Raw genomic sequence first — 144,179 nt, forward strand, 5'->3', positions numbered from 1 at the left:
GGGAAAGGATTCAAAGGGTGGCATCTAATATACAAAGGCTTAATACTGGGAGAAATGGTAGTCTCCTAATAATGATGGTATTTGTTAAGCGCTTCCAATGTGCCAAGCACTGTTCTAAGCACTGGGGTAATAATAATAATAATAATGATGGCATTTATTAAGCACTTACTATGTGCAAAGCACTGTTCTAAGCACTGGGGAGGTTACAAGGTGATCAGGTTGTCCCACAGGGGGCTCACAGTCTTAATCCCCATTTTACAGATGAGGTAACTGAGGCACAGAGAAGTTAAGTGACTTGCCCAAAGTCACACAGCTGACAATTGGCAGATCTGGGGCTTGAACCCATGACCTCTGACTCCAAAGCCCTGGTTCTTTCCACTGAGCCATGCTGCTTCCCTAGATACAGGTAGATACAAGGTAATCAGGTTGTCCCACGTGGGACTCACAGTCTTAATGCCTATTTTACAGATGAGGTAACTGAGGCACAGAGAAGTTAAGTGACTGGCCCAAAGTCACACAGCTGATAAGTGGCGGGGGTGGGATTAGAATCCATGACCTCTGACTCCCATGCCTGGGCTCTTACCATTCATTCATTCATTCAATCGTATTTATTGAGCGCTTACTGTGTGCAGAGCACTGTACTAAGCGCTTGGGAAGTACAAGTTGGCAACATATAGAGACGGTCCCTACCCAACAGTGGGCTCACAGTCTAGAACTATTACAAATAGTTTAGTAATGCTTAATAAAACATCAAATAGGAAAAATGAGAACTTTCCATTCTAACGACTTGGAATGGATCCCAATTTATAGCACGTACATCTTTGGGAAAAATGTCCCCAACACAGCAGCCGTTCATGACGTTGCCACATTTTCAAGGAGCATAATCTGGATGTATCTAGAAGCACGCCTTTATTGAATAATAATAATAATAATGATGATGATGATGATTCATTCATTCATTCATTCATTCATTCATTACCACTAAGCCATGGTACTTCTCTATCCTAATGGATGCATTGGTAGAAATATATATATTTAATTTGTGTTATTTTCTTCCTACTGCAGCTTTGCAAATAATGCGTTGTAAGATTCAACGACAAGCTATCACTATGGGGCTGGCGATTTACAGGGGATTTGTCTTAGAAATTGAAGGGAAATCCCGGATTTCTACCGTCTGGATGGGTCCCGAAGGCACAGGGATTGGCTCTCCCACATCCCCTCAGGAGACAGGTGAGAAGGAAGAGTGTCAGCAGAAGCGGTTCTGAGGAAGAAGAGGCAGTTTCTATGCCACGGTGAGAAGTCGCGATCTCAGACCTGACACAACCCACACACTTCCTCTATAGCTCTCCCTTGATGTGACTGGAGTTTGCCTTTCCCTGCGACTTGGAGTCTAAAGACCCTCAATTCAGTTTTCCCAGTACCTCAAATTACTCCTCGCCTTCAGTTAGGCACTGTGGGAAGAACACTTTTCTTTTAATGTTATTTGCTAAGTGCATACTATATGCCAGGCACTGTATACTACTAATAATGATGATGGCATTTATTAAGCGCTTACATTGTTCTAAGCGCTGGGGAGGTTACAAGGTGATCCGGTTGTCCCACCTGGGGCTCACAGTCTTAATCCCCATTTTACAGGTGAGGTAACTGAGGCACAGAGAAGTTAAGTGACTTGCCCAAAGTCACACAGCTGACAATTGGTGGAGCTGAGGCTTGAACCCATGATCTCTGACTCCAAATCCTGGGCTTTTCCCACTGAGCCACGCTACTATGCGCTGGTAGGGACCGTCTCTATATGTTGCCAACTTGTACTTCCCAAGCGCTTAGTACAGTGCTCTGCACACAGTAAGCGCTCAATAAATACGATTGAATGAATGTAATAAGGATAAGCTTATCAGATTAGACACAGTCCATGTCCCTCGTGGGGCTTACAGTCTTCAATCCCACAGTACAGATGAGGTGACTGAGACAAAGAGAAGCTGAGACTTGTTCAAGGTCATACAACAGGTATGTAGTGGAGCCGGGTTTAGAACAAAGGTCCTGTGACTCCCAAGCCTGTGTTTTTTCCACTAGGCCACACTACTTCTCAACTGTCTCCTCCAGGAACATGTCTTGCTGTCTGTCCTGTGCATGCAGTCACTGCTGCGAAAGAGAAAGAGAACCATTATGGAGGTCTTAAACGAAGATCTAAACTGTAATTCAGTATGAGTCAATTCAAGGAAACTTTACTACATCAAAATTACACATTCATCTTTGAAAACCTTAAAATACTCTGGCTTTCAGATTTTTTTTTTCTCTCCCCAATTACCTCTCACTGTGAGTCAAAGTTTTAATTTTCTAGCTAAAGTTACTGGAGATCTAAACGATTAAAACAGCTTAGTCTATGGTAATTACATTAATTTACTTGGCTCTACTCTGCCTTCTGCTCCTTGGCATAAGAGTCAGAAGATACAGAGAAGTGATAACTCTAAAAAGGATGTGAAAGAATGATTAGTATCTCCTTGGTGATAAATTTTGCCATATGTTTGTTTACTGAACAAAACAACGTAGAGATGAGTGAAGTATAACTGGGAAGTGAAGATACTCACTAAGTGACCTGTCTGATTTGTATTTAAATCACAATCCAGTGTTGGTCATTTTGCCGAGTTTAAACATATCCTTAGAATTACCATCTGAAGTATGAAGTCTAAAAAGGTGCCGGAACAGCCTTTGACCTGGATTTATGTTGAACAAGATACGATCAGGTCTACCTTTGCTGTAATCTCTCCCAAAGCACACTTAGAGTTCCCTCAGTTTTGAACTGTCCATCCACAATATTTCTCCTCCTCTTTTGGCTCCCTTTCAAACCACCAATTTGGATGTCTTTGCTGCCATTAACACTCTCCTAAAACAAAACTACTAAATGAACTTCCTCCCTCTTCTTTCACAACAGAAAATTCACTTCCTTTTTCAAGTAGATCAAGTGAGTCTAAGTTGAGCTTCCCCTCCTGCACCGTCTGTCTCCAGTCATTCTCCAGACACTGGTCAACATGGGCTGGTCTTTCTCTACATCCCTGGGCTCCATGCCCATGCCCTCTTTTCGACTGAAATACATCGCTCATCATCACCCCCATTATTTACCATTTTCCTAGTCAGCAATACTTACTGAACACCTTCTGTATGCACGGTCCTGTACTGGAAGCTGAGGAAAATCAATAGAAGATTAATGGCTAGGCCCTACCATCCAAGCTCACCACCTATAATGGGGGGTGAGGGTTGGGGGAAAGAATGAAAAGCAATCTCTCTGTCTGTCTCACACATACACACACAGCCTAGAAAGAGTCTAATACTGCAAAATGAATAATGAAGGCAGAAACAGCCATAGTTATTCAAAGGGGAACTCCCTGTCCCACACCTCAATAATAATAATAATAATAATAATAATGGCATTTAATAAGCGCTTGCTATGTGCAAAGATGTCGGACAGTCCGGAGTGTTCTCTCCGGATGGCAAGTCTGGCTTCCTTTCTTGCTCCCTGAGATTCCCAGGGAATAGTGGATAGTCTGAGGGAGCTGGCTCTCAATCCTTCCTCTGACTTTGGAAGACCTGGCCTTCTCCTTTCCCAGTTGCCGGTGGTGGTGAGGGGATGGGCGGTCACGACAGGAAAGGCCAAATCTCTGGCCTCATCTGATTAGTTAATTAACGACGGAATTTGTTAAGCACTTACTATGCGCAAAGCACTGTTCTAAGCACTGGGGAGGATACAAGGTAATCGGGTTGTCTCACGTGGGGCTCACAGTCTTAATCCCCATTTTACAGATGAGATAACTGAGGCACAGAGAAGAGAAGCTCACCTTCTAGACTGTGAGCCCGCTGTTGGGTAGGGACCGTCTCTATATGTTGCCAACTTGTACTTCCCAAGTGCTTAGTACAGTGTTCTGCACGCAGTAAGCGCTCAATAAATACGACTGAATGAATGAATGAATGAAGTGACTTGCCCAAAGTCACACAGCTGATTAGTGGCGGAGCTGGGATTAGAACCCATGACCTCTGACTCCCGAGCCCAGGCTCTTCCCACCGAGCCAAGCTGCTTCTCATTGCTTTCCCCATATCTGGGAAGAGGAGCTCTCTCCTTCTTTCCCTGGTTGGTGGGGCTCACAGCAGGAGCTCAATAAATACTATTGATTAATCTTTAAATTATATTAAGTATATATATAAATTATTCATTCATATTAATGTCTATCTCCCCCTCTTGACTGTAAGCTCATTATGGGCAGGGAACGTCTCGGACAACTGTTTTACTGTACTCTCCCAAGCACTTAGTACAGGGCTCTGCACATAGTAAGCGCTTGATAAATACTATTGATGACGATGATGTTTAATTGATTTGTTGGAGGTATGTGAGGATTGAGCCTCTCGCCTCACATCCCACTGCCGGGGAAGCAACAATTCGGGAAATACTAGGCCATGTGGGCAATCAGTGGTATTTATTTCAGGCTTACGTGTGCAGAGCACTGGACTAAGCACTGTTGGTACCTATGTTCCCTGCCAACAAGCAGCTTATAGTCTAGAGAGGGAGACAGACATTAAAATGGATTACTGTTATGCGCATAAGTGCTGTGGGGCTGAGGGTGGGGTCCCCCTCTCCATTCCCCCTGTCTTACCTCCTTCCCTTCCCCAGTTTGTACATATTTATTACTCTATTTATTTATTTATGTATTTTACTTGTACATATCTATTCTATTTATTTTATTTTGTTAATATGTTTTGTTTTGTTCCCTGTCTCCCCCTTCTAGACTGTGAGCCCACTGTTGGGTAGGGACTGTCTCTATATGTTGCCAACTTGGACTTCCCAAGCGCTTAGTACAGTGCTCTGCACACAGTAAGCGCTCAATAAATACGATTGATTGATTGATTGATATAAATCCACGTGCCAGAGAGATGCAAGAGGGACTAAGGGAAATGAGGGCTCAGTTGAGGTTGGTCTTTTGGAAGAAACGTAGACTTAATAAGGCTTTGAAGGTGGGGAGAGTGGTGCTCTGTTGGCGTTTATAACAGTGCCAGTGCTTAGAACAGTGCTTGGCACATAGTAAGTGCTTAACAAATGCCATCAGGATTGGGGAAACAGCGTAGCTTAGTGGAAAGAGCCTGGGCTTTGGAGTCGGAGGTCAGGGGTTCAAATCCCAGCTCCACCACTTGTCAGCTGTGTGACTTTGGGCAAATCACTTAACTTCTCCGTATCTCAGTGACCTCATCTGTAAAATGGAGATGAAGACTGTGAGTCCCACGTGGGACAACCTGATCACCTTGTAACCTCCCCAGCACTTAGAATAGTGCTTAGAGAAGCAGCGTGGCTCAATGGAAAGAGCCCGGGCTTTGGAGTCAGAGGTCACAGGTTCAGATCCTGGCTCCGCCAATTGTCAGCTGTGTGACTTTGGGCAAGTCACTTCACTTCTCTGAGCTTCAGTTACCTCATCTGTAAAACAGGGATGAAGACTGTGAGCCCCCTGTGGGACAATCTGGTCACCTTGTAACCTCCCCAGCACTTAGAACGGTGCTTTACACATAGTAAGCGCTTAATGAATGCCATTATTATTATTATTATATAAAGAGGGCAGGAGTTCCGAGACAGAGGCGGGATTTGGGGGAGGAATCCGTGAGGACATAGACAGGCTCCAGTTACTAAGTAACTGAGTATGTTGGTGTTATGGGAGTAAAGTGTATGGGCTGGATCCCTCTTGATAAACTTGTTTCTACCCTTAAAAGAAGGAGCGTGGCTCAGTGGAAAGAGCCCGGGCTTTGGAGTCAGAGGTCATGGGTTCAAATCCTGCCTCCGCCAATTGTCAGCTGTGTGACTTTGGGCAAGTCAATTCACTTCTCTGTGCCTCAGTTCCCTCATCTGTAAATTGGGGATTAAGACTGTGAGCCCCCCGTGGGACAACCTGATCACCTTGTAACCTTCCCAGCACTTAGAACAGTGCTTTGCAATCAGTCAATCAATCAATCGTATTTATTGAGCGCTTACTGTGTGCAGAGCACTGTACTAAGCACTTGTGAGGTACAAGTTGGCAACATATACCCCAGTGCTTAGAACAGTACTGATGCTTAGTGAGTGCTTAACAAATACCATCACAATAATAATAATTACAATAGGAAATCAGCAAGATAAGTTGGGAGTGGACAAGGTGATTGAGTCTGTCACAAAATCCTGTCAGTTCTTTTTTTTTTTTTCCAGTGGTAAAAAGGAGGAGGAGAAAATGAGGAGGAGGAGGACGAGGAGGCGAAGGTGGAGAAGAGGAAGGTGGAGGGGGGAGGAGGGAGGGAAGGGAGGAGGGAGAGGAGGTGGAAGAGGAAAGAAGGAAAGAAAGAAGCAGTTTTGGGGGGCTTAGGGAAAGCATCAGGAAGCAAGTGGTCTGAGTGAGCACAGTCATGAGGCACCACAGCTTCTCTCTCTTTCCTTGAGGCCTTAACTGGTCCCACTGATGCTCCAGCCCAGTACTTACCAGCTGGGCAGCTTCTGAGCTGCTGTCAGCCTAGAAAACTGTTCCCACGGGCTTTCCTTTCCCCAGGCTCGAAGGAGGGCAGGGACATCCCTACCCAACCACCTTCTTTCCGGAGGTCACAGCTATTTATTCATTCAATTCTATTTATTGAGCACTTACTGTGTGCAAAGCACTGTACTAAGAGCTTGGGAGAGTACAATATAACATCAGACACATTCCCCACCCACAATGAACTCACAGTCTAGAGGGCAAGACAGACATTAATATAAATAAATAAATAGCTAAATAAACAAATAAAGTCCCGATATATACATATGTGCCATGGGGAAGGGAGGGAGGATGAATGAGGGAGCAAGTATGAGCGGCGCAGAAGGGAGTGGGAGAAGAGGTGAGGAGGGCTCAGTCAGGGAAGGCTTCCCGGAGGAAATGTGCCTTGGATAAGGCTTTGAAGTGGGGGAGTGCAATTATCTGTCAGATATGAGGAGGTGTGGGTGAGAGTTCGGCGGCGAGACAGACGAGATGGAGGTACAGCTACTCACCTGTCTCCTACCCCCGGGCTCATGGGGGAAGTTCGGGGACACACAGACTCCATTTTGTAAATAATGATGATATATAAAAAATACCACAATAATGATTATTATACTGTGAGCTCGTTGTGGGCAGGGAGTATCAGTTTTTTATTGTTGTATTATACTTTCTCGAGTGCTTAATACAATGCTCTGCACACAGTAAGTGCCTAATAAAGATGACTGAATGAATGGATGAGTGAATTTGTTAAGCTCTTACTAGGTGTCAAGCACTGTTCGAAGTGCTGGGGTAGATTTAAGTGAATGAAGTTGGACACAGTCCCTGTCCCACATGAGTTCCCTGTTTTTGTAGGAGGGAGAAGGAGTATTTCTCTGAGCTGAGCTGTCTGCTCCACTCTCTCCTACAGGCCCAGTCGCTGGGCTGCCGTCTTGTTTTCAAGTGGAAGAAGGAGGCCTAGTAACAGGTAGGCTTTGCTGCACCTCAGCCTCGGCCCCAACCCCGGGACCACGTCCAGTCCCTTAGGTTGGAAGCAGGAAGGGCCAGGGGATGGGGCAAGACAGGGCTGGGAGAATGGAAACACCCCTAATGTCCCTGGAAATCCACCGTATGTTTTGTTGTCACAGTTCGGGAGGGAAGGGCAGCCGTGAGACCCCTAAATACATCGCGTCTCTAATGATTGTTTTGTCGACACGGATCTAGGACTGCAAGTGTCAGGATGAAGGTTAACTTAGGCTTGCTGGAAGTACAAACACGGCCCAGGTCTCACTATTAGGGGAGAGAATTTCTCCCCCCGCCCAATTTTCCCTTTATGGCCACTGTTCATTGGATATCTATTGTGGGATTTCCATTATTATTATTATTTCCGTTATTATTAAACAGAATGGAGTTACTGCAAGTTTAGAGAAAAGGAGCCCGTGAAATGATAAAACTTTCTCAGTCTTTCATGATCACCTCATGACCCATTTCAGGAAGCTGGCAAACCCTCAGTGAATTTGCTAGACATCAAATAAAGAGGCGTTTTCTCATGTGTTGTCTTTTTCAACGGAATCAAAATAAGAAAATGACTAGGTGCCTAGCACTGGGGTAGATCCATGATAATCAGGTGAGAACACTGTGGGACAGTGTAGGGAGAGTAGGTACTTCAGTCCCATTTTACAGATGAGAAAATTAAGGCCAGAGAGGTTAGGTGACGCCCTCAAGACCAGGGACAAAACTGGGATGAGAATTTGGGATGCTTGACTTCCGGCACCCACACTCTTTCTGCCAGGCCACAGCAGGAATCCATCAGGTCAATTTCAAAATCGTCAAAGTGATTAAAGGGAATGCTATTTGAACAGAAAACCAAAGGTTTTATTTTTTAACCATTTTGGGCCCTACCGTCTCAGCCAATCAGCGGCCCTCGTGCAAAAAACAAACTGATGAAAAAGGATTTTAGAAAACTAAATATTTCACTTTCCGATTCCTCTCGAAGTAACGCCATCGCTTTGGGGGTGGAGACGCCTTTCTAAAACACAAAATCTGAGCCGTAGTTAGAGCCCAGTTTGTTTAATAGTAACCAAGGGGAAAACCACGATTTTGACTCATAACCAGCTGTTCCCCAATTCCACGGAGGACGGAACAAGAGGAAATGAACGTTACAGCAGGGTGTTGTAGGAGCTCCCTTGGTAGGGTGGGGTGGATCTTTGAAGTTGGAATGGTCAATCCCTATCGGACCGGAGGGATCTGTGTGTGATCCCGCTGGAGATAGGGATGGACGTGGTGGCCTTAAGCAGGAGCAGGAGGAAACTGGGGCAGAACAGAAAATCCAGGGATACCCAAAGGGATCCGGGGCCCCTCGGGGTAGCCTCGGAGTAAAGGCCAAAGTGGTGACAGCATATGAGCAGCAAGAGAAGATAGGTTTGATAATAATAATTATAATAATGATGGCATTTATTAAGTGCTTACTATGTGCAAGGCACTGTTCTAAGCATTGGGGAGGTTACAAGGTGATCAGGTTGTCCCACGGGGGGCTCACAGTCTTTATCTCCATTTTACAGATGAGGTAACTGAGGCCCAGAGAAGTGAAGTGACTTGCCCAAAGTCACACAGCTGACAATTGGCGGAGCTGGGATTTGAACCCATGACCCCTGACTCCAAAGCCCGGGCTCATGGTGGGGGTGAGAAGCAAGGAGCAGCTTCTGGAGGGCAGAATCGTGCTTACCAATAGTATTGTACTCACCCAAGTGTTTAGTATAATGCAGTGAACACAGTAAGTGCTCAGTAATAATAATAACTGTGGCATTTGTTAAGTGTTTACTAAGTGCCAAGCATCTATCATGTACTATGTACTTACTGTGTATTAAGCGCTGGGGTGGACACGAGTAAACCGGGTTGGCCACAGTCCCTGTCCCTCATCGGGCTCACAGTCTCAATCCCCATTTTACAGATGAGGTAACTGAGGCCCAGAGAAGTGAAGTGACTCGCCCAAGGTCGCCCAGCAGACGACTGTGAAGAGAAGCATGGGAAGAGCCAGGGAACAAATGGCGTCACTGTGCCTGACATCACCTGATGTTTGTAGACATGTTTGTAGGATTCATTCGTTCAAACGTATTTATTGAGCGCTTACTGTGTGCAGAGCACTGAACTAAGCGCTGGGGAAGTACAAGTCGGCAACATGCATAGACAGTCTAGAAGGGGGAGACAGACAACAAAACAAAGCATATAGACGGGTGTCAAACCCGTCAGAATAAATAGAATTAGAGCTATATGCACATCATTAATAAAATAAGTAGAGTAGTAAGTATGTACAAATAAAATAGAGTAAGAAATATGTACAAATTTATCCAAGTGCTGTGGGGAGGGGAAGGAAGTAGGGCTGGGGGGGGGGGGGGGCGATGTGGAGGAGGACAGGAAAATGCTGGGGGGGCGGGGGATGAGCCTGGAGCAGATGAGGAGTGGTTTGGAAAATCAATCAATCAATCAATCGTATTTATTGAGCACTTACTGTGTGCAGAGCACTGTACTAAGCGCTTGGGAAGTACAAGTTGGCAACATATAGAGACAGTCCCTACCCAACAGTGGGCTCACAGTCTAAAAACAGGAGCGGACAAGGTGATTGATAAGGGATTGGAATTGTGGCTTCTTTTGTCCTATCTCAAGCGCTTAGTACACTCCTCTGCACAGCGTCATGGTAGCTTAGATTTGGTATTGCGCTTTTACCCCTGAAGTGCTCTCACATTATTTACCTCACTTTTCCCTCTCATTTTTGCCCTCTAGACTGTAAACCCTTTGAGGGTGGGGAGAGTGCCTATCAACTCTGCTGTAGTGTAATCTCCCAAGTGCTTACTCAGTGGGAAATGTGTCCGCCAACTCTGTTATATTGTTCTAGTGTACTCTCCCAAGTGCTCAGTACAGTACTCTGTGCCCAATGGGCGCTTAACAAGTATGAGAAGCAGCAGGGCTTAGTGGAAAGATCACGGGCTTGGAAGTCAGAGGTCGCAGGTTCTAATCCCGACTCCGCTACTGGTCAGCTGTGTAACTTGGGAAAAGTCAAAGTCACTTGGATAAGTCACTCTGGATAAGTCACTTTACTTCTCTAAAGTGCTCAGTACAGTACTCTGCGCCCATTGGGCGCTTAGCAATCAATCAATCAATCGTATTTATTGAGCGCTTACTGTGTGCAGAGCACTGCACTAAGCGCTTGGGAAGTACAAGTTGGCAACATATAGAGACGGTCCCTACCCAACAGTGGGCTCACAGTCTAGAAGGGGGAGACAGAGAACAAAACCAAACGTACTAACAAAATAAAATAAATAGAATAGATATGTACAAGTAAAATAAATAAATAGATAGAGTAATAAATACGTACAAACATATATGCATATATACAGGTGCTGTGGGGAAGGGAAGGAGGTAAGGCGGGGGGGGGGATGGACGGGGGAAGGGAGAGAGGAAGTGTGAGAAGCAGCATGGCTCAGTGGAAAGAGCCTGGGCTTTGGAGTCAGAGGTCATGGGTTCAAATCCTGACTCTGCCAATTGTCAGCTGTGTGACTTCGGACAAGTCACTTAACTTCTCTGTGCCTCAGTCACCTCATCTGTAAAATGGGGATTAAGACTGTGAGCCCCCTGTGGGACAACCTGATCACCTTGTAACCTCCCCAGCGCTTAGAACAGTGCTCTGCACATAGTAAGTGCTTAATAAATGCCATCATCATTATTATTATTATTATTCTCTAGGACTCAGTTACCTCATCTGTAAATTGGGGCTTAATAATAATAATAATGATGATGATGGTATTTGTTAAGTGCTTACTATGTGCGAAGCACTGTTCTAAGCACGGGGGTGGGGGGGGATACAAGGTGATCATGTTGTCCCGCATGGGGCTCACAGCTTTAATCCCCGTTTTACAGATGAGGTAACTGAGGCACAGAGAAGTTTAGTGACTTGCCCAAAGTCACACTCTGAGCCCCACATAGGACAACCTGATTACTTTGTATCTACCCCAGTGCTTAGAACAGTGCTTGGCACATAGTAAGTGCTTAACAAACACCATCATTATTATTCTTATTATTATTATGGTTGGCTGAACGGCAGACGTGGGTGACATCTTGGCATCTTGTTGTAGTGCACAGCGGGAATAACTCATCCTGGTTTGGGATGTCTAACATCTGCAATTTAAGGAGGGGACAGGAATGTTTATCCAACTCAGGGTAGCAACGTCTGTATCCTAGTCCATCTTCTATCTAGACTATAAGGTCTTTGCGGGCAGGGAACATGTACACCAACACTGTTACACTGTCTTCTCCCAAGCGCTTAGTACAGTGCTCTGCACACAGTAAGTGCTCAATAGGTATGCTAGATTGATTGTTGGCTTGATTGAGACAGGGAATTGGGATGAGGGTGAATAAAGGAAAGGAGTTCAAGATGCCTTTTCCTATCAAAATCTCCCTTTTCCTGCCTCTGAGATTGGGGCAGAACGTACAGAGTGCAGATTATGTTCATTCGATCAATCAATCAAGAATATTTATTGGGCGCCTACTGTGTGCTGCTCACTGTACAAGCACTTAGTACAGTGCTGTGCACACAGTAAGTGCTCAATAGGTATGCTAGATTGATTGTTGGCTTGATGGAGACAGGGAATTGGGATGAGGGTGAATAAAGGAAAGGAGTTCAAGATGCCTTTTCCTATCAAAATCTCCCTTTTCCTGCCTCTGAGACTGGGGCGGAACGTACAGAGTGCAGATTATATTCAGTCGACCATCATCATCATCAATCACATTTATTGAGCACTTACTGTGTGCAGAGCACCGTACTAAGCGCTTGGGAAGTACAAGTTGGCAACATATAGAGACAGTCCCTACGCAACAGCGAGCTCACAATCAATCAAGAATATTTATTGGGCGCCTATTGTGTGCTGCGCACTGTACAAGCGCTTAGTACAGTGCTCTGCACACAGTAAGCGCTCAATAAATACGATTGAATGAATGAATGTACTACATGCTTGGGAGAGTGAGGTGTAATAACAAGCTCACAGTCGAGAGGTGGAGAAAGACATTAATATAAATAAGTAAATTATGGATATGGACAGAAGTGCTGTCAATCAATCAAGAATATTTATTGGGCACCTACTGTGTGCTGCACACTGTACAAGCGCTTAGTACAGTGCTCTGCACACAGTAGGCACTCAATAAATGCGATTGAATGAATGAATGTACTACATGCTTGGGAGAGTGAGGTGTAATAACAAGCTCACAGTCGAGAGGTGGAGAAAGACATTAATATAAATAAATAAATTATGGATATGGACAGAAGTGCTGTCAATCAATCAAGAATATTTATTGGGTGCTTACTGTGTGCTGTGCACTGTACAAGCGCTTAGTACAGTGCTCTGCACACAGTAAGCGCTCAGTAAATATGATTGAATGAATGAATGTACTACATGCTTGGGAGAGTGAGGTGTAATAACAAGCTCACAGTCGAGAGGTGGAGAAAGACATTAATATAAATAAATAAATTATGGATATGGACAGAAGTGCTGTCAATCAATCAAGAATATTTATTGGGCGCCTACTGTGTGCTGCGCACTGTACAAGCGCTTAGTACAGTGCTCTGCCCACAATAAGCTCTCAATAAATACGATTGAATGAATGAATGTACTACATGCTTGGGAGAGTGAGGTGTAATAACAAGCTCACAGTCGAGAGGCGGAGAAAGACATTAATATAAATAAATAAATTATGGATATGGACAGAAGTGCTGCCAATCAATCAAGAATATTTATTGGGTGCCTACTGTGTGCTGTGCACTGTACAAGTGCTTAGTACAGTGCTCTGCACACAGTAAGCGCTCAATAAATGCGATTGAATGAATGAATGTACTACATGCTTGGGAGAGTGAGGTGTAATAACAAGCTCACAGTCGAGAGGTGGAGAAAGATATTAATATAAATAAATAAATTATGGATATGGACAGAAGTGCTGTCAATCAATCAAGAATATTTATTGGGTGCCTACTGTGTGCTGCGCACCATACAAGCGCTTAGTACAGTGCTCTGCACACAGTAAGCGCTCAATAAATACGATTGAATGAATGAATGTACTACATGCTTGGGAGAGTGAGGTGTAATAACAAGCTCACAGTCAAGAGGTGGAGAAAGATATTAATATAAATAAATAAATTATGGATATGGACAGAAGTGCTGTCAATCAATCAAGAATATTTATTGGGTGCCTACTGTGTGCTGTGCACCATACAAGCGCTTAGTACAGTGCTCTGCACACAGTAAGCGCTCAATAAATACGATTGAATGAATGAATGTACTACATGCTTGGGAGAGTGAGGTGTAATAACAAGCTCACAGTCAAGAGGTGGAGAAAGACATTAATATAAATAAATAAATTATGGATATGGACAGAAGTGCTGTCAATCAATCAAGAATATTTATTGGGCCCCTACTGTGTGCTGCGCACTGTACAAGCGCTTAATACAGTGCTCTGCACACAGTAAGCTCTCAGTAAATACAATTGAATGAATCAATGTACTACATGCTTGGGAGAGTGAGGTATAATAAGCTCACAGTCGAGAGGTGGAGAAAGACATTAATACAAATAAATAAATTATGGATATGGACAGAAGTGCTGTCAATCAATCAAGAATATTTATTGGGCGCCTAATGTGTGCTGCGCACTGTACAAGCACTTAGTACAGTGCTCTGCCCACAGTAAGCGCTCAATAAATAGGATTGAATGCATGAATGTACTACATGCTTGGGAGAGTGAGGTGTAATAACAAGCTCAAGTCGAGAGGTGGAGAAAGACATTAATATAAATAAATAAATTATGGATATGGACAGAAGTGCTGTCAATCAATCAAGAATATTTATTGGGCGCCTAGTATGTGCTGCACACCGTACAAGTGCTTTGTACAGTGCTCTGCACACAGTAAGTGCTCAATAAATACGATTGAATGCATGAATGTACTACATGCTTGGGAGAGTGAGGTGTAATAACAAGCTCACAGTCTAGAGGTGGAGAAAGACATTAATATAAATAAATAAGTTATGGATATGGACAGAAGTGCCGTCGGGCTGAGGCGGGGTGGGGGAATGAAGTGTGCAAAACCAAGTGCAGTGCACAAATTGCCCTTTTGACCCCCCAAAACTGAGGAGATTGGGTTGGGGTAAATGGTTGGAAACACAGGAGATACAGAGAAACCAGTCATGAGAAAAAGCCCCCAGGTTTGGGAGCCAGGAAACCTGGGTTCTGATCCCAGCTCTGCCATTTCCCTTCCATGTGACGTCGGGCAAATCACATCCTTGGCATCTTTGTCCCCTCTCTTCCATCGCCGTCGAATGAAACCCGCTCCTTGCAGGCCCTCATTCATTCATTCCATTGAATTTATTGAGCGCTTACTGTGTGCAGAGCACTGTACTGAGCGCTTGGGAAGTCCAAGTTGGCAACATCTAGAGACGGTCCCTACCCAACAGTGGGCTCACAGTCTAAAAGGGGGAGACAGAGAACAAAGCCAAACATACTAACAAAATAAAATAAATAGAATAGATACGTCCAAGTAAAATGAATAAATAAATAGAGTAATAAATATGTACATACATATATACAGAATGTCTTCTGGCTTTCAACTCCCTTTAGTACTCTATCCCTCGGCCCTCCTTCAATGAGTGGCCAACGCCGCCTGCCCCCAGCGTGATTTGTGGGCCGGCCACGTTGCCTTCCCCGGGAACTGGCGCGGTTTTCCTCCGCCCCAGTGAGGCGATCCCAGCCCCTTCTGCTTTCAATCAATCAATCAATCAATCAATCAATCAATCGTATTTATTGAGCGCTTACTCTGTGCAGAGCGCTTTCCCCCATCCCAGCAGGAAAGAGTCCCCCACCTGCAGCGGAAGGCCTCCTTAAAACCTTGGGAAAGCCGGCGACCATAATAGCCATTGCTGTACACATTTATTCTATTTATTTTATTCTGTTAATAGGTTTTGTTTCTCTGTCTCCCCCTTCTAGACTGTGAGCCCACTGTCGGGTAGGGACCGTCTCTATAGGTTGCCGAATTGTACTTCCCGAGCGCTTAGTCCAGTGCTCTGCACACAGTAAGCGCTCAATAAATACGATTGAATGAAGGAATGAATGTGGCTTTGGTTGTGCCATGGACTCTGAATCCTGAGGCACCTGCAATTCAGCTCCTCCGGTCATAGCTCCCTACTGGTTTTTGTTTTCATTCTGCATATTGTAAATTTGACTCTTTCTCTTAGGCTGTTTTAATATTTTGTTCACTGCTCCTGATGTGTCTGTGTCAAGTGTCAAGTCCTCTTCCCATCCTTTATTCATAGACTGTGACCCTCTCGAGAGACAGGATCTGTGTCTAATTCCCACTCCTGTACTTTTCCCCCAGTGCTTAGTTCAGCACGCTGCTCACAGAAAATGCTATTTCTTCTATCAATCAGTCAATCAATCGTATTTATTGAGCACTTACTGTGTGCAGAGCACTGTACTAAGCGCTTGGGAAGTACAAGTTGGCACCATATAGAGAACTGCCGTCATTTTCAATTACAACAACACAAAACCCCCGCAGGGTTTGGGACATACATCACGGGGATCATTGCCCTTTCTAATGGATGTATTAGTAGATATAAAGAGGAGAAATGCCCTGACCCTTTTCTAGTGGATGTATTAGTGTAGATATTAGAAGAAGAAATGCAATAATAATGTTTCCGGTGACGATGTATGGATCCGGAAGCTGGAAAGTGAAAAAACAGGAGGGAAAGATGATTGATTCTTTGGAAATATGGTGTTGGAGAAGGCATTTGCGAATAATAATAATAGTAATAATAATAATGGCATTTATTAAGCACTTACTATGTGCAAAGCACTGTTCTAAGCGCTGGGGGGATACAAGGTGATCAGGTTGTCCCGCGTGGGGCTCACAGTCATCATCCCCATTTTACAGATGAGGGAACTGAGGCTCAGAGAAGTTAAGTGACTTGCCCAAGGTCACACAGCAGACATATGGTGGAGCCGGGATTCGAACCCATGACCTCTGACCCCAAAGCCCGGGCTCTTTCCACTGAGCCACGCTGCTTCCTCGATGCACATTATTAACAAAATCACTAGAACGGTAAATACGTACAAGTGAAATAAATAGAGAAATAAATCCGTACAAACATGTATGCAGGTGCTGTGGGGAGGGGAAGGAGGTAGGGCAGGGGGGATGGGGAGGGGGAGAGAAAAAAGGGGTTCAGTCTGGGCTAGGGATGATCTCGGTTGTTGAATTGGACTTTGCAAGCGCTTAGTACAGTGCTCCGCACACCGCTAGCGCTCAAAATGCTGAATACCATGAACTGCCCGAAAAACAAACAAATGGATTTGGGAGCAAATTAAACCAAAGTGGTCTTTGGAAGGCCAAATGACTTGACGTAGATGAGCATATTTTGGACACATAATCAGGAGGACTAATTCTCCGGAGAAGACACTAATGCTAGGAAAATTCCAGGGAAAGGGGGGAAGAGGCAGAACGGCGGCTAGATCCTGAAACACCACAACAACGACAATGGAAGAACCGTTAGCAAGGTGGTGGATTATGGCAGAGGACAGGACGTTCTGGAGAAAGTAACTCCTTGAATCGGGAACGACTCCACGGCACTTAACGAATAATTTGTTAAGCGCTTACTATGTGCCGAGCACTGTTCTAAGCGCTGGGCAGTGTTCTCAGTACCCATTTCCCACGTTCAGGAGAAAGAACATTTCCCATGTTCTGGAGAAAGTATATCTAGTTAGCGGAAATGACTTGACTGCACATAAGAATAATAATAATAATAATAATAGCATTTATTAAGTGCTTACCATGTACAAGGCACTGAGCCCACTGTTGGGTAGGGACTGTCTCTATATGTTGCCAACTTGTACTTCTCAAGCGCTTAGTACAGTGCTCTGCACACAGTAAGCGCTCAATAAATACGATTGATTGATTGATTGATTGATTGATTGATTGTTCTAAGTGCTGGGGGTATATCAGGTGATCAGATTGTCCCACCGTGGGCTCACAGTCTTCATCCCCATTTTACAGATGAGGTAACTGAGGCCCAGAGAAGTGAAGAGACTTGCCCAAAATCACATAGCTGACAAGTGGCAGAGCCAGGATTGGAACCCATGACCTCTGACTCCAAAGTCCGTGCGCTTTCCACTGCACCACGCTGCTTCTCTAATAATTTGTTAAGCGTTTACTATGTGCCAAGCACCGTTCTAAGCTCCGAGGACTGTTCTAGGCACCCATTTCTTCAACTGTAAAATGGGGACTCAAGGGGTGATCTCCCGCCCATTGAGCCTGGGAGCTTCTTCACGGGGGGCAGGATCTGTGTTCAACTCCACTGTCCAGTATCTACCCTGGCGCTTACTACAGTGTTAGTGCTTAAAGCAGCGTGGCTAGGAGAAGCAGCGTGGCTCGGTGGAAAGAGCCCGGGCTTGGGAGTCAAAGGTCATGGGTTCTAATTCCACCTCCGCCACTTGTCAGCTGTGTGACTTTGGGCAAGTCACTTCACTTCTCTCTGTACCTCAGTTACTCATCTGTAAAATGGGGATGAAGACTGTCAGCCCCACGTGGGACAATCTGATCACCTTGTATGTGGCCAACTTGTACTTCCCAAGCGCTTAGTACAGTGCTCTGCACACAGTAAGCGCTCAATAAATACGATTGATTGATTGATTGATTGATTGATTGTATCCCCCCACCTCCCCAGCGCTTAGAACAGTGCTTCACACATGGTAAGCACCTAACAAACACCATCATCATTATTATTATTCTCTGTGCCTCAGTTCCTCGTCTGTAAAATGGGGGTGAAGACTGTGAGCCCCCCGGGGGACAACCTGATCACCTTGTAACCTCCCCAGCGCTTAGAACAGTGCTTTGCACATAGTAACTGCTTAATAGATGCCATTATTATTATTATTATTATCATTATTATTATTATTATTATCCCTGCTCTGCCACTTATCAGCTGTGACTTTGGGCAAGTCACGTCAGTTCTCTGAGTCTCAGTTCCCTCATCTGTAAAATGGGGATGAAGACCGTGAGCCCCCCGTGGGACAACCTCATCACCTTGTAACCTCCCCAGCGCTTAGAACAGTGCTTCACACATATTAAGCGCTTAACAAATACCATCATCATTATTATTATTCCCTGTGCTTCAGTTCCTCGTCTGTAAAATGGGGATGAAGACTGTGAGCCCCACGTGGGACAACCCGATCGCCTTGTATCCCCCCCAGCGCTTAGAACATATATGTATGTCCTGTATATATGTTTGTACATATTTATTACTCTATTTATTTATTTATTTATTTTACTTGTACATATCTATTCTATTTATTTTATTTTGTTAGTATGTTTGTTTTTTTGTTGTTGTTTTTTTCTCTGTCTCCCCCTTTTAGACTGTGAGCCCAATGTTGGGTAGGGACTGTATATGTTGCCAATTTGTACTTCCCAAGCGCTTAGTACAGTGCTCTGCACACAGTAAGCGCTCAATAAATATGATTGATTGATTGATTGATTGATTAGAACAGTGCTTCACACATAGTAAGCCCTACTGAGAGCTCACCTCCTCCCGGAGGCCTTCCCACACTGAGCCCCCTCCTTCCTCTCCCCATCCACCCCCTCTCCATCCCCCCCGCCTTACCTCCTTCCCCTCCCCACAGCACCTGGATATATGTATATATGTTTGTACGGATTTATTACTCTATTCTTTTATTTATTTTATTTGTACATATTTATTCCATTTATTTTATTTTGTTAATATGTTTTGTTTTGTTCTCTGTCTCCCCCTTCTAGACTGTGAGTCCACCGTTGGGTAGGGACCGTCTCCACATGTTGCCAACTTGTACTTCCCAAGCGCTTAGTCCAGTGCTCTGCACACAGTAAGCGCTCAATAAATACGATTGAATGAATGAATAAATACGATGGAATGAATGAATGAATCATTCATCGGAACAAGGGGCGGGGCCCCCCGAGGCGTGGGATTGGGAGATCGGAGGGGGGCGGGGCCGTCCGAGGCCGGGGATTGGGCGAGCCGGGAGGGGGCGGGGCCACGCGGGCAGGGGGCGGGGCCGTCCGAGGCCGGGGATTGGGCGATCCGGGAGGGGGGCGGGGCCATCCGAGGCGGTGATTGGGCGATCCGGGAGGGGGCGGGGCCATCGGCACAGGGGGCGGGGCCATGCGGACAGTGGGCGGGGACATCCGAGGCAGGGGATTGGACGAGCCGAGCGGGGGGCGTGGCCACGGATACAGGGAGCGAGGCCGTCCGAGGCGGGGATTGGTCGATCCGGGCGGGGGGCGTGGGCATGGACACAGCGGGAGGGGCCGTCCGAGGCGGGGATTGGTCGAGCCGGGCGGGGGGCGTGGGCATGGGCACAGGGGGCGGGGCCGTCCGAGGCGGGGATTGGTCGAGCCGAGCGGGGAGCGTGGGTATGGACACAGCGGGCGGGGCCGTCCGAGGCGGGGATTGGTCGATCCGGGCGTGGGCGTGGGCATGGACACAGCGGGCGGGGCCGTCCGAGGCGGGGATCGATCGAGTCGGGGCCTGGGCACAGGGGGCGGGGCCGTCCGAGGCGGGGATTGGTCGAGCCGAGCGGGGGGGCGGGGCCATAGGCACAGCGGGCGGGGCCGTCCGAGGCGGGGATTGGTAGAGCCGAGCGGGGGGCGGGGCCATGGATACAGGGGGCGGGGCCGTCCGAGGCGGGGATTGGTCGATCCGGGCGGGAGGCGTGGCCATGGATACAGGGAGCGAGGCCGTCCGAGGCGGGGATTGGTCGAGCCGAGCAGGGGGCGGGGCGGGGCCGGTCCGGGCGGCGGTGGCGGCGGCGCCTTTGAGATCGGTCCGGAGGGGCCCGGCCGGACGCACGGACCCCGACGGCGGCGGGGGGCGGCGGGGGATACCGCAGGACCCGACCCCACCGGATCGGACCGGACCGGACCGGACCGGAACGGACCGGACAGACCGACCGGGCCCCGGGACGGACGGACGGACGGTGTGTCTGTCTGTCTGTCTGTCGGTGTGTCCGTCGGCAGGATGAACAGCGCCAACGTGACGTACGCCTGCCGCAAGAGGAGGAAACCCGTGCAGAAAACGTAAGCCGGCAGACACCCCGGGCTCCCTCCCTCCGTCCCTCCCTCCCGATTCATTCACTCATTCATTCATTCATTCAGTCGTAATTAGCGAGCGCCTACTGTGTGCGGAGCACTGTGCTCAGCGCTTGGGGCAGGACGGAGTCGGCAACCTAGAGAGAGACGGTCGTTCATCCATTCATTCATTCAGTCGTATTCACTGAGCGCTTACTGGGTGCAGAGCGCTTGGGAAGGACAAGTTGGCCCCATGGAGAGACGGTCGTGCATTCATTCGATCGTACTCAGTGAGCGCTTACCGTGTGCGGAGCGCTGTGCTCAGCGCTTGGGAGAGGACGAGTCGGTAACATAGAGAGGTGGCCATTTATTCATTCATTCATTCAATCGTATTTAGTGAGCGCTTACTGTGTGCGGAGCGCTGTGCTCAGCGCTTGGGAGAGGGCGAGTCGGCAACATAGAGAGACGGTCATGCATTCGTTCATTCATTCAATCGTATTTAATAATAATAATAATAATAATAATGATGGCATTTGTTAAGCGCTTACTATGTGCAAAGCACTGTTCTAAGCGCTGAGCACTGTGTTCTAAGCGGTGGATTTAGTGAGCGCTTACTATGTGCGGAGCACTGTGCTGAGCACTTGGGAGAGGACAAGTCGGCAACATAGAGACGGTCGTTCATTCATTCGATCGTATTTAGTGAGCGCTTACTGTGTGCGGAGCGCTGTGCTGAGCGCTTGGGAGAGGACGAGTCGGCAACATAGAGAGACGGTCGTGCATTCATTCGTTCATTCAATCGTATTTAATAATAATAATAATAATGATGGCATTTGTTAAGCGCTTACTATGTGCAAAGCACTGTTCTAAGCGCTGAGCACTGTGTTCTAAGCGGTGGATTTAGTGAGCGCTTACTATGTGCGGAGCACTGTGCTGAGCACTTGGGAGAGGACAAGTCGGCAACATAGAGACGGTCGTTCATTCATTCGATCGTATTTAGTGAGCGCTTACTGTGTGCGGAGCGCTGTGCTCAGCGCTTGGGAGAGGACGAGTTGGCCACCTAGAGAGACGGTCATTCATTCATTCAATCGTATTTAGTGAGCGCTTACTGTGTGCGGAGCGCTGTGCTCAGCGCTTGGGAGAGGGCGAGTCGGCAACATACAGAGACGGTCATTCATTCAGTCAGTCGTATTTAGTGAGCGCTTACTATGTGCGGAGCGCTGTGCTCAGCTCTTGGGAGAGGGCGAGTCGGCAACATACAGAGACGGTCATTCATTCATTCAGTCAGTCGTATTTAGTGAGCGCTTACTATGTGCGGAGCGCTGTGCTCAGCGCTTGGGAGAGGGCGAGTCGGCAACATACAGAGACGGTCATTCATTCATTCAGTCAGTCGTATTTAGTGAGCGCTTACTATGTGCGGAGCGCTGTGCTCAGCGCTTGGGAGAGGGCGAGTCGGCAACATACAGAGACGGCCATTCATTCGTTCATTCAGTCGTATTTAGTGAGCGCTTACTGTGAGCGGAGCGCTGTGCTCAGCGCTTGGGAGAGGACGAGTTGGCCACCTAGAGAGACGGTCATTCATTCATTCAATCGTATTTAGTGAGCGCTTACTATGTGCGGAGCGCTGTGCTCAGCGCTTGGGAGAGGGCGAGTCGGCAACATAGAGAGAGACGGTCATTCATTCATTCATTCATTCATTCAATCGTATTTATTGAGCGCTTACTGTGTGCGGAGCGCTGTGCTCAGCGGTTGGGAGAGGACGAGTCGGCAACATATAGAGAGACGGTCATTCATTCATTCATTCAATCGTAATTATGGAGCGCTTACTGTGTGCGGAGCGCTGTGCTCAGCGCTTGGGAGAGGACAAGTCGGCAACATAGAGAGACGGTCATGCATTCATTCATTCATTTAATCGTATTTAGTGAGCGCTTACTGTGTGCGGAGCGCTGTGCTCAGCGCTTGGGAGAGGGCGAGTCGGCAACATAGAGAGACGGTCATGCATTCATTCATTCATTCAGTCGTATTTAGTGAGCGCTTACTGTGTGCGGAGCGCTGTGCTCAGCGCTTGGGAGAGGGCGAGTCGGCAACATATAGAGAGACGGTCATTCATTCATTCATTCAATCGTATTTATTGAGCGCTTACTGTGTGCGGAGCGCTGTGCTCAGCGCTTGGGAGAGGGCGAGTCGGCAACATACAGAGACGGTCATGCATTCATTCATTCATTTAATCGTATTTAGTGAGCGCTTACTATGTGCGGAGCACTGTGCTCAGCGCTTGGGAGAGGGCGAGTCGGCAACATAGAGAGACGGTCATGCATTCATTCATTCATTCAGTCGTATTTAGTGAGCGCTTACTGTGTGCGGAGCGCTGTGCTCAGCGCTTGGGAGAGGGCGAGTCGGCAACGTGTAGAGACGGTCATTCATTCATTCAGTCAATCGTATTTAGTGAGCGCTTACTATGTGCGGAGCGCTGTGCTCAGCTCTTGGGAGAGGACGAGTCGGCCACCTAGAGAGACGGTCATTCATTCATTCAGTCAGTCGTATTTAGTGAGCGCTTACTGTGTGCGGAGCGCTGTGCTCAGCGCTTGGGAGAGGGCGAGTCGGCAACGTGTAGAGACGGTCATTCATTCATTCAGTCAATCGTATTTAGTGAGCGCTTACTATGTGCGGAGCGCTGTGCTCAGCGCTTGGGAGAGGGCGAGTCGGCAACATACAGAGACGGTCATTCATTCATTCAGTCGTATTTAGTGAGCGCTTACTGTGTGCGGAGCGCTGTGCTCAGCGCTTGGGAGAGGACAAGTTGGCCACCTAGAGAGACGGTCATTCATTCATTCAATCGTATTTAGTGAGCGCTTACTGTGTGCAGAGCACTGGGCTAAGCGCTTGGGAGAGGACAAGTCGGCAATGTAGAGAAACGGTCATTCATTCATTCAGTCGTATTTAGTGAGCGCTTACTGTGTGCAGAGCACTGTGCTCAGCGCTTGGGAGAAGACAAGTCGGCAACATAGAGAGAGGGTCATTCATTCATTCAGTCGTATTTAGTGAGCGCTTACTGTGTGCAGAGCGCTTGGGAAGTACAAGTCGGCCACATGGAGAGACCGGCATTCACTTATTCAGTCGTATTTATTGAGCGCTTACTGTGTGCAGAGCACTGGGCTGAGCGCTTGGGAACTACAAGTTGGCAACATAGAGAGACGGTCATTCATTCATTCAATCGTATTTACTGAGTGCTTACTGTGTGCAGAGCACTGGCCTAAGCGCTTGGGAGAGGACAAGTCGGCAACATAGAGAGATGGTCATTCATTCGTTCATTCAATCGTATTTATTCAATCGTATCCCCCCATGGCTTAGAACAGTGCTTGGTACATAGTAAGCACTTAGCAAATTATTATTATTATTGTTATTGTTATTATTATTGTTATTCATTCTCTGTGCCTCAGTTCCCTCATCTGTAAAATGGGGATTGACTGTGAGCCCCACGTGGGGCAACCTGATCACCTGCTTGGCACATAGAAAGCACTTAACAAATGCCATTATCATTACGGTTATTATCATTGTTTTATTATTATTATAATTATTATTCTCTATCCCTCACCTGTAAAATGGAGATTGACTGTGAGCCCCACGTGGGACACCTTGATTACCTTGTATCTCCCCCATCGCTTAGAACAGTGCTTGGCACATAGTAATGCCATCATTACAATGCCAACAAATGCCATCATTACTACTATTACTATTACATTACTATTACCGCAGCGCTTAGTACAGTTTTTGGCACATAATGACCTTCTAGACTGAGCCCACTGTTGGGTAGGGACCGTCTCTATATGTTGCCAACTTGTTCTTCCCAAGCGCTTGGTACAGTACTCTGCACACAGTAAGCGCTCAATAAATACGACTGATTGATAATAAGCACTTAACAAATACCATTATTATTATTATTATTCTACGCGGCCAGCTTGGCGTCTCTCTATGTTGCCGATTTGTACTTTGCCAAGCGCTTAGTCCAGTGCTCTGCACACAATAAGCGCTGAATAAATAATAATGTAATAATGATAATAGTGGTATTTGTTTAGTGTTTACTATGTGCAAAGCACTGTTCTAAGCGCTGCTGAATGAATGAACCCTGGCGGCTGCCCGCTTCGTGCCCTCGGCCCCCGGGGCCGCCCTCGAGGCCCGACAGGTGGGCTCTGCCCACCTTTACCCGCTCATTCAATCCACTCGTATGTATTTATTGAGCGCCCACGGGGTGCGGAGCGCTGGGCTAAGCGCTCAGGAAGTACCCGGCAGCAATCAAGAGAGACGATCCCTGCCCACCCTGGGCTCACCGTCCGGCCTAGGGCCCGGCGGGGAGACGCACACCAATAAAATAAAATAAAAAGTCAAAAGTCATCATTAGAAATAAATAGAATTAATGATAGGTGCTGGGGGCCGGGCACCTGAGGGAGAGGAGGGATTGTCTCTCTCTGTTGCCAAATTGCACTTTCCAATAATAATAAGGACATTTATTAAGCACTTACTATGTGCAAAGCACTGTTCTAAGCGCTGGGGGGGATACAAGGTACTCAGGTTGTCCCACGAGGGGCTCACAGTCTTCATCCCCATTTTACAGATGAGGTCACTGAGGCCCAAAGAATAATAATCATAATAATAATAATAATCGTGGCTTTTATTAAGTGCTTACATGTGCAAAGCACTGTTCTAAGTGCTGGGGAGGTTACAAGGTGATCAGATTGTCTGACGGGGGGCTCACGGTCTTCACCCCCATTTTACAGTTGAGGTCACTGAGGCACAGGGAAATGAAGTGATTTGTCACACAGCTGACAACTGGCGGAGCCGGGTATTGAACCCGTGACCTGTGACTCCAATGCCTGTGCTCTTTCCGCTGAGCCACGCTACTTCCAAGTGCTTAGTACAGTGCTCTGCACCCAGTAAGCGCTCAATAAATACGACTGAATGAGCGAAGGACCCCAGACTTCCAACCAGGCCTAGTTAATATTAATATTATTAGTATTTAGTTGTGCTTCCGCTGGAAAGGACAAGTTGCATCCCTTTTTCCTCCCCTGAAGAGGGGTCTGGTTCTTCTGGTTAAAAAGGGACCATCTTTGGCATGTACTGAGCGCTTAGTACAGGGTTCTGCACTCAGTAGGCGCTCAATAAGTACGATGGATTGATTTTTGGGTCCATCTCCCCCACTGGATTGGGAACTCCCTTATGGACAGGGCTTGGGCCTGCCAATTGCCTGGTGTTGGGTAGGGACCATCTCTATATGTTGCCGATTTATACTTCCCAAGAGCTTAGTACAGTGCTCTGCACACAGTAAGCGCTCAATAAATATGATGAAATGAATGAAAATGGAGTGGACCCTCCAAATTCGAAATGGTTCTAATCCCGGCTCCGCCACTTGTCTGTTGTGTGACCTTGGGCAAATAACTTCTCTGGGCCTCAGTTCCCTCATCTGTAAAATGGGGATTATTACTGTGAGCCCCCATGCGGGACAACCCGATTACCTTGTATCTGCCCCAGTGCTTAGAACAGTACATAGTAAGCGCTTAACAAATGCCACCATTATTATTATTATTATCCAAAGCGCTCAGTACAGTGGCCTGCATGCAGTAATGGGGTTTTGACCTACTTGGTCCAAAGCTGTGGTTGGTTGGCTGCATGCACCTATAAAGCTAGGATAGGGAGAGAATATAATCGGGAGGAGGAATTGGTTTTATAATCAAAAAGGACATTGGGGGTGTCCTTGGGGTGTGGGATAAATCTTCATTTTTTTTAAAAAAGAGTCACTGATACATTTATTAAGTTAAAGATCAGTTCGAGGCGATAGTAGAGATGATTTAGGTCAGAACCTTTCCTGAAATAGGTGAATCTGAAGGGAGCAGTTTCCGTTTGAAAAATATTTTACGGTTGGGGTTCCTCCCGTACACTCTGTATCTTCAGAGATCTTAATGAGAAGTAAGCTGGGAAATCTCAACTGACACTGGCCTGTGAAATGCTGCTATATCAAACACCCCTAATTAAAATAGCATGGGCCACATTACATCACACTAAAAGAAAGAAAAATATTCTTGGGTACTCCTGCTGAGTCAGTGATTTCCTGCTTCAGGGATATTAGTTCTGTGAATGTGGACAGGAGCTGCTGCTATTAAAAAAAGTTTATATTAGGCTAAAAAAAATTCCTCCTAAATTTTCTAATGTTAAAGTATATTCAATTTTGGTTTTGTACTTAGCATAGGACTCCCCTTCTAGACTCCCTTCTAGACTGTGAGCCCACTGTTGGGTAGGGACCGTCTCTATATGTTGCCAACTTGCACTTCCCAAGCGCTTAGTACAGTGCCGTGCACACGGTAAGCGCTCAATAAATACGATTGAATGAATGAATGAATGAATGGGACACTTTGCACAACATGAAGTGTTTTCTACCCGCATGCCTTTTATTTTTTTTGAGGTCAGACATCAGAGAAAATGTAATCAGAAAATCTATACTACTAAATCCGCATTTGCAAACATTTAAATGTTTGCCAAATATGCAATTAACGAAATTTACATAAGTTCCACAACTCACTAGGCTTAACGGGAGTTTTCTCTTGTAAAGCTGAAAATATTTAGAAAGGTAAGCTTCAAACCTGAATGGGTTTTTATTGTCTCTGTACTGTTTTCAATATACAACAGAAAAATCCCTTTTGTATATACTACTTGCTTTGTTCTTTCACTTCCTCATTCTGAATTACTCTGGTTTTTTTTTCCCCTTCCTTTCCCATCTTAATAGTTGATTTGCTGTTGCTGACTAGTTCTTGATATGATTGGCATCTGAGCGTTCAGATTCTAGACTGCTATTAATCTATTTTGATTCATTCCTAAAATAACGGGTGCTGTGTGCCTTCCTTAGGACTTAGAGAAAATGGTATCCAACTACATGGGTAGGTCATCTGCAAGTAGCTTTTCACCCAAGTGATTAAATATATATGTGTGTGTATGTGTATATATGTGTGTGTGTGAATATAAATATATAAATACATTTCTCTGAAAAGGCTTAACCCGCAATTAAAGTATTTTTCAAATGGTTAGTTACTGGGTGTGTGCCGAATCGTGTGCTTAAGATTTATCGGTCCTCATTCCCTATTAGAGCCTGGAAAGATGTTTCCTCCATTTGCAAAGTTTGTGGAATCACTCTCCAAATGAGTGACATATATTTGAGAAGACTCATCAGTATTGGATTAGAAAATGTTAGGTCAAAGTTTTTTTAGTTCAGGTAATCGCACCTAAATCGGACAAGCTCAATAAAAGAGCTCTGAATTCTAGCATCCGATTGAGGCTAAATGCATTCCTGCTGCTACTGGGTGTTCTGTCTGCAGTCAGATTAAATGTGCTAGAAGAAATGGGCATGTCATGGTGTATGGCAGAAAACTTTCAGTTGATATCATTTTAATAGTAACTCTGACAAGAAATCTTGCACAACCTAAATGTGAAACCAGTGACTTCAGACCAGTGTGTCTCTTTTATAAAACTCTGCAGGAAAGCAACTACCAAAGTACTACTACTACTACTACTACTACTACTACTACTACTACTACTACTATTTTTACTCTTGTAAACCATAAACCTTATGTTGGATATTGGCTTTTATTTGCATTTATTGAATAGTGTAAGCTCCCTCCAGTGGCTAGTATAGCACTTGAATTGTCTTTTCTCTAGTGAGTGGAGACCGAATAGGATAATGGGCTTCTTTTTGTGAACCTCAGATATGTTAAAATTAAAAAAAAACCTATTGAAAAATCCGGGTTAGCGGGGATTGTCCAAGATTCATCATCCGTTCCTGGCAGCCACTTTCAATCCCGACCACACCTAAACTGAGAATCTGCCCTGTTTTCAAAGACCTTCTGAGAAGATTGATTCCACAATCCCCTTTTGTAATCCCTGCCATCTTTAACAATCTGTACTTTCAGTAGGGTCTTTCTTTCTTTTCATAACCTCCATTTGTCTTGCTGCAGTTTTCTGTCGTTCTGGCCTGAGTGGAAATTAAATGCAGCTTTTTTTTTCCCCATAGGTGTAGTCACGGACCTATTAGGGTTGTTTAATTTCAGTAACATTTAGCTAATAATAATAATAATAATGATGATGGCATTTGTTAAGCACCTACTATGTGCAAAGCCCTGTTCTAAGTGCTGGGGGGGATCAGGTTGTCCCACGTGGGGCTCACAGTTTTAATCCCCATTTTACAGATGAGGTAACTGAGGCCCAGAGAAGTGAGGTGACATGCCCAAGGTCACACAGCTGACAAGTGGCGGAGCCGGGATTAGAACCCATGACTTCTGACTCCAAAGCCCGGGCTCTTTCCACCGAGCCACGCTGATTCCACATTTAGATGTGCTTTCCCAAAGTTCTGCTTTGTTCAGGAGACACATTCGATGTATTTTTGTCATCATCAATCGTATTTATTGAGCGCTTACTGTGTGCAGAGCACTGTACTAAGCGCTTGGGAAGTACAAATTGGCAACACATAGAGACAGTCCCTACCCAACAGTGGGCTCACAGTCTAAAAGGGGGAGACAGAGAACAAAACCAAACATACTAACAAAATAAAATAAATAGAATAGATATGTACAAGTAAAATAAATAAATACTTATTTATGATATTGTCATATCAATATTGCTAGAAAGATAGTCCGTATTCCCGGAACTTCAAAATCCAGGACTGGGTCTGTGAAAATGTCCTGTAGTTTTCTGATATTCATGTTCACGGAATAGAAAATATTTGTAAAAATGCCTCTTTTATCCATTCTTGATGTACCCAACAAATAAAATTTCCTTCTGCTGCGTCATTTCCTATAATTCCATTTTTATGTATGTTGTTCCCTCTTCAGAAGACTGTAAACTCCTCTAGACTATAAACTTGTTGTGGGCAGGGAATGTGTCTACCAACTCTGTTGAATTGCACTCCCCCAAGCTCCTAGTTTAGCACTTCGCACACAGTAGAGAAGCAGCGTGGCAAAGTGGAAAGAGCCCGGGCTTTGGAGTCAGAGGTCATGGGTTCGAATCCCGACTCCACCAATTGTCAGCTGTGTGACATTGGGCAAGTCACTTAACTTCTCTGGGCCTCAGTTACCTCATCTATAAAATGGGGATTAAGACTGTGAGCCCCATGTGGGACAACCTGATCACCTTGTAACCTCCCCAGCGCTTAGAACAGTGCTCTGCACATAGTAAGCACTCAATAAATACGATTGATGATGATGATGATGATTATTATTATTATTATAGTAAGTGCTCAGTGCATGCCGTGGATTGAGTAGGGCTGCCGTTTATCAAGTGGAGGCTTGGCTGTTCACAAAACATTAAAGTAATGGATGATGGTTTGCTTCCAAAACACACAATGTCACATCTTTCTAATGAATTTAACTCCACCCTTTGGTGAATTTTACTCTATTAGGAAGCTCCCCCTTCCCTCCATTTTGTGGGGGGCGGCAGAAATAGTAAATCTAAAGACAGTTTTCTTAGCGATGGCTGTCCCACAAAGTCAGTGATTTTAGGTTTAGGAATTTTTACAGTGTGTTATGAAACCAGCTGGACCTCTCCCTCCATTCTGATGAAAGTTATTTATTTTTGATTAGTTATAAATGATGCCAACATTAAGATTCATGTACTTAGTCAAGTAAAGGGATTCCTTAAGTCTGCAATGAAACACATTCAAGGAGATTGATGTAAATCCTTTCTAAATAAGAAAATATCTGACAAACATCAACCTGACGTGACACGAAGGAAAAGAAAACTTGCTGCTCTGAAGGCATTCCTCTTTGTATAGATGTAGAAAAAAGTATTTCTCGGATTATTACAGGATCCCTTAAAAGAGGATTTGTCATCTGCAGTTTTCCGCCCACCTCCAGGTAGTTTTTTCAGAAAAGCAATACAAGCAAGTGCCTTACAGTGTGAGCCAAGAGGCCCCTGAAATTCTTCTCCTCTGGCCATAGCACGATACTGATTTTTGTTGTTCTTTTGTGTGTTATCTGGCTCTCCTTTTTAGGCTGCTTCAGTGTTTTAGTGTTTGAAAACTCCTAGTGTGTCTTTCTCCAATCCCTTTTGCCCCATTCTACAAGTCTCAGATGAAGAACCCCTTGAGGGCCAGGGACTGTGTCTATTTCCCACTTGTGTTTTTCATTCCCGGTGCGTTTTACAGTGCCCTGCACAGAGTAAGCTTGTGATAAATACGATTATCATCACTATTATAGTCTGTATCTCTTTATATGCCAGTGCAAGCTAAAACTCAAATTACAGCTGTCACAGAAACCTTTACTAGGGAAGTAGTCCTCCAAATGGAAAAGCACTCTTCAATTTTATTCAAAAATAGTACTCAAAAAGTACTTAATAGGTGCATTATGCACTTTCAGTATTTGCTGACAACTCAGGACGCTGTAAGTAAATAGAAAGCTAAAAACTGTGCTAGAATCTTATCACCATTTTTGGTAATTGATCCCAGTTAAAATGCTGTTAAATCACACAGCTGCTAAGTAAATTGGCAATTCTTTTAATGAAGTTATGTACACTTTTGAAGCATCCACTGATACATGCATATGTGTACTATAACATTTTTCTTCCTTTTCCCTGGTTTTTTATTTCATAATCCTTTTGAAGCATATCAAGTTCTTCAACTTTGCATTAGCTACACTTGATAGAAATAACAAGGAATATGATTTTAAAGCAAATATGAATATTGAAATGTTTACTGTAATATTCCATAGTTGGTAAAGCACAGTTGAGCTGTGCAGTAGTAGAGTGTGATGCTTCCAGTTTGTGATTTTTTTTTCCAATATGTTCGTGAACATTTCCTCTGACATTTGCTATCATTTCTGTTCTGAGATGCGTGACTAAGGGAACGTGGCTAAATTTACAAACACAGGATCTTGTTTTACCCGATCGTCTTCAAACACTTTTGAATTTGAACTAATTGAATACATTTATAGATGGTGGTCCAGAAAGCATATTTTATCTAATTGTTTTCTCTGGCCTTTACAAACTTAATATCAGGTTGATAAAAAAAGAAGCGTTAGTAGAATGACTTGAGTGTGCAAAGGTTTTATAGAATTCTAAGCCATTTTAAACCAACAGTTTAATTTTGGAAAATACATGTAACTGAATTGTTAGAAAATTATTAGTAGCCTAGAAATGGAAGATCTGTATCATTCCCTTCAGCCAGGGAGAACCACGTGTGAATTTTATCCCAAGTGATCACAAGTAAACCTAAATAAGCCGATTACCCAACGAAAAGCAGAGCTACCTAAATGAGGGCTTGTTGTTGTTGTTTTTCTCATATTGAACTTAATGTCACATTTTTGCATGAACAGAGCCAATTTCACATTTAAATTATTTGAAGTGGCATTTCTAGAGTTGACTACTGCTTATGACTGATAATCCATATTGGTATTAGTTTGAATTTCAGATTAAAATTGATTATGGGTGATTAAAACTTTTCCAGAGAGAGTTTGGTTTTTTAAAATTTGACTGCAATACTTATTAAATGTGTAGTTTTTGCAAGTGACAAATCATAAAACAAGACACACGCCCTGTCCTCAAGGAACCTAAAATGTAATTGGGAAAAACAGAATAAACACAGACCAAAGCGAAGGTGGATGTGACAGAGGCAAAGAAAAAAAACAAGCAAAGATACACTCGGTTCTTCCGTAACATATGTTTTCAAAATGTGTTTTGGTAAATACGCTTTTTAGGGAATCAAGGAACCTCTCTGTGCCTGGGTATGGTGTCAGTCACAGTGAATGCTGTAACACCGGTTTTCCTAAACAGGTTTTACAAAGATGTGACCCCAGTGTTATAAGACAAGTTGGGGTAACACAACTGCAGCCTCAGAATTCACCATCCTTTGACTGTAGGCAGTCGGGGTGACCAGATTCAGGATTTTTAAAATCTGAGCTCGCCCCACGGCAGTAAGCGTTAGTCGAGTGCTGAAGGAGGAAGAGGGATGTAGTTTGACAGAGAGTGGGCTGAAAATCATGTCAAGAAGAAGACAGTATGTGCCCCGGAGCTCCCCGAGCAGGCGGGATCCTTTGTCTGGACTGTTGCATGGGATGATGCAGAGAAAGGTAGTAGAGAGAGCCGAGAGAAAAGAACAGTTGGTGGAACGCTTTTATGATGATGGTTTTTGGCAAGTGGAGCTTTTAGCCATTTCTGAAGTGATAAAAGTACATCAGTTTTTGTTTGCAAACACGTAGCTGCCTTCTGGAACTGTTCTATATGATTCTTATTAGCCCCGATGGCAGTTTGCAGAAATCCCGGTAATTCATCGAGGCTTATCAAGAAGAGTACGTTGGGCATCTCTAAGTGTTTCGGGAAAGCCCATCGGTTTCATGATTGCACTTCCCCCCTTCTAGACTGTGAGCCCACTGTTGTGTAGGGACTGTCTCTATATATTGCCAGCTTGTACTTCCCAAGCGCTTAGTGCAGTGCTCTGCACACAGTAAGCGATCAAATACAATTGATTGCACTGGGGCTTTAAGAAATATGGAGTAATCTTTCCATCAAATCTGGCATTGGCGGGGTTCTTTGAACACCGTTGAAGTAGTTCTGCCATCGTGAATATTCTCATTCTGCTATTGCTGTAGTACATATCTCCCTGAATGCAGTCTGACGGCTGTGTAGGGAAGAAGGCACATTGGGCGTATGTGTGGCATTGGATGTGGAATGTGTGTGAGCTACATTGTGTGTATCATTCATTTATTCATTCATTCAGTCAATCGTATTGAGCACTTACTGTGTGCAGAGCACTGGACTAAGCGCTTGGGAAGTTGGCAACATATAGAGACGATCCCTACACAACAGCGGGCTCACAGTCTAGAAGTGTGAGCGAGTGAGTGCTCTACTGAGAGGTCTGTCAGGACCACAGTCCTCACATTATAGGACAACTGTCTATTCAATTTGAAACACCGTGACTTAAGAGAATTGTTGGGAAATTAGGAATTGTTTGGAGTACAGCCACAAGAGTGACTGATTTAAAATAAATCCCTGAGGAAAACTGCATTTGGAATCATTTGGCCTTGGGAAGCCTAAAGATGGATTCGAAAATAATAATAATAATAATATTTAAGCTCTTATCATTTGTCAGGCACTGTACAAAGTGCTAGGTTCAATGCAAGTAATTTATTGTAAAGTTTTATGTATATGTATGGCAGAGACTCAAAAGACCAATATGCTCCATAATTTCTACTTCACACAGTATAGAGGTAATTACTCTCCTCTGCATATTAATCCTTCATTTCCCCTATTTAGCGATTGTCACCATACAGCATTGATAGGACTTGTGAAAATGGGTGACAAGAAGATGATGATGTGACATTATTTACTAAGCACTAACTGTGTGCTAAACTCTTAGGTAGGTACAACATTAGGAGCAGTGTGGCTCAGTGGAAAGAGCCCGGGCTTTGGAGTCAGAGGTCATGGGTTCAAATCCTGGCTCCACCAATTGTCAGCTGTGTGACTTGGGCAAGTCACTTAACTTCTCTATGCCTCAGTTACCTCATCTGTAAAATGGGGATTAAGTCCGTGAGCCCCACATGGGACAACCTAATCACCTTGTATCCCCCCAGCGCTTAGAACAGTGCTTTGCACATAGTAAGTGCTTAATAAATGCCATCATCATCATTAGCAAATCAAAGTCCCTGTCCTACTATGGTCTCATGGTCTAAAGGAAGAACGCTGCTTAATCCCCATTTTACAGGTGAGGAAACTGAGGCCCAGAGAATCTGAGTTACCCAAGGTCATACAGCAGCCTGGCCTAGTGGAAAGATTACGTGTCTGGATGTCAGGGGGACGTGGGTTCTAATCCCGGTCTCATAACTTGTCAGCTGCGTAAATTGATACAAGCGACAACTTCTCTGGGCCTCAGTTTTCTCATCCGTAAAAGGGTGATTAAATACCTATTCTCCGTCCCCCTTAGACTGGGCCACACGTGGGACAGAAACTGCTTCCTGCTTGATTACCTTGTATTTACCTCAGCACTTAGTTCAGTGCTGGGCATGTATCTCTTAAAAAATACCACAATTGTTGTTGTTGTTATCATTATCATTATTACACAAGTGACAGAACCAGGACTACAGGTCTGGTTTCTCGACAACTGGGCCCTTGCTCTTTGGTGCGGCAGCTGCATCTTAGAGAGCTAAAATGAAGCACATGCAGGCAAGAAGGGCAGAATAGATTATTCAAAGCCATAGTGAGCATTACCCCAAAATGAGATGACATATCTGCTGTTGGAGGACGGCAGTAGCAGGTTGCCCTGCCTGCTCATCAGAAATGGGGTGCAAGACTGAGATGCCCAGGGATGGATTCAAAACTAGTACCGGGCCCTGTAAAGAGCAAGCGGAATAACAAGATACATTGCTCAGCCTTGTCCTGAGGGTACTCAGAGAAATGGCTAAAATATAACAAAGGATTAAGGTTAAAATGCAGCAAAGCATTAAGTTGGGACTCACACTTTGTTTCAGTAGTACTAATCGGTTTACTCTGGGAGGCTGTGCGGACTCCGCCTTGCTGAAGATTTGCTTAAAAGTGGATCTCTACCCATTTGAAATTTGTTTGGAGACAGAGCAGCTTTTAACAGTAATAATAATAATAGCATTTATTAAGCTCTTACTATGCACAAAGCACTGTTCTAAGCACTGGGGAGGTTACAAGGTGATCGGGTTGTCCCACTGGGGGCTCACGGTCTTAATCCCTGTTTTACAGATGAGGGAACTGAGGCACCGAGAAGTTAAATTAAGCCACGCCATATATCTAACTTATTCCCTTCCCCGCAGCACCTGTATATGTGTATATATGTTTGTACGTATTCATTACTCTATTTATTTTACTTGTACATATCTATTCTATTTATTTTATTTTGTTGATATGTTTGGTTTTGTTCTCTGTCTCCCCCTTCTAGACTGTGAGCCCACTGTTGGGTAGGGACTGTCTCTATATGTTGCCAACTTGTACTTCCCAAGCACTTAGTACAGTGCTGTGCACACAGTAAGCGCTCAATAAATGCGATTGATTGATTAAGTGATTTGCCCAAAGTCACACAGCTGACAATCGGCGGAGCTGGGATTTGAACCCATGACCTCTGACTGCAAAGCCTGCGCTCTTTCCACTGGGCCACGCTGCTTTTAGACATAACTGGATGGTTTCCAGATCCCTAGGACATTTTCAGATTCTCAGGGATCGAAATGGTGGAGGGTGTACGGGCATGGCTGTGGCGGCTGGGCCTCTGGACGCTCCAAGCCAAAGAAGATAAGGTTTGGTTCCAGAAAAGACCGCAACCCTCCGGCGTTTTCCACTGCAGAGGTGAAACTTAGGGTTTTTCTGGAGCAGGCAGAAGCCACTCTAGTTGAGTTCAGCAAGTGTGCACTGGAATTCCCCGAACTGCTGGGGGGACCACAGGCCACCCCAGTGCTTCGGACAGTGCCTGGCACATAGTAAGCGCTGAAGAAATACCATCATCATCATCATTCATCGCATTACTTCCGCATCCCTGTTTCAGACCTGGATTGGCAACTGTTGCAAGACTGTGAGCCCACTGTTGGGTAGGGTCCGTCTCTATATGTTGCCAACTTGTACTTCCCAAGCGCTTAGTACAGTGCTGTGCACACAGTAAGCGCTCAGTAAATACAATTGATTGATTGATTGCAAGTATTTGCCTAGAAAGAGCACAGACTCTACTAAATATTGGTCCGTCTGTGCACCGTAAGCATAGGCAGCGAGATAATAATAATAATAATGATAATAATAATAATGATGATGGCATTTATTAAGCGCTTACTATGTGCAAAGCACTGTTCTAAGCGCTGGGGAGGTTACAAGGCGATCATCTTGTCCCATGTGGGGCTCACAGTCTTAATCCCCATTTTACAGATGAGGTAACTAAGGCACAGAGAAGTTAAGTGACTTGCCCAGAGTCCCACAGCTGACAACTGGTGGAGCTGGGATTTGAACCCGTGACCTCTGACTCCAAAGGCCATGCTTTTTCCATTGAGCCACGCTGCTTCCTTTGGGGAAGACTTTTCAGCTATTCCATAACAATGGAGCTAGATAATATTGGTGTCTTCTGTGGTTATGTATTCAATAGGAGTTAAATCTTCAGAACCTTTTTTTTTTCTGCTCTGTGATGTTTCCAAATCTGTTCAAAAAAAAAAAAAAAAAGCTATGTTGGTAGAAATAGAGAGCTTTCTACTGCTGGATCCATCCAACATAAATTCAAAATGAGGCAGAATGACCATGAAACTTGCTTGATTTTTTTTTTAACTGATCGAAAGCTTTGCCTTCTAAGTTATTATTAGTACCAATTTATATATAATAATTTTTAGAAGAAAATCTTGAGGGGTTATCTTCATTGTAAATAACTTTCTTGATTCTCTTACTGAACTCCTTGAATGAAGTAAAGCAACGACCATTAACTTTTGCAACAAATTTAACCTTTGTGGTCTTGAGTGAGACGACTCAGAATATCAGCATCAATAAAGATACATTCAGCAGGGTTTATCAACTTGAGTAATGTTTTTTTCAGCCCAGTTATTTTAAGGACCTATTTTCCTAAATGCACCTTCCAGAATGCCTTTCCTTAAAATATTATTTCTCTTTTTGCCAACACTCTATTTCTTCCTTTAATGTAGCTTCAATGATCAGTTCTTATCACTGCCTTTATTCATTATTGTAAAAGATGTCGTAGAGATCCGACATATGTACTTATATCTTCTCTGTCCTCCAGACTTGGAGCTATTGCTTCTGACAGTGAGATTCTACCCTTGTGTGTAGATTTGGTTAAATAGGCATATGTGTGATTTAATAATCTATTGTATATTAAGGTAGGATTTAGCTGCAATAAGGTGTTTGCTGCCTACGTGGCTGACAGTCGTTTTCAAGAATATCTCTTGGTATGCCGATGTTCTCAGAGCCTCTGGTCAAAGGGAGCAACTTCTCTCTTGTTCACTGTGTGCAGACTGTCTCTCTGCTGTTCTCTGTCAGTTCTTCTTCAGCAGTTGAGATGACACTCTGCTTAAGTATGTTTTAGAAACCTTTGCTCTGCCCTCCTTACTAGCATATGCCTCATTTCAACTTATTGTCCAGCAGCCCCCTGTGTCACCTGGTGTCTTGTTCCATTTTGTCCATCTAATGTACGCGATGAGCATTATTGTTGCGATGTGGGTGGATTGACTGCATTCCAAGACCTTGCTGCTGCTGTTCTTGCTTGCCATCCTGTATTCATTGCATTCATTCATTCAGTCATATTTATTGAGTGCTTACTGTGTGCAGAGCACTGTACTAAGCACTTGGGAAGTACAAGTTGGCAACATATAGAGACGGTCCCTACCCAACAACAGGCTCACAGTCTAGAAGGGAGAGACAGACAACAAAACAAAACATGTGGACAGGTGTCAAGTCATCAGAATGAATAGAAATAAAGCTAGATGCACATCATTAACAAAATAAATAGAAGAGTAAATATGTACAAGTAAAATAAATAGAGTAATAAATCTGTACAAACATATATGCAGGTGCTGTGGGGAGGGGAAGGAGGTAGGGCGGGGGGCATGGGGAGGAGGAGAGGAAAAAGGGGGCTCAGTGTGGGAAGGCCTCCTGGAGGAGGTGAGCTCTCAATAGGGCTTTGAAGGGAGGAAGAGAATTAGATTGGCGGATGTGCAGAGGGAGGGCATTCCAGGCCAGGGGAAGGACATGGGCCGAGGGTCGACGGCGGAACAGGCGAGAATAAGGCCCACTGAGGAGGTTAGCGGCAGAGGAGTGGAGGGTGCGGGCTGGGCTGTTGAAGGAGAGAAGGGAGGTGAGATAGGAGGGGGCAAGGTGAAGGACAGCCTTGAAGCCGAGAGTGAGGAGTTTTTACTTGATGCGTAGGTTGACCGGCAGCCACTGGAGATTTTTGAGGAGGGGGGGAGTAGCATGCCCAGAGTGTTTCTGCACAAAGATGATCCGGGCAGCAGCGTGAAGTATAGACTGAAATGGCTAGGACTTCTAGGTGGCAGTGATCTCACTTGCTTGAGAAGCTGGATGTGGCTTCTGTGGTCTAACTGGGGCACAAAGCCATTTAGAAAGTTGGACACCACATTTGGTGTCCACCAGCGCTTAAAACAGTGCTTTGCATATAGTAAGCGCTTAATAAATGCCATTATTATTATTTAGTAATAATAGTGGTGGCTAAGTCCTTATTAGGTGGCAGCCTACATACTGAGAGCAGAGCTAGGGACAAGATAATCAGGTATCTGTCACACATGGGACTCTCACTCTTAGCACGTTGTAACGCTCTTAAAGCTCAATCTTCTGCATTTTTGTCTATTTCTTTATGGTTCATGTTCTGCCTAGGTAGCATAATGTGGAAGAATTCATCTTTGGTTCACCAATGGTAAATCTTTGATGGTGGGTAGAAATTTCCTGATTCATGTTAGATCACAACCACACTCTTAGGCTTTTTTGTCAGTACATTAGTGCTGAACTGGGTCTGCAGTGCAGTTTGAAATCATCTGCACGTTGTCTAATTTATATGCCCCCGGAGCAGAGATGCCCACTCCAGATGAAGTATGGCATCTTCTTGCTTGGCATCGAAGAACAGATTGAATAAGACAAAAGGGTTACCATAGCAGAAGGAAGTTTCTGTAGCGCTCCTTCATCGGATAGATTCATTTCACTCAGTTTCACAGTGTAGACTCCGTACTTGACTAGTTGGTGAACAGTAAGAGCCAACCTCCTTTCCGGATGACTGTCATTGTTTAGTAGCATCTTGGTGTACCTGTGCCACAGTGATTTTCTTTGTATCTATTGGTTTTATAACCTCAGGGTTAAAATCCATCAAAAGCAGTTCTCTGCCAAACCTATTCAAAGCAAGTTGTGCAATTATAGACTCCTTTCCAATGAGGAGTGAATGGTGCATTTCTAACTAAGGAGGCTCAGCTATGTAGGGTGTTGTGAATGTTGCTGCTCTTTACCTCTTTAGCTCCAGGACCAACTAGTTGTCCAGGAGTTTGGATTTGGGTACAGCAGAGGACGTCCCACTTCAGTAGGACATGCACTTGATATGCATATTTCAATAGTGAAATATTAGAGAAGCAACATGGCTCAGTGGCAAGAACCCAGGCTTTGGAGTCAGAGGTCATGGGTTCAAATCCCAGCTCTGCCACTTGTCAGCTGTGTAACTTTGGGCAAGTCACTTCACTTCTCTGGGCCTCAGTTCCCTCAGCTGTAAAATGGGGATTAACCAATCAATCATATTTATTGAGCGCTTACTGTGTGCAGAGCACTGTACTAAGCGCTTGGGAAGTACAAGTTGACAACATACAGAGACAGTCCCTACCCAACAGTGGGCTCACAAAGACTGTGAGCCCCCAGTGGGCCAACCTCATCACCTTGTAACCTTCCCAGTGCTTAGAACAGTGCTTTACACATAGTAAGCACTTAAATGCTATCATTATTATTATTATTAATAGTGGTGATGCACTGAGCCATCTCCACCCTCATCCTGCCCCGATATGGCCAACATCACAGGTTGAAATGGGTTCTTATGGTTCTGGAACAGAATACAGTATGTTTTCCTATAATACGGAATTGTGTTCCGTGGCCTGACCTGACACGGTAGTGAAATAATAATAATAATAATAATGATGATAATTGTGGTATTTGTTAAGCGCTTACTACGTGCCAGGCACTGTACTAAGTGCTGAGGTGGATACAGGCAAATCGGGATGGAAATAGTCCCTGTCTCACCTGGGACTCCCAATCTCAATCCCCACTTTACAGATGAGGTAACTGAAGCATAGAGAAATTAAGCGACTTGCCAAAGGTCACACAGCAGACGTGGTGGAGTCGGGAGTAGAACCTAGGCTTTTCTGACTTCCAAACCCTGTTCTAACCACCAGGCCACATGGAAGCGGCCAGGTACTACCCCTCCTGGAAGGGGAATTTCAATGAACAACTTTCCTGTAGGTGAGACAGAAGCAACTCGAGGTGGCAACTGAAGTTATCTGTCCAAAGAGGCCCCCTAGTTACAAGGCCAACACACTCTGACAAGGTGGGGGAAGAATCTGGAAAGAAACAACTGCAGGGTTGAACCTGGAGAAGAAACTGCCCCGGCTTTGCAACTGGGACAGCTGGTCAAAGCTCCCTGATCAGGGACACCTTTCTGCGCCACACATGCACATTGACATACCCAAAGAAACACACCTTGACACTTTTACAAAAATTAAACGTCAGAGATGTAAACCAGTGCTTTCAGAAAACTACGCATGGGTGTGTGCACCTTTACACAGACACAGTCCATTTATAGAACGGGCACTCTTTGTTGTGCTAATCCCAGAAATCCTGCTCTGACTTGAGAATCGAAGGTAGATGAGAAACTCAGAATCAAATTGACCACGTCATCACTTTGTTCTCATGGTTTCGGGTGACTTTAAAATCTTGTGCCTTCAAGACTCCTGTTCCCTCCAATGGTTGAGAATATAGTAGGATGTGAGAGAAGCAGCGTGGCTCAGTGGAAGAGGTCATGGGTTCTAATCCTGGCTCCGCCACATCAGCTGTGTGACTTTGGGACAAGTCACTTAACTTGTCTGTGCCTCAGTTACCTCATCTGGAAAATGGGGATTAAGACTGTGAGCCCCATGTGGGACAACCTGATTACCTTGTATCTTCCCCTGCGCATAGAACAGTGCTTGGCCAACTTGTACTTCCCAAGCACTTAGTACAGTGCTCTGCACACAGTAAGCACTCAATAAATATGATTGATTGATTGGCACATAGTAAGCCCTTAACAAATACCAAAATTATTGTTATTTTTATGTGCCAGCACTAGTCTAAAAGGTTTTCTGAACTCAAGTGCTCAAAACAGTGCTGTGCATAGTTAGCTCAGTATCGTTGATGGATTGATTAGCTTGATTAGTTGATTTTAACCTACATATCTAATTGAATTTGAAAGAAAAATTAGCCAGGCTCAAATTTTAAATCTGGTGTTCTATGAGGGTGGTAAAGCTTTGTGCTTTGAGAGCACTTTTTTCCACTGACATCTCAAATTGCTATCTGGGTAGAGATCCGAAATTTGCAGAGATAAATCAGTGAGGTTTGTGGCAAGCAGCCCAATTTTACAGATGGAGAACCTGATACACGTGGAAGTTAAGTAATTTATCCAAGTCACAAAACAAGTCTGTGGTACAGACGGGGACTTTTAACTTCGGTCCATGATTCTAACCACTAGACCTTATTTCATCTCACTTCCTTGCTGCTTTTTTTCAATAATGTGAATGAATCCATTACATTAAAGCAGGCTGGAGTCAAAGCTCTTACCCAAGCGTCGTATATGGGAGGGGGGTGTTTACATTTATGGAGGGGGTTGAAGGAAACATCACTTTCACTAATTTATGTATCACTTCTGAAGCCTTAAATTATAATTAAAAAGAGGCCTGATTGAGGCATTCGTATAGTACTGCTGTTAAAATGCTTGTTCATTTTAATGAAAATCATTAATGGGAGTTTTTTTTTTTCTTTTCTGTCCCCCCGCCACCTAGGGTGAAGCCAACCCCATCTGAGGGAGCCAAATCCAATCCATCCAAGCGACATAGAGACCGCCTTAATACTGAGTTGGACCGCTTGGCTAGCCTGTTACCCTTTCCACAAGATGTTATCTCCAAATTGGACAAACTTTCAGTGCTTAGGCTCAGCGTCAGTTACCTGCGAGCAAAGAGCTTCTTTGATGGTAAGATGAGGATTTATCATTTCTTATCACTTATATAAAAAAAATATCCTATTGTTAATGAAAATCACCAGTAGTGGTAGCATTTCTTAAGCACCTGCTTGATGTGGTGCCTAGTATGAGGTTCTTGGAAAGTTCAGTACTTCAATATAATAGCAATAATGGTATTTTTAAGTGCCGAATATGTGCCAAGCCCTGTTGTAAATGCTGGGGTAGGAACAGGATAACCAGGTTGGACACAGTCCCTGTCCACCGTTTTACTGAAGAGGAATCTGAGGCACGGAGAAGTTAAGTGATTTGGCCATGTTCACACCTACGGAAAAGAGACAGAGCTGGGAGTAGAACCCAGCTCCTTGGTTTCCCAGGTCTGTTCTCTTTCCATTAGGCCACATAACTTTTCTATCATCAAGTGACATGCTCGCTGCCCACACTGATGGGGGAGACTAACATAAATGTATTTACAAAGCCGTCAAAATAAAGGGATTGGGCCGAAGCACTACAAAGGGTGTAAATAAGATTTAAAATCTGGAGTTGGCCGAGGTCATGAGTTGGCTCGGCGTGCTGGGCATTTATTTGGGGAATAGTTTATCAGGAGGTGGGATTTTAAGGGGGATCTGATTGAAGGGTGTTTGACGGGGGGAGGGAATGCATTCCTACCTCAGGGAACATGCGCGTGAGGTGGGGAGGCGGCGGGTGGATTGAGAGTGAGGAATAGCTAAAAGGTTGGCTTGGGAGGGAGCGAAGATGGTGAGTTAGAAAAAGAGCGGGTGAAGAGAATTGGTGGGGCCGGATGGTAGAGAGCCTGGAAGCCGATCGCGAGGAGTATTTGTTCTAGGCAAAGAAACTGTAGGAGCCAGTGGAAGGTTTTGAGGAGTGGTGTGGGCCCAGTGATGCTTCAGAAAGATGATCCATGCAGCAGAAATGTTGGGGAGTGGGGAGAGATTAGGAGGCCATTGAGGAAGAAGCAGCGTGGTCTAGTGGATAGATCATCGGTCTGAGAGTCAGAAGGACCTGATTTCTAGTCCTGGCTCTGCAGTTTATCAGCCATGTGACCTTGAGCAAGAGATTTCACTTCTCCGGGCCTCAATTACCTCTTCCATAAAATGGGGATTAAGATGCGGGACAGGGACTGTGCCCAACCTGATGAGCTTGTATCTGCCGCAGCACTTAGAACAGCGCCTGGAATATAGTACGTGCTTAACAAATATTATTTCTTTGAACAGTTCCCAGCACATGGTAAAGTGCCTAAAAATACTATTAAAAATAAATAGAAATAAAAAAGAAGCTAGTGCAGTAGTCTAGCCTGGACAAGACCAGAGCTTGAACCAGGGTGATGGTAGTTTGAGTTGGGCGGAAATACAGGAAAATTCAGTAGGATTGGGCGGTAGACTGAATGTGAGAGTTGACCGATAGCAGAGAATTAGGGATGACACCGGGGTTGTGGGCTTTGGCAATGCAGGAGGAGAGTGCTATTGCTGACTAAGATGGAAAAGTTACGGGGAGGTGTGGTTTTAGAGAAAGATGAGGAGCTCATTTTAGACATGTTTTGTTCCTTTCAAGCTGTTTGGATTATTAAAATCAAGGAATCTAGCCACATGTGAATAAAGTTTTAAGTTATCGATGTTCAGGAAAACTTTAGTAGCACAGCCAAACATATATTGGCTTTCGAAATCAATTTTCCAGTGTAATGCATCAAGCCAGATGTAGCCACTTAGTGAAATGCCATGAGCTTTTGAAAATTACGTATTTGGAAGTTGTGCTTTTCTTAATGAGTATTCCAGATTCTTGTCATCATCATTCCCATCAAATTTTTAAAGGCTTTGTGAAGATTTGTTCTTTCCCCCCGAGACTGCCTTGATAAAATTATTACTGGCTATGCCACAGAGTTTTCTTACAGATTTTCCATTAATTTATTTTCTCCCATGTGCTTTTTCTTAAATAATATATCCCTGGAATCCTCTAGCATTAACTTTGTTTCAGTTCCAGGAATGTGCCTAATGAAGAAACCTAAAATTAAATTTGGTGTTCATCCTGGGTAATTTAAAATTCTTGAAGTTGTAGCTAATGTTACTATTTTCAATTTTTCTATTCATTCAAGGATAACGATCATCTAATCTGATGAAAGAAAGCAGTCGTACTGATGCTTTCGAGTATAATCAAGGAATACAGTTTTTCAATGATAATTTTAATCTGTTTAGGAGTATTCATCACTCATTCATTCATTCAATCGTATTTATTGAGCGCTTACTGTGTGCAGAGCACTGTACTAAGCGCTTGGGAAGTACAAGTTGGCAACATATAGAGACGGTCCCTACCCAACAGTGGGCTCACGGTCTAGAACACTCATAAGACTGTAATAATCACTCCACACTCAAAGTTAATTTCAGTCTTTCTTCATGGTTCTTGGGTTTGTTTTAGATCATAAAGCCGAGAACAGAGGTTTTTTATATAAATTTTTTTGAAGCCCACATGTTAGTTTAAGAAATGTAAGGGCCACGTTGTATCAGCCACGTGTACTGTAAATTTTTTTTCCTGTCTCTTTTCTCCTTTAGATTGAAAGTGCGTTACTTCTTTGTCGTGTACTTTCGAACAACCTAGTTCAGCACATTGCAACGCTTAGAACAGTGCTTGGCACAAAGTAAACGCTTAACAAGTACCATAATTATTCATTATTATTATGAATATTATTAGAGAGGGTTTGATAAATACTACTACTGCTTTGGTATTTTCCTGGGATTGGTGTATTATTTGTATAACCTAACAGTTGCCGGCAAAGAGTCGACCCAGTCAGATTATTGGGGGAAGAACATAGGAGGCCTAGGGAAAAGCGAGTGGGAATGGGAAGTCGGGACCCCCCACCCCACCCCAAGAAGCTTTTCTATTTCGCTCTTGGCCTATGCACTACGGTGTCCCATTTTTGAGTCCCTTTAAAATAAATTATTTGCCCTAGTTTCTCCAAATGCCTTTTAAGGCGCTAACATGGCCTTCATGACCTGAAAACCTGCTAAATGCAGGCACAGAGTTGTGGAGCTTTCTCACCCTGGCTCCAATTAGTACGAACAGATTGAACTACTATCCTCCTACTAGGAAAACAGTGCACTGAAGGGAAGGGAAATTCTAAGAGAATAACAGGATGCAAACAGGGGGTGTGTGAATTCCTGCGGAAAGAAAAATATAAACGTGTAATCATATGATCTAGTTTTAAAGGAAACCAATGGTTTTGCTGTAACAATAGATATTTTTCAAAGAAAATACATCCATTTATTCCAAGTTTAAATAATCCAAACTCAGCGGGCCTAGTGAAGCTGCTGTTATCCTGAAAACTGGACTGCTGTAGTTCTTAAAAAGAACTTGGTTATAAATTAATTATGGAAAAGGGTCTATTCCTTGTCCTAGACTTCTGCATCCTGAACTGCCGGGACTGTTGTTGCTTTGAAAGGGTGTACTGATGGACTGTATTATGCCATTATGAAGACGTTAATACATAGTTCAGGCTTTAGACTCCTCCAAAATAAGTCAAAAGCAATTGAAATCTGTAGCTCACTCACGGGTACTCATTGAGTGTTTACGGTGTGCAGAGCAGCGGTTGGGAGGCTTGAACTTAAAGAGCTCCTCTAGTTTGCAAGCTCATTGTGGGCAGGGAAATGTCTGTTTATCGTTTTATAGTACTTTCCAAAGCGCTTAGTACAGTGCTCTGCACACAGCAAATGCTCAATAAGTACGGTTGAATGGATTGAATGAATAAGAAACATTAATGTTATAATGTGTCTAAGAAGAAAAGCTTAATGGTTTGATTTAACTTCAGTGGAGGGCATTAACAGTTTCCTTTTGCATTCTAAGGAGACTCCAGTCGTACTGACAGTCCCCCATGAATGCATATTGTGACTGAAAAGGCTAATCTAGTCCCGGGCACACGATGCACATGAAAAGACCATTGTTTTGTCTTGAAAATAGTAACATTAGCTACAACTTCAAGAATTTTAAATTACCCAGGATGAACACCAAATTTAAGTGTTGTCATCTCAGAATGCAATTTGTAGTGTTTCATCCAGCATATCCAGTATATTGTCCAAAAGTTGTATTCCTTTTTTGAGAGCATTTTAGTACTTCACCCATTTATATAAGACAAGTAATGTGATTGTTTTAACATTTAATTTTGGAACGTGAGCATTTTGGAAAGAGTTGACGTTCCAGGTGTAAGAAAACTGGCTGAGAACACTATATATCTAGATACCCTATCTTTTGTAACCATTGATGTTCATGTAATTTAATTCCATATCTAGAAAAAAAACAAATGCATGGTTTGTCAAGATAAATTTTTTTTTAACATATCTTAAGCAGCCTATGCTCTGGAGGTACATCTTTGCATTCATTTTTAGGATCCCGCATTAATTTATCAGTGGTATCTTTGGAGTGCTTATTATGTGCAGAATATTGCAACTCAGGTCTTGGGAGAGTTCAGTGCAACAGAATTGGTAGACACATTCCTTGCCCACAAGGAGCTTACAGTCTAGCGTGAAATACAACATAACTAGACAGTGCTACCATTCTTCATGAATAATTCTCTTCACTTGTTTTCTTCTGCTATTTGCCTGTGGCACGGCATCAATTATAGGGTTAAAGAAATGCTCTAAGCATTTTGTAGAACAGCTTTATGCTGTTGGGATACTTCACCTGTATACATGTATATACCTGTATATATGTTTGTACATATTTATTACTCTATTTCTTTATTTTACTTGTACATATCTATTCTATTTATTTTGTTAATATGTTTGGTTTTGTTCTTTGTCTCCCCCTTCTAGACTGTGAGCCCACTGTTGGGTAGGGACCATCTCTATATGTTGCCAACTTGTACTTCCCAAGTGCTTAGTACAGTGCTCTGCACACAGTAAGCATTCAATAAATACGATTGATTGATTCATTGATTCATTCTATTCAATAAATCAATAATATTTATTGAGTGCTCACTGTGTGCGCAACACTGTACTAAGTGATTGAGAGAGTACAATTCAACAGAGTTGGTAGGCACATTTGCTGCCTACAGTGAGCTTGCAGTCTAGATGGAGATTATGAATAATTTATAATATACACGTAAGTGCTGTGGGGCTGAAGGATGGGGTGAATACCAGTCATCCACTGTGACTGAACTTTTTTTTCTTTTGACTATTTTGTCGGGGGGAGCTGTGGAGGGGAAGCAATCTTTTAGCTTCTGTTCCACAATCGGTCCTACTTGCCTTCACAAGTAAAAAAGCAAAGAGAGCAGTATTACAGACCAGCTAGTGCAATATGGGGGGAAAAAAAACTCAAAACCCTGATTTATCAGAAACTTGATTTAGAGTGACTGACCTTTTGCTAAAATACTGTAATAAATTGAAACTATATCTTCCGATATATTAAGGCTTCAAATCGCATAGTGTGTTTTGTCAGCAACTCACACCATATCCAAGAATTTAAAAATGACTAATCCATCTTCCCTAATTAGTTCCAGCTGGTCTTCCTCCAATTTGGAACGTGTAAAAAGCAAACTAGACCACTGTATGAGGGTCCTGGATCTATTTTTCATTTAATGATACTTAGAGTAGTTTCCCTTTTGAGCTGAAACTTTAGAGATTAGTTGCAAGGCCACATTCAAATGAGAATGTACCTCCCTAAGAATACGATTCTAGTTCACGTTAGAAGTCCTGGGTTCAAATGCCAGACAATTTTTGGAGTCGGAATTTTAAAGAACTGTTCTACTGTAGCAAGTGATTGAACACCATTTAATCCAAGGGACGTTGGATAATGTCCACCCCTGGACAGCTTTATGAGGGTTGTTTAAAAAAATCCAGAGCCTATTTTTCTGTCTACTCGATCACTGCATGCTGACCGATGTGTATTTTCTCAATCGGGGCCATTTGTTCTTGTTATCCGAGTAGTAAAATGAACAATCTAGTGGACTGTCTCTGTACATGCTGGCTTCTAAACGGTAGATAGCTTTTCAGGAATAGGAAAAGACTATTAGCTACTTGTCAGTTTTGTAGCTTTTTGAGGAGGCGGTGCTGTGGTGTCCTGTCCCTCGACTCCAGGCAGATGAGTTGAGTAGATTCCATCCTGTACCCCAGTTTGCTTTTTTCTGGCTTCCCTAGGGTGGGCCCACACATCCCTGCCTTCATGACAGATGAAATCCTCGCCCGACCTTCCAGGAGGCAGGGAGAGAACTGGGACGAAATAGGTTGTGGAGAGGTGCATTTGTGAGCAGGGGATCTGTGGCGTCTACGCTTAAAACCTATGGTTAAATCAGCCCAAAAGAATTCTTCCAATTTTAAATACATTTAATTCTGCTGTAAAGCCCCCAATCAGCTCTTCCTCTCCTTTCTTATCTTTTTTTTTCCAATGGTATTAAGCACTTACTATGTGCCAGGCACTTTGCTAAGCGCGCTGGATTGGATACAAGATAATCAGGTTGGATACAGTGCCCTGAGATACACTGTAAAGGGAGGTAGAAGGAATAAAAGATGGTCACTGATAGAGTTTGTTTTCCATTGTAATTGTTTGTTTTTATTGAACTCTTACTGTGTGCACAGCACTATACTAAGTGCTTGGGAGAGTATGATGCAGCAGAGTTGGTAGGCATGTTCCAGACCCAATTACAGTTTAGAAGGGGAGATAGACATTAAAACAAATTAGGGGTATGAACCTAAGTGCTGTGGAGCTGAGGAGGGGGTGACTAAATATAAGAAATCCAAGTTCCAGGATGATGCAGAAGGGAGAGGAAGTAGGGGAAATGAGGGCTTAGTCGGAGAAGGCCTCTTGGAGGAGATGTACTGTGACTTTGGGCAAGTCACTTAACTTTTCTGGGCCTCAGTTACTTCATCATCATCATCATCAATCGTATTTATTGAGCGCTTACTATGTGCAGAGCACTGTACTAAGCGCTTGGGAAGTACAAATTGGCAACATATAGAGACAGTCCCTACCCAACAGTGGGCTCACAGTCTAAAAGGGGGAGATTTTACATTTCATATGTAAAATGGGGATTTAGAATGTGTGCCCCATATGGGACAACCTGATTATCTTTATCTTCTAGACTGTGAGCCCCTTGTTGGGTAGGAACCATCTCTATATGTTGCCAACTTGTACTTCTCAAGCGCTTAGTACAGTACTCTGCACACAGTAAGCGCTCAATAAATACGATTGAATGAATGAATGAATATTGTATTGTAGTACTTTTATTATCCGAACTACACGCCTAACTTCAGAGCCATTTTGCACGTATCCTTACACTCTGCCGTTCCCCCATATCTGTGATTTATCTTAATGTCTGTCTTCCCTTCTAGACTGTAACTTCTTTTGGGACAGGGATCATGTCCACCATTTCTCTTGTGGTCTTCCCAACTGCTTAGCACAGTGCTCTGCACACAGTAATCACTCTTTCAGTACCACTGATTGAGTCTACATTTTACATACACAATTGAACACTTTTCCCTTCTCGATCTTTATCCAAAAGTAGTCCAACCACCAGGATTTTGAGAGGAAAGCTATTGTGTTTAGTATTGTCCACATCTTATACATGCCTCTGGATCTCTGTACTGTCTTGGAATTAGTTAAAACAGTATTAATTCTTCAAGATACATTTTTAGAATGAATGGGGGACTATTATGTATATGGATTGGAAACTGTGAGCCCGTTGTGGGCAGGGATTGTCTCTTTAGTAGTGTATTGTACTTTTCCAAGTGCTTAGTACAGTTCTCTGCACAGAGTAAGTACTCAATAAATATGATTGAATTGTCTATGTTTCCCATTTATTTTGTAACATATTATTTAATAATATCATGCAAATAACAGTTTAATTCACTTAAGTTATTGTCCTGCTTGATTTTATAGAAGAGTTTGTCGTCTCACCGTCTTTGTCAAATAGGACCCATGTATACTATTTGACATTTTACTAAAGAATTCAAATAAACATGATACTTTTTTTCTAGTTCACAACCTAAAACAGAAAACATTGTTGCAGACATCATATGCGCACAAGGCCAACTTGATCCATTACAACCCCTATACAAAAATCTAAATAAGTCATGAGTTGCCAGTCACTTACAAAAATCAGGTCATTATAAGGGTTATGGAAGATTAAAGAAGCGTGATTCAGCTTTTTAAGGAAAGTGTTAAATCTGATAACCCCATTACTAATAGGCTGAATTCATTACTAGTTACAAAAAGGCATCATGTGGGCAGCTTTTGGGTTGGATTTTTCCCAGATTTTGGCTGGGAAAAATTGAGGTACATAGGATTTGGGGAGTTAAGTCTGAAAAACTAGAACATAGTGGGTTATTGGCTGCCAACAATTTAATAGAGCTGAACTTTCAAACCCTTTAAAGAAGGATCCATTTATTTATTAGGACACTAGTGTTTTTCTTTTCAGTTTAAAAATGATTGTTTAGTGAATATGTCAGTAAATTATACATTAGAAAGATGTAGTCCAAATGAATGCCAAGTTTGTAAACATAGTTAAAACTACTAATAAACAGAATATGCTGTCTTTACATTTTTCTTCTTTACTTTTCCCCCCTCTTAAACTTTCTTGTTGATTTCAAAATAGGTCATAGCTTTCCTGTTTTGATCATTATCTGGAGACCGATAAGGAAATAAAACATCCTTGACTGGTTGGGCTGTGTTTACAATTCCAGCCATTTATACTACTATCTCTAGCTCTTTTTTTTTTCTTTATGTAAACAAATCTCCAACTCTAATGAAATTAAAGCCAACTGTTTCACTTGATCATCTATCCTTTTTTGGTACATGTGCAGACTTGTAGAGCTTTGTAGAAAAAAAAAAACTCTCTTGCCTGTGGCGTTGGCATCTACTTTGGCGAAAGTGAAGTTCTTCCCTTCAAGGGCAGTAGAGGAAATCCATTTAACATTACATCTGATAAATTATATTTCTTGGTTGGAAATAAGTGCAATGTTTTTAAAATTTTTGAATATTTTCAATTAGCTGAGTTGCTTTTTTGCAACATAAACACATTGGGGCAGATCCATGTTATGCTAATATTGACATTTTTTGGCAATTATTTACGAAGCCTGCCATGAAAATGCTGATGGTATTTTGAATGTTAGTGTTGACCCTTTGTACTAGAAGACATATGAGGATTAAATGGATTAAAACAGATTGAGCATTTCTTGGGTAGTAATTTTAGGGCTCTAATTAGAGAAGCAGCGTGACTGAGTGGAAAGAGCACGGGCTTGAGAGTCAGAAAATCTGGGTTCTAATCCCAGCTCCACCATTTCTTTGCTGTGTGAAGTTGGTCAAGTCACTTTAACTTCTCTGTGCCTCAGTTACCTCAGCCGTAAAATGGGGATGAAGACTGTGGGCCCTGCGTGTGTCTGACCTGACCATCTTGTATCTATCCCACACTTAGTAAAGTGCCTGGCACGTAGTAAACACTTAATAAATACCATTATTATTATCATTATTGTTATCATTGTTGTTATTATTCAAAATGTATATATATCAAACAGTTGTATTTACTGAAAACCGACTGTTGTGCAGAGCACTTGAGTTAGAAAATGATTCCTGTCCTCATGAAGTCTACAGTTTAGTGGCAAGGATCATGAAAAACCTTACAGGCTGCAAGAGTGAAATAGCATATTACCTGTCTCCCTTTATGTATCTGACAGATAATTACTTTCCCCACCTTCAAAGACTTACTGAAGGGCATCTCCTCTAAGAGGCCTTCCCTGACTAAGCCTTCATTTTCTGTTTTGCCACTCTTTCTGTGTCGCCCTGTGAATAGAATAATAATTATTATTACTCTATTTATTGTATTTTTACATATTTATTCTATTTATTGTATTTTGTTAATATGTTTTGTTCTCTGTCTCTCCCTTCTAGACTGTGAGCCCACTGTTGGTAGGGACCGTCTCTATATGTTGCCAACTTGTACTTACCAGGCACTTAGTACAGTGCTCTGCACACAGTAAGCGCACAATAAATACGATTGAATGAATGAATAATGGTTGCAAATGGTGCAAATCTGTAATTGTATGTGTAATTCATTTACTTATATCAATCTCTATCTCCCTGTCTGGACTGTAAGCTTGTTGTGGGTAGGGAATGTGTCTGCTGTGTTGTTCGTTCATCCATTCAGTTGTATTGAGCGCTTACTAGGTGCCAAGCATTGTACTAAGCGCGTGGGAGAGTACAGTGTAACAGACACATTCCCTGCCCAAAACGAGCTCACACTCTAGAGGGGGAGACAGACATTAATATCAATCAATAAATAAATTACGGATATATACATATGATCTGTGGGGTTGGGAGGGAGGATGAATGAAGGAGCAAGTAAGAGCGGCGCAGAAGGAAATCAGTCGATCAATCGTATTGAGCGCTTACTGTGTGCAGAGCACTGTACTAAGCGCTTGGGAAGTACAAGTTGGCAACATATAGAGACAGTCCCTAAACAACAGTAAGCTCACAGTCTAGAAATGGGAGAAGAAATGGGAGAAGGAAATGGGAGAAGAGGAGAGGAAGGTTTAGTCAGGGAGGGCTTCATAGAGGAGATGGGCCTTGAATAAGGCTTTGAAGTGGGGGAGAGCAATTATCTGTCTGATATGAAGAGGGAGGGTATTCCAGGCCAGAGGTAGGATGTGGGTGAGGGGTCTGCGGTGAGATAGACGAGATTGAGGTACAGGGAGAAGGTTAGCACTTAAAACGAAATGTGTAGGGTGGGTTGTAGTAGGAGAATAGCAAGGTGATGTTGGAGGGGCAAGGAGATTAAGTGCTTTAGAATCAGTGGTGAGGAGTTTTTGTTTGATATGGAAGTGTGTTGTTGTGTTGTACTCTCCCAAGTGCATAGTACAGTGCCCTACACACAGTAAGTGCTTGCTAAGTACGATTGGGGTTAAGGAAAGGATTTAAGAAAGCTTACTTTTCACACATTGTCTTTGTAATTTGGAGGTCTCATACATCTGGTATATCGACCATCTCAAACATTCAGCACACCCCAAATTAGTAGCAATAGGCTAAATGTATAAAATTCACACTGGCTAGAAAATTAGGGGTCCTGGCAATTACAGTTGAATGGGGTGAAAGAAAGAGATAAAAGACATGATGTAATTTAATCTGAATTACAAAGCTTGCATAGAGCATTTGCTTTCCAAAGATGAGAATGACATTATGGTTGCTATAAGAAGTACCTGATGGAATTGCCTTGATCACATTTTGTTCCTCAAATTACCTTAGAAATTTGCAACACTAAAAAACAGACAGGCCAATTTTTCTTTATTTGTTCCGGAATCAACAGCGTTCAATTACCTTGCCGCTTCCTATCTCACTTCCCTATTCTCCCACTACATCCCAACCTGCACACTTTGCTTCTCTAGTAGTAATTCATTCAAACGTATTTATTGAGCGCCTACTGTGTGCAGAGCACTGTACTAAGCACTTAGCTAATCTTCTCACTGGCTTGATCTCGCCGCCGACCCCTTTCCCACATCCTGCCTCTGGAACTTCCTCCCTCCTCAAATCTGACAATTCCTCTCCCACCCCTTCAAATCCTTATGGAAGGCACATCTCCTCCAAGAGGCCTTCCCTGACTAAGCCCTCTTTTCCTCTTCTCCCACTCCCTTCTGCATCACCCTGACTTTCTGCCATTGTTCATCCCTCCTCCCAGCTCCACAACACTTATGTACACATCTGTCACTTGTATTAATGTCTGTCTCCCTGCCTCTAGTCTGTAAGCTGGTTGTGAAGAGGGAATGTGAATGTGTCTGTTCATTGTTGTATTGTACTCTATCAAGCACTTAGTACAGTGCATTGCACACAGTAAGCACTAAATATAATCTGTAATAAATATGTAAAATGGGGATTCAGACTGCATCCACCCCAGCGCTTAGTACAGTGCCTGGCACGTAGTTAAACACTTAACAAATACCGTTATTATGATGATGATGAATGAATTAGGAAAGCAACTCCCGGATAGTCCACAGACTTCTTTCCCTTTTCTGGCTCTTTCCCCTGCCCGTGTTTTTCCTGAGCTACTTGGGATTATTGTATTCATTCATTCAATTGTATTTATTGAGCGCTTACTATGTACAAAGGACTGTACTAAGCCTTGGGAGAGTGCAGTATAACAATGAACAGACACATTCCCTGCCCACAACGAGCTCTCCATCGAGACTGTAGTGAGCTTGTAGTCCAGTGATGGAGGCTTGCCATGGAGAGTAGGCACAGAGGTTCACAAAGGGTTTTGATAAAGTTGGAGAACTAATGCAGTAAATGGATCTATCTTAGCTCGGTCCGGGGGTATTCTTCTCTTTACTTCAGCCCAAGCAGCGATTTTTCTGTGTTATATACCAGAAATCCATTCGGCGAAGGGTGGGGTTTTGAGATAAATGGCTTCTGTACTGGAATGTAAGTGTTTTGGGATGCCTATAGAGAGATCCAGTGCTTGAGCTAATGGAACAAATATTCTGAGTTTTTCTTCTTGATATTAAGTAAAGAACCATGCCTTGCCGTAGTCGTCTCCTCCATTTCAGTTGTTTATCTCTCATCTATTTAGGTTCCACGTCTGCCGTATAACAAAAGCTCTTGCCTGTACTCTCCTCTGGTCAGTGTAGACAGTGTTGCTAGTGTTTATTTTTCCCCACCACCACTTGGACAGTAACCACCACCCCCATTCTCCTAATCAAAGGTATTTTTCCTGTGCATCTTCCTCCAGTCAATACAGAAGACAATGTGCACTTTAATGTGTCTCTAGTGATGCCAGTTGTCCATTTTCAAAATAAAATAATCATGCTATTTGTTAAGCACTTAATGTGTGTCAGGCACTGTACTAAGCGCTGGGGTGGAAACAAGCAAATCGGGTTGGACAAAGTCCCTGTCCCATGTTGGACTCACAGTCTCAATCCCATTTTACTTCCCACTTCAGTCTATACTTCACGCTGCTGCCCGGATCATCCTTGTGCAGAAACACTCTGAGCATGTTACTCTCTCCTCACAAATCTCCAGTGGCCGCCTGTCAACCTACGCATCAAGCAAAAACTCTTCACTCTCGGCTTCAAGGCTGTCCATCACCTCGCCCCCTCCTACCTCACCTTCCTTCTCTCCTTCTCCAGCCCAGCCCGCACCCTCCGCTCCTCTGCCGCTATCCTCCTCACTGTACCTCGTTCTCGCCTGTCCCACCGTCGACCCCCGGCCCACGTCCTCCCCCTGGCCTGGAATGCCCTCCCACCAAGCTAGCTCTCTTCCTCCCTTCAAAGCCCTGCTGAGAGCTCACCTCCTCCAAGAGACCTTCCCAGACTGAGCCCCCTTTTTCCTCTCCTCCTCCCCATCCCCCCACCACCTCCTTCCCTTCCCCACAGCACCTGTATATGTTTGTACAGATTTATTACTCTATTTATTTTCTTGTACATATTTACTATTCTATTTATTTTATTAATGATCAATCAATCAATTGTATTTATTGAGCGCTTACTATGTGCAGAGCACTGTACTAAGCGCTTGGGAAGTACAAATTGGCAACATATAGAGACGGTCCCTACCCAACAGTGGGCTCACAGTCTAAAAGGCTCACAGTCTTAAAGATGTATATGTAGCTATAATTGTATTTATTCTGATGGTATTGACACCTGTCTACATGTTTTATTTTGTTGTCTGTCTCCCCCTTCTAGACTGTGAGCCCGTTGTTGGGTAGGGACCGTCTCTATATGTTGCCAACTTGTACTTCCCAAGCACTTAGTACAGTGCTCTGCACACAGTAAGCGCTCAATAAATGCGATTGAATGAATTTTACAGATGAGGTAATTGAGGCCCAGAGAAGTAAAGCCACTTGCCCAAGGAGACACAGCTGACAAGTGGCAGAGCTGGGGTTAGAGCTGTGCTCTATCCATTCTGCCATGCTGGTATATTTTGGCCTAAAAGATTCTGGAACATCATCTCCACTTCACTTATATGAAAGTAGAATCTCTGGGTCAAAGATGAAGTGGATGTAGGCTTCATTTTTTTATACAGGAAAAGGTTAGTAGAAGCTGAGGCCTCTGATAGTTCAAGTGTAACAGTGGTGGTAATAATTATGGTATTTGTTAAGCATCTGTACCAAGCACTGGGGTGAATACAAGTAAATCAGCTATAATTCTGTTTATTCTGACGATTTTGACATCTGTCTCCATGTTTTGTTTTGTTGTCTGTCTCCCTCTTCTAGACTGTGAGCCCGTTGTTGGGTAGGGACCGTCTCTGTATGTTGCCGACTTGTACTTCCCAAGTGCTTAGTACAGTGCTCTGCACACAGTAAGTGCTCAATAATTACGATTGAGTGAATGAATAAATCAGGTTGGACTCAGTCCTTGTCCTGCATGCTCACAGTCTCAATCCACATTTTACAGATGAGGTAACTGAGACACAGAGAAGAGGAGTGGCTTCTACAAGGTCACAAAGCAGACATGTGGCAGAGCCCAGGATTAGAACCCATGACCTTCTGATTCCCAGGCCCATGCTCTATCCACTTCACCACACTGCTTCTCCACCTTATGTAGCACCTGCTCATTTACCTTGTTCAGTGGAAGGGAACTCCGGAGAGGGGGTGAGGTCCATAATAACCACATCAACTTGAACCTGGTCTCATTTCAGGTCCAGACTGAAATTCAACCTCCTGATTTGGAAGCAGGGTGGGTCAGACCAGATTATGGATTTCCAATCAACAATCAGTCATATTTATTGAGCACTTACTGTGTGCAGAGCACTGTACTAAGCGCTTGGGAAGTACAAGTTGGCAACATATAGAGACAGTCCCTACCCAACAGTGGGCTCACAGTCTAAATCCTCATTTTACAGGACTGTGACTTGTAATACTTTTGTCACTAAGGGTGCCATTAGAGACTTGAAGTCTTATTCCATTGTAAAAATAGAGTTTTGTCCTTATTCCCACCTTAGAATAATAATGATGGCATTTATTAAGCACTTACTATGTGCAAAGCACTGTTCTAAGTGCAGGGGAGGTTACAAGGTGATCAGGTTGTCCCATGGGGGGGGCTCACAATCTTAATCCTCATTTTACAGATGAGGTAACTGAGGCACAGAGAAGGTAAGTGACTTGCCCAAAGTCACACAGCTGACAATTGGCAGAGCCGGGATTTGAACCCATGACCTCTGACTCCAAAGCCTGTGCTCTTTCCACTTAGCCACGCTGCTTCTGCTTTGAACCCACCTCTGCCTCATCCCCGGTCTCCAGTTAAGGAGCACCCAGACCAAATGTGACTTTGAGTACCCACGTGGCCTAGTGGAAGGAGAACCTGGGTTCTAATCCCAGCTCCACCACTTGTCCTCAGGGTGACCTTGGACAAATCATTTGACTTCTCTAGGCCTTCATCTGCAAAATTCCTTTGTCTGCAGAATGGGGATTCAGTACCTCCTCTCCTTTCTTTTTCGACTGTGAGCCCCAGGGGGGACCGGATTATCTTGTATCTAGTACAGTGCCTGGCATGTAATAGATGCTTAACAAATGTGAGCCCACTGTTGGGTAGGGACTGTCTCTATATGTTGCCAACTTGTACTTCCCAAGCGCTTAGTACAGTGCTCTGCACACAGTAAGTGCTCAATAAATACTATTGATTGATTGATCATTGTTATTATTATTATGATGATGATGATGATGATGATGATGACCACTCACTGCTCTGCGATATGCCTCTGTCACTCCACCTCTTTCCATCCCTTTGACAGGCACACAATTGCCCAGAAAAAGCACATTCCTAAACTTCCTCTCACCCAATCTCCTGCTCATATCACTTTTTAGCGGAGTCCAGTATGTACATTGCGAGCTTCTCAGCAACTCTCCCAAATGATGTTGTGTTGTAACAACCTTTCATTTGGCTCAGTTTTCTCATTCTGTTTGCTGTCTGAAAACCTGGTGACACTTGCAAGGGGCAGAGAATGAGAGGAAGAAAAAATGAGAAGAGATCTGTCAGGAAAAGAAATGGGAATTTTTGTTGCTACGTGTTGGAGACTAGTTTCCCCATCATCACAATGGGGATGAGATACTTGTTTTCCCTTCACTTTAGATTGTGAGTCCCCTGTGTGACAGAAGCTGGCCAATCTGATTTTGTGTCTACCCCAGTACTTAGCACAGGAAAACCCTTAATAAATAGCATAAATAAATATTTACTGTATGAGATCACAATATATTACAAATATATTATAAATGTAAAAATAAGTGCAGCACTACTTACTGCCTCTGTAGATTTTCCTGATCAGACTTTCTCTCTTATACAGCTGTGATATTTCGATACATAAAAAATAAGATATTTGCTATATGTTACTGAGGACTGTGTTTTCTCAAAGTGATTTAGATGCACATATTCTATCATAGAACATGTCAACTTCCCTAGGGGATAGAACACAGGCCTGGGAATCAGAGGGACCTGGGTTCTAATCCTGGCTTTGCCACGTGTCTGCTGTGTGACCTTGGGCAAGTCATTTCAATTCTCATTTAGCTCATCTGTAAAATGGAGATTGGAGACTGTGATTCCCATGTGGGACAAGGACGGTGTCCAACCTGATTGTCTGCTGTGTGACCTTGGGCAAGTCATTTAAATTCTCATTTAGCTCATTTGTAAAGTGGAGATTGGAGACTGTGAGTCCCATGTGGGAAAGGACCGTCTCCAACCTGATTATCTTGAATCAATCCCAGTGAGCTTAGTGCAGTGTCTAGCACATAACACTTAATAAGTACCTTATTATTATTATTATTATCATTATTATTAGGTATTAGGTAGAGCAGTAACTTTACTTGATTTTTTAGAAGTATGACAACGTTGACTCTTTGGTCCTGGGCTGTTTTGGCTCAGCGTTTGTGGCAGGGTGTTTAGCTTTTATTTTCCTGTCATTTAGAGCCGAAGGAGGTGCTGGAAGTGGTGACAAGATGCTGGCTTCACTCTTTACCCCTGCCAATTGACTGTGACCCTTGGCCCTGGCTTGGTGTGAAGTGGCCTAGCTTGTGGATAGAGTCTGAACAAATAAACTTAAAAGCTTATGTTATACAAGTTAAATAACCAAAAATATCCTGGGTTGAATAGGCCACAGGCTTCTAGGTTGTGAATTATTTTAAGTCTCTTCAGAATAGTAGAAACCACTGTTTAAATAATTTACTAATCTTCTAAACAGTGTCTGCCTCCTCTACTTTGCCACTCACCCCAACCTCACATTGTTTATGTAACTATTCTTATACTTAACTATTTCCCCTATCCCTAATCTATTTAAATGTCTTTCTCCCCTGTAGATTGTAAGCTTGTTGTGGGCAGAAATCATGTCTACCAACTCTGTTGCATTTTGCCTCCCCCAGCGCTTAGTACAGTGCTCTGCATGTAGTAATCACTCAATAAATACCATTGATTGAGCTGATTGTCGTCTCAGATTCACATTTTTGATAATGGTTGAACAATGAAAACTCTACTAATGCTCACCAAAGTCTCTTAAAGAAGTAGAAGTTCCCAATTAAAAATAGCCAAGTTTTTTCACCACCATCACTTACTTTGTAATACTAGCATTATAAGTTTAACAAGTAACTGTTAAATAGATTTCGATGTGGTACAGAAGTAACTACACCAGAAATGGGATTTATCTTTTATAGATATGCTAAAGAATTAGATAAAAAAGGAAACTGTGTTATGGGCTTTCATCATGTCACGTCAGTTCTGTTCTAAATTAAGTATACTGTCCATCCTAGACTATTACCACCGTAGCGTGCCTTGTGCCATTTTTTTGGAACCAGATTTGTGTTTATTTCTGCGGCCAAAGAGTCGTCTCTTTGCACTGAATGCTCACTAACTTCAAAGGACTCTCTGCAGAGGAAATCCTTGGCCTACAGGGACAAATGAAAATCTGTCCTTAGATATATGCGGAAGGAAACTATGGGTGGAGTTAAATACATGTGGAAACAAGACTAACGGTAATTCAAATATCCATGTCAGAGCAATTTGATGTTTCTGTATGTAAACTTTCCCATTGCAGTCAATAAATTGTGCTTTATTAGATATTTGCATTAGATTTGTGTCAGGGAATAATGAATTTTGATGGCCTGGTGTCTAAATATACTGTTTGTTGTGTTAGGCCAGTGCTTGGATGTATGGGGTATTTGGAGATTTTTATGGGTTCTTTGTGGGTTTGGCAATTTAATAATAATGATGGCATTTGTTAAGCGCTTACTATGTGCAAAGCACAATTTAAGATTCTGGAGTGCCTCTGAATTACTTCCCTAGGGCATGAAAACGAGGATCTAGGTAACTTATGCCGATTGATTCTTTTCGTTGGAACCTGGGACATTGGGGACCATGGTAAACTGTCAGCCTTCTCTTTCTGAGGTTAGTAGAGTTTAGGGGAGGGAAGTAGGGATAATTTTGAGGTAAAAGTCTCCTGGTATTGTAGGACATCTTCATTCAATCATATTTATTGAGCGCTTACTGTGTGCAGAGCCCTGAGAACTACATCTGTAGTTCTCATGTCATCCTGGGCTCTGAACTTCAGTAAACAAGAACTGAACATGTTCCAACCCACATGTGAAAGTCCAAGTAGTGAGAGTGAATAGAAAAAACATTGATATAAGTGCAAGTTAACCCTGTTATTTAGTGGGGCAGTTACAATATTAGGCATAGAACACTTTTCTCAAATGTTCTGTGGCAGCCTACTGGTGTTCAGCGTGTTCCTGGCCCAACAGGAATATATGGACAGGAGATCATCATCAATCATCATCAATCGTATTTATTGAGCGCTTACTATGTGCAGAGCACTGTACTAAGCGCTTGGGAAGTACAAATTGGCAACATATAGAGACAGTCCCTACCCAACAGCGGGCTCACAGTCTAAAAGGGGGAGACAGAGAACAAAACCAAACATACTAACAAAATAAAATAAATAGAATAGATATGTACAAGTAAAATAAATAGATAAATAAATAGAGTAATAAATATGTACAAACATATATACATATATACAGGTGCCGTGGGGAAGGGAAGGAGGTAAGATGGGGGGGATGGACAAACATATATACCTATATACAGGTGCTGTGATTTTGCATGGGACTAGGTATTTGCATAAGGTCTGCTCTTAGTGCCGTGGTAATTTATATCACTTCCATTTTTAATGTAGCACCAAGTTGGCCTAGAGGGACAAATGAAAATCTGACTAATCTATTACTATTACTATTCTATTTATTTTGTTAATAATGTGCATGTAGCTTTAATTCTATTTGGTCTGATGATTTTGACACACCTGTCTACATGTTTTGCTTTGTTATCTGTCTCCCCCTTCTAGACTGTGAGCCCGTTGTTGGGTAGGGACCGTCTCTATATGTTGCCAACTTGTACTTCCCAATCGCGTAGTACAGTGCTCTGCACACAGCGCTCAATAAACATGATTGAATGAATGAATAATCGTAGCCCACCAGGACTACTGCATAGCCTCCTCTCTGTCCTTCCGGTCTCCTGTCTCTCCCCGCTCCAGTCCATACTTCCCTCTGCCGCCTGGATCATTTTTCTTAAAAACGTTTGGTTCTCCGCTTCCCAATCCTCAAAAACCTCCAGGGTTGCCCATCCACCTCTGTGTCAAGCAGAAACTCCTTTCCCATCAGCTTTAAAGCCCTCAATCAGTTTGCCCTCTGGTCCTAGCCCGCACACTTCGCTCCCTAACACCAGTCTACTGTCTGTGCTTCACCGCCGACCCCTCACCCATGTCCTCCCCCTGATCTGGAATGCTCTTCCCCTTCACATTCACTAGACGATCCCCCTCCCCACCTTCAAAACCTTATTAAAACCTTATTAAACCTTATTAAAATCACATCTTATCCAAGAGGCCTTCCCTAAGCCTCTGTTTCTCCTACTCTTCCTTCGTGCTAATATCTCTAAAGAATAGAAATATTCTCTGTCTCCCCCTTTTAGACTGTGAGCCCACTGTTGGGTAGGGACTGTCTCTATGTGATGCCAATTTGTACTTCCCAGGCGCTTAGTACAGTGCTCTGCACATAGTAAGCACTCAATAAATACGATTGATTGATTGATTGATTTAAGCACTTGATATTCACCCACTCCTCAGCCTCTCAGCACCTATATACAGGCCCGTAATTTGCTTTAATGCCTTTCTCCCCCTCTAGACTGTAAGCTACTTGTGGGGAGGGAACCCTTCGGCATGGCATAGTGGCTAGAGCATGGGCCTGAGAGTCAGAAGGTCATGGGTTCTAATCCTGGATCTGCCACTTGTCTGCTGTGTGACCTTGGGCAAGTCATTTTACAGTGCTCTGCACACAGTAAGCGCTCAGTAAATATGATTGATTGATTTTAACTTAACAGAGAAGCAGCATAGCTCACTGGAAAGAGCACGGACTTTGGAGTCAGAGGTCACGGGTTCAAATCCCGGCCCCGCTACATGTCTGCTGTGTGACCTTGGGCAAGTCACTTAACTTCTCTGAGCCTCAGTTACCTCATCTGTAAAATGGCGATTAAGATTGTGAGCCCCGGGTGGGACAACCTGATCACCTTGTATCCCCCCCAGCGCTTAGAACAGTGCTTTGCACATACTAAGCGCCTAATAAAAAATGCCGCCGTCATCATAAACTTCTTGGGGCCTCAGTTACCTCATCTATAAAATGGGGATTGAAACTGGGATCCCCACCTGGGACAGGGTCTGTGTCCAACCCGATTTGCTGGTATCCACCCCAGCGCTTAGTACAGTGTCTGGCACATAGCGCTTAACAAATACCATTATTATTATTATTATTAACAACTCTCTTTTATTGTACTCTCCCAAGCAGTACTCTGTATGCAATTTTCTTTATTGAGCATTTACTGCATGCAGAGCACTGTACTAAACACTTGGGAGAGTACAATGCAACATAGTTGGTAGATATGTTCCCTACCTACAGTGATCTACAGTCTGTCTTACAGTTTACAGGGTGACAGACATTAATATAAATTATGGATATATACATAAGTGCTGTGGGGTTGAGGGAGGGTTTTTTATGGCATTTATTAAGCGCTTACAATGTGCAAAGCACTGCTCTAAGTGCTGGGTTGAATAAAGGTTGCAAATCCAAGTGCAAGGTGATCAGCAGGGAGTAGGAGAAGACCATATCTTATTTTTATGGACTGTCACTATAATCATAAAAGTCTTAATTATGGGAGATTAATCATAAATTGAGTGACCACAAGTACAGAAGTGCAGTTATTGAAGAGCATGCGATGCTTTTATTTTTAAAGGTATCAAACCTGTGTTTGATTTGTAACTTTGTCATTCAGTGGTATGTATTGAATGCTTACAGTGTGCAGGATAATCTAGTAACCACTTGGGATTGTGCAGTGCAATCGAATTGGAAGACACGGTACTGGCTGATCCTCAGAGAGCTTACAACTCAGTCAAAAGTTTCTTAAAGATAGGGACTCCATTTCTTTTCTATTCCTCGGAAGACAATATTGTCTTTTTTTATAAGTAGAACTATCCAAATGGATTTCCTATCACCTATTCCAGTGCAGCCTTATTAGAAATTAGTCTATTTCATTATTCTGAAAGGTAGTTTCTGACCAATTCTCAGCCTTTTGTAGGTGTGAAATTCAAATTGAGTCACCTAACAAGCTTCTCCTGCCAAGTGTTTTCTTTGCAGTATGGTTTTTAACTTTATTAAAATGAAGCCTATCGCTCTGTTGGTGGAGGCCGCCAAGGATGATTAGCTTCATCCCAGAAACGTGCCAAATTGGAAAGGCCAAGCAACAGACATCCTTATGCCAAAAATAGCTTGGGCTAAATTAATTGATCTTAACATTTAATCCTGTCCACGGGGTGGGGAAATACCTTTCCTTTGTACGGAACAGTGGAGAGCGTGTCTTTTACTGTTCTATCTCACCTCCCACTCCCTTCCTGAAACCTCTCTTCCCTTCCTATCTGATAATTTTGGAATCAAATAGCTTAAAGTTGCATTTCCTATTTATCCATTGGTTTCTGATAAGAATGCAACGCATCACTGATTTAAATGCTGAAACAGATGCTGTTTTTCAAATTACATTTCCAGCTCTTCGATCTTTAATCCTCAACCAAAATGTCTAAAACATTTAGAATACCCAGACCCCCTCCTTAAAGAGCCTAGTGATTTGGGGGTAAAACAGGTCCATATAGCTCATTCTGTTTTTTTGTATGTGGGTGGCGATGTTTTTTTTAAAGGATAACTTTCTGTAAAAACTCTATTCCTCATTTCCACTTGTTTTTATGGTATTCGTTTAGCACGTGCTCTCTGTCAGTATCGTAAGCACCAGGCCTAGATACAAGGTGGAATGCGGTCCCTGTCCCACATGGGGCTCACAGTCTAATTAGGAGGGAGAACAAGTATTGAGCTGCCATTTTGCAGTTGAGGAAACTGAGGCATAGAGAAGTCAAGTGACTTGGCCAAGGTCACACAGCAGGCACGTGTAGGATCTGGAATTAAAACCCAGGTCCTCCGGCTCCCAGGCCCGCACTTTATCCACTAGACCTTGTTGCTTCACTTGTGAGGAAGTGGTTGGCGGGAGAAGTAGACTGAGACCATTTTGAAATAAGTTGTTGGTTGGATGTCTTGGAAAAATTGGAGTTGAGAGAACCAAGAGGGATCGATCGGTAGAGGGGACCAAAGATCTGAGAAAGGGCTGTTTCTAAAAGAAAGGCAGTCACCAAGGAATAGAAAGATTTAGAAAAAAAAATACAAGATTTAATTTCAATACAAAGAGCACCCAATTTCAAATTGCTATTACCGTTTCAGTAATGGCTGTACAATACCCGTAACATGTTGCTTTGCCACATTACATCAGCATTATCTACTGTTTATAAAATAAATATTAACATTAAATGTTTGTAAGAAACCTGATGTAAATTGCTATAGTGCCTTTTGAATATTTGTACTAGTAAACATTTTGATAAATAATGGTAACTAATTTTCTAGTAGCGTTCATCTGAAAACTTGTGCTGTTTTGTTGCTGTGCATTTTAAGACAATTTTGCCACTATGGTCCTTGAAATTCTGAACTAGTAAAAAATTTTCCCAGTTGTTCGTTTCATGACTTACGTCCTTCCCCTTACCTCCTTCCCCTCCCCACAGTACCTGTATATATGAATATATGTTTGTACATATTTATTACTCTATTTACTTGTACATATTTATTCTGTTTATTTTATTTGGTTTATATGTTTTGTTTTGTTGTCTGTCTCCCCCTTCTAGACTGTGAGCCCGCTGTTGGGTAGGGACCATCTCTGTATGTTGCCAACTTGTACTTCCCAAGCACCTAGTACAGTGCCCTGCACACAGTAAGCGCTCAATAAATATGATTGAATGAATGAATGAATGACTTTATTTAATCATAGTAATAGAAATTCCATTTATCCCGCTCTTACAATATGCATAGCAGGGAATTCAGGCTTGGGGAGAAAGACAAGACCCAGAGGTCCAGGTCCCCAAGGTCTCCCAATCTATAAGAATGGACTCACTAACAAAATAATAATAATAATAATAATAATAATAATGGTATTTAAGTGCTTACTATGTGCCAACAATATTCTAAGCACTGGGGTAGACACAAGGTAATCAGGTTGTCTCACGTGGGGTTCACAGTCTTCGTCCCCGTTTTACAGATGAAGTAATTGAGGCACAGAGAAGTTAAGTGACCTGCCCAAAGTCACACAGCTGACAAGCGGCGGAGCCGGGATTAGAACCCACGACCTCTGACTCCCAAGCCCATTTTCTTTCCAGTAAACCATTACAAGATGGAAAAAGGCAACAACAACAACAATAAAAAAACCCATACTGACAAGAAATGAAAGAAGCAGAAAGTTGTAGTTGATAGAGCAGGAGCCTGGGAATCAGAAGGTCACGGGTTCTAATTCCGGCCCCACCACTTGCCTGCTGCGTGAATTTGGGCAAGTTACTTCTCTTCTCCGGGCTTCAGTTACCTCATCTGTAAAATGGGGATTGAGACTGGGAGCCCCAAGTGCGGCAGGGAATGTGTCCAACCCGATTTGCTTGTATCCTCCCCAGGGCTTAGTACAGTGCTTTGCCCACTGTAAGTGCTCAGTAAATGCGATTGAATATTTTAACTTCTGGGGAGGAATAGATCTCGGGCCTCTGGCCATTCCGGGCAGGGTTGCCCTGGGTCAATATTTCTTGTTCCTCCTGTGCCCATCTGCAGGGTGTAGGTAAAAGTTGCCTGCCTGCTGTCCCGCATTATAACGGGGTCATGCCAACCCTCCTTCCCTCCCCATCCATCCTTACGTCCCAATCTCCTCAGACCTCGGAGCTCCGAACCCCCATCCAACTCTGGAGACAAACTGTTACACACCAGCGATGAGGATGCAGATTATTTTTAAGTGGTATTTGTTAAGCACTATATGCAAAACACTATTAGTTACAAGCTAATTAGGTTGGGCACCATCTCTGTCCCACATGGGGCTCCCAGCCTTAATCCCCATTTTACAGATGAGGGAACTGAGGTATAGAGAAGTGAAGTGATTTAACCCAAGGTCACACAGGGACTAGGACCCACGTCCTTCTGATCCCAGGCCCGTGCTCTATCCTCTAGGCTAACCTGCGTCTATATTTAAAGCTGATGTTCTGTATTTAGTATATTCACATGAATACCCGCAAACCACACTTTGTTCATCGTTTCATAATGTCAACAGTCGAACACTATCTTCTGAATGCAGAGTTCATATTGATGATCTTTGCCTTCCGAACATTCATCTTTTAGTATCAAACTCATTTTGTATTTGGAGTTAGTAACAATTAGTCATTTAATCTAGCGCTTAGAGCAGTGCTTGGCACATAGTAAGTGCTTATCAACAACAACAACAAAAAACTACCCTTCAACTAGTTATGTATCATCGGTTCCACAGCACTTATGTATGTATCTGTAATTTATTTTTAATGTGTGTCTCCCGCTCTTGTCTGGAAGCTCCTTCTGGGCAGGGAACATGTCCACCAACTCTGTTGTATTGTACTCTCCCAAATGTATAGTGCAGTGCTATTCGCAGTAAGCACTCAATAAATGCCTCTGATTGTTGGATTGAACTAACCCCTCTGTGGAGTATTTGGGATAGTGTTGAACTATGGACTCTACTTGAGGGGTTATGAAATATCTGAAGTTAACAAACAATAAACTTTATCATGTTTTCCTGGATTTGAAGATCTTTGCCATAAACTGATATAAACCAGTTCACAAGTTCTTTAAGTTGAGTTCCAGTGGTGTATAAGATTGGTGCTAAAAATGACATTATCCTGGTGTATATTATTATCCAAAGAAAAAGGTCCTAAAATTGCTTTTGTCCTCACAACTGCATTCCTTTAGTAACATTCCTATTAAAATGTAAGAAAATGTCTGTAAGAAAACATTTTTTATATTGTGATCATGATCAGAGAATCGGTGAGGCTTAGTGGAAAGAGCACAGGCTTGGGAGTCAGAGGACATGAGTTCTAATCCCAGCCCTGCCACTTGTCTGCTGTGTGACCTTGGCAAGTCACTTCACTTCTCTGGGCCTCAGTTCCCCCATCTGTAAAATGGGGATTAAGACGGTGAGCCCCACGTGGGACAACCTGATTGCCTTGTATCTACCCCAGTGCTTAGAACAGTGCTTGGCACATAGTAAGTGCTTAAAAAATACCATCATTATTATTATATATACTGACTTTCATTTTGCATGCATCTGAAAAGACGGGAGTTCAAGCTATTTTCTTCCCCTCTTCTCCCCTCAAATGATTCTGCAGAGCTGTCAGAGCCCAGCTGGACAAATGGATGTGGAACAAAGTCCCTGGGAATTGATTTAATGCAATGACACATACGTAAGCACTTAGTATAGTGCTCTGCACACAGTAAACACTCAATAAACACGATTGAATGAATACATGCACATGCGCGCACACACACATCAGAGCACCAAAATAAAATCTAGACACAAATCAATGGCATTTGAGAACTTATTGAGTGCAGAGCACTTTACTAAGGGCTTGGGAGAGTACATCAGAGTTGGACGACATGTTCCCTGCCCACAAGGAGCTTACAGTCTAGTTTCCTCTTTGGACTGTGATTGGCAGATAGATGTTAGAATGAAATATACACCATTTGTGACTTCAGAGCTTGTGTAAGAAACACCGTTGAAAGGTCTACCTGTCCAAATACGACAAAACCACGGATCAGGTTCAGTATAGCTTTGTGCTGTTCTGGGAATAGCAGCGAACCTAAAGAGATTTGGTTTCTTCTAAGCCTCGTTGAAATGAAGAATCCAAATGCTTTACTTTTGGCACACATTATTTTCCCTAAGCTTCTCCTCTTGAAAGCAGAGAGTTTGGAGGATTTTTTTTTTTCTAATCTGAGACAGAGTCAAATAATCATTACCTACATGCATCTAGTAGGTGAGAGTTTGCTTAACTTGGACCGTCTCCACGGACCTGTTCTACAGGGAGCAGCGAGCAGTACAGTCAGCAAAACAATTTAACCGTGAAAGAGCGAGGACAAAATCCCAAGCTGAATTAAGCAGATCTCCCTCGCACAGTTAGGCCAAACCCCAAGCAAACAGCTGGAGCATCAAAGCAGGGTGGGCGAAGGCAAAGAGAGGCAAAGCAGATAGAGCTCGGGTCTGGAAGTTGGAAAGGACCTGGGTTCTAGTTCCGGCTCTTCTACTCGTCTGCTCTGTGACTGTGGGTGAGTCACTTCACTTCTCTGTGCCTCAGTTGCTTCATCTGTAAAATGGGGATGAAGATGGTGAGCTTCGTGTGGGACAGGGACTGTAGCCAAGCTGATCGTCTTGCTTCTACCCCAGCGCTCAGAACGCTGCCTGGCATGTAGTAAAAGCTTAACAAATACCATGAAAAAAAAAAAAAGTGTGGTTCTTTCAGAAGCCCGGGCAGTGTAATGACACTGTGCGGTAACCTCAGTCTCCGGGCAGATGTGAAGCAGCATGGCTCAGTGGAAAGAGCCCGGGCTTTGGAGTCAGAGGTCACGGGTTCAAATCCCGGCTCGGCCAATTATGAGCTGTGTGACTTTGGGCAAGGCACTTCACTTCTCTGTGCCTCAGTTACCTCATCTGTAAAATGGGGATTAAGACTGTGAGCCCCAAGTGGGACAACCTGATCACCTTGTATCTACCCCAGCACTTAGAACAGTACCTGGCACATAGTAGAAGCTTAACAAATACTATTCATTCATTCAGTTGCATTTATTGAGCACTTACTGTATGCAGAACACTGTACTAAGTGCTTGGAAAGTACAGTCCGGCAACAGATAGAGACAATCCCTACCCAACAATGGGCTCACAGTCTAGAAGGAACTAATTATTATTATTATACATAAAGAAAACTAGAAATAATGAAAACAGGAAACTCTAAAAAGGCACGGGCAACAATAGATTTCAACCATTATGGCTGAAGGAACAGAGTTTCAGGTCACCACATCGGCAGGGTTGAAGAGAGTCAATGAGTCACAGGAACTACAGGCTTCCTAATTAATGCTCTAATGGTTGAGAGGGTGTTACCCTGCTGTATTGTCACAAGACAGCATGTAAGCTCTTTGAGGGCAGGGACAATGTCTACCAATTCTGTTTTACTCTCCCAACCACTTAGTACCAGGCTCTGCACCCAGTAAGAGCTCAATAAATACCATCGATCGGTTGACGGGAGCTCCTGGAGAATATTCCCCTGGCCGCAGCCTTTCATTTTTCTTTGGTTTCATGTTTTCATTTATGTTTTTGTTTTGTTTTCATTTTTCTTTTTCTGTTGTTTTATGGTTTTAGTCTAAGTCATTCTGTTCTTGAACACTAGAACTAGATCGAGTTGGATGCAGTCCCTTTACCACATAGGGCTCACAGTCATTCATTTATTCATATTTATTGAGTGCTTACTGTGTGCAAAGCACTGTACTAAGTGCTTGGGATTGTGCAGTATGACAATTAACAGACACATCCCTGCCCGCAATGAACTAAGATTCTAGATGAGGGGACAAACATTAATATAGATAAATAAATTACAGCAGCGTGGCTCAGTGGAAATAATGATAATGATGGCATTTGTTAAGCGCTTACTATGTGCAAAGCAGTGTTCTAAGCGCCAAAAGAGCATGGGCTTTGGAGTCAGAGGTCATGGGTTCGAATGCCGACTCCACCAATTGTCAGCTGTGTGACTTTGGGCAAGTCACTTCACTTCTCTGGGCCTCAGTTTCCTCATCTGTAAAATGGGAGTTAAGACGGTGAGCAACCCCCCAGTGGGACAACCTAATTATCTTGTATCCTCCCTAGTGCTTAGAATAGTGCTTTGCACATAGTAAGCGCTTAATAAATGACATCATCATTATTATTATTATTATATATACAACTGTATACATATGTGCTTGGGGAGGGGAGGGGAGAGGAGGGAGGTTAAATGAAAGTGCAAATAAGAGCCGAGCAGAAGGGAGTGGGAGAAGAGAGGAGGGCTTAGGGAAAGCTTCTTGGAGGAGATGTCTTAATCCCTATTTTGCGGATAAGTGAGGCACCAAGTAGTGAAGCAACTTGCCCAAGGTGTCACACCAGGAAAGTGGCAGAGCTGTGACTAGAACTCAGGTCCTTCTGACTCCCAGTCACGTGCTCTATCCACAAGTCCACATTGCTTCATTCTTCTGACATCACATTCTATTCAGATGATGATGATGAGGGCGTTTATTATGTGCAAAGCACTGTTCTAAGCGCTGGGGAGGTTACAAGGTGATCAGGTTGTCCCTTAGGGAACTCACAGTCTTAATCCCCATTTTCCAGATGAGGTAACAGGCACAGAGAAGTGAAGTGACTTGCCCAAAGTCACACAGCTGACAGTTGGCAGAGCCGGGATTTGAATTCACGAACTCTGACTCCAAAACCCAGGCTCTTTCCACTGAGCCATGCTGTCAAAGGAACTTTCTGATTTTCTTTTTTACTAGCGTTGTATTAAAAACATGTATTGAAAATGTGTTTTGTGGGAGAGTCAAGCTTATCAAATTTCCTGGAACTGTCACTTTATGGATACTTGTTTGAGCTCCCACCAAAATTAGGATTTAATGATCAAGTGTATGATAACACACTTTTGCTTCATTTATGGCCAGTTTTAATGCATGCATTATAGCTTAATTTTTTTTAGGGGAGGCGGGGTGGTATTCCTTTAGATAAGAAATGGAAAGAGAAATTTGTCATATTACAGTGCTCACTGTCAATAATTAGGTTAGTGCAAAGCTAAAACTGCAGTAATCCGGAAAGTGAGGAACTACAGGGGTCTCCTTTAGCCTTTTCTAAAAGGAATTCATTCATACTTTCTATCGATTGAAGATATCAAGACATTTATTTCAGCCCATTTTAGAAGTTACAGGAAAATTAGGTGGGTCACCCTCACACTGATGCCCTCACATACCACAGTGGAGTGTAAATTATCAAGACTGTTTCTGTGCAGTAAATGTACTATATGAGTATTTAATCATCGAGAGTGACATCATACTCAAAAATGGGGCATAAAAGTGTGTACTGGATTAGAAAACCCCCTAAGGGGCTTTCAAGCTCTTTTCATTTCACTCATAGTTACCAAATGATAAACTCAAAATGTGATGTTATTCATTTGCTTTGAAGTTCAGAAAAAACGACCATCTTATGATAAGGCTCAAAATCCTCCTACAGGCATTCTTCGTTATCTAGTCTTGTGCTAATGGAAGAGGGGAGTGGCATATGTAATCTAAAATAACTATTAATGTGAAACAGGAAAGGCATCTCATGCCTAGGTGGGCAGAGGGGAGATTTCTGGCATTTGACAAGATAGTTGGGGGAATGTAGCCTGGTGAATCTCCTGGTGCGGACTGTGTATGCTGCAGTGTGAGAGAAAGCCAGGGGAAAGGAAGGAAGCCCGGCTCATGACTGATAGGAAGCTAGCCTGGTTGGGTAACAACACGTAGAAGTGAGCGTTGACTGTAGTAAGGGGTTTCTGTGATTCACTTTGGGAATTTCCTATATGTCAGTGACAGTCGTGTAGATAGTAATCCCACTGGCAATTAGAAGGGGAGTGAATCAGGTACAGATGCTTGTAAAAAATAGGTTGATATTTGTGGACTTGCTGTTAGTCACCACGTGCTTCTTGGGACAAAGCTGGTTGCTAAACAACATTTTGGAATATGCATAAATAAGGTGTTCTGTTTTTCATATAGGGAAGATTCTAGTGGAGATGAGTATGATAATGCTTTAGATCCTTGGTATCAGATTTTTTTTGGTGCTTTTTGCCTATCTTTTTTTTTTTGAGTAGATATTGTTGGCTTAAACTTTCATGCTTGATGTCAGTCCAGCAGTAAAGCCTTATGAAAAATCTATTCTGCCATCTTTGAAGGACAGAGAGAAAAGCACAATTTCTCTTTAAAGTCTCCCTGCTACAAAATCTTAATTCCTTTCAGCATTCCCATTGTTCATTTGGCCCTGCCTCATATAATACAGAATAGTATTAGGGCCTGAAGACACCTCTTAATTGTAGTGTGAAGCTTCTATCACATTAAATATATTTTTTCCATTTTGTAAGATGACATAACCGGGTAATGTCACTGGAGCATACCCCCACGAGCGTCCTCCCCCTTCCTTAGTTATGGTACTTGTTAGGCACTTACCTTGTTCTAGGCACTGTCCTAAACGTTGGAGTGGATACAAGATAATAATTTTGGACACAATTACTGTCCCACATGGGACTCACAGTCTGCATCAGAAGGAGTAGGATTTAATCCCCATGTTGTCGTGTCTTATGCCGTCGAGTCATTTCCAACCCACAGTGACCCAGAACACCCACTCTCCATCTGCGATTGATCTGGTAGTGGATCCAGAGAGTTTTCTTGGTAAAAATCCAGAATGTTTACCATTACCACTTTCCACGCAATAAACTTGAGTGTCCGCCCTTGACTCTTTCCCATTCCACTGCTGCCCAGCATGGGTGAGTTTGTACTTGTAGCAGATTGCCTTTTACTCGTTAGCCACTGCCCAAGCTAGGAATGGAATGGGTAGGCATCTGCTTGACTCTCCCTCCCGTAGCTGAGATTGGTAGAGGACTGGAAACTCTCCAGGTGCCACCCCGAGAAGTGAATCCCCATGTTACAGATGAGGAAATTGAGGCACAAGGAAGTTAAGTGACTTGCCCAGGGTCACACACCAGACCAGTGGTGGAGCTGGGATTAGAACCTAGGTCCTCTGACTCTCAGGGCCTTGCTCTTTCCACTAAGCTACACCACTTCCTTATGATCCTCCCTGTAGCTCATCATCTTCCCCGGATTGTCTTTTCACCAGCCATGTACTAGTAGTTTAAGTAGATTGTTGAGAGGCTGTGTGGCATAATGGAGAGAGTATTGGACTAAAACCCTGAATCTAGTTCCAGCTGTTCAACTCGCCTGCTGTGTGATCTTTGGCAGGGTCATTTCACTTCTCTGGGCCTCAGTTTCCTCATAATAATAATAATAATGACATTTATTAAGCGCTTACTATGTGTAAAGCACTGTTCTAAGTGCTGGGGAGGTTACAAAGTGATCATGTTGTCCCGGGGTGGGGGTGGGGGTTCACAGTCATCATCCCCATTTTACAGATGAGGTAACTGAGGCCCAGAGAAGTGAAGTGACTTGCCCGAAGTCACACAGCTGACAGTTGGTGGAGCTGGGATTTGAACCCATGACCTCTGACTCCAAAGCCCGGGCTCTTTCCACTGAACCACGCTGCTTCTCCCGAATCTCATCGGGAATATGGGGATAAAATGAATGACCTCCTTCCCGTACAGGCTAAGCGCTGTGTAGAACAGGACTGTTGCCGAATCTGATTTATCTCGTGTGTATCTCATTGCTTAGTTTGGGCCTTGGCCCATCATAAGTAGTTGATAAATACATCATTCCATTAGGGAGTTGGGCTATTTATAGCCCAGAGACTTGGTTTCTAGAGGAGATGAGTTCTTTTAGCAGGCCTACTCTGTTGCTCCCACCATAGTCTTTTGCTTCCCAGATTAAAACATCGTGCTTAAGTTTCATTGGCTGGAGAGGCTCTGTTCATTCCCAAGAGACCCAAGAATGCATCCAGGCAAAGCCTAGAACTGGAAAAACAAATCCTCTCATGCCCTAATAAAGGCTCTGGCTTCACTTCGAAACCTTTATTCAAACTCTGCAATGCGATGAAGCCTTGCACCTGTGCAGCGTAGTTGTCACCACACTTCCTGACTTGAACACTTGATTCATAATTTGGGTTTCATCTGGCAGTAAGGTTCATTTCTATTTTTATATTTTAGACATTTTGACAGCCTTTAGGCAATTAAATGGAAGACTGGAGGGAAATGCGGTGTAATCGGAAGTTTAAATAAAGGAAAGTCTAGAGTTGAGTAAATCAAGATTTTACTTCTGACATGACCGTGACTAAGCGTAGAAGACATTTTCAAGGGCTAGAGGTTGGAGTCTTCCAACTGCCCAGTACTTCGCTCTGCCCTCGTAGGGAATGAATGGATGGATCGATGGCTGGCTGGATGAACAGACAGATGGATGGATAACAAATGTTTTAGGCCTAATGATATTTGAAAACTGTTTGTACTGTGGTTGTCCTCAAAGTATAGTCTGTATAAATGTGCATCCATTATGAATTTGCTCACATTGTAACATGTTTCCGCTTAGGAATTTTACCATTAACATCTTCAAAATGCACGGTAAAATGAAAGCTCAAACTTTAAGGGTGGTTTTTTTTTAAGTTTTATTTGTTTTTCCTTTGGTGATGTTTTACGACTATCTTGAAAAAAAAATGTTTTCCCCCTTCTAGTTGCATTAAAATCATCCAACTGTATCCAGTCGGACAAAAATGGCATTAATGATAGCTGCAGAACAAAACAGGGGGACAGCCTAAATCTACAAGAAGGAGAACTCTTATTACAGGTAAGGTTTCATGGTATATTAATACATGCCAAATAACATAAAACAGATCAATGGCTTGGGTTTCTAGAAAGAAATGCAACCTTTATTTTTCCGAATATTTCTAAAAATGTCCTGCTCCAATTTCCTGCACTCATCATTTTAATCACATTCTACCTCACTGCATTATCTCACTTATTTTTAAACACTTGGATACTTCAGTTGGATATTTCAGTTGGATATACACTTGGATACACACAGCAGCACATTTCATGTCATGTCATGTCACATTTCATGTCATGTCTTCTTGAAATGTCAAGAGCACTCTCACACTGTTTTCTGAATGCCCTGTTATAATAACAATAATAATTGTCATATTTGTTAAGCACTTACAATGTGCTAATGTCTGTGCCCTTTAAATCCTTAACATTCACCCCACCTTCAGCCCCACAAGCACTTTTTTACAAATTCATAATTTAGTTTAATGCCTGTCTCCCCCATTTAGACAGTAAGCTCCTGGTGGGCCGGGAACATGTCTACAAACTCTGTTGTATTCTACTCCCCCAAGCATTTATGACAATGCCTTGCACACAGTAAGCACTCCGTAAGTACCATTGATTGATTGCTTGATTGATTAGGCTAAAAACATTCAAATAAAAATCATCAAAAAGGAATTCTGTTTACCTAAGTATATAAGAAATGACTTTCTGTATGAGACAGCCCATGCAGTCCAGAGTTCTGCTTCTGATAGTGGCAACGAAAGATACCTGGGACCGGTTTGTCGACTGTTTGGCTAGCAAACTCATGTATAAATACTCAGCATGTATCTGCCCTCTATATGCAAGCCTTCTAACATTCTTAACTTTTCTCACTACATCTCAAAGTGATTCTTTGGCACATCGTGGACCAGTTTGCTGGTTTAATTTTCGGGGTACTGATTCTTCTTTTAAAAAAATAATCTTTTATGTGTTATGTTACAGCTAAATCATTTTCAGCTGTTTAGTCAATTTCATCTCTCACATTTTTTAACCTTTTTTCTTGGTCAGGGTTTAATTGTTTGGTTTACTCTTTCATCATTATCCCAAGCATTTATTGAGTGTCTACTGTGTCATCATAAGGTGACAACCAAAGTCCTTGTTCTCCCAGCCGTTGTCATTCCAAGGCAAGGTGATGATGGGTTGGATCCTGTTTTTCTAGAAACTTGAGTGAAAAGCACAGTAACAAAATTAGGTTCATATTAAGGGAACTTTTACTGGCAAAATGGATTGTTTTAGAGTGTAACAGATAAACAAAAATTAGTCAAAGCAGTTGCTGCTCTCAGATTCATCTATTTGTAGGTCACTATTTGCAGTGCCCCTTTGTACTCTAACCTCGTTGTAAGCAGGGAATATGTCTGTTTATTGTTGTATTTTACTCTCCCAACCTCTTAAGTACAGTGTACACAATAAGCACTCAATAAATATGAATAAATGCATGAATAAACATTAGGGCAAATTGATCTAAGGGCCATGCTGAAATGCATCGTTTTGGCGTCATCGTCTTCCACCTTCATTGTCATGGGGTGGCTTGACAGAAGCACCTACAGGTGGACAGATTTCTTTCAAAACTGTGAGATGAAAAAGCAAGGTTATTGCAATAATTTACAATTATCTATAAATCCGTGACAACACCTTGGTTTTCTCCTTGGTGCCTACGTGCATATCAAATGTTTTAAGAACTATATCACTTAAATGTAATTTGTGAAAACAATGGATTTCTAGACTTTTAAATTTACTGAAATTGGCACATACGTTGAAATTCAAATCATAGCAATGAAACATAAATTAAAGGGAAGAACGTGGCTGTTTTCAGCTTTCAGAAGTGTAATTTAGCCAATCACTTGTTCTCTTGAATTTAGATGGCTTCAAATTTCCCACGCTTTGGGGGATTGCGTGAGGGACGGATGCTATGAGGGAAGAGTGACAAGTTTTCATTGTTTAGTGATTGTGTCCCTTCCTGCAGCTCTAATGTTTCTTGTGCATACTAGAAATTCTCCATTTTCACCATCCAAAGACATTCTGTATCCAGAACGATATAATAGAGATTTCTGGTTAATCTCGTCACTCTCATGGGGGATATAGGTGTGGCAAAATTAACTTTGAGGCGTTATTTTTTCTGAAGGAATCCTGTGAAATAGCATTTGCTTTAAAGATAATGAATATGTTTTAAGAAGACAATACGGACAACACCAACATTTAACCACTCCCCAGTTGTGAGGACAAATCATTAATTATCTTCTCACAATTAATCTTCGTTTGTTTTATTCTTTAGAATTAAATTTGAATAATCTTTGTCTTTCACTCCACTGATTTGTCTGTGGCTTTCATTTTCTCTAGGCTTTAAATGGCTTTGTGCTGGTTGTTACAACTGATGCTTTGGTCTTTTATGCGTCATCTACTATCCAGGACTACCTTGGCTTCCAACAAGTAGGTGTATTTTACTCTTTCTTTATGCTAACAACCGTAATAATAATAATTATGATATCGAGCATTTACTGTGTACCATGCACTGTACTAAGCGCTGGGGTGGATACAAGCAAATTGGGTTGGACACAGTCCCTATCCCATGTGGGGCTCACAGTCTCAATCCCCATTTTATAGATAACTGAGGCAAAGAGAAGTGAAGTGACTTGCCCAAGGTCACACAGCAGACAAGTGGCAGAGCTGGGATTAGAACCCATAACCTTCTGAATCCCAGGCCCGTGCTTTATCCGCAACACCATGTACTTTGAGTGTACATGAAGACTTTCTTTGTAATATTTCTACCCAAATTTGAAAGTGCGTTTGTGTAATCCCCTAAATTTCATGCTTTTATACCCTGCTCGGTTTCAGAATGAATATAGAGGTAATGAAGTTTGATGCCTAACAAAATAGGTGGTGTTCCATTGTCTTGTTAGAGAGGGAAGGACACATTCACACCTTATGTACGTTTCTTGGAACTGGTGTTTTGCAATCTCTCCGGTTACTGCTCAACTCTGTTTCGACTTGCACGTGATTCATGGTGGATAAGTTTCTTCCATATTAAGATTTAATTGGCTAGGTCCTGGCAGTGTTACATGAAAGTTAGGCACTTCAGAAGGTTTATTTATCTCTTTCAGGCCATTAAACAAGTTGGAATAAGGCTGCCAATTACCATGCATTCAGATTTCTTTTTCTTTTCAAGAGGCAGGCAAGTGCCAAGTACAAGCCCCTAGGATGAAATTCATACTTCATCTGAAGTAGATGCAGTGTATTTTCTGAAATGAAGTATTCACACTGCAGGGCCAGAGGGGGAGAAAAGTGAGGTCTGAAATTCTGTGCGGCAGCTGGGTAAAAAGACGGGGCTTACCAAAATAATGTCACTGGGGTGGTTTGGTCACCACTGCTTTTCCATCACTCCCTCTTCTTGAGAATAATATTAATAGTGGCACTGGTTAAGTGCTTGCGAGCATGGCCTAGTGGATAGAACATGAGCCTGAGAGTCAGAAGGTCATGAGTTCTAATCCCAGCTCTGCCACTTGTCTGCTGTGTGACCTTGGACAAGTCATTTCACTTCTCTGGGCCTCAGTTGCTTCATCTCTAAAATGGGGATTGAGACAGCGAGCCCACGTGAGACAGGGACCGTGCCCAGTCCAATTTGCCTGTATCCACTCCCAACAGTGCCTGACACATAGTAAAGCGCTTAACAAATATTATTATTATGTGCTGAGCACTTGGATCTGTGACCTTTGGGCATTTCATATTCACCCCACCCTCAACTCCATGGCACTTGAGTAGAGCTCTTTAAATTATATATTAGAAGTTATTGATTTATATTAAGGTCTGTCTCCCTCTCTAGGCTCTTAGCTTGTTGTGGGTAGGGGACGTGTCTACCAATGCAGTCGGTCAATCAAGGGTCTTTATTGAGCACGTACTACGTGCAGAGCACTGTACTAAGCTCATGTGGGAGTCCAGTACAACAGAATTAGCAGGCACATTCCCTGACCATAATGAGCTTATAGTCTAGATGACTGTTGTTAATTTCCCAAGCACTTAGTACGGTGCTTTGCACATAGTAAACGCTCAGTTGATGATGAGGGATAAAATCAGTCCAGTGGCTGTTGAAGGGGATGCTGTCCTTTAAATTTCAGGGACTGGGCCAGCCTGCATGTCCTCAGACGTTTCTTTAAAATCCAGGCTTCCCCAGCCCCTCCCCTTTCTCATTTAGCCTATCCATGGGGGACTGGCAGAGATGATAATCATAATGATGGTATTTGATAAGCACTTACTATGTGCTAAGCACCGTTCTAAACGCTGGGGTAGATACAAGGTAATCAGATTGCCCCATGTAGGGCTCACAGTCTTAATCCCCATTTTACTGATGAGGTAACTGTGGCACAGAGAAGTTAAGTGGCTTGCCTAATGTCACACAGCAGACAAGTGGCAGAACGGGGATTAGAACTCATGTCCTTTGATTCCCAAGCCCGTGCTCTTTCCACGAGGCATTAAAAACACACCTGGGCGCTGATCACAAACCCGCCCCACCCCCTAGCTCTTCATCTGTACTTCACTGTACTAAGCGCTTAGTACAGTGCTCTGCACACAGTAAGCGCTCAATAAATACGATTGATGATGATCTCCCCCTCAGACTATAAGCTCATTTTGGGTAGGAATGAATCAATCATATTTATTGAGCGCTTCCTGTGTGGAGAGCACTGCATTAAGTGCTTGGGAAAGCACAAGTACCAATAACAGAGTTGGTAGACACACTCCCTGCTCACAACGAACTTAGAGTCTAGGGGGATTGTTTACCCACCCTTTTGTATTGTACTCTCCCAAGCGCCTCATATAATGCTTCCTACCCTGTAACAGCTCAATAAATACCATTGCTGGATTTATTGATTGATTAAATGCTCCAAGATAATTAGTTCAGATACAGTCGCTGTCCCACATAGAATTACCCTCCTGAGCCTTTCTTGACTCCCTAGCAGGAAGAGAAACAAATAAACAGGGAGAGGGGAGGGGAAGGAGTAATTATGGGCTTCCCTCTAGACTGTAAGCATGTTCTGCTTAGAACAGTGCTTGGCACGTAGTAAGCACTTAGCAAATACCATCATTATTATTATTATGCTTTTACTATGTGCCGAGCACTGTTCTAAGCAGTGGGGTAGATACAAGTTAATCAATTTGGACACAGTCCCTGTCCTACATAGAGAAGCAGTGTGGCTCAATGGAAAGAGCACGGGCTTTGGAGTCAGAGTTCATGGGTTCAAATCCCAGCTCTGCCAATTGTCAGCTGTGTGACTCTGGGCAAGTCACTTAACTTCTCTGTGCCTCAGTTACCTCATCTGTAAAATGTGGATTAAAACTCTGAGCCCCCTGTGGGACAACCTGATCGCCTTCTAACCTCCCCAGAGCTTAGAACAATCAATCAATCAATCATATTTATTGAGCGCTTATTGTGTGCAGAGCACTGTACTAAGCGCTTGGGAAGTACAAGTTGGCAACATAGACAGTCCCTACCCAACAGTGGGCTCACAGTCTAGAAGGGAGAAGAACAGTGTTCTGCACATAGTAAGTGCTTAATAAATACCATCATTATTATTATTATTGGGCTCATAGTCTTAATCCCCATTTTACAGATGAGGTAACTGAGGCCCACAGAAGTGAAGTGACTTGCCCAAGGCCCTAGAGCAGACATATGGCAAAGCTGGGATTAGAATCCAGGTCCATCTGACACCCAGGCCCCTGTGTCTGTTTACTGTTGTATTGGATTTATTGGATTCTCCCACGCATGTAGTTCAGTGCTCCGTACACAGTAAGTGCTCAATAAATATGATTGAGTAAATGAATTCAGACATTATTGTTGGGTCGTTAACGGCCCTTGGACCACAGTGCAGAGACCATGTCTCTGAGTTTGCCAGCTCCCTTGAGGCAAAGAAACAGTAGAACCTGTCAGAGTTTTCATTCAGTCCATCAGTGGTATTTTTTGAGCCCTTACTGTGTGGAGAGCCCTGTACTAAGCGCTTGGGGGAGTCCAGTGTAGCAGAGTTGGTAGGCACATTCCCTTCCCACAAGGTGATTATTCCTTTTACTTTCTCTTTTAGTCAGATGTTATTCATCAGAGCGTATTTGAACTTATCCACACTGAAGACAGGCCTGAATTTCAGCGTCAGCTTCACTGGGCATTAAACCCCATACAGTATGCAGACCCAGGGCAAAGACTGCCAGGTAAGATGACTTACCCAACCTGTTTCTGTTCTTTCGTTGGAATGAGGGTTATTTCATTTTTATTATCGTATCGTTTTGGAAAAAAAAAGCGGCAGAAACTAGAAATATTGGCTTGTTAAAAGAAAATATGCCTACGATGTTTGGATGAAGTGTTTTTAGTAAGTGTGCCGGAAAGATGAGTTCACTGATTATCACCTTTGTAAACTGCACAGTTTCTGTTCATTCAGGACACAGGTATAAAATGTAACGCTTAAAATGCATAATTAGTAGGAAGTGTTGATACCCACAGCTAGCTTGCCTGTAAGTCAGAGGGGAAATCGAAGGTGAACTAACTGTGTCTTATGTAGTGAGTAATTTTTGAAACAAATGCCAACTAATTTAAGTATGGAGTAGTGAAATACCAATATTCTGCTCTAATCTGATTCATCAATTTTTAATATTTACAGAAGGTAGTGATCTTTCACAACCAGCAACTTATTATAACCCAGAACAGCTTCCTCCAGAGAATTCTTCTTTTATGGAAAGATGCTTCATCTGTCGGTTAAGATGCCTCCTAGATAATTCATCTGGGTTCTTGGTAAGTGTCAAATTTGTAAATATAGTATTTTTGACATAAAATGATGAAAAATGGAGGAACAGTGGCAAACGGTTGAAGAAACCTGCAGAAAAGACAAAATTTTAGACTTAGTATCTTGGAATCAGTAATAGTTTTAGTAACTGATTTTTATATATATATACACAGGATATATATATATATATAAATATATATATATATATACATGTATACGTGTATGTATGCATATGCTTATTAAATGGTAGTAATAGTAATTCTCCTTCATTTTCGCTTAATGTTTTCTTGTTTTTCTGTGAGCTTGCCATGGAATGCTCCAACAGGAAAAGGCCTTTAGTAATTCTGCAGCCATTCCCCTCAGGTAGCTATAATGCCAGGAAGTTTTTCTGAGGGAGAATTGTTGCAACATATTATTTCCTTTTTTTTTAGGAGAAGAGTGTTTTCAATTAATAAAGACTAGGTCCTAGACTAGATCAGACTAGATCTAGACTAGCTCCAGGTTCTCAGCTTTTACACTTTGTAGTCTACGGCTCTTAATTGCACTGGCTGGTTATATTGCCACTAAAAACTTGGGCAATCATTCATTCATTCATGAGAAGCAGTATAGCTCAGTGGAAAGAGCCCGGGCTTGAGAGTCAGAGGTCATGGGTTCCAATCCCGGCTCTGCCAACTGTCAGCTGTGTGACTTTGGGCAAGTCACTTCACTTCTCTGAGCCTCAGTTACCTCATCTGTAAAATGGGGATTAAGACTGTGAGCCCCACGTGGGACAACCTGATCACCTTGTAACCTCCCCAGTGCTTAGAACAGTGCTTGGCACATAGTAAGTGCTTAATAAATGCCATCATTATCATTATTATTATTATTGTTATTATTCATTCAATCATATTTATTGAGTGCTTACTGTGTGCAGAGCACTGTACTAGACGCTTGGGAAGTACAAGTTGGCAACATATAGAGACGATCTATAGTGAGACAGTAGTGAGCAATAGTGGGCAATAGTGAGAATTCAGTTGGCAGTTTAGATTAAAACATTTAAAATGAGAGGAAGCTAAACTAGCCTCATGGTTAAAGGGGTATCAGATAGTTGATTTCAGTACCCCTGGAATCTACTTTTTGGGATAGGAGCTGTAGTCTAAAACTCAAGCACAGTAGCATCTTTACTTCCATATATTTGCCTCTACCATCTTATTCCCCCACTCCTCATTTTTGAAGAAGAAATCAAATATTTTTTGAAGCATTAATTGTAATCCATGCTGGGGTAGGTAGCAGGGCTAGGGTACCCAGGATACAGGTTTGAACCACGAAGCTTTCTTTTTCAAAAGTTGCAGGCATGGACCAGGGTAGGAAGAGAAGCAGCGTGGCTCAGTGGAAAGAGCCCGGCCTTTGGAGCCAGAGGTCATGGGTTCGAATTCCGACTCTGCCATATGTCTGCTGTGTGACCTTGGGCAAGTCACTTCACTTCTCTGAGCCTCAGTGACCTCATCTGTAAAATGGGGATGAAGACTGTGAGCCCCACATGGGACAACTTGATCACCTTGTATCCCCCTCCAGCGCTTAGAACAGTGCTCTGCACATAGTAAGCGCTTAATAAATGCCATCATTATATTATAAGAGAAGGGAGAGGGTTACTGTAATTCATCAAGGACTTGGAGAGTGCAATAGAAAGTGATATCTCATTTTTCTCTTCCTCCTCCTGCTTCCCTTATTGCTAGAAATAATAGTCCCACCCCTGTTTTTAGGTTGCAACATTAATGTGAGGAAATATGGTACGTTACACCCAGAAGTTAATATATTTCTTTTTGCCGTCTTGTTTTCTGACCTTGTTCTCATGTCTTATTCTGCAACATTCAACCGTTTTTCAGTTTTTCTCAATTATTCAGTTGGATAAAATCCTTTAACATTAGGTGGCGTTCAAATTCCTTCATTAAAGGAGCAAACTCCGATGATGCACAGTTTTCAATTCAATCCTAATACGTTTCATCGAGACTATAACAAATGCCATTGTTATTATTATTATTATAACAGGTGCCAAGTAACTACCTCAGTTAAAATAATTGAACTATGCTTTCTTTCAGCAGCGTTGGCTTAATGGATAGATTGGATAGAGCATGGACTTGGGAAGGACATGGATTCATTCAGTCGTATTTATTCAGCACTTACTGTGTGCAAAGCACTGTACTAAGCATGTGAGTAAGTGTTCTAATTCCAGCTCTGCCACATGTCTGCTGTTTGACTTTGGGCAAGTCACTTCACTTCTTTGGGCCTCAGTTACCTCGTCTGTAAAATGGGGATTAAGAATGTTAGCCCCCTGTGGGGCAGGGACTGGGTCCAACATAATAATAATAATAATGGTATTTGTTAAGCACTTACTATATGCCAAGCACTGTTCTAAGCGCTAGGATAGATACAAGATAATCAGGTTGTCCCTTTTAGGGCTCACACTTTTAATCCCCATTTTGCAGATGAGGTAACTAAGGCACAGAGAAGTTGTGACTTGTCCAAGTTTACACAGCAGACAAGTGATTAACATGATTAACCCCAGCGCTTAGAACAGTGCTTGGCACATAGTAAGTGCTTGACAAGTACCGTAATTATTATTAATCGTTCTTTCTATTTTAAGTGGCATCTTAGCATTTAGGAGTATTAATAATAATTATTGTATTAGTTAAGTGTTTACTCTGTGCCAAGCACTGTACTAAACACTGGGGTAGATACAAGATAATCAGTTCCCACATGGGGCTCACATTCTAAGTAGGAGGGAGAACAGGTATTAAATCCCCATTTTGCAGATGAGGGAACTGAAGCACAGAGAAGTTTAAGTGACTTGTCCAAAGTCACACAGCAGGTAAGTGGCAGAGCTGATATTAGGAGTCAGAGCACCTCTCTGCTCCGACTCCTAGACCCAAGCTCTTTCCACTAGGAAACACTGCTTCCTCAAGACCACAGTCATTATTATTATTATTACTTGGGTGGTTAGTATTTGCCACCTGAGAATAGGAAGAGAGGGGGGAAAAATGACACACTGTCTGATGTTGAGTTACAGGAGCTCAGCTGAGTTCGTCTCAGGATGAAACTACTATCAAACCTTGAGCAGGCTGATTAAGCCTCTTCTCCCCCATGCCACATAAGCATGTGTGCACAGAAGCATGTTCTCTTTTTTTCCTGTAGCTATTCCATTTTTCAAATCCTAACTTGGCTTTCCCTCTTTTTGAAGGCTATGAATTTTCAAGGACGCCTAAAATTCCTGCATGGGCAGAACAAGAAAGGGAAGGATGGGACCACAATTGCCCCACAATTGGCCTTGTTTGCAGTAGCAACTCCGCTTCAACCTCCATCTATACTAGAAATCCGAACTAAAAATTTCATCTTCAGGACTAAGCACAAATTAGACTTCACTCCGACGGGCTGTGATGCCAAGTAAGTCCTGGTTTGTGAACAGTTTTGTTTTCCTACAACATTTATTTCTCTTATCTAAAATACACACGCTATTCAGATGCTCAGTACCTAACATTTAGATTAGAGCAATCAAACAGATTTTTTTAAAAATATTGAATACAGTATCATTAGCCTAGTTTTTTGGTCAGGTCTGTCCTAATCTAGGAGTGTCACAAGTAGGTTGCATCTGGTGAAAGTGGGCAGCAGAAGAATTCATTCATTCAGTCGTATGTTTTGAGCACTTACTGTGTGCAGAGCACTGTACTAAGTCCTTGTATGATATATCAATAATCAGATCCATTCCCTGTCTGCAATGAACTTACAGTCTAGAGGCTTGGCGAATTCTATTATAATTAATAATCAGGTATTGGCTACCTGGAAAAGGCTCTCTGAGACCTCATAAAGGAAATCTGGAGCCGCAGAAAGGCAGGGAGAGCTGGGGAAGAGGCAATGAAGACAGAAAGAAGGAGAGGAGAGAGTCCAGAAAAAAGTTGAAGGGGGTTGGAGACAGGAGCGATGGAAGAGTCCAGAAAAAAGTTGAAGGAGGTTGGAGACAGGAACGTTGGAAGATGGGAAAGGGTAGAAGGAACCATAGTGTTCATAGTCAAGGGGGAAAAGGCAACTTGATTAGAATGGAGAAAAAGGTGAATAAAACCAAAAGTCCCATGATTATTTAATTAAATTTTGTGGCAGGAAATATGTTTACAAATGCCGATATATTGTACTTTCCCAAGTGCTTAGTACAGTAGTACAGTAATATTGGTCCTCCATGCCATAGTATTGTATTAAGCATTTACTCTGTGCAGAGCACTGTGCTAAGCACTTGGGAGAGTACAGTACAATAGAGCTGGTAGACACATTCTCTGCCCATTTATTTTCTTTTAGTGTTTAGATCCCAGCCGCAAAATTTGCATAGCTGTTTTAGCAATTTTTTACCCCATTTAAAAGAAGAAATTCAGCCCAATTTGAAGTGGTCACAGTAGTTAAATTGCATTCAGATTTGAGTAACCATCTCTACCTACCGAAGGGAGATTGAGACAAATAAATCCATGTGTCTTATTCATTTTTACAGTCAAATTCGTCCCAAATGGTGGTCTACATAGGGCCAATTTGGATTATTCATTGATTAAACTAAGATTGTTTTATTCTGATTCATAAATTTATATTTTCCCTGATAGAGGAAAAATTGTCCTGGGATACTCTGAAGCAGAGTTATGCATGAGAGGATCTGGATATCAATTTGTTCACGCGGCCGACATGCTTTACTGTGCTGAGAACCATATCCGGAGTAAGTGCTATTAACCATATTCAATATAATGTGCGACACTTTCCCAGAGATGCTTTGGGGATTGTGTATGAAATGAATAGCTGTATCTTCAATTGCTTTTTCCAAAGCATGGTTATATTACCTACCTCATTCTGGTGGTAGAGGGAACTTGATGTTATTGTTACAGTTGACGAAATTGACATCCAGAGATTAAATAATCTGCCCATGTCACACAACTGGGACAAGAATTTAGATCTCCCTACTCCCAGGCCCACATTCTCTCCACCACTATATATCCCTTGTGCTCATAAACACACTTAATTTTTTTAACCAAAGCGGGTACCGAGTAAAGACATCTTTCTGTGTTTTATAAAACGTCATTGAAGTAAGTTTTGACTAATGAAATCGTTATTGGTCTTCCTGGCAATTAGAGAAGTACATTTTTCTTTAGTGTATTCTTTCTCATTTGAATTGAATTTCCAATCAATCCCTTGATGGATGTTTAGGAATGTTTATATGTTGCTTTTTTGATTATTTGTATCTGTGAAGGCTAATCATCATGAATAGCATAATGTATAATACGTTTTCAACCAAAAACATCGTTCTTGTATGGTTAATTCAAAAATATAACTTGTGATTCTAGTGATAAAGACTGGCGAGAGTGGAATGACTGTCTTCAGACTTCTTACCAAAGAGAATAGGTGGGCTTGGGTTCAAGCCAACGCACGCTTAGTGTACAAAAACGGAAGACCCGATTATATAATTGCAACTCAGCGGCCCCTTACGTAAGTACAAAGACTCATTACCTGCAAAAGACAGCAATCCAAAGTTTCCGATAGAAAGGAGTCTTAGGTGAAATTCATAACTCCACTCCTCAGCCCACTTGGAGTTTGCCAGGATGTCAAGTGGTTAGGCTGAGCAGCAGAAGTAGAAATTTTCAACCCTGTTCTCTTCTCCACCTCACAGAGGAACACAACAGAGATTCTCCTTAAATCTAAACATTATCATCTTGATTTTTAGATCTCATGGAAACTACAGCTTATTTAGCGGTCATTTTCATCATCATCATCATCAATCGTATTTATTGAGCGGTTACTGTGTGCAGAGCACTGTACTAAGCGCTTGGGAAGTACAAGTTTTCAGGCCCAAATAAATGTTCAAGGGGATTGGGAGAAATTCGTGCACATGAATAGTATAGTTGTCTAGGAGAGAAAGTGAGAAGTCAGACAGGAAGACAACCAGACCGTTTTTGTGTTTTAGGTGTAAAAATCAGAGTTACCGTATTTGGGGCGTGTGGATCGTATAAAGAGCAGCAGCCATGTGTCCAAGCGTGAGGTAAAATGAAAGGACCATAAGCAGAAAAAATATTTCAAGGCTCCTTTAGACAATTAGCAATAGATAATAATAATGATGGTATTTGTTAAGCGCTTACTATGTGCAAAGCACTGTTCTAGGACCATTTGGAAAACCACCATGGCCATTAATCAGTGGTATTTAAGCACTTACTTTGTGTCGTGCTTTCGGAGTTGGGAGAGTCCAATAGATTAGACAGGATCCTTGCCCACAAGAAGCTTTTTTTACATTCAGGTGGAGGAGACAGACACTGAAGTAAATTTCAGATAGAGGAAATAGGAGAGTATAAAGTTATGTATATAAGTGCTGAAGAGCTCAGGATGGGGCAATTGTCAAGTCCTAAGAGGGTAGAGATGATGCAGAAGAGAGAGTGAGTAAGGGAAATGAAGGTTTAGTCTGGGAAGGTCTCTTGGAGGAGATGTGATTGCAGGATGGATTTCAAGATAGGGAGAATGGTGGTCTGTCAGATATAATAACAATAGCAATGACAATGATTATGTTATCTATAAAGAGCTTACTATGTGCCAAGCACTGCACTAAACAATGAAGTAGATACAACAACAGCAGCAAGAAGCAGCGTGGCTCAGTGCAAACAGCTCAGGTTTTGGAGTCAGAGGTCATGAGTTCAAACCCTGGCTCTTCCAACTGTCAGCTGTGTGACTTTAGACAAGTCACTTAACTTCTCTGCCTCAGTTCCCTCATCTGGAAAATGGGGATGAAGACTGTGAGCCCCATGTGGGACAACCTGATCACCTTATAACCTCTCCAGTGCTTAGAGCAGTGCTTGGTGCATAGTAAGCGCTTAATAAATGCCATTATTATTATTATACAACATTTAGGTTGAACACGGTCCATGACCTACTTAGGGCTCACAGTCTAAGTAAGGTAATGGAGGGGTAAGGAATTCTAGGTCAGAGGGAGGATGAGAGCAAGGGGTTGGCAGCAAAATAGATGAGATTGAGGTACAGTGAGTAAATTGACACTAGAAAAGTGCAATGTGCAGGCTGGATTGTAGTAGAGAATCAGCAAGGTGAGTTGAAAGAGGGAGGAATGATTGAGTGCCTTAAAGCCGATGGTAAGGCATTTCTGTTTGATGAAGAAGTGGATGGGCAACCACTGGAGGGTTTTTAAGAAGTGGGGATACAGAGACTAAATTTTTTTTAGGAAAATGTTCTAGGCAGCAGAGAGAGGTATGGACTGAAGTGGGGAGAGACAGGAGCCAGTGAGGTCAGAGAGGAAGCTGATGGAACAGTCACAGTGGCATATGAGCAGTACTTGGGTCAGTATAATAACGGTTTGGATGGAGAGGAGAGGGCAGATTCTAGAGATGAGAAGGTAGAACTCACAGGATTTGATGACAGAAAAGAGAGTTAAATGAGGGAAATGAATTGAGGATAATGCCAAATATATGTGTGACATGGAAGAGGGTGGTGTTGTCTACAGTGAGGAAAAGTCACCATTGGTGGGGGGATAGGGCTTGGGTGGGAAGAGGAGTTCTGTTTGGGATGGCTCACTCTGAGCTCTGGAAGTAATGACAGCAGCCATCAACCGGAAGACGGTTTTACTCACTGTTGGGTGTTGGCTACATGTTGAGTCATCTCTCAGCCACGCCCTGGTCAGGGATAACAATACCAACAGTTGAATCATTTTCAAACTCAGAGAACAATGAAGTGAACAAATAATGTATTCTATAATGTCACTGGCAGAACTACTTGAGAAAGGTAGTAGAAAGCACTTAATATAAGAGAATCGTGGTGTTTGTTAAGTTTTTACTTTGGGTAGAATGCTGTACTAAGCACTTGGGAGAATACAATATAGCTTATTTGGTAGACACATTCCCTGCCCACAGTGAGTTTATGGTCTAGAGGAAGAGGCAGGCATAAATAAATAAATGAGGGATACGCACATAAGAGGGAGAGGTGAATGAAGAGTGCAAATCCAAGTGCAAGGGTGATGCAGAAGGGTACTGGAGAGGAGGAAATGAGGGATTAGTCGGGGAAGGCCTCTTGGAGGAGATGTGCCTTCAATAAGGCTTTGAAGGTGGAGAGACTGATCGTCTGTGGGATGTGAAGACAGGGATTTCCAGGCCAGAGGCAGGAGGAGTCTAAGAAATCAGCAGCGAGATAGATGAGATCAAGGTACGGCAAGTAGTATGGCATTCGGGATGAGTTGTAATAGGAAATCACAGAGGTGAGGTAGAAGGGGGCAAAGCGATTGAGTGTTTTGAAGCACTTTCATATTTTAATTGCTTTGATAAAAGCACTTTTGAGCACCCCACTACATTGCACTGTACGTAAAAGCACTTTGGAAAATACGACCTGTCTCTCCCTACACGTAGTTTTCACTCTAAGGGGAGGAGCAGACATAAAAATAAAACAGTCCAATAACAAACAAAAAAAAGATTTGGGGAGCATCAGCAGGCATTGTTCTTTTGTAATATAACAAAAACAATCTAAGTTCTGGTCTTCGAGTGAGGTAATCAACCTGGCAATGATCAATCCCCTCTACATTTTCTGACCCTGTTTGCCATAGTAGTACAAAACCCTCAGTAAACTTGTTAAATATTCATTCATTCAGTCAGTCATATTTATTGAGCGCTTACTGTGTGCAGAGCACTGTACTAAGCGCTTGGGAAGTACAAGTTGGCAACATATAGAGAAGGGTCCCTACCCAAAAGCAGGCTCACAGTCTAGAAGGGGGAGACAGACAACAAAACAAAACATATTAACAAAATAAAATAGAATAGTACGATACAAATACAAACCCAAATACAAACCCCCAAGACACAATATTGATTTTTCTGCAGGGAACTCAACATGAATATGCCGTTCTTCTGGTTCTTTCTCAACCAGAGATTGCGCTCAAGTGCCTCTGTTCTTAAAAACTGGGTTTTGTTAAAGGTGAGAAATCTCACCGCGGCTGAAGGCCTCTTTCTTCCCTCAATGTTATTTCAGAGATGAAGAAGGAATGGAGCATTTACGAAAGCGAAACTTGAAGCTGCCTTTCATGTTTGCCACGGGCGAGGCTGTGCTGTACGAAGTGACCTTTCCCTTCCCCGCCCTGATGGATCCCCTGCAGGTGCGGATGAAAGGTGGCACCGCGAAGGAGCCAGCCGCCAAATCCACGCTCAACTCAGAGTCCCTTCACCCCAGCTCCCTCCTGGGGGCCATGCTAAGGCAAGATGAGTCCGTGTACCTCTGCCCTCCGGCTCCCAGCGCTCTCCCCCTCGAGAGGAGCTTTTTGAACGCGGCGCCGGACGAACTGAGCCGTATCCTGGCTAGCGACTGGCAGGACGACCTAGTGCCAGTGGGCGACGGAAATGTCGCGAAGCGGGAGCCCACCGAGCGCCCTCCAGAAACCGAACGCCCTCCGGACGGCCAACACCAAGAGGGGCTCTTCGCGGAGAGCAAAAACAGCGATCTGTACAACATCATGGAAAACCTGGGCATTGATTTTGAAGACATCAAACACATGCAGCAGGATGAGGAGTTCTTTAGAGCCGAAATTCCCCGGGGGGATGACCTCGGCGACATTGACATAACGGATGAGATCCTGACCTACGTTCAGGAGTCTTTAAATAAATCCTCGTTTTTGTATTCGGGTTTCCAGCAGCCGCCCCCCGGGACCCCCAACTCTAGCTGCATGGTACAGGAACGGTTGCAACAGGAACAGCTGCAGCAGAAACAAGCAGTGGAGCAGCAGCAACAACTGTGTCAGAGGATGAAGCACATGCAAGTCAACGGCGTGTTTCCCAATTGGTGCCCCTCCGGGAGCAGGCCTTTTCCCTTCACCGCCCAAGAACCCCAACAGTACGCTTTCTCAGACACGCAGGGCCCTCCTCAGGACTTCCCTTACAAATCCGAAGTCCCATCTTACGCCTGTGGGCAGGAATTTATCCCCTACAATCAGCCGCCACCCATTCTACCCCCACCTGCAAACTTTACCCCGTTGGACTTCCCGGTGGGAAACTTCGAACACTCATCCTACCCTGGGACTACCGATTTAGGAGGTTACGTCGGTTGTTTGCAGCAAGTCCCCGGGGGCCAGCAGTGTGACCTGAACTCACAGCCGCCCATGGCCACCTCTCAGCCCTGCTATGCCGGTGCTGTGTCTATGTTCCAGTGCCAGTCCGAACCTCAGCCTGCCACTGTCGATCAAATGCAATACAACCCCATGGTCTCAGCCCCACACTCCTTATTAAATAAGGTGAGGATTGATTTTTTTGGGTTTTTTTAACCAGTTACAGTTTTCCCATAATGATTCTAACCTGGGGAGTGTGGAGGGGGCCTTGTGGCTGAATAAGTAGGAATCTCCACTCCCATTATTAGAGTGTAAACTCCTTGTGGACAGGGAAATTGTCATGTGCAACTGTTGTACTTCCCCACTGGTTTATGTCAGTTCCCACACTGGTAGGAATGAATGTCATTCCTAGTACTAAAACACTAGGTTCTCTGCGGACCTCCTTGAAAAGTGCCAAATGATGCCGATGTGCCGCATGACCCAAGTAACATAATCCATCAATTATTTTTTTTGAGCACTTACCGTGTGCAGAACACTGTACTAAGTGCTTAAATCCATCTGTTACTTTTGAGTTGCCGTGCGTCCTCCTGCCAACGCTTCAGTGTATAAAGAACGCAACACAGAAAAAAGGCCGGACCAATGTCACCTAGCATTAATTTTCAAGGGAAACCCTCACTTCCAATGTGGAGCCGCCTCATTAAATTGGTTTACTTTCCACAAGCTTTCAGAATACAGGCACATCACAATCAGTCGTTGTCACTGAGGTGGATTCTCCCATCTACCTCCGTGCTATAGCCTGCTGCTTTCTAAAACTGCTTGTGCACTGTGAAGAGGAGAGGACGATTGGGTCTTGCAGAGGTCTCGTCAGTGGAGCAGTGACCTTTCAGGAGTGAGGGAATCCTGTTTTCAAAGCAGGTGAAAGGTCAATTGGCAGCCACGGCCACTAATCTTTCCCCCCTCTTTTTAAGTAGCTGCATTGAGCAGTTCTCTAGTCACACTCAGACTTGTGAACCCAAAGATGCACACAAGCAGGCTTTTCTTTCTTCCCTTCCTCCCTGCCCACATAGGTGCAGTAACTTCCCCTTAAAATTCCCATGCACGTCCAAGATATTCCCACAGGGACTCCTTCACATATATGCCCAGGGACGCTCACATAAGAAAAGCATCGCTAGAAAAGTCACAGTGTTATGGGGTATCAAAAGAAAAAGTTGGGCCGAACACGTGTATTGGTTGTTAAAGCCAGGGTACAAAAACAGTTTTTCTCTTTAGTGTGAGTTCTAGAAGAACAGAACAACTGCATTACAGGTAAAGTGACGGCATTGCAGCAGTGCATGTATGTACCTGCATAGCCGTATGTACCTGCATAATTGCCCCACCTGTTGCATAGTTTCTGCAGTCCAAAGGAGTGGAGGGGCTAGTATGTGGGGAATGAAGCCTAGCAATCAAGGGAACAGGAGGAAAAAAGGGGAGAGGAAAAGGAACAGAAAGATTAAAAAAAAGGCACTTAAAACTGCATCTCTTCTATTATACTCTCCCAAGCACTGCAAAAAATAGGGACTCAGTGAATTAAAGTAAACTTCCCCCACCCCGGCCTTCTCTTCCTACCTCAGAGTTCACACATCTCCATAGGCCTGCATCAGCCCCTCCTCTCCCTATGCCAGATTTTGCATGTCTGTGGCACTCTGGCTCTATCCCTCTTCCTATCCTGGCCCATGTTGCCGTGGCTACTTAGAAAATTAATCTTTATTTCCTCCACAGGAATGAACAAGGGGACAAATTGAGCATTGGAGACAACTGTGTATTAATAATAATAATTGTGGCATTTAAGGGCTTACCATGTGACAGGCACAGTACTAAGCCGTGGGATGGATACAAGCAAATGGGGTTGGACACAGTCCCTGTCCCACATGGGGCTCACAGTCTGAATCCCCATTTTACATATGAGGTCACTGAGTCACAGAGAAGTTAAGTGATATGCTCAAAGTCATACAGCGGATTGGAGGGGAGCCAGGGTTAGAACCCAGGTCCTTATGTTGCTGAATTGTACTTTCCAAGGGCTTAGTAGAATGCTCTGCACACAGTAAGTGCTCAATAGATATGATTGAATGAATGAATGTGAGTAATTAATTAATAATGGCATTTTTTTAAGCGCTTACTATGTACAAAGCACTGTTCTAAGTGCTGGGGAAGATACAAGGTGATCAGGTTGTCCCACATGGGGCTCACGGTCTTAATCCCCATTTTACAGATGAGGTAACTGAGGCACAGAGAAGCTAAGTGACTTGCCCAAAGTCACACAGCTGACAAGTGGCTGAGCCAGGATTTGAACCTACGACCTCTGACTCCAAGCCCAGGCTCTTTCCACTGAGCCACGCTGCTAAACACTCTAAGCCTTATGCTAAGAAAAAGGACGGAAATAGGTGGCACTGCAGCACCAATTAGGAACATGACTTTTCCCAAGGTCACAGAGTCAAATAATAATAATGATGGTATTTGTTAAGTGCCTACTATACTATATGCCAGGCACTGTACTAAGCACTTGGGTGGATATGAGCAAATCAGGTTGGACACAGTCCCTGTTTCACATGAGGGTCACATCTCATTCCCTATTGTACAGAAGAGGTCACTGAGGCACAGAGAGGTAAAGTGACTTGCCCAAAGTCACGCAGCAGACAAGTAGCGGAGCGGGGATTAGAACCCCTGACCTTCTGACTTCCAGTCTGGTGCTCTATCCACTACGCCTCAGAACTTGGACTCCCAGTTGTCACTGGACTGTCCCTTCCTGAACCACCTTGCCTCTTCACAAACTAGAATCAGCTTCGGGACACTCAATCAGACCAATGTCACCTAGCATTAATTTTCAAGGGAAACCCTCACTTCCAATGTGGACCCGCCTCATAAAATTGGTTTACTTTCCACAGGCTTTCAGAATACAGTCACATCACAATCAGTCGTTGTCACTGAGGTGGATTCTCCCATCTACCTCCGTGCTATAGCCTGCTGCTTTCTAAAACTGCTTGTGCACTGTGAAGAGGAGAGGACGATTGGGTCTTGCAGAGGTCTCGTTAGTGGAGCAGTGACCTTTCCCCCCTCTTACCTGACCTCGCTGATCGCCTACTACAATCCAACCCACAAACCACGCTCGGCTCTGGCCAACCTGCTCTCTGTGTCTCCATCTCAACTTTCTCACCTCCGACCCCTCACCCGAGTCCTCCCTCCGGCCTGGAACTCCTCCCCACTTCATGTCTGATAGATCATCACGCTCCTCATCTTTGAAGCCGTACTAAAGTCACATTCTCCTCCAGTAGGCTTTCCCTGACTAGACCGTCACGTCCCTCTTTCGCCCTTCCTTCTACATCACTTCAGCCCTTGGGTCTGTACCCCTGAAACCCTTTCATTCAACCCCTGCCCCCAGCCCCACATCACTTATAAACACATCCTTCTCTAATTGTAGCATCTGCCTCCCCTCTCCTCTCTGGGCAGGAATCATGTCTACCTACTCTATTGGATTGCTCTCCTCCAAACTCTTAGTCCACCACATAGTAAGTGGTGGATAAATACCATCGACGGATGAATAGAATAAGAATGTCACCTGGGCATTAGAAAGAACTGGGTTATAATTCCGGCTCCGCCACTTGTCTGCCATGTGAGCTAGGAAAAGTCACTCAACTTCTCTGTGCCTCAGTTCCCTCATCTGTAAAATGAGATTAAGACCGTGAGTCCCATTTGGGACAGGAAGCGTGTCCAACGTGACCAGCTCATACCTACACCAGCACTTAATACAGTGCCTGGCATGTAGTAAGTGCTTAAATACCCTAAAAAAAAGTCAACATCCCAAGGCTTGGCATTCACTCTGGAGACACTGATGCATTTTGGAGGCACCATGTCATGCTTCTGAAAACTCTTCTGTGCCTTAATTTGACTTTGATGGGAAACGCTGAAAGTCATTCACAACAAAGCTCCCTGTTGGTACAAAATGCATCGCATTCCAAAGCATGTATTCATAAAAGAGCTGGAAAACCACTTTTTATACAGTGTATGCTTTAGGAAAAGCTTTGAAGTTACAAGCTGAGGATTACGGGGCTTTATATGCTTCGGTAGCATCAAATTTCATTTGTTCACAGAGTTTTGGGGTGTAATTTTAATTTACTTCAAAGTTCCCTCCCTCTTGTGAAGGGAAACACCCTTAATGAGAGTGGAAGGGCCACCAGTCAGTGGTCTTGGCTTGGATATGTAAAGTTCCTGAGGACTTGAAAACAGAATTCCTCCCAAACCCTTTTTCTCTGTACTGTCTCCTGGTATGGAAAATAGGGAAAATGTGCACAGCTCATTTATCTTCAGTCAACTCCACAGTGGAGAACTGGAATAATAGACATTTTCTGTAGATGGTTCCAGTAAGCATTTAACCCTAATGTTATCATTCAGTCATATTTATCGAGCGCTTTCTATGTACAGTGGACTGTACTAAGCACTTAGGAGAGAACAATACAACAATAGACACATTCCCTGCCCACAGCGAGCTTACAGTCATGAGGGGTTAACACACTAAAGTCACCCCCCTACTAAATTCGCCTTTTCTGGATCCCATGGCCCCCACCCCAGGTCTTGCTCATCTCCTTGCTCCCATTTTTATAATGGTATTTGTTAAGCATTTACCATATGGTGTCCGAATGTCCAGATGCTGGATATGTACAGGTTAATCAGGTCAGACACAGTCCCTCTCCCCCATGGGGCTCACAATCTAAATAGGAGAGAAAACAGGGATTGAATCTCCATTTTGCAGTTGAGGAAACTGAGGCACAGAGGAGTGAGATGACTTGTCCAAAGTCACACAGTAGGCAAGTGCAGAGCTCCCAGGCCCATGTTTTATCCTCTCGGCTACATTGCTTCCCAGTTCTTGTCCAAACCTCTCTAAAGGTGATAGACACCCACAGCCTTCTTTGACTCTCCAACAACTTTTTTTTCACAACACACTATAGTCATATTTTTGTCCCCTTCTCCCAAGTTCAGCCTTCAGCTAAGAAACCCTAAACACAACCAGATTTTCATTGGCAAGATAGAAATTAGTGCTGTCACTGTGTATGAGGCCTACACAGACTGAGCCCCTTCCTTTCTCTCCCCCTCCGCATCCCCCCCCACCTCCTTCCCCTCCCCCCAGCACCTGTATATATGTTTGTGTAGATCTATCACTCTATTTATTGTACATATTTATTATTCTATTTTATTTTGTTAATATATTTTGTTTTGTTGTCTGTCTCCCCCTTCTAGACTGTGAGCCCGTTGTTGGGTAGGGACCGTCTCTAGATGTTGCCAGCTTGTACTTCCCAAGCGCTTAGTACAGTGCTCTGCACACAGTAAGCGCTCAATAAATACGATTGAATGAATGAATGAATCGAGACAGCAGTCCCCAACATCACCAGTGACCCCTCGTAGTCAAGACCATTGAACTGTACTCTGTCCCAGTCCTCTCTCAACTCTGGGCCGCCTTTGAGACTGGGCCATTTCTCTCCTCTAAACAGTTCCTGTTCAGGGCCTCTTACAAGAGTAAGAGTGTCTTGCTCGACACTCGCTCCCCTGAAGTTTCAGCTACCACATCTATGCTGATGAACCCCAAATTTACCTCTCCCTAATCTACATTCATTTTTAATGGTATGTGTTAAGCGCTTATTCTGTGCCAAGCACTGTACTAAGTGCTGGGTTAGATACAAGCTAATTGGCTTGGACACAGTCCCTGTCCCACATAGGGCTCCTAGTCTTAATCCTCATTTAATAGATGAAGTAACCGAGACACAGAGGAATCAAGTGATCCATCCAAGGCAGACGAGTGGCGGAGCAAGGGATTAAGGGAGAGATCATTCTAGCACAATATTTGTACATATTTATTATTCTATTTATTTTATTAATGATGTGTGTATAGCTATAATTCTGTTTATTCTGATGGTATTGACACCTGTCTACTTGTTTTGTTGTCTGTCTCCCCTTCTAGACTGTGAGCCTGTTGTTGGGTAAGGACCGTCTCTATATGTTGCCAATTTGTACTTCCCAAGCGCTTAGTACAGTGCTCTGCACACAGTAAGCGCTCAATAAATACGATTGAGTGAATGAATGAATGAATGACTACAACTCAGGTCTTCTGACCCCCAGCCCTGTGCTCTTTCCACTAAGGCATGCTGCTGTTCTGCATTTCCTTTTGTCTTTGGGACATTGCCATTCGGAAATGGAATCAGCCCTTCAAACTTAACATGTCTTAAACTGAGATTCTCATCTCCTAAACTGGTTTCTCCCTTGGCTTTTCCAATTTTATCAATAACTCTATCATCCTAAACAGTTTTTGTGGGCAGGGGATCGTGTCTGCCAACTCTTACGTACTGCCTAGACAGTCTTCTAGACTGTGAGCCCACTGTTGGGTAGGGACCGTCTCTATATGTTGCCAACTTGTACTTCCCAAGCGCTTAGTACAGTGCTCTGCACACAGTACGCGCTCAATAAATACGATTGAATGAAATGAATGAATGCCTCCTTCACCAGCTATTCACCAGCCCACACTCTGCTCCTTCCAAGCTTTTCTAACTCTACTTCCCTTTTGACTCTCCCACTTTCCGAGTTTCGGCTCGGACTCTTTCCCTAACCCTGAAATTCCTCTCCACACCAACCTGCCGGAATAAAGTTCTCCCTATCTGCCCCCTCCCATCAACTGATTCAAAACACGTTAGTCATGTCAATTCAGCACCCACTCTTAGCATTTAGGGAAGCAACTTGACCTAGTGGATAAAGCATAGGCCTGCCAGTCAGAAGATCATGGGTTCTAATCCCTACACATGTCTGCTGTGTGACCTTGGGTAAGTCACTTCACTCCTCTGGGTCTCAGTTACCTCATCTGTAAAATGAGCATTGAGACTGTGAGGGACTGCATCCAACCCGATTTTCTTGTATCCACCCCAGCGCATAGTGCTGCTTGGCACATAGTAAGCACTTAATAAGTACCACAATTATTAGTGGAAAGCTCATCGGCCAAGGACACGGAGGACCTGGGTTCTAATCCCAGCTCTGGTACTTATCTGCTGTGTGACCTTGGGCAATTTGCATAACTTCTCTGTGCCTCAGTTTCCTCATCTTTAAAATGGGGATTAAATCCTACTCCCTCCTACTTAGACCATGAGCCCTGCTGTGGGTCAGGGACTGTGTCCACTATAATAATAATAATAATAATGGTATTTGGTAAGTGCTTACTATGTGCAAAGCACTGTTCTAAGCGCTGGGAGGGATACAGGGTGCTCAGGTTGTCCCACGGGGGGGCTCACAGTCTTAATCCCCATTTTACCGATGAGGGAACTGAGGCTCAGAGAAGTTAAGTGACTTGCCCAAGGTCACACAGCAGACGTGGTGGAGGCCGGATTTGAACCCATGACCTCTGACTCCAAATCCCTTGCTCTTTCCACTGAGCCATGCTGCTTCTGTAATGATTATCTTGTTTCTACTCCAGTGCATAACACATAGTAGGCCCTTACCAAACACAACATACTACCACTACTACTATTAATGGATCAACTCCTCTCCTCAGCGCTTATGTACATATGTGTATCTATTTGAATATCCAATTGATTCCTACTACTCTACTACTTGTATCCTTGTTCATCTGCTTCCATTAGTGGTGAATAATCTTTGTCCAGTTTCCCCATTAGAATGTAAGCTTCTCATGCATCTTGTTTCTGTCATGCTCTCCCAAGTACCTCAGTACAGTAGTTTGAATCAATCAATCAATCAATCGTATTCATTGAGTGCTTACTGTGTGCAGAGCACTGTACTAAGCGCTTGGGAAGTACAAGTTGGCAATATACAGAGACAGTCCCTACCCAACAGTGGGCTCACAGTCTTAAAGGGGGAGACAGAGAACAAAACCAAACTAACAAAATAAAATAAATAGAATACCATTGATTGATTAAAGGCTGCATGAATAACATTCCTATGAAAACCAGGCCAAGATGTCTCCAAGTAAGGACCCAGTGATCAGATCTAATGCCTTCTCAGTCTGGGACTCCTGCAGCCGAGGGAAATTAAATTTACAGAAAGGTGTCTCTTTCTGGAAGTAGCGGCAAGACAAGGTGATTACAAATTGCCTCCAAGGTGAAGATGGGAAATTGAAAAAGGAGAGAGCTCTCTGCAAGAGGAATTTCTCGAAAAGACGACTTTGTTTTTCCTTACTAAGATGAGGGCCATTTTGCTCCTTTCGTAGCACTTGATATTTTTAAAAGTTTTAAAAGAAAGACCGCTTCTAAATGCAATTTCATTGTCTCTAGTTCCAGAATGGTTTAAGCCGAGGAATATTAAATGAAGCCTATCCAGCTCAATTGAACGGCCTCAGTAACGCTCAGACGACCGCACAGCTTCAGTCACTTGGTCATCACCGTGCACCAGAGCCCAGCCCTTTTCCAGACTTGGCCTCTAACGGGTTCCTGTGAGGCAGCGCAAGCCCTCCCGCCTTGGGTTTGGAACGCTGCTCGCAGTCACGTGTGAAGGGAGATTGCTTGTGACAAAAAGAAAACTGTGAATGTGGGGCATCAGTGGGGCATACCTGAGGGGATCGATGTATTTGCACTGTAATCCCAACCCTAAATTGTATTTCGTCTTTTGGTTTTTTTTTGAAGAATTGAAAATGATAAATGAAAGTATGCACGTAACACTCAAATTGAAAAATGAACTATTGCGGTATGACTCGTACTTGCATTTTGCATCATGCTGTAAAGCACAAGATAACACAGGTGTATACTTTGGGAAATGAACGTTCCGGCAAGTGGGAGGATTTTCCACGTTTAAACTGTTTCTACTTGGAAAAATGGAATACTTTGACTCGGTAGCACACCTAAATTCATTGTATTCTAAATCTTTTTCCTCAAATTTTGGGGGGTCAACCTTATTGCCTGTATTTTAAGAGCCTCTTATGTGGGTAGAACAAAATCTTTAGATATAAACATTTCAGTGCATTTCTCTTTCCCCGATGACTTAAGTGCCTCTCACTTGTGCTACCTATTTCAGCCCAGGCATGTTTTAAAAAGATACTCATTCATTTAACAATGAGGCAGAGTCCCTTGTCCAGAAAAATTTTTTACATCGTTAGGGTCTTGGTTTGGGCAAATTTCACCCATGCTTTTTGGCCTGTTCTTGCCCATTAAAACCAGCTTAAACATCCAAGATTAATTTGAAAGGAAATTAAGGTTTTTTTTAACTAATTGTATGTTTAAAAACTAATTAGACATGTCCTTTCTTCTGTTGAAGTGTCAATCTTTAAAAAAAAATAGTAAAACTAGGTAGCCTGCACATCTATGCAAATATCTTCCTTGACGAATGCCAAAAGTGCCAAGAATTAAATCTGGGCAATGTCAAAGGGAAAAGATGTATTGATTTCCTTTTATAAAAAATTTTAAGTGACAATCAAAAGTTCTAAGCTGCATTTTTCAAATTTGAGGGGGACACAGAGCTTCTGTTAATAGTGATCATACTTTTTGAAGTAGATTCCAAAGAGGAACGGTTAGCTTTTGTTTACAAAAATCCAATATCGAGATTTTTGTTCAAGTTGTAATTAAAATTTTTTTCAGCTCTTTACAGTTTTATGATATTTATAAATTTCATTTTTAGAACAGTGGAAACTTGTTTTTTTTTTCTCATATTTGAGGATTGTTAGAATTGAAGACACCAATGTTTGGTGCAGTGTATTGTTCTAAGTGAAATACAGACTTTTGTACATGTTCAAATTATTGCAGATTTTTGTGCAGTGTAGTTTATGTAATGAACAAAGTTGTCATTTGTAAAAATATTTAAAATGTTCATTTGGAAATATCACAAGTCATGCCTTCTACACACACACACACACATACACACACACCCTCCCCCCCCCGCAAAGTTTGAGTTTTGTATGCTGTAACTGTCAAAAATACACCTGCATTGAAGTTAGTGTTCTAACAAATTTAGGTACAGTTTGTTCAAATTTGGAATTCCTTACCCTCGGACATAAAGGATGTTTGCTAGATGCAGCAGGTTCCGTACTGGACCATCCTCAACAGGGGAGAAAGCCGGGTGCCATTTACTCTTTGTGTGTGCCCCCATTTGATTCTCTGCTGCATGAAATGGGTCTTTGAAGGGCAGAGCCATCCATTTTCCCATCCTGTTTGGTCCAAATAAGTTCAAAATGAAGATCTAGCATAACAAATGTCAGACTTTTCCCATGGAATTTAGGATGAACTTGTGTGAAAGTCACGGCCCACACCTGGACCCTGGATCAGAAGATGCAAAAGTGAATTGTCTAAAACATACGGTCCTCGTTTTGTAGCACAAACTATCACTAAAGATTTGAGGCAGAGGTCTGGATTGCTGTTTTCTTTCTCCACTAACATTTTTCACTAAAGGCCTTAGCCTAAAGCATTTTCTGGACTACCTTCCATCCGATGTCAAGTTTGTAGTGTACGATTAGTGGAAGAAACTATACAGTTATGAATGAGATTGTGAATGTGTGACAATCAACTATTTAGATACTGTAAAACTAAAAGGTTTAAAGGGATATTGTACAGTTATATACATGTACAAATATATATAACTAGAATATATCTGGTTAAGAGTAATCAGTTCTTTTAAACCGAACACACCTTAATCCACATCACTAAGTGCCAGACATGCAGTATTACTAGCGTACTGCTCTACTATAAGTGATTTTATTTTTATACCATGTGCAAACTATCAGCTTGTTAGTGTTTTCTGCATTAGCTTGAGCCTGTAATGAACCCAGAATCATGGTGGTGTGTTTGATTTGTTCTTTTCTACACCAAACCATACTTATAAAGTAACCCAGCACTTCTAAATGATCAGTTTTCTGATGGTCAAAGCCTTGTAACCCAGCATTTCTGAATGATCAGTTTTCTGATGGTCAAAGCCTTCAATTGTCCGAAATTAGGGTCAGAGGCTCTTATAAACTAGTGTTAAGCAGTATTACTCTAAGTAAACGTTTTCATGACCTGTATTTGTCCGATTTGCTATTGACTGCACATGACATGCAGTGCCTTAAGATATGGTTTATAGTACTCTTCATGTCTTCAAGTCAAATTTTGTAAAGCATAATAATATATGGTAATAAAATAATCATCTAATATGACTGCCTCGTTGTCTCAATTCAAATCTCTCCGGCCAGACAACAAGCACGATTTCTTGGTATCGTATCACATTTCTTCTTCTAGCGAAAGGCAGTTAAGGATTGAAAGTTGGGTAGCGAATTCAGTAATGCTTAAACTAGACACTTTGGACTTTCCGTAAGGATGAGAGATAAACAAGGGCTTGAAGTAACGTTGCAGGGTCGAGAAGTACGTGTGCTCCTGAAATGTGCTGTCCTCCTGCCCCTGAGTTCTGGGTGCGATGGAGATGTTACAGTAGATCGAAAGGCCCTCTAACTTTGCCTGACATCCACAATTTGGTTTTACATCCCTCCCAGCCCTCAGAGCGCTCTGTCGGAAATCCAGTAGTCTCTGCCGTCCTTAAATTTCCCATCCTGTCACCCGCAGTACGTAGCCATAGACACAGAAATGTCAGCCGGCCGTTAAGATAAGGCAGTTTCCAAAACCAAACCAGACTTTGCTCATTGCATCAAACGACGGAATCGGTCCTGCTGCCTGTTCATGAAAGTTGCTGCCATCAGGGGATTTCCATGTGGCCACAAAGCCAGCGCAGACAGGCAATGACAGAGACGGAGAGGAGCCGAGAGGCACAAAACCAAGAAAGAGACCAGGTTTGTTTAAAAACAGAATGCAGTTCATGTTTTTGCAAGGTTCTCCACTTCAAATGGTGCAGTCACCAAACTGTGGTGTCCTGCACAGATTTCTGCCTAAAGGTACTCACTCTATCTAAAACCCAACGCTGCTACTACTGCTGTTTTTAAGTTGTAGGAAGTCAAACAAGGTCATGGAGACTGGACTGAGATGCTGGGAAAATACACAGCCCTGCACCCCAGTTCTTCACTTCTACTACTATTAGTTGTAATAACAACACCAAATACCCTTATTATTAAGTGCATACTATGTGCCAAGCACTGTATTAATCAATCAATCAATCGTATTTATTGAGTGCTTACTGTGTGCAGAGCACTGTACTAAACGCTTGGGAAGTACAAGTTGGCAACACATAGAGACAGTCCCTACCCAACAGTGGGCTCACAGTCTAAAAGGGGGAGACAGAACAAAACCAAACATACTAACAAAAAAAACCCTACAAGATACCAAAATCTTGTATGTCAAATAAAGTTATTGTACTAACAAGAAGTGGACTCCTGTTTAGGCAATCTCCATCTTCAGAAATAAAGTCTGTCTTCCGGTGGGCATTTTACCGAAACTTGTATGTTTCCTCAACATTCCAAGTAGACTAATGTTTTGGAAGCACTGTAGTAGATCCTAGATAATCAGGTTGGGCCCAGTCCCTGTCCCATATGAGGCTCAAAGTGTAAGTAGAAGGGAGATCATGCGTTTAATCCCCATTTTACAGAGGAGGAAACCAACACAGGGAAGTGAAGGGACTTGTACATATCTATTCTATTTATTTTATTTTGTTAGTATGTTTGGTTTTGTTTTCTGTCTCCCCCTTTTAGACTGTGAGCCCACTGTTGGCTAGGGACTGTCTCTATATGTTGCCAATTTGTACTACCCAAGCGCTTAGTACAGTGCTCTGCACATAGTAAGCGCTCAATAAATACGATTGATGATGATGATGATGATGACTTGCCCAAGATCACACAGCAATCAAGCAGATGAGCCGGGATTAGAGGCCAGGTCCTCTGACCCCAGGGCCCGTGCTCTCTTCAGCAGGTCATGCCTCTTCTCTGTTTGGGCTTCTCGTACAGCCGAGATGATCAAAAAGCCAGCGTATAATGATTCCCCAACCGTTCATTTCGGTTATTTCCAGAATCAAGGGGACTACTCAGATCAATGATGATAGGAGAAGCCTGGACTGACCATCACAAATTGAGAAGCTGTTGTGGACTAGTGGATAGAGTAAGAGCCTAGGAGTCTGAAGGACCTGGGTTCTACTTCCAGCTCTGCCATTTTGCTGTGTGACCATGGGCAAGTCACTACACTTCTCTGTGTCTCAGTTACCTCACCTGTAAAATGGGGATTAAGACTGTGAGCCCTGTGTGGGACGTAGACTGGGTCCATCCAACATGACTGGCTTGTATCTGCCTCCCCCTTCTAGACTGTGAGCCCGTTGTTGGGTAGGGACCATCTCCATATGTTGCCAACTTGTACTTCCCAAGCGCTTAGTACAGTGCTCTGCACACAGTAAGCACTCAATAAATACGATTGAATGACTGAATGAATCTACTCCAGCGCTTAGTACAGTGCCTGGCACATTGTAAGTGCTTGAATACCATAAAAAAAATGATTATGTGGTTTGGGTAGTTCAGCAGAAGCAGCTAGGAGCTTTGCCTGAATTCCCCGATTATGACGGCCTTGTTGGGCACTGTGCCTGATCTGATTATCCTGTTATGCATCCCAGTGCTTAGCACAGTGCTTGGCACATACTCAGCTGAAGTTGCAGTAAAGTCATGTAGCTCAGTGGAAAAAGCACAGGCTTAGGAGTCAGAGGTCATGGGTTCAAATCCTGGCTCCGCCAATTGTCAACTGTGTGTCTTTGGGCAAGTCACTTAATTTCTCTGGGTCTCAGTGACCTCATCTGTAAAATAGGGATTAAGACTGTGAGCCCCCTATGGGACAACCTGATCACCTTGTAACCTCCTCAGTGCTTAGAACAGTGCTTTGCACATAGTAAGTGCTTAATAAATGCCAGTATTATTATTATTATTATTGTTATTAAAGTGAGGCTGCTCATTTTCTGAACATCTTAACCCTAACCCTGCCCACCCTGCCATTCTTTTCCTGGAAACCATAGATCATCTGGGGAAGGAAGGTAGCAGAGAATTGGTAGATGGGGACGTTGAAATGATCTATCTAGCCTTTCTTAAGGGGTACGCTCAGTCCAACACAATAAGATGCATTGCGGGTAATTTGATTTGACTGTAAATGCTCTGTATTTGAAGCACTCAAATCTTCATCTAATACAGATTTGAGGTGACAACAGGTCAGTCAAACCAATGCTATTTATTGAGCCCTTACTGTATGCTGTGCACTGTACTAAGTACTTGGGAAAGTAAAATACAGCAGAGTCGCTGGACACCATCCTTCCCCACAAGGAGTTTATGGCCAGACTTGCTTCTCTCTTGACTTGATCCAGGGAAGGGGGACGTGAGGAGAAATCTGTGGGAGGGGAGAGACTTTAGACCTCTCCTTACGTGGTTGGAGGGGACACTTTCTCTCATACATTAGTACCTGCAAACTAGATTCATTTTCTTTTTTGATAATCGCATTTATTGAGTGCTTAATGAAGAGCACTGTACTAAGCACTTGGAAGAGTACAATATAGTACAGTTGGAAGACATGTTCCCTGCCCACAGTGGGCTTACTGTCTAGAAAAGGAGACAGACATTAATATGAATAAATTGCAGATATTTACATAGGTGCTGTGGGGCTGATGGCAGGTTGAATCAAGGGAAGAAATCCAAGTGCAAGGGTGACATGGAAAGGGTAGGAGAGGAGGAAATGAGGACTTAGGGAAGGCCTCTTGGAGGAGATATGACACCAATAAGGCTTTGAAGGTGGGGCGAGTGATTTTAGTGGAGTGGAGTGTGTGGGCTGAAATGTAGTGGGAGAGTAGCTAGGTGAGGTAGAAGGGGACAAGGAGATTCACCGCTTTAAAACCCAAGGTAAGGAGTTTCTTTCTGATGCAGAGGTGGATGGGTAACTCCGGGAGATTCTTGAGGAGTGGGGAAACATGGACTGAATGTTTTTGCAGACAAACGATCCGGACAGCAGGTGGCTGTTACAATAATCAAGGAGGGATAGGATCAGTGCTTGGATTAATGTAGCACTTTGGATGGAAAGAGAAAAGATACTTTTTATTTATTCTTTCCTTCCTTCCCCTCTCTTACACAACCCATAATTATTGTCCTCCTATGGCACACACATTCCAACTCCTAACTACTGGCTTTCCAGACAAAATGCCCTTGAACCATAAGTCTGGTGGGGCCCTTCATTAAACAACAATGGTGGTATTTGTTCAGCACTTACCACATTCCAAACGCTGTACTAGGAATTAGATGTAAGGTAATCAGATTGGACACAGTCACTGTCCTACACTGCAGATGAGGAAACTGAGGCACAGGGATACTAAGTGCTTTTCCCCAAGTCAAACAACAGAACCAAGGTCCTGTGGCTCCCTGACATTGACTCTTCCCACTAATAGTAATAAAATAGAGTTTGTTAAGCAAGCACTTACTATATGCCAGGCAATGTTCTAAGCACTGGAGTAGATCCAAGTTAATCAGGTTGGACACAGTCCCTGTCCCACATGGGGCTCACAGCCTCAACACCCATTTTATAGATGAGGTAACTGAGTCCCAGAGAAGTTAAGTGACTTGCCCAAGGTCACACAGCAGACATGTGGCAGAGCCAACATTAGAACCCAGGTCCTCCTGATTCCCAGGCCCATGCTCTATCCACCAGGCCATGCTTCTTCTCACTGAGCCACACATGACAGCAAAACCTTGCTAATGGTAAGGCATACTTTCCCTCTTTTCACCTCCCAACTCCATGGCATTGACCTTCAATCAATCAATTCATATTTATTTAGTGCTTACTGTGTACAGAGCACCGTATTAAATGCTTGGGAAAGTATGCTACAACAGAGTTGGTAAATGCAATCCCCGCCCATAAAGAACCCCTGGCCCACGTCATCCCCCGGGCCTGGAATGCCCTCCCTCTGCCCCTCCGCCAAGCTAGCTCTCTTCCTCCCTTCAAGGCCCTGCTGAGAGCTCACCACCTCCAGGAGGCCTTCCCAGACTGAGCCCCTTCCTTCCTCTCCCCCTCGTCCCCCTCTCCATCCCCCCATCTTACCTCCTTCCCTTCCCCACAGCACCTGTATATATGTATATATGGTTGTACATATTTATTACTCTATTTATTTATTTATCTATTTATTTTACTTGTACATTTCTATCCTATTTATTTTATTTTGTTGGTATGTTTGGTTCTGTTCTCTGTCTCCCCCTTTTAGACTGTAAGCCCACTGTTGGGTAGGGACTGTCTCTATGTGTTGCCAATTTGTACTTCCCAAGCGCTTAGTACAGTGCTCTGCACATAGTAAGCGCTCAATAAATACGATTGATTGATTGATTGAAAGAGCTTATGGTCTACAGGGGGAGACAGGCATTCAGAAAAATTCCCAATAGGGGAAAAAATAGAGCATCAGGATGAATACGGATATTCTGTGGAGCTGGAGTGAGTAATGAAGTGCTTAAAGGGTTCACAGCCAAGTGCATAATAATAATAATGGTATTTATTAAACGCTTACTATGTGCAAAGCACTGTTCTAAGTGCTGGGGAGGTTACAAGATGATCAGGTTTGCCCCACGGAGGGCTCACAGTCTTAATCCCCATTTTACAGATGAGGTAACTGAGGCCCAGAGAAGTTAAGTGACTTGCCCAAAGTCACACAGCAGACAAGTGGCGGAGCAGGGATTTGAACCCATGACCTCTGACTCCAAAGCCCTGGCTCTTTCCACTGAGCCACCCTGCTTCTCTTAACTTAAGTGCATAGGTGATACAGAGGGAAGGGCAGAGAGCGGAAATGAGGACAACTTAGACAGGGAAGGCCTTCGGTTTTAAGATGACTCTGCTCACAGTAAGATTGCTCCCGGGAGTGTCAGAATCGCAGAGACAATTGCCTTGCCCACTTCCAAAATTTGGTGAAACACAGGTAGCTTCAGTTTAGTCTCATCACGAGAGAGAGGCTGTGGCTTCAGCCATCCAGTTAGTCCATCCTATTTATTGAGCACTTACTGTGTGCAGAGCACTGTACTAAGGGCTTGGGAGAGTACAATTTAGCATCACACACTTATGCACATATCTGTAATTTATTTGTTTATGTTAATGTCTTCCCCTCTAAACTGTGAGCTCATTGTGGGCAGGGAATGTGTCTGTTTATTGTTATATTGTACTCTCCCAAGTACTTAGTACAGTGATCTGCCCATGGTAAGGACTTAATAAATAAGATTGAATGACTGAAGCAATAAATGACTATAACAGACATATTCCTTGCCTATGATGAGCTTACAGTCTAGAGGGGACTAGCTATAAATAGCTATAACTCTATTTATTCTGACAGTATTGACACCTTTCTACTTATTTTGTTGTCTGTCTCCCCCTTCTACACTGTGAGCCCATGCTAGGGTAGGGACTGTCTCTATATGTTGCCGATTTGTACTTCCAAGCTCTTAGTGCAGTGCCCTGCACACGGTAAGTGCTCAATAAATACAACTGAATGAATGAATGAGGGGAGCTTACACTTTAGAGGGGTCATCAATAGATACTCCACTGGCTGTACTCAATCCCTACCCCTTCCTTCCACACATATGGCAAGGGGCTAGAAATGATGTCTCATAGCTGGCAAGAGATTGTATTGCTGATGCTCTCATGAGTGCAATCTTAGCCTCATCATTGCTGAACAGGAGGCAGATAAAATAAGTGAACACTCCTAGAAAAGAAATAGCTTCTTCTAGAAGTTACAGAAATCCTGAATATTACCAGATCTGTCTGTCACTGAAGAATGGTTTGCAACAATCTGTCAGTGTGGACCCTTGTTTTGTGGCTATAATAGTCGCTTTCCCTCAATCCATCAATCAGTGAATGCCTACTTCATGCAGAGCACTGTTCTAAGCACTTAGGAATGAACAATATAGTCGGTAGGCACAATCTCTGGCCTCAGAGAGCCAAATTAAAAGAACAAATGTGTGTTTAAAATCCTGTTGGGTTGTTCTGGAATGTGGCTAGTCTCCTGTAGAAAGAGTCTCGGGACTTAAAAGGGACACTCTTTCTGCTCAATGTTCTACTCCCCTGCTAGAACCAGGCAGGTTTTTTGCTTTCCACAAGTGCTTCACTGAGCTACTTTTTAGACCCCATTCACTACTGATCACATTATCTGGCTTGCTTTAGGATTGCTACTGAGATCACTTGCTCTAAATATCTAGCAACTGTCCCAAATTCTAACTCACATCTGGTAAAGTTTGTGTCAGCTCAGAAAGGGCGCAATTTTCCCTGCTGTGAGATAAAAGCATGTCAGAATGAGAAACTTAACCTTCGTTTTAGATAATGGGAATGTGACTTTTAAGGGCGAAGAGGCATGACCTGGTAGAAAGAGATGGGCCAGGGCAGTCAGCAGATTTGGGTTCTAATTGCGGCTCTGCTGCTTGTCTCCTGTGTGACTCCGGGCAAGTTGCAACTTCTCTGTGCTTCCTTGTCCTCATCTGGAAAATGGGGATTCAAAATCCATCAGTTGTATTTATTGAGTGCTTACTGTGCACAGAACACTCTTCTAAGTGCTCTGGAGAGTAGAGTACAACAGAGTTGGTGGGCATGTTCCCTGCTCACAAGGAACTTAAAGTCTAGAGGGGGAGATAGACAATAAAATAAATATGGATATGTACATGAATCCAGTGGGGCTGAGGATTGGATGAATAAGGGGTGCAAATCCAAATTCAAGGGTGACAAGGAAGGGAAAGGGAATAGGGGAAATGAGGACTTGTTTAGGGAAGGCCTTACATTAAAATGTGATTTTAATAAGGCTTTGAGGGGGGGAAGGTGGAAGGCTTTAAACTGGGAACCCCATGTGAGACAGTGACTGTGTCACACCTAATCATCTTGTATCTACCCCAGAGCTTTAGCACATTGTAAGTACTTAATAATAATGATGATGATGAATGATTATGGTATTTAAGTGCTCACTATATGTGAGGAACTGTACTAAGTGCTGGGGAGGATACAAGTGAAATTGGGTTGGAAACAGTCCCTGTCCCAATCTCAATCCCCATTGTACAGATGAGGTAACTGAGGCACAGAGAAGTGACGTGTCCAAGGTCACACACCAGATAAGTGGAAGAGCTGGGATTAGAACGCATGACCTTCTGACTCCCAGGCCTGTGCTTTATCATTCAATTCATTCATTCATTCAATCATATTTATTGAGCGCTTACTACGTGCAGAACACTATACTAAGCACTTGGGAAGTACAAGTTGGCAACATATAGAGACAGACCCTACCCAACAGCGGGCTCACAGTCTAGAAGGGGGAGACAGACAACAAAACAGAACATATTAACAAAATAAAATAAATAGAATAAATACGTACAAGTAAAATAGAGTAATATCTATATTGATATATCGACTGTGCCATGCTGCTTCTCAAATGGGCAGTGGACGTGTCTGCTAGTTCTGTTGTACTGTACTCTCCCAAGGGCTTTGTACAGTGCTCTGCATATAGTAAGCACTCAATAAATACCATTGATTGATTAAATACTACAGTCATTATTGTGATTATTATTATAATGAAGGAGGGCTGAGACTGCTCTCCTTCATTCATTCAATTCAATCCATCACTGAATCCTGTCAGTCACCAACATCATTAAAATCCACACTTTCCTCTCCAACCAAACTACTACCACATTAAGACAACCACTCATCCTAATCTGCCTGGATTTCTGCATCAACATCCTTGCTGACCTCCCAGCCTCCTGCCTCTCCCTACTCCAGTCCATACTTCACTCTGCTGACTGGATTACTTTTCTAAAGAAACATGCAGTCCGAGTTTCCCCACTCCTCAAAAAACTCCAGTGGTTGCCCGACCACCTCCACATCAAACAAAAACTCTTGACGCTTGACTTTAAAGTAGTCCATCACCTTGCCCCCTCCTACCTCATCTCACTACTCACCTATTACAAACTCAGCCCTCACACTTTGCTCTTCTAGTGCTAACCTCTGTTCCTTGATCTTGTCTCTCTCACTGCTAACTACCCAAGCCCTGCCATTGGCCAGGAATGCCCTCCCTCCTCAAATCCAACAGACAATTACTCCCCCGCCTTCAAAACATTACTGGAGGCACATCTCCTCCCACAGGACTTCCTTAAGCCTCCTTTCCTCTTCCACTCCCATCTGCATCGCCCTGACTTGCTCCCTTTGTTCATCCCCCACAGTACTTATGTCTGTAATTTATTTATTTATAATGTCTGCTTCCCCAGCACTAGACCATAAGCTCATTGTGGGCAGGGAATGTGCTTAGTTTATTGTTGTATCGTCCTCTCCCAAGCTCTTAGTACAGTAATAATAATAATAATAATAATAATGGCATTTATTAAGCGCTTACTATGTGCAAAGCACTGTTCTAAGCGCTGGGGAGGTTACAAGGTGATCAGATTGTCCCTCATGGGGCTCACAGATTTAATCCCCATTTTCCAGATGAGGGAACTGAGGCCCAGAGAAGTGAAGTGACTTGCCCAAAGTCACACAGCTGACAACTGGCGAGTCAGGATTTGAACCCATGACCTCTGACTCCAAAGCTCGGCTCTTGCCTACTGAGCCACACTGCTTCTCAGTACAGTACAGTACTGCTTACACAGCACGTAGTATTCATTCATTCAATTGTATTTATTGAGCGCTTACTGTGTGCAGAGCACTGTACTAAGTTCTTGGGAAGTACAAGTTGGTAACATATAGAGGCGGTCTGAACGATTGAATGAACGTAGTAAGTGCTCAATAAATGTGACTGAATTAACTTAGTAAGTGCTCAACAAATACCATAATAATAATAATGGCATTTGTTAAATGCTTACTATGTGCAAAGCCCTGTTCTAAGCGCTGGGGAAGTTACAAGGTGATCAGGTTGTCCCGGGGTGGGGGCCACAGTTTTAATCCCCATTTTACAGATAAGGTAACTGAGGCACAGAGAAGTTAAGTGACTTGCCCAAAGTCACACAGCTGACAGTTGGCAGAGCCGGGATTTGAACCCATGACCTCTGACTCCAAAGCCCGTGCTCTTTCCACTGAGTCACGCTGCTTCTCCAGTAAAAAAAAAAAGTTTGCCACATGGCTTCTTGTTTCTGTCCCAGCTCCTCCAGAGAAGGCTCAGCCATGTTGTCTGCCCCAGCTGGACCTCTGGAGCTCGAGTCCTCCTTGACGAAGACCTCGTGAAAGGTTGCAAACTCCAGGCCTCCTCTTCCCCCTTCCCCCCCACGGATCGATCGAGAGACAGGGGTTCTTCCTTCCGGAAAGTCGAAATAGAGGAGAGCCTGCTGACTGAAGTATCAGAAAGCTCGCAAATGGGTCCTACCACCATGAGTTTCAAATAGCGTCAGCTCCAGGAAAGGCCCGCAGCTCTGCCGACACACTCACGATTTCAATTTACAGTCTCTGGGCTATTTTTACTTTCCACATTAGTACTTTATAAACAGAATTTAGGCAGGATTAGTTTACCTTCCGTAATGGTAATTGTTTCCTGTTTTCTAGGACTGGATCTGGGCCAGCGTTAGAAGCGTGGGGAGTTCCGTTGCCTAATTATAAGGATGATGTTATTTATGCCTGGGACGAGATGCTTTAAACCAACTCTCCAACTAGGGTTTGGTTCGGATAGACTCATTTCTTCTCAGGAGGCTTTGTGGCCAAGCTAATTTTGTTGTTTTTTTTGTTTTTCTGAGGGGCTTGATGGGAAGTTCTTAGCTCTTCATCTGCTCCTCTGGAAGCCGGTACCTCTCAGGAGGACGCTCTTTCCAGCACGCCTCTCTAGAGCTCGGCTGGCTTGGTGCTGCCTCTGCGGGTCTCAGGAGGTCCCTAGCTGGGCAATATGTTGGGCCGGGGGAGACAAGAGCAAATCAACTGTGGGATGACTCCCAGAAAAGTTTCCAATCCAGGCCTGAAGTGGAAGGGGAGGCCGAGAGGAGAAGGGGAGAAAAGGAAGGAGGTTGATCGCTTCTGAACCTTCGCCCAACCCCCTAAAGGAGAGTTCCCCTCCAGACTCTGCAATTTGCTGTCGTGTGACCTTGGGTAAAACACATAACTTGTCTGTACCTCCCTTTCCTCATCCGTAAAATAAGGATTAACTGCCTGTTCTTCTTCCTACTTAGATTGTGAGCAGGAACTGTGTCTGATCTAGCTCGTACTGCATCTACTCCTGTGCTTAGTACAGTGCTCAGCACAAAGTAAGCACTTCAGCGTGGCTTAGTGGGAAGAGCACGGGCTTGGGAGTCCGAGGTTGTGGGTTCTAATCCCCTCTCTGCCACTTGTCAGCTGTGTGACTTTGGGCAAGGCACTTAACTTCTCTATGCCTCAGTTACCTCATCTGTCAAATGAGGGTTAAGAGTGTGAGCTCCAAGTGGGAAAACCTGATTAACTTGTATCTTCCCCATTGCTTACAACAGTGCTTGGGACACAATAAGTGCTTAACAAATACCATCATTAGTATTAAACACCACAATTATGAAGCCATATTTTATCTATTTTAATTGTGCTCCCCCACCCCCCTGCTGCCACTCCAGCATTTTCACATCACCCAAACACATAGATACTCCCCCCTACTTCCCCCTCTCATTACGCCCCCATCACTTAAGCCATGGCGCAGTGCGTAGCCCGTGAGCCTGCGAGTCAGAGGGTCATTGGTTTTAATCCCGGCTTCACCATGTGTGTGCTGGGTGACCCTGGGCAAGTCACTTCACTTCTCTGGGCCTCAGTTACCTCCTCCTTAAAATGGGGATAAAGAGTGTGAGCCCCATGTGGGACAGGGACTGTGTCCAACATGATTAACTTGTATCTATTCCAGTGTTTAGAACAGGGCTTGGCACATAGTGAGTGCTTAAAAAGTACCATAATAATAATAATTAGTTGTAGTAGTTGTAAACATGATCCTCACCCTCAAGGAGTTTACAGTCTAGCAGGGGAAAGAGACACTAGAATAAGTAACAGATAGGAAGAGGTACAGTGCATGAAGGTATGTATGTATCCTCTAGACTCTAAGTTTGTTGTGGGCAAGGAATGTATCTATTATATTGCACTCTCCCAAGCACTTGGGGAGCACTCAATAAATATGATTGAGTATCAGATTTTCCAATTGGGAGCCAAGGTGATTGGGTTGGGGATAGCAGCGTGGCTCAGTGGAAAAGAGCACAGGCTTTGGAGTCAGAGGTCCTGGGTTCGAATCCCCAACTCCACCACATGTCTGCTGTGTGACCTTGGGCAAGTCACTTAACTTCTCTGAGCCTCAGTTACCTCATCTGTAAAATGGGGGTTAAGACTGTGAGCCCCACGTGGGACAACTTGATCATCTTGTATCCCCCCAGCGCTTAGAACAGTGCTCTGCACATAGTAAGCGCTTAATAAATGTCATCATTATTATTATTATTATTATTATTCCCAGGTACGGGATAGCTATTTGCATGCCAAATAATAATAATAATAATAATGGTATTTGTTAAGCGCTTACTATGTGCAAAGCACTGTTCTAAGTGCTGGGGAGGTTACAAGGTGATCAGGTTGTCCCACGGTAGGCTCACAGTTTTAATCACAGTTTAATCACTGGGGGCTCAGAGTTTGGAGTCAGAGGTCAGGGTTTCAAATCCCGGCTCCACTGGTTGTCAGCTGAGTGACTTTGGGCAAGTCACTTAACTTCTCTGGGCCTCAGTTACCTCATCTGTAAAATGGGGATTAAGACTGTGAGCCCCCCGTGGGACAACCTGATCACCTTGTAACCTCCCCAGTGCTTAGAACAGTGCTTTGCACATAGTAAGCGCTTAATAAATGCTATTATTATTATTATTATTATTATTATTATTATGTGGCAGAGCCAGGGATAAGACACGGTCCCCGTCCCTCAGGGAGATTCTTACTCAAACAAAAAGTTTAATACCATTTCCAGAAGGTTTTCTGACTTTGTCCTGACTGGACATGCAATAAGAATACCTTTCTGTCCTGGAATTTGGAGAATGCCGGGTCAACCCCCGGATTCGAGGTGAAACAAATATACTTTGATCTTCCATTGACGTTATCTCTAAACTTTCAGTTCTGTAAATGGAACGTTTCATTTCTGCAGCTACCAGCACATTTTTGAGAAGACCAGAGTGTTGTGCAATGGGAGATTTATCATCTCGTGGCTGGGATCCCGTATCCCCAGAAGAGCGTTCGCCTCGCGAAATGTCTCTTTAATCTTTCCTGGCTGTTTTGGAGCGATGCGCCCAGGGCACCTGTGATTTCTCGCTGATGATAACAAGGTTGCTAAGCAACCGCTGAACTGGATGGGGGGGCGGTGAAGACAAGCAGCTGGGGTCAGAGCTGGGGACCCGGGGGTCCCAGAGCTCCAGGCTGTGACTCCTCAGAGGCTCTTTCCTCAGATACTGGATGGAGGCGAGAGAGATGGAGCTATATCACCTGCTCCCTGTCACCGGGGCTCTTACTCATCATCATCATCAATCGTACTTATTGAGCACTTACTGTGTGCAGAGCACTGTACTAAGCGCTTGGGAAGTACAAGTTGGCAACACATAGAGACAGTCCCTACCCAATAGTGGGCTCACAGTCTAAAAGGGGGAGACAGAGAACAAAACCAAACATACTAACAAAATAAAATAAATAGAATAGATATGTACAAGTAAAATAAATAAATAATTAGAGTAACAAATATGTACAAACATATATACATATATACAGGTGCTGTGGGGAAGGGAAGGAGGTAAGATGGGGGGGATGGAGAGGGGGACGAGGGGGCTACTCCTGCAGCCAAATGCTGTTTCACTGCTTCCTAGGGGCTTAGGAGTGGTACCCCCTAGGCTGTGAACTTGTTTTGGGCAGGGATTGTCACTTTTTATCGTTGTACTTTCCCAATTAATTCCTTCCTGGAAAACGACCCTTCAAGCAGTAACATGCCCCAGTGGCCTGGGACTCAGAAGCACCCGAGTTCTAATCCAGACTCCAGCGCAGTACGACCTTGAGCCAGTCACTTAACTTCTCTATGCCTCAGTGACCTCATCTGTAAAATGAAGATTATGATAATAATAATAGTTGTGGTATTTGTTAAGCACTTACTATGTGCCTAGCACTGTACTAAGCACTGGGGTGATAATCAATCAATCGTATTTATTGAGCGCTTACTGTGTGCAGAGCACTGTACTAAGCGCTTGGGAAGTACAAGTTGGCAACATATAGAGAGGGTCCCTACCCAACCGTGGGCTCACAGTCTAGAAGGTGGAGACAGAGAACAAAACAAATTAACAAAATAAAATAAATAGAATAGATAAGTACAAGTAAAATAAATTGAGTAATAAGTACGTATACAAGATACAAGTATACGTGTATACATGATACAAGTAAATTGGGTTGGACACACTCCCTGTCCTATGTGGGGCTCACAGTCTCATTCCCATTTTACAGATGAGGGAACTGAGGCCCAGAGAAGTGAAGTGACTTGACCAAGGTCATGCAACAGACATGTGGTAGAGTCAGGATTAGAACCTGTGATCTTCTGATTCCCAGGCCTGAGGCCTGCGTGGGATATGAACCGTGTCCAACCCGATGACCTTTTTTCTACCCCCAGCGCTTAGAACAGTGTCTGGCACATAGTAAGTGCTTAACAAATACCGCCCAAAAAAGAAATAAATCTCCCATCCCAGCAGGTCAGACTACCAGGTTGGCCAATGCAGGCATGCTGAGCCTCACTCCATGTAGACCATCTGTAGTCCCAAGGCCTAGTATACTGTTGCCGAAAGCCCAACGTGAGAACCACTGCTATTGTTAATACAGAAGGTATATAATAATAATAATAATTATGGTATTTGTTATGATCTTACTATGTACCAGGCACTGTACTAAGCACTGGGGTAGACATAAGCAAATCGAGTTGGACACAGTCCCTATCCCATGTGAAACTCACAGCCTTAATTCCCATTTTACAGATGAAGTAACAGGAACAGAAAAGTGCAGTGAATTGCTCAAGGTGACACAATGGAGGAGTTAGGATTAGAACCCAGGTCCTACTGACTCCCAGCCTGTGATTTATCCACTTGGCCACGTGGGCAGAGCACTGTACTAAGTGCTCGGGAAAGTACAATGTAACAATATGACAGATACGTTCCTCTCCCACAAAGACCATACAGTCTAGAGGGGAAGACAGACAAATATAAATAAATACAATTATAGATGTGGATATAATTGCTGTGGGGCTGGGAGGGGCTTCACAGATTCCCCCCCCCCCCCCCCCCCATCAAACCCTCTTTGCATCTCATCGCAAAAACCAAGAACTCCTCACCACCACCAGGTCCCACCTGACGCGCCGTCTCTTTTTACCCACTATTCCCCCTACTCGCTGTCTTTGCTCGCCTCAAGTCAGTCAGTCGTCAGTCAGTCGATCGTATTTATTGAGCGCTTACTGTGTGCAGAGCACTGTACTAAGTGCTTGGGAAGTACAAGTTGGCAACATATAGAGACAGTCCCTACCCAACAGTGGGCTCACAGTCTAAAAGGGGGAGACAGAGAACAAAACCAAACATACTAACAAAATGAAATAAATAAAATAGATATGCACAAATAAAATAAATAAATAGAGTAATAAATATGTACATATATACATATATACAGGTGCTGCGGGGAAGGGAAGGAGGTAAAATGGGGAGGTTGGAGGGGGGATGAGGAGGAGAGGAAGGAGGGGGCTCAGTCTGGGAAGGCCTCAAGCCAACCTTCTAGCAGTACCAAACACCCCCAAATCCCCCTGGCTTGAAACTCCTGTCCTCTCCACATCAGAGAAGTTAAATGACTTGGCCAAGATCACACAATCACCTAAATGAACTGGGATTAGAACCCAGGTCCCCTGAACCATGAGCCTATTCTCCTTCCACTTGGAGAAGCAGCATGGCTCAGTGGAAGGAGCACAGGCTTTGGAGTCAGAGGTCGTGGGTTCAAATCCCGGCTCCATCAATTGTCAGCTGTGTGACTTTGGGCAAGTCACAACTTCTCTGGGCCTCAATTACCTCAACTGTAAAATGGGGATTAATACTGTGAGCCCCCCGTGGGACAATCTGATCACCTTGTAACCTCCCCAGTGCTTAGAACAGTGCTTTGCACATTAGAGAAGCAGCATGGTCATGGGTTCAAATCCCAGCTCCATCAATTGTCAGCTGTGTGACTATGGGCAAGTCACTTCACTTCTCTGTGCCTCAGTTCCCTCATCTGTAAAATGGGGATTAAGACTGTGAGCCCCATGTGGGGCAACCTGATCACCTTGTATCCCCCCCCAGCGCTTAGAACAGTGCTTGGCACATAGTAAGCGCTTAACAAATACCATTATTATTATTATTATTATTATTATTATTATTATTATTATTATTATTTGCACATAGTAAGTGCTTAATAAATGCCATTATTATTATTATTATTATTATTATTATTATTATTTTCCACTAGGCCACGCTGCTGTTGAGTTGCTGCAACTTGAGCTGATGGGAAAATGATCATAATCATGGTTAGAGGCGGGACTTTGGACAAGTTACTTAATTCTCTGGGCCTCAATTACCTCACCTGTAAAATGGGGATTAAGACTGTGAGCCCCACGTGGGACAACCTGATTACCTGGTATCTACCCACAGGGTTTAGAACAGTGTTTGGCACATAGTAAGCGCTTAACAAATGCCGTCCTCAACATCATTAAAATCTTTCAATGCCTGTGCTAGGTAGAACTATAAAAGCTCATTCCCAGCTTGTTAAACTTCCTGATGATAGGGTGGTTACTTAGTCAAATTTATAGAGTGCTTACTGTGTGCAGAGCACTGTAATAAATGCTTGGGAGAGTACAATATAAGAGAGTTGGTAGACATGTTCCCTGCCCACAAGGAGTTTACAATCTACATTCTCAGTGAAGCAGCTGGGTGTGTGTATGTGTGGGACATGGAACACAGGACATCAGGAGCCCTGGATTTTAATCCTGACTCTGCCACTTGTCTTCTGGATGACTCTAGACAAGTCACAACCTCTCTGTACTTCAGATCCCAGCTCCGCCACTTATCAGCTGTGTGACTTTGGGCAAGTCATTTAACTTCTCTGGGCCTCAGTTACTTCATCTGTAAAATGGGGATTAAGTGTGTGAGCCCCACGTGGGACAACTTGATCAGTGTGTATCTACCCCAGCGCTTAGAACAGTGCTTTGCACATAGTAAGCGCTTAATAAATGCCATTATTATTATTATTATTATTTGTAAAATGAGGATTCAATACCAGTTCTCCCTCCTACTTAGATCGGGGCCTCTTGCAGTACTGATCAGATTGCATCTACCTCAACACAGTGCTTGGCTCCTAGACAAATGCTACAGTTATTATTATTTATCTGGTTTAGTATTGGGCAGAGCAGCTTTCGCTGGCTTGTTGCCTGTTGGGTTCTGTTACGATAATGGATGCTTTTCATTCCTTTTATAATCCTCCGCACTGAATCAGGCAGAAACTCCTCACCCTGGGCTTCAAGGCTGTCCATCCCCTCGCCCCCTCCTACCTCACCTCCCTTCTCTCCTTCTCCAGCCCAGCCCGCACCCTCCACTCCTCTGCCGCTGATCTCCTCACCGTACCTCGCTCTCGCCTGTCCCGCCATCGACCCCTGGCCCACGTCATCCCCCGGGCCCGGAATGCCCTCCCTCCCAACATCCGCCAAGCTAGCTCTCTTCCTCCCTTCAAGGCCTTGCTGAGAGCTCACCTCCTCCAGGAGGCCTTCCCAGACTGAGCCCCTTCCCTCATCTCCCCCTCGCCCCCGTCTCCATCCCCCGCATCTTACCTCCTTCCCTTCCCCACAGCACCTGTATATATGTATATATGTTTGTACATATTTATTACTCTATTTATTTATTTATTTTACTTGTACATATCTATTCTATTTATTTTATTTTGTTAGTATGCTTGGTTTTGTTCTCTGTCTCCCCCTTTTAGACTGTGAGCCCACTGTTGGGTAGGGACTGTCTCTAGATGTTGCCAACTTGTACTTCCCAAGCGCTTAGTACAGTGCTCTGCACACAGTAAGTGCTCAATAAATACGATTGATTGACTGACTGACTAACTAACTTCTCTGGGCCTCAGTTACTTCATCTGTAAAATAGGGATTAAGTGTGTGAGCCCCACGTGGGACAACGTGATCAGCTTGTATCTACCCCAGTGCTTAGAGCAGTGCTTTGCACATAGTAAGCACTTAATAAATGCCATTATTATTATTATTATTTGTAAAATGAGGATTCAAATGATTATTCACTTCTACTTAGATCGGGGCCTCTTGCGGTACTGATCAGATTGCATCTACCTCAACACAGTGGTTGGCTCCTAGACAAATGCTACAGTTATTATTATTATTGATCTGGTTTAGTATTGGGCAGAGCAGCTTTCGCCGGCCTGTTGCCTGTTGGATTCTGCTACAATAATGGATGCTTTTCATTCCTTTTATAATCCTCTGCACCGAATCTCCCTCGGTCTCGGATCCTGCTGCCGGTTGCGCCACCTGGAAGCAACAGCCGTGTTAAGATCTCAGCGGTGAACACAACACGGTGCTTAGTCAGCAGAGGTCGGCTCACCTTAAGCCTTTAAAGGTTTGCTTGAACGGGCTGTATTTAATAATGATGGCATTTATTAAGCGCTTACTAATTGCAGTGAGCAATCTTCTCAGGAACATCTTGTTTCCTAGAAGCTTAACTTCTTCTGCCCGATAATCCCAGACATCAGAACTCCCAGATTCTCCCGGAAAATAATAATGATCATGATAACAATAATAATAATATTAATAACAATAGCATCTGCTAAGTGCTTACGATGTTCCAAGCACTGCACTGAGCACTTGGGGTCTAATCCTGGCTCCACCACTTGTCTGCTGTGTGACCTTAGGGAAGTCGCTTCACTTCTCTCAGCTTCAGTTACCTCATCTGTGAAATGGGGATTGAGGCTGTGAGCTCCATGTGTGATAGGGACTGTGTCCGACCCGATTTGCTTGTACTGTGAGCCCCACGTGTATATGTGTATATGTTTGTACATATTTATTACTCTATTTATTTATTTATTTTACTTGTACAGATCTATTCTATTTATTTTATTTTGTTAGTATGTCTGGTTTTGTTCTCTGTCTCCCCCTTTTAGACTGTGAGCCCACTATTGGGTAGGGATTGTCTCTATATGTTGCCAAGTTGTAATTCCCAAGCACTTAGTACAGTGCTCTGCACACAGTAAGCACTCAATAAATATGATTGATGATGATGATGACAACCTGATTACCTTGTATCTACCCAGCGCTTAGAACAGTGCTTTGTGCATAGTAAGCGCTTAACAAATACCAACATGATATTATTATTATTATTATTATTATTATTATTATTATTATTATTATTATCCACCCCAGCATGGCTCAGTGGAAAGAGCATGGGCTTGGAAGTTAGAGGTCATGAGTTCTAATCCCCGCTCTGCCACTTGTTAGCTGTGTGACTTTGGGCAAGTCATTTTGCTTCTCTGTGCCTCAGTTCCCTCATCTGTAAAATGGGGATTAAGACTGTGCACCCTACATGAGACAACCTGATCACCTTGTATCCCCCCAGTGCTTAAAACAGTGCTTTGCACATAGTAAGTGCTTAACAAATACCATCATTATTATTATTACTATTACACTGCCTGGCACATAGTAAGTGCTTAGCAAATACCGTAGTTATTATTAGGGTTGATGTAAAATGATCATCTCACATGGGGCTCACAATCTAATTAGGAGGGTGGCCTGGGATCTAATCCTGACTCTGTCACTTGCCCGTTGTATGGCCTTTTTTTATTTTATGGTATTTGTTAAGCGCTTACTACATGCCAGGCACTGTACTAAGCACTGGGGAAGACACAAGCTTATCATGTTGGACACAGTCGCTGTTCCACATGGGGCTCACAGTCTCAATCCCCATTTCACAGATGAGGTAACTGAGGCTGAGAGAAGTGAAGTGACTTGCCCAAGGTCACACAGCAGACAAGTGGTGGAGCCAGGATTAGATCTCATGTGCTCAGTACAGTGCTTGGAACATCGTAAGCACTTAACAGACACTATTATTATTATTATTATTATTATTATTATCATCTTATTCCCCATTTTACAGCTGAGGTAACTAAGGCACAGAGAAGTTAAGTACCGTGACCAAGGTCACACAGGTGGCAGAGTTGGGATTAGAACCCAGGTCCTTCAGACTCCCAGGCCTGTGCTCTATCTACTAGGCCATGCTGCTTCTCAAGTCTCAAAGCCCCTCCATCCCCGTTTTGTAGATGAGGGGGACTGAGGCTCAGAGAAGTTATGTGATTTGACCAAGGTCACACAGCAGGCGAGTGATAGAGCCCGAATTAGAAGCCAGGTCCTCGGATTCTCAGGCCCTTCCTCTTTCCACTAGGCCACACTGCCTCTCCAGATTTTAAAGTGCTCCTCCACCCATTTCTTCTTGCATAAAATCAATCCATCGTATTTATTTAGCGCTTACTGTGTGCAGAGCACTGTACTAAGCGTTTGGGAAGTACAAGGTGGCAACATATAGAGACAGTCCCTACCCAACAGTGGGCTCACAGTCTAGAAGGGGGAGACAGAGAACAAAACCAAACATATTAACAAAATAAAATAAATAGAATAGATATGTACAAGTAAAATAGAGTAATAAATATAACTAAAGCCCCTAACCAGAAAGGCTCTCCACCTTCTGCTTCCCTCTTAATTATCTGCTCTTTTCCCCTCTGATCCACTCTTTCCTCCTCACCCACTCATCTTGAAGCTGTTCTTCAGCCTTAAGGCTACCTACCATCGCCAACAATTTCTCAAATCCAATCAGTAGTCTAGACGTCCCTCAAATCCACCAACCGCCCCCTCCTCCCTTCTTCAATTCCTCGGAGAAAGCCCCCTCCTCCAGCATGCCTTCCTTGGTTGATCCTCACCTTCTTAGTGTATAATGATGGTATTTATTAAACACTTACTATGTTGGGTAGGGACCGTCTCTTTATGTTGCCAACTTGTACTTCCCAAGCGCTTAGTACAGTGCTCTGCACACAGTAAGCGCTCAATAAATAGGATTGATTGATTGATTGCAAAGCACTGTTCTAAGTGCTGGGTAGCACTGACCCATCCACCTGGCCCACCCCCCTGCTCATAGCCCCTTTTTCCCCCATCATTCATTTATTCATTCAATAGTATTTATTGAGTGCTTACTGTGTGCAGACCACTGTACTAAGTGCTGGGGAAGTACAGGTCAGCAACATAAAGAGACGGTCCCTCCCCAACAACAGGCTCAAAGTGTTTCTGTGTGACCTTGGGCAACTCACGTAACTTCTCTGAGCCTCAGTTACCTCATCTGTAAATGGGGTTGAAGACTGTGAGCCCCACATGGGACAACCTGATCACTTTGTAAGCCCCCAGCGCTTAGAACAGTGCTTTGCACATAGTAAGCGCTTAACAAATGCCAACATTATTATTATTATTATTATTAGAAGGGCTCACAGTTTGGGCTAATGCGGCCAGCCGGCTTTTGCTTGATTCCCACTTTATAATAATAATAATAATAATGACATTTGTCAAGCGCTTACTATGTGCAAAGCACTGTTCTAAGCGCTGGGGGTTACAAGGTGATCAGGTTGTCCCACGTGGGGCTCACAGTCTTAATCCCCATTTTACAGATGAGGTAACTGAGGCTCCGTGACTTGCCCAAGGTCACACAGCAGACACGTGGTGAAGCCGGGATTCGAACCCACGACCTCTGACTCCAAAGCCCGCACTCTTTCCACTGAGCCATGCTGCTTCTCGATTTGATCACGACACTTTGATCCCGGTGCCCAGCCTGGCATGCCAGCTTGCTCGCTTTGATAGTCTAATTAATTTCTTCCTGGCTCTCGGATCGCATCTGCCTGATTGTTGCTGTGAGGCAGCAGCTCTGTGGGGAGATAGCACGATCCAACCACGTTACTTAAAGTGGAATCTCAACTAAATAGTTTCGAATCCTATTTATTTTATTTTGTTAGTATGTTTGGTTTTGTTCTCTGTCTCCCCCTTTTAGACTGTGAGCCCACTGTTGGGTAGGGACTGTCTCCATATGTTGCCAATTTGTACTTCCCAAGCACTTAGTACAGTGCTCTGCACATAGTAAGCACTCAATAAATACGATTGATGATGATGATGATGAATCTGGGCAGTTTGACAGGCTGCAGTGGGGAAACCCAGAAGCGGCTAGCTGCTCTAAGCAGGGCTCGATGGTCTCACTGGGCCCGGGGACACTGAACGCTACTGGTCAAACAGAACCCTGAGGTCCACTCTTTGGGGGCTTGAAAGAAATAGCAGCGGCAGTGGTGTTTCTTGTGCACCCATTGTTGTAGCCACTTGGGAAGTAATAATAATAATAATAATGGTATTTGTTAAGCACTTACTGTGTGCAAAGCACTGCTCTAAGCACTGGGGAGGCTACAAGGTGATCAGGTTGTCCCACGGGGGGCTCACAGTTTTAATCCCCATTTTACCCCTTGAGGTAACTGAGGCACAGAGAAGTGAAATGGCTTTCCCAAAGCCACACAGCTGACAAGTGGTGAAGCTGGGATTTGAACCCATGACCTCTGACTCCAAAGCCCGGGCTCTTTCCACTGAGCCATGCTGCTCCTTTACAGAATAAAGTACAGAATAAAGATGTGGCTGAGTCAATATTAGAGCCAGAGTAACAACAGCAGGGAACTGATACAGCAATGACTATGTAGACAGTCCCTGGAATCAGATCTACTAACTTTTTTTTAATAGTATTTATTAAGCACTTACTAAATGACAAACACTGCTCTAAGCTCCGGGGTAAGGATGGGTTAATTAGGTTAGACACAGTTCCAGTCCCTTATGGAGCTCACAGACTAAGTAGGAGGGAGACTAGGTATTTAATCCCATTTTACAATAGAGGAAACAGGTACAAAGAAGGTAAGGTGACACAGTAAGCAATTGGAAGAGCTGGGATTAGAACCCAGGTCCTCTGATTCCCAGGTCCATGCTCTTTCCACCAGGCCATGCGGCTTCCCAATCAATAAATCAATCATATTTATCATCAATCAATCAATCAATCATATTTATTGAGCGCTTACTGTGTGCAGAGCACTGTACTAAGCGCTTGGGAAGTACAAGTTGGCAACATATAGAGACAGTCCCTACCCAACAGTGGGCTCACAGTCTAAAAGATGCTTATCAAATGCTTATTGTGTGCAGAGCATTTTACTAAACAATTGGGAAAGTACAATATACAGAATTAGTAGACTCACTCCCTGCCCACATCAAGCTTTCAGTCTAGAAGGGGAGACAGACATTAATATAAATACATCAATTACAGATACGTGCTTAAGTGCTGTGGGACCGGGGAATAAAGGGTGTAAATCCAAGTGCAGAAGGGAGTGGGAGAAGAGGAAATGAGGGTTTAGTCTGGGAATGCCTCTTAGAGGAGATGTGCTTTTACTGTGGCCTTAATAGTACTTAAGACTAATTAGTACTAAGTCCAAGCACTTAGCACCCTAATCTTCACACAGTAAACTCTCAGTACATTAATATTGATTATTTGATTTCAACATCAAAGTCTTTACTGGTCTCCTCACTTCAAGCCCCGCCCCTCTACAGTTTACTTTTCAAAGTGCTGCAGATTTCTTCTAGTAAATAGGGCATTCAGGGCCCATCATTCTCTCTTCAAAAGCCTCCACTGGCCACCCACCTCTTCTTGCATAAAACTAAAGCCCCTAACCAGAAAGGCTCTCCACCTTCTGCTTCCCTCTTAATTATCTGCTCTTTTCCCCTCTGATCCACTCTTTCCTCCTCACCCACTCATCTTGAAGCTGTTCTTCAGCCTTAAGGCTACCTACCATCTCCAACAATTTCTCAAATCCAATCAGCAGTCTAGACTTCCCTGAAATCCACCAACCGCCCCCTCCTCCCTTCTTCAATTCCTCGGAGAAAGCCCCCTCCTCCAGCATGCCTTCCTTGGGTGATCCTCGCCTTCTTAGTGTATAATGATGGTATTTATTAAGCACTTACTATGTGCAAAGCACTGTTCTAAGTGCTGGGTAGCACTGAACCATCCACCTTAGCTGTTCTGGGCATATTTGCTCATTTGTTCTATCATAATAAAAATAATGGTGATTATTCAGAGTGTTAAGTGCCGGGGCAATTACAAGATAGTCATTTATTAAGCGCTTACTGTGTGCAGAACACCCTACTGGGTGTTCGGAAAGTACAATTCGGCAATAGAGACAATCCCTACCCAACAACAGGCTCACAGTCTAGAAGGGGGGAGACAAATCAGATACATTCTCCATCCTATATGGGGCTCATCTTCCAAGTGGGAGGGAGAACAGAAGCCATAGCTCCATTTTTCAGAGGGGGGAACAGAGACACAGAGAGGTGTAGCGACTTGCCCAAGGCCACCCAGAGGATCAGTGGCTGGGCTGGTACTAGAACTCAGGTCTCCTGACTCTTGGACCCATGCCCATTCCTCTAGGCCACACTTTGAATTCAATTTCCTCATTTCTTATTACTACCAATAATAGCTGTGATATTTGTTAAGCACTTACTATGTGCCAGGTACTGTACGAAGAACTGGGGTGGAAATCGGGTTGGATAATGTCCCACATGGGACTCACAGTCTTAATCCCCATTTTACAGATGAAGGAACTGAGACACAGAGAAGTAAAGTGACTTAGCCAAGGTCACACAGAGGACACGTGGCAGAGCAGGATTAGAACCCAGGTCCTTCTGACTCCCAGGGCCAGGATCTATCCACTAGGCCATACTTCTTCTCTGTTTGCCTTCTTTCGTTTCTAAATTCTTACTCTCCTACCTCCACCTCCCCCTTCAGTTACCAGATAATAATGATGATAGTAATAATAATAGTAGTTAAACATTTATGCTATACCTAGCATTGTGCTAAGCACTGAGTTAGATACAAGATAATCAGATCAGACATAGTACCTGCTTCACATGGGGCTCACCATGTCTGTGGGGAAGGAGTATAAGTATTCAATCTCCACTTCAGAGGAAAGGAAACTGAGGCACAGAAAAATTAAGTGATTTGCCCAAGGCACACAGCAGGAAAATTGTGAGCTGGGATTAGAACCCAGATCTTCTGACTCCTAGTTCTGTGCCCTTGAAGCAGTCGGTTCTTTCCTACACCAGCGACTGCCCCTCTGGATAACCCACCCAGGATGACCCACAGGGGATTTTGGCCTAATGTATGCGAAACCTGGAGGGTTCGCTGCCTAGAGAAGCAGCGTGGCTCAGATGAAAGAGCACGGGCTTTGGAGTCAGAGGTCACGGGTTCAAATCCCGACTCTGCCAATTGCCAGCTGTGTGACTTTGGGCAAGTCACTTAACTTCACTGGGCCTCAGTTACCTCATCTGTAAAATGGGGATTAAGACTGTGTGCCCTCCATGGGACGAACTGATCACCTTGTAACCTCCCCAGTGCTTAGAATAGTGCTTTGCATATAGTAAGCACTTAATAATAATAAATGCTATCATTGCATCGTGATCTGTCAACTCTCCCTAGAAGTATGCTGGTTGTGAAGGAGAAAGAGGACCTGTTTCTGAGCCACCACCAATGGGTCTATATTCGGATTACTCAATCTGTCAATATTTGGTGTCTGCCTCTCCCATTCGAGCCATGTCACGTACTTCTGTTGTCCTTTTCCTGGTTCTCAATAGAGGCAGCGTGGCCTAGTGGATAGAGCATGGTTGTTCTCTGTGTCCCCCTTTTAGACTGTGAGCCCACTGTTGGGTAGGGACTGTCTCTATATGTTGCCAACTTGTACTTCCCAAGCGCTTAGTACAGTGCTCTGCACACAGTAAGCACTCAATAAATACGATTGATTGATTGATTGATGGCTGTGTGACCTTGGACAAAGCCACGTCACTTCTCTTTGCCTCATTTACCTCTTCTGTAAAATGCGGATTAAGACTATGAGCCCCATGTGGAACATGGGCTGTGTCCGACCTGATTACCTTGTATCTATCCCAGAGCTTAGTACAGTGCCTGGCACCTAGTAAGCGCTTAACAAATACCATTAAAAAAAATACAGCACCTCACACCCACTGGGCAGTCAATGCATACCATCACCTTCACCTGCCCCTCTCCCCCAACAATGAAGGCCAGAGTACCAATACCTTGGTCAGCATTGATGGTTGCTCCATGAGATTTTTGGAGTCACCATGAATCAATCCCCTGGGATGGGTGTCTAGGAGGTGAACCCACTAACTTCCCCCCTGAAGCATGTTGGACAGGGCAGGCAGCCAACTAGCCATGTAAGCTCCTCATGGGCAGGGGACATGTCTACCCTCTCTGTTCCTTTCTACTCGCCCAAAATGCTTAGTACAGTGCTCTGCACACAGAAAGAGCTCAATAAATACCATTGATTAATTAAGATCCAAAATAGTGGCTCCAACTCTTAATTGATCCTGGTGGCATGGCTTCACAGATGCTCACTAATAACCCCGCCCCCTCATTGCTCTGCTCTTCCAACTCAATTGTACTTTCCCCAGTGCTTGGTACAGTGCTCTCAATGCAATAACCACTCAATAAATATTGATTGATTGTTCTGCTGCCCCAAACCCTACCGCCTCACTGCTCTGCTCTCCCAAACCTCAGCCCTTCATTGTTCTGCTCCCAAAGCCCTGCTAAATCAGACCCTATGAACTACAAGGGAAGCTGTCAGAACTAGTTACTGGCCAGAGCTAAATATTTTTTATCAGCGTAGGAAGTATTGGAAAGGAGGGAGGAAAGACTGGAGATTTCATGGGGGAAAAAAAAAACATAGCCACAAATGGTAGCAATGGCTGAGAGAGATGAGCAGTGATAATCATTTGCCCCTAAAATGCAGTTAACTGCTTTCTTGGTACTCAACTGTGGGAGCCCCAGGGGAACAGTCCAACCTGATTATCTTCTATCTACCCCAGCACTTGGTATAGTGCTTGGCACAGAGGAAGAGCTTAACAAATACTATCATTATTATTCCTCAATTCAAAGCTTTCCTCCTTGAAAGTTACAATGCACAATAGATGTTCCAGCTCACCATATCCCACTGCTGAAGTGGTGTAGATAGATCTACCTTAAGTTGTAGAGAAGCAGCATGGCCTAGTGGATAGACCATGGGCCTGAGTGTCAGAAAAACCCGGGTTCTAATCCTGGCTCCTCCACTTGTCTGCTGTGGGATCTTGATCAAGTTACTTCACTGTGCCTCAGTTTCCTCTTCTGTAAAATGGACATTAAGCCTGTGAGCCCCATGTGGGACAGGGATTGTGTCTTACCTGATTATCATGTATCTTTCTCAGCGCCTAGTATAGTGCCTGGCACATACCTTAAATAACCATAAAAAGAAGAATGATCAGATCTTTCCAAATGAGCTGGAAACCTTTCATCCAATTGGCAGGGCAAGAAAAATGAGTCTAGCTTGGCTAGTTAAATTATCAGATCACCACATGCAGGAAAAATGTTTACAGGGTGCTCAATTATTTCTGGCAATTTACAGATTTACAGCTGACTCACTGTGGCACCTAATCAGACGTAAGTGTTCATCTAACATTGGCTTAATCCCCTATAGAGACGTAAATGACTAGATAGTCACTTTCCTGAGCTTGAAGACTCCCTACTTTTTATTCCCTCCCACAGTGTTCAAAGGGATGGAGTCTAAAATTCACCTCTGCCATTAGATGCTAAAACTCTGACAAATTCCACAGAAAACACATTTGTGTGGGATTTCTTTGTGCTCTTGTAGACTCATCTCTACCTCTTGCCTCACTCTGGGCTATTGTTTTCTAACCTCATCCAGTGATCTGATGATGAGGTTTGGGCAACGTCCAGGGCTGTAAGCTTGTTGTGGGCAAGGACTGTGCCTGCTTATTGCTCTGTTGTACTCTTCCAAGTGCTTAGTGCAGTGCTCTGCATGCAGTAAGTGCTCCATAAATATGACGGTCTCACCTGAATATTCACACTTTTATTTGATTTGCCTTCTAGCCTGCATCTATGCCATTTCATCAGCACACTGACTTGGGTAAACGTCTTGAGCTCAAGGAGCAAGTGAGAATAATAATAATGATAATGATGACATTTATTAAGCGCTTACTATGTTCAAAGCACTGTTCTAAGTGCTGGGAGGTTACAAGGTGATTAGGTTGTCCCACAGGAAGCTCACAGTCTTAATCCCCATTTTACAGTTGAGGTAACTGAGGCACAGAGAAGTTAAGTGATTTGCCCAAAGTCACACAGATGACAATTGGCAAAGCCAGGATTTGAAACCGTGACCTCTGACTCCAAAGCCCATGCTCTTTCCACAGAGCTATGCAGCTTCTCTAAACCTTGGCGAGTGGCTGAGCTGTGAGATTTTGAAACTCGATCACTTTTTTTTTAATGGTATTTCCTAAGCGCTTACTATATACCAGGCACTGTTCAATCACTGGGGTAGATACAAGGTAATCAGGTTGGACACATTCCATGTCCCACCTGGGGCTCACAGTCGTAATCTCCATTTTTCAGATGAGGTAACTGAGGTAAAAAGGGGTAAAATGACTTGCCCAAGGTCACGCAGCTGACAAGTGGTGGTGCCAGGACTAGAATCCAGGTCCTTCTGAAGAAGCAGCGTGGCTCAGTGGAAAGAGCCTGGGCTTGGGAGTCAGAGGTCATGGGTTCCAATCCTGGCTCTGCCACTTTTCTGCTGTGTGACTTTGGGCAAGTCACTTTACTTCTCTGGGCCTCAGTTCCCTCATCTGTAAAATAGGGATTAAGTCTGTGAGCCCCACGTGGGACAACCTGATTACCTTGTACCTACCTTAGCGCTTAGAACAGTGCTTGGCACATAGTAAGTGCTTAACAAATACTATTATTATTATTATTCTGACCCCCAGGCCTGTGTTCTATTGACTAGGCAACACTGTTCTCTGCTTCTGTGTTCAGATTGGAAGAGCCAATGCCACCCTCACCACCCAGGTCTGTAAGAAGACAAGACAAACCCTAATTATTATTATTATTATTATTATTATCATTATTATTACCATCTCCGCCTTGAACCTGGTAGACACAAGAAAATCCTCAGAGAGTCACAGTCGAGTCCAAGCCCAGGAGAAGCAACCTTGTTAACCAGAAAGGGAAAGAGCCAGAAGTGAAGCCGCCATTCTGTGCTTTCTTGGACTTTGGGTGTCAAGTCGTTTGTTCTCATGACTTGACACCTGTCCACGTGTTTTCTTTTGTTGTCTGTCTCCCCCTTCTAGACTGTGAGCCCCTTGTTGGGTAGGGACCGTCTCTGTATGTTGCCGACTTGTACTTCCCAAGCACTTAGTACAGTGCTCTGCACATAGTAAGCGCTCAATAAATATGACTGAATGAATGAGCCACCCATGAGAGGTGAACTAGTTCCAGCTTCCTGCCTGGTCTATCAACCTGAATCTCTGTGTTTCAGTTACTCATCTGTACAATGGGGACTAAGACCATGAGCCATATATGGAACAGGGACTGTGTCTAAACTGGATTATCTTCTATCTTCCCCAGTGCTTTGTACAGTGCCAGGCACATAGTAAGTGCTCAACAAATGCCATTAATAAAAAAAACAGTGAATAAATGAATAGTATTTATTGAAGGCTTTTACTGTATGCAAAAGACTGTACTCAGGACTGTCCAAAAAGCTATGGAGATAAAGCTGATGGCTTCACCCCAACAGTACAAATTTGGGGTGGGGAAGAGAAAGGGCCACCCCATTTCTCCTCAGAATCGGCACCCGAGTCAGTGCCCTGCTTAGATGGTGAGGAGGAGGCAGTCTACTGAGACCTTTGGTCCACTGCTTCATTGGCTTTGGCGCTTTTGGGTTAATGACTCTAGATCCTGAAAACACATCTAGGGTTTAAATAGAAAGTGCAAAGAGGAAGACACTACTTTACTTGGCTCCGGCCACAGTACTTTCCGATGTTGATAGCCACATTTCCCTAACTGCCTAATTTCCTTTTCATAGTAGCCACATGGAACCAGATCACTTGGCTGAATTCAAAGGTAAAGGAGAAGCTCCGTTTGGGGAGACACTTTATCTGTAGCATTGTGTTTGTCTTGATTCATTCATTAATTCATTCAATTTATTCAGTTGTATTTGAGGGCTTACTCTGTGCAGAGTACAGTACTATTTACTCTCTTCTTAAGGAATCAATTTTTAACTTTTGATTTGTAGACACAGTAGCCAACGAATCTTCATTTTACAGTTGTGTAAACTTACACAGGGAGCAGTGAAGTGACTTATGCAGATGACACAGCAGGCAAGTGGCAGAGGCGGAATTAGAACCCAGGTCCGTCATCTTGCTACTAGGCCACAAGCTTCATCTGCTCCCTTCTGCCACTACACCCCAGGTTTCATTTCCAAGCACACCTCACCCTGACTTGTTCTCATTCTCTCACTTTTGCCCTCTTCTTCATACTCTTCCTCCTTCCAGGAACTCTCTCCAACTTGAAATTGAGGGAGCTTCCTCCCCCACCAGACTCCAGCTCTCCTATCTTCAAAGCCAACTGAAAATCACCCCTACCTAGAATACCATTCTGTTTTCTTCTCTTTACTCCTTGCCATTGCCTTTAAAGCACTCAGTCAGTTCGCTCACTCCTACCTCACCTCACCAATCTCCAACTCCAACCCAGCTCACATACTCCACTTCTCCAGCACCAGCTTATTCATTGTGCCCCATCTTGTCTATCTCACCCTTTCCTGCATCCTCCCCCTAGCCTAGAATTCCCTCCCCTTAGCTTGGAATTCCCTTCCCCTCCATATATGCCAGAACACCACTCTCCCTTCATGGGTTCAAACCCCAGCTCTGCCAATTGTCAGCTGTGTGACTTTGGGCAAAGGCACTTAACTTCTCTGTGCCTCAGTTACCTCATCTGTAAAATGGGGACTGAGACTGTGAGCCCCCCATGGGACAAGTACTGTGTCCAACCTGATTACTTTGTTTCTACCCCAGTATCTGGCAAATAGTTATAAACACTTAACAAATACTGCAAAAAAATAAAAACAACAGAATTGGTAGATATTCCCTGCTCACAAAAAGCTTACCGTCTAGAGGGGAAGACAGACATTAGTATAAACAAATTATAGATATGTACATAAATGTCTGGGACTGAGGAAGTGGTGAATAAAGGGTGTAAATTCAAGTGCAAGGGAAATGCAAAAGAGAGTGGGGGAGAGGAACTGAGGACTGAGTCAGGGAAGGCATCTTAGAGGAAATGTGCTTTTAATAAGGCTTGGAAGATGGGGAGAATGATCGTCTTTTGGGCTTGAAGAGGGAGTTCCTTCCAGGACAGAGGCAGGACATGGGCAAGTGATCAACAGCGTGATAGACGAGATCGAGGTACAATGAGTAGGTTAGCACTAGAGGAGTGAAGTGTGCGGGCTGGGTTGCAGTAGGAGAGCAGCGAAGTGATTGAGTGCTTTAATGTTAATGGGAAGGAGTTTCTGTTTGATGTGGAGGTGGATGGGAGGAGTGAGGAAACATGTCCTGAGCAGTTTTGTAAAAAAACGATCTGGGCAGTAGAGTGAAGTATAGACTGGAGTGGGTAGAGACAGGAGGCTGAGGGCAATGAGGAGGGTGATGCATTAATCGAAGTGGGGTAGAATAAATTCTTGGATTAACATGGTAGCAGATTGGATGGAGAGGAAAGGGTGGATTTTAATGATGTGATCATTGAACTGACAGGATTTGGCAACAGTGAATACAGGGGTTGAATGACAGAGGAGTCAAGGATAACTTCAAAGTTACAGCTAGACTGGGAGCCCGTTGTTGGGTAGGGACCATCTCCATATGTTGCCAACTTGTACTTCCCAAGCGGTTAGTACAGTGCTCTGCACACAGTAAGCACTCAATAAATACGATTGAATGAATGAATAAATGAAAGCTTGTGGGACAGGGAGGATGGTGGTGCCATCTATAGTGATGGAGGGCAGGGTTTGGGTGGGAAGATAAGGAGTTCTGTTCTGGACATGTTCATTCACTCATTCATTCAATTGTATTTTGAGCTGAAGGCAGGACATCTGAGTAGACTCGTCTTGAAGGCAGGAGGAAATGGGAGACTGCAGAGAGGGAGAGGGATCAGGGCCAGAGATGGTGGTTCAACCTAAGCATCAAGCAAAAACTCCTCACTCTCGGCTTCAAGGCTGTCCATCACCTCACCCCCTCCTACCTCACCTCCCTTCTCTCCTTCTACAGCCCAGCCCACACCCTGCCACCAACCTCCTCACTGTACCTCATTCTCTCCTGTCCTGCCGTCAACCCCCGGCCCACGTCCTCCCCCTGGCCTGGAATTCCCTCCCTCCACACATCTACCAAGCTGGCTCTCTTCCTCCCTTCAAAGCCTTACTGAGAGCTCACCTCCTCCAGGAGGCCTTCCCACACTGAGCCCCCTTTTTCCTCTCCTCCTCCCCATCCCCCCACCCTACCTCCTTCCCCTCCCCACAGCACTTGTATATATGTTTGTACACATTTATTACTTTATTTTACTTGTACATATTTAATAATCTATTTATATTGTTAATGATGTGCATCTAGCTTTAATTCTACTTGTTCTGTCGACTTGACACCTCTCCACATGTTGTGTCTTGTTGTCCATCTCCCCCTTCTAGACTGTGAGCCCGTTGTTGGGTAGGGACCGTCTCTAGATGTGGCCAACTTGTACTTCCCAAGTGCTTAGTACAGTGCTCTGCACACAGTAAGCGCTCAATAAATATTATTGAATGAATAAATGAATGAATGAGAGATGGCAGTTGTAGCCATGGGAGCGAATGAGTTCTCCAAGGGAGTGGGTGTAGATAGAGAAGAGGAGACTACGTGGCTCAGTGGAAAGAGCACAGGCTTGGGAGCCAGAGGTCATGGGTTTTAATACCGGCTCAGCCACTTGTCAGCTGTATGACTTTGGGCAAGTCACTTAACTTCTCTGTGCCTCAGTTACCTCATCTGTAAAATGGAGATTAAGATTGTGAGCCCCACATGGGACAACCTGATCACCTTGTAACCTCCCCAGCACTTAGAACAGTGCTTTGCGCATAGTAAGCACTTAATAAATGCCATCATCATTATTATTATTATTAGTCTCTGTGCTTCAGTCACCTCATTTGAAAAATGGGGATTAAGACTGTGAGCCCGACATGGGTCAACCTTATCACCTTGTATCCCCCCAGCACTTAGAACAGTGCTTTGCACATAAGCACTTAACAAATACCATCATCATTATTATTATTACTATTATTAATCAGTGGACATGTTCTCCATGTTTATCTCTGGCTGAAAAGGCCATTACAGTCCTGACAATCCCAACCAAATCACTTTTTTATAATGGCTTTTTTTTAAAGCACTTACTGTGTGCCAGAAATCATTCTAAAGCACTGCAAAATTATCAGGTTGGACACGGTCCGTGTCCCACACAGGGCTCACAATCTTAATCCACATTTCACAGATGAGGTAAATGAGGCACAGTTATGTGCCATATCCAAGGTATCACAGCAGAGAAGTGAAAGACTTGGGACCAGAACCCAGGTCCTCGGACTCTCAGGCCCATGCTCTTTCCACTAGGCCACACTGCTTCTCATGTGTACACTAAGATTGACCCCTGTTTTCATATAAATTTGCTTCTCTGAGGATTTGACACTCCTGAATTATTTTCATTATTTTCATTTTTGTCTCAAAGTTCTATCGTTTCTTTGCCTTTTGGAAGGTTATGTAGCTTTTTTTATCCCTCAGTCAATTAATTGTATTTACTGAAGATTAGGTACAGTTAGTGCTCAGTAAATGCCATTGATTAATGGGAAGGCCTTCTGGAGAAGATCTGATTTCAGAAGGGCTTTGAAAATGGGGCACTCAGTGGTCTGTTAAAGGGGAAGGAGTTCCAGACAGGGGAAGTAATGTAAGAGGTTGTCTGCAGGCAAGCAGGTACTTGTGTGGATTAGCTTGAGAAGAATGATGAGTGGGGGCTAGCACAGAGTGGAACAGGAGAGTGGAGGAGTAGGAGGGAAAGAAGGCTGATTAAATGCCTCCAAGTCAGGGGTCAGAAGTTTCTGCTTGATGGAGAGGGAAGGGCAACCATTAGAGGTTTTTAAGGAATGGGGAAATGTGGGCAGAATGATGTTTTCGAATAATGATCCTGGAAACATATGGATTGAAGATGGGAGAGACTGGAGATAGGGAAATAAAGTTGATGGAATCATCAAGCCAAGTTACGAAGAGCACCAGGAATGGCATAGCGATTTTATAGTTCAAAAGGAAGGGGTGGATTCTGGAAGTGTGAAGGAAAAACCAACGGGATCTTGTGACAGACTAAATATGGTGGTTCAGAGAGATGGAGGAGTCGGGATAATGACAAGGTTGCATGCCTGAGGGATGGAGAGGAGTGTGCTCTCAACTGCGATGAGAAGATTAGGTGGAAGAGAGGATTTGCAAGGGCTTAAGACTGAGAGTCCCATGTGGGACAGGAACTGTGTCCAACCTGATTAGCTTGTGTCTAGCCCTGCCCTTAGTACAGTGCCTGGCCCACAGTAAGTGCTGAACAAATACCATTATTATTATTATTATTATCATCATCAATTACTAGGGATGTGAGGTGCCTGGGAAACTTTGGGAATGGTTTCAATCCTGTCAGATATATAGTTGGCAAGATCATCAGGGGTAAGAGAGGGGCAAGGTGGGAAGCACGGGGGTTGCAGGAGGGTTTCTAGACCATAAGCTACTTTTAGGCAGGAAATGTGTCCATTTATTGTGGTATTGTACTCTCTCCAGCGCTTAGTACAGTGCTCTCCACACAGAAAGCACACAACAAATATGATTGAATAAATGAATGAGTTAAAATCTGGAATAACTGGATGGGACAGTGGGTTTTGGCAGTCTCTGAGGGAGAAGATGTGGATAAGAAAGTAGAGTTATAATGAGTACAGAAGAATTTGGAGTGTCCACGGTTGCCTGATGCCTGGATTTCTTCTAAGAGCAGTGTGTGATCTCAGAGCAGGAGTAGAGGAAGATTATTGTGGAGGCGATGCAGGCCTAAAGGTTGTGGAGAGAATTGACTTTGGCAGAGAGGGTAGTGTTGAGGGCATGAATTTATACCTCATGAGAATCAATCAATCAATCAGTGGTTTTTATTGAGTGCTGATGCGCAGAGTACTGTCCTAAGCTCTTGGGAGAGTACAATACAACAAAATTAACAGATATGTTCCCTGCCCATAACAAGCTTACAGTCTAGAGAGAAGAGAAGAGAGGGAATCTAAAGGAGGAAAGAGCGGTAATCTTAGCCAGAACAGGAACCTTAGACCCATTTTACAGATGGGGAAACTGAGGCACATAGAGGTTAAGAGACTTGCTGTTGCTCATCAAGCAGTGCACTGGTGGAGTGTGGAAAAGAAATCAAGTCTCTTGGCTCCCAAACCTAGAATTCCTCATGCTAGCTTTGCTCCGTCTCTCTTCCTCGGTTCATCAAGGCACCTCAATTATTATGATGGCATTTGTTAAGCACTTACTGTGTGCCAAGAACTGATCTGAGTACTGGGGTAGATATAATTTAATTAGGTTGGACCCAGTTCCCATCTCACAAGAGGCTCAAAGTCTAAGTACGAGGGAGAACAGGTATTGAATCCCCATTTTACGAATGAGGAAACTAGGCACAGATAAGTGAAGTGACTTGCCCAAGATCTACTGAAGGCAGATGGCCGAGCCAGGATTAGAAGCCAGGTCCTCTGATTCCTCGGCCCGTGCTCTTTCCATTAGGCAACACAGCTCCTTGAGCAGAATAGGCTATTTGGTCCTAATGAAATTGATTGTCTGACGTGGTGTGCAGCTGATGCTTGGTATTACAATCAGATTGATTCAGATGAAGAGGAACCGGGAAGAGCTATAGGATACCACATTTCAAATAAGTGCTTTTTCTTACATCATTTATAATGCCCTTATCCGAAGTCATTTTGAAAATGGCCCAAAGTCCAGTTATTGCTTCACGGGAGAGAAATGCGATGAGTCAGGAGACGGGCTCCATTCGGCCCAACGGAAAGCAGATGTTTTGGATTGCCTTTTCTCCTGCCCTGGTACTTTAACATCCTATCTCCCATCAGATGCCAGTACTGCTTTGTGACTATTTAATGCCAGTTCTGTAACTTTGATATTTCCTCCCTCCACTTTTAGCACTTAGTAGAATCTATTTCAGTAATTCCGCCTTTGGGCCAAAACAAAATCAGCTTTGATCTATCCTGGATAATCATATATTGGCTGAGTTCTGAAGCTTTTGTCTTTCATGCATGTGTAGCCTTAGCCTATTATTAAGCATGCAGACCAAGGCCAACACCATTTGCTGCTCCTTAAAGTAATAAAATTCACTAAAATTCCATATTAAAACTGTAAAAAGCTCAGTCTTATACTATGGTTTTATGTATTCATGCTTTGTTTATATGTTTGTCAGAGAGACAGTTCAGTTTCCCTTTGATTTAGCTCTTCCAAAACAGGATTACCTGGGGAATGTTCTCTCAGTGGATTTAATTTAGTTTTGTTCTTTTTTCTTATTGCTTTCAGCCACCCCCACCCTGCAGGTAAACTTCACTGTCAGCAGTGTTAGATTCAGAAACAAAGGACAGTTATAGAGTGAGAAGCTACACCCTTAACAATTGGAAGTATCTAGGAAGATCCACATTACCACTTGAGAACAGCAAACCTGGAAAATTGGATTTTATCCCATCCCTCTGATGCAGTTGGGTCTGGGTTACCTTGCTATGTCTTTGTTCTTTGTGGAGTTGCTCAGAGGAGAAAAGTAGAGTGGTGGTATTGTGTTGTCACATGTCTACTCACTCCATTTGGCTCTCCCAAATGCTTAGCACAGGAAAGTGAGTTGTCTACACGCGCTGCCTAGAATTCCTCAACAACAACTCTCTCCTCGACCCCCTCCAGTCTGGCTTCCGTCCCCTTCATTCCACGGAAACTGCCCTCTCAAAGGTCAACAATGACCTCCTGCTTGCCAAATCCAACGGCTCATACTCTGTCCTAATCCTCCTCGACCTCTCAGCTGCCTTTGACACTGTGGACCACCCCCTTCTCCTCAACACGTTATCTGACCTTGGCTTCACAGACTCCGTCCTCTCCTGGTTCTCCTCTTATCTCTCCGGTCGTTCTTTCTCAGTCTCTTTTGCAGGTTCCTCCTCCCCCTCCCATCCTCTTACTGTGGGCGTTCCCCAAGGTTCAGTTCTTGGTCCCCTTCTGTTCTCAATCTACACTCACTCCCTTGGTGACCTCATTCGCTCCCACGGCTTCAACTATCATCTCTACGCTGATGACACCCAGATCTACATCTCTGCCCCTGCTCTCTCCCCCTCCCTCCAGGCTCGCATCTCCTCCTGCCTTCAGGACATCTCCATCTGGATGTCCGCCCGCCACCTAAAGCTCAACATGTCGAAGACTGAGCTCCTTGTCTTCCCTCCCAAACCTTGTCCTCTCCCTGACTTTCCCATCACTGTTGACGGCACTACCATCCTTCCCGTCTCACAAGCCCGCAACCTTGGTGTCATCCTCGACTCCGCTCTCTCATTCACCCCTCACATCCAAGCCGTCACCAAAACCTGCCGGTCTCAGCTCCGCAACATTGCCAAGATCTGCCCTTTCCTCTCCATCCAAACCGCTACCCTGCTAATTCAAGCTCTCATCCTATCCCGTCTGGACTACTGCACTAGCCTTCTCTCTGATCTCCCATCCTCGTGTCTCTCTCCACTTCAATCCATACTTCATGCTGCTGCCCGGATTATCTTTGTCCAGAAACGCTCTGGACATATTACTCCCCTCCTCAAAAACCTCCAATGGCTACCGATCAATCTGCGCATCAGGCAGAAACTCCTCACCCTGGGCTTCAAGGCTGTCCATCCCCTCGCCCCCTCCTACCTCACCTCCCTTCTCTCCTTCTACTGCCCAGCCCGCACCCTCCGCTCCTCCACCACTAATCTCCTCACTGTACCTCGCTCTCGCCTGTCCCGCCATCGACCCCCGGCCCACGTCCTCCCCCGGGCCTGGAATGCCCCCAATCCCTCTGCCCATCCGCCAAGCTAGCTCTCTTCCTCCCTTCAAGGCCCTGCTGAGAGCTCACCTCCTCCAGGAGGCCTTCCCAGACTGAGCCCCTTCTTTCCTCTCCCCCTCGTCCCCCTCTCCATCTCCCCATCTTACCTCCTTCCCTTCCCCACAGCACCTGTATATATATATATATGGTTGTACATATTTATTACTCTATTTATTTATTTATTTATTTTACTTGTACATTTCTATCCTACTTATTTTATTTTGTTGGTATGTTTGGTTCTGTTCTCTGTCTCCCCCTTTTAGACTGTGAGCCCACTGTTGGGTAGGGACTGTCTCTATGTGATGCCAATTTGTACTTCCCAAGCGCTTAGTACAGTGCTCTGCACATAGTAAGCGCTCAATAAATACGATTGATTGATTGATTGATTGATTGTTCGATAAGTACTGCCTGTGATGATGATGATGGTGATGGTGAGCAAAAATCTCCAGTGGTTGCCTATCAACCTTCCCATGCAGCAAAGACTCCTCACTCTCGGCTTCAAAGGTCTCCATCCCCTTGACCCTTCCGACCTCACCTCCCTTCTCTCTTTCTACAGCCCAGCCCGCACCCTCCGCTCCTCTGCCACCACTAACCTCCTCACTGGGCCTTGTTCTCTCCTGTCCCGCCGTCGACCCCCGGCCCACGTCCTTCCCCTGGCCTGGAATGCCTTTCCTCCACACATCTGCCAAACTAGCTCTCTTCCTCCTTTCAAAGCCCTACTGAGAGCTCACCTCCTCCAGGAGGCCTTCCCAGACTATGCCCCTCCTTATCCTCTGCTCCTCCTCCCCTCCCCATCGCCCCACTCCCTCCCTCTGCCCTACCCCCTTCCCCTCCCCACAGCACTTTTGTATATTTGTACATATTTATTACCCTATTTATTTTATTAATGATGCATATATATCTATAATTCGATTTATTTTGATGGTATTACCACTTGTCTACTTGTTCTGTTTTGCTGTCTGTCTCCCCCTTCTAGCCTGTGAGCCCGCTGTTGGGTAGGGACTGTCTCTGTATGTTGCCGAGTTGTACTTTCCAAGTGCTTAGTACAGTGCTGTGCACACAGTAAGCGCTCAGAAAATTTGACTGAATGAATGAATGAGAAGAGGAGGAAGTGGTGATGAGGAAAAGCAGAGGAAGAAAGAAGGGGAGAAAGTAAGAAAGGCAGAGGACAAAGGTGTAGCATGAATTGGTGGTTCCGTGGTGTCCCAGTGACTGACACCAGAAAGTGTATGGAAAAGTCTTGCAGTCACTTCAAAAAGTGCTACACTCGTTCATTCATTCATTCAGTCATATGTATTAAGAGCTTACTGTGTGCAGAGCATTTTACTAAGCGACTGTCAGAGTACAGTACAACAATGAATAGACACATTCCCTGCCCACAGTGAACATACACCTACCTACTCATTGTATTTGGGCCATGGAGGAATCACAAATGGCAGGGAAAATCTTCTTGAATGGACCACTGGCCAGCTGTCACATTTGATGGGAAACTCCATCATTATCAATATGCTCATTCAGAATGGAGGCTCTCTGCTTTCCGTTGGACCCAATTTTTGAGGGCCTAACAAATTCCTCATGCTACACCATCACCAACAATTTATTACATCGCATACGAGCAGATTCGATTACTACCTAGATTTCAGGCTATGTAAGAATGTGGGTGCTTACCCATAATAATAATAATGATGATGGCATTTTTTAAGCGCTTACTATGTGCCAAACAATGTTCTAAGTGCTGGGGGGATACAAGGTATCAGTGTTGTGGAGCTCACAATCTTAATCCCCATTTTACAGATGAGGTAACTGAGGCCCAGAGAGGTTAAGTGACTTACCCAAAGTCACACAGCCGACAAGAACCCATGACCTCTGACTCCCAAGCCCATACTCTTTCCACTGAACCATGTACCCATTTCTTCTTTTTCTTCTATCTGCAACTCAGTTAGTGTCTGTCTCCCCACACCTAGCCCCTTGTGCTAGATTTGGAGAAAACCAAGCTAAAGGCATTCCTAGGAATGGGAGGGTGTTGCATTGATGATGAAAATGACATTTTCATTTTTGCAGCTTCAGTTTTGCTATTGGCTCTGGGCTGTCTTTAAAAGAAGGAACACGTGTGTGTGTGTGCATGTTTTCTCTTTCAGGAAAGAAAACATGGTGCCTTGAAATGAATTATGCTGATGCTTTCAACAGGAAAAAAATGCTGTGGTTTAGCAGGCTATTTTTTTATTGTTGCTTAACTTTTCCTTCCACTGTCTTAATGCTGAATGCTGCAGGGAAATACAACATGACTTAGTCACAATTGACTTCAACTTTCATGCACAACAAAGGCAATTTACACACACACACACACACACACACACACACACACACACACACACACACACACACGGCAGGAACCAATAGAAGGGTGTTCCTACACAATGGAGAAATGGGCAGCCATTAGAAGTGTTTGAGGAATGGGGTGATAATTAATTTTAGAGTTTATCTCTGCTACATTGGAAGCTTCTTGAGGGTACAGGGATCATGTAAACTAGCTCTATTATATTCTTTAAAATGCTTAGTACAGTGCTCCCCACCCAATAGATACTAAACACTAGAAACTGATATCTGTGCCTATGACATCAAGTTACTCTTCACTGGCTGTTGCCCAGCCACCCAGATGTGAAGTATCCACTCCTCATTTCCCCATCTTATTCACCCTCCATTCTGTGTTGCCTATGCTCTTTTCATTCACTTAATTCATTCAATCATATTTATTAAGTGCTTATTGTGTGCAGAACACTGTACTAAGCGATTGGGAATGCACAATACAATAAAGAGTGACAATCCCTGCCCACAATGAGCTCACAGTCTGCTGGGTACCCCATAGGCAATTTGATACAACTCCTCCTCCCCAGACCCCATCCTCTTCCCTCCCCACAGCACTTGTACATATATTTGTACAGATTTATTACTCTATTTATTTTACTTGTACATATTTAGTACTGTATTTTGTTAATGATGTGTATACAGCTGCAATTCTATTTATTCTGACGGTTTTGCCACCTGTCTACATGCTTTGTTTTGTGGTCTGTCTCCCCCTTCTAGACTATGAGCCCATTGTTGGGTAGGGACCGTCTCTATATGTTG

General features: G+C 43.6%; 1 protein-coding gene across 1 annotated transcript; it reads left to right on the plus strand.

The window, feature by feature from the left end:
* The first annotated feature begins 20,510 nt into the window (after positions 1–20,510).
* Positions 20,511–103,189, plus strand: AHR (aryl hydrocarbon receptor). The gene is made up of 11 exons (XM_038767699.1): positions 20,511–20,610; positions 42,141–42,328; positions 75,097–75,209; positions 77,561–77,650; positions 81,289–81,412; positions 81,859–81,989; positions 85,199–85,401; positions 86,598–86,707; positions 87,330–87,471; positions 90,994–92,245; positions 100,357–103,189. The coding sequence occupies exons 1-11, from the start codon at positions 20,552–20,554 to the stop codon at positions 100,516–100,518; spliced, it is 2,574 nt and encodes an 857-aa protein (XP_038623627.1). The 5' UTR covers positions 20,511–20,551; the 3' UTR covers positions 100,519–103,189.
* The last annotated feature ends 40,990 nt before the right edge of the window (positions 103,190–144,179 follow it).

Source organism: Tachyglossus aculeatus, chromosome 2, assembly GCF_015852505.1.
Source record: "Tachyglossus aculeatus isolate mTacAcu1 chromosome 2, mTacAcu1.pri, whole genome shotgun sequence".
NCBI lineage: Eukaryota > Metazoa > Chordata > Mammalia > Monotremata > Tachyglossidae > Tachyglossus > Tachyglossus aculeatus.

Excerpts from the sequence above, each read along its gene's own strand:
- AHR (XM_038767699.1), top strand. The coding sequence starts at position 20,552 with ATGAACAGCGCCAACGTGACGTACGCCTGCCGCAAGAGGAGGAAACCC. Across the intron at positions 42,329-75,096 it reads AGCAAAGAGCTTCTTTGATG|TTGCATTAAAATCATCCAAC; the intron begins GTAAGATGAGGA and ends TCCCCCTTCTAG. Across the intron at positions 87,472-90,993 it reads GCAACTCAGCGGCCCCTTAC|AGATGAAGAAGGAATGGAGC; the intron begins GTAAGTACAAAG and ends ATGTTATTTCAG.